General features: G+C 44.9%; 6 protein-coding genes across 16 annotated transcripts in view; 4 read left to right on the forward strand and 2 right to left on the reverse strand.

The window, feature by feature from the left end:
• The first annotated feature begins 17,469 nt into the window (after positions 1-17,469).
• Positions 17,470-46,488, forward strand: LOC113992793 (galactosylgalactosylxylosylprotein 3-beta-glucuronosyltransferase 1-like). 3 transcript variants are annotated; one of them, XM_027730457.2, is made up of 6 exons: positions 17,470-17,815; positions 36,820-36,968; positions 37,344-37,879; positions 39,217-39,513; positions 40,000-40,107; positions 43,155-46,488. In XM_027730457.2, the coding sequence occupies exons 2-5, from the start codon at positions 36,857-36,859 to the stop codon at positions 40,084-40,086; spliced, it is 1,032 nt and encodes a 343-aa protein (XP_027586258.1). In that variant the 5' UTR covers positions 17,470-17,815; positions 36,820-36,856; the 3' UTR covers positions 40,087-40,107; positions 43,155-46,488. The 3 variants fall into 3 exon arrangements, with proteins under 3 accessions (XP_027586258.1, XP_027586257.1, XP_027586256.1); XM_027730456.2 differs by having other exon boundaries at positions 17,473-17,815; positions 36,824-36,968; positions 37,341-37,879; XM_027730455.2 differs by having other exon boundaries at positions 17,474-17,815; positions 37,341-37,879.
• An 81-nt stretch (positions 46,489-46,569) lies between these two features.
• Positions 46,570-64,657, forward strand: LOC113992792 (beta-1,4-galactosyltransferase 3-like). Of its 2 annotated transcripts, XM_027730454.2 has the most exons (6): positions 46,570-50,791; positions 57,529-57,764; positions 59,408-59,598; positions 60,164-60,286; positions 62,956-63,060; positions 64,005-64,657. In XM_027730454.2, the coding sequence occupies exons 1-6, from the start codon at positions 50,554-50,556 to the stop codon at positions 64,144-64,146; spliced, it is 1,035 nt and encodes a 344-aa protein (XP_027586255.1). In that variant the 5' UTR covers positions 46,570-50,553; the 3' UTR covers positions 64,147-64,657. The 2 variants fall into 2 exon arrangements, with proteins under 2 accessions (XP_027586255.1, XP_039244862.1); XM_039388928.1 differs by lacking the exons at positions 62,956-63,060; positions 64,005-64,657 and adding an exon at positions 62,630-62,767.
• A 924-nt stretch (positions 64,658-65,581) lies between these two features.
• Positions 65,582-92,526, reverse strand: B4GALT4 (beta-1,4-galactosyltransferase 4). Of its 5 annotated transcripts, none has more exons than XM_039388926.1 (7): positions 92,373-92,526; positions 78,718-79,197; positions 77,774-78,006; positions 74,140-74,327; positions 69,117-69,239; positions 66,667-66,771; positions 65,582-66,224 (listed from the first exon to the last, which is right to left on the reverse strand). In XM_039388926.1, exons 2-7 carry the CDS (start codon positions 78,983-78,985, stop codon positions 66,083-66,085), a joined length of 1,059 nt encoding a protein of 352 aa, XP_039244860.1. In that variant the 5' UTR covers positions 78,986-79,197; positions 92,373-92,526; the 3' UTR covers positions 65,582-66,082. The 5 variants fall into 5 exon arrangements, with proteins under 5 accessions (XP_039244860.1, XP_027586252.1, XP_039244859.1 ...); XM_027730451.2 differs by lacking the exon at positions 92,373-92,526 and adding an exon at positions 92,239-92,257; XM_039388925.1 differs by lacking the exon at positions 92,373-92,526 and adding an exon at positions 92,180-92,250.
• Positions 92,527-96,311: 3,785 nt separating this feature from the next.
• TMEM39A (transmembrane protein 39A) lies at positions 96,312-122,594 on the forward strand. 3 transcript variants are annotated; one of them, XM_039388940.1, is made up of 9 exons: positions 96,312-96,500; positions 114,219-114,412; positions 115,960-116,182; positions 117,506-117,589; positions 118,976-119,118; positions 119,572-119,914; positions 120,719-120,906; positions 121,400-121,520; positions 122,075-122,594. In XM_039388940.1, the coding sequence occupies exons 1-9, from the start codon at positions 96,462-96,464 to the stop codon at positions 122,306-122,308; spliced, it is 1,569 nt and encodes a 522-aa protein (XP_039244874.1). In that variant the 5' UTR covers positions 96,312-96,461; the 3' UTR covers positions 122,309-122,594. The 3 variants fall into 3 exon arrangements, with proteins under 3 accessions (XP_039244874.1, XP_039244875.1, XP_027586141.1); XM_039388941.1 differs by lacking the exons at positions 115,960-116,182; positions 117,506-117,589 and having other exon boundaries at positions 96,436-96,500; XM_027730340.2 differs by lacking the exons at positions 96,312-96,500; positions 115,960-116,182; positions 117,506-117,589 and adding an exon at positions 102,901-103,276.
• Positions 122,595-122,751: 157 nt separating this feature from the next.
• On the reverse strand, positions 122,752-139,981 carry LOC113992730 (fatty acid amide hydrolase-like). Its single transcript, XM_027730337.2, has 20 exons — positions 139,807-139,981; positions 139,659-139,715; positions 138,070-138,107; positions 136,645-136,785; positions 135,614-135,676; positions 134,346-134,466; positions 133,834-133,926; positions 132,626-132,786; positions 131,435-131,520; positions 131,135-131,218; positions 129,834-129,896; positions 129,620-129,697; positions 129,439-129,527; positions 128,720-128,756; positions 127,334-127,482; positions 127,056-127,118; positions 126,677-126,752; positions 125,965-126,049; positions 125,695-125,782; positions 122,752-125,134 (listed from the first exon to the last, which is right to left on the reverse strand). Exons 1-20 carry the CDS (start codon positions 139,957-139,959, stop codon positions 125,024-125,026), a joined length of 1,836 nt encoding a protein of 611 aa, XP_027586138.2. The 5' UTR covers positions 139,960-139,981; the 3' UTR covers positions 122,752-125,023.
• CHD1L (chromodomain helicase DNA binding protein 1 like) overlaps positions 139,631-140,673 on the forward strand; it is a 23,477-nt gene continuing 22,434 nt past the window's right edge. Inside the window, exon 1 of one of the 2 annotated variants that reach the window (XM_039388937.1) lies at positions 139,631-139,739. Coding sequence is in view for 1 of the 2 variants with exons in the window: in XM_027730428.2 (XP_027586229.2) it covers positions 140,085-140,181 (97 nt within the window). In the remaining variant the exon portion in view is untranslated. Of the gene's footprint in view, positions 139,740-140,073; positions 140,182-140,673 lie in introns of those variants that run through there. The other variant, XM_027730428.2, reaches the window with a different exon arrangement.

The following is a 140,673-nucleotide window of genomic DNA, read 5'->3' on the forward strand; positions in this document are numbered from 1 at the left end:
TCTCCTCTACTGACCATCCACTGTGGAAGCAGATGGGGAGCCTGGAGAATCAAAACTAACACTGTGCTGTTCCTTCATCTGTCTTCCTTATTGTTGCCTTTAGAGGTCTGGTAGCATAGCATTGTGGAGAGTGTTGAACTAATTTCTCTCATCTGGAAGACTGTCTTTAACTAAAACCCTTTGGTATTACTTGGTAATATTGTATTGTGCTGCAGTGTAGCAGGGAAAGAATTTGTACAAGGCAGGACCAGCTAAAGGCAGCTGCAGAGCCAGGAAAGATCTTTAATTCCCAGGACAAAACAGCACTGCAGTCCAAGATAAGCCAAAGCAGTTTGGGGCTGTTTTACTCATTGAGTCAGAGTGACCACATAGGCCAACCCATAGGAGGGTAAGGATTGCCTGGATTTATGAAGGATCTCCACCACTGAGAGACCATGTACTAGTGTCTATTTGCCAGAGGACACCACTGCACCTCACCTCCTATTTGAGGTATGGATGCCTGCCAGCCCAGGGACTGGCTTCTGAAGGTCGATATGGCTAACTTGCTTGGTAACTAGCTTGCAATCTGAGCAAAAGGAAAAGAATGGAAAAAACCAAGGGGAAAAAATTCAACTCCATCTTGCAGCTAATTTTTAATCATATGCAGTTTCCCAGCATTTCTTGAGTAATTCCTTGGTCCCCTCAGGACTATGCCATAGCTGTATGAATCAGAAACAAGCTTTTCTCTTTCTTTGTCTTTTGCAACATATTGTCACACATTTTTTCCATTCTTTTGCCTCTTCTCCCCTCCCCATAATCATACACTTTCATTCCTTTCTCTGATCTTTCTTTCCCCAGCTTCTGCTTTCCAGTTTCTGTTCCCTGTATCTCTTCTTCCATCATTTCTTTTGCTCCATAGTGTTTTCTCTCATATTCCCTCTCTCATAGCTCTGCCACAGCAGTGCCCTGACACAGAAAAAGTGATCTGTTTCTATAAGAATAATACAGCTGCAGCCCCAGCCTATTTAATGAAAGCCTTGAGTTTATGGCAAGAACAGCTTTTGAGTCCCTGAGGTAGAGGTAATATTTTGTATTAATATTTCATATCTTATTTAGGATGTTAAATCAGATGCATGAAATCTCATGGGAAGAATTGAAGGTAGAGTTCTGCTTAAATGATACAGTGCTAAGCCAGGCTGCTGGACCACTTCCTTCTGTCTTCCAGACAGACCTCTCTGAGCTGCCCTGGTTTTAGATGGACCACAACCTGCTGTCAATCAGAGAACCAGAAGAATAGTATTTACCAAACCATATGTTAAGATTATGTTAAGATTCCCTGCAACTGTGCTGTCTTCCAACTTTTGTCTTGAGTTACTTCTTTCCCTGGTGGAGTGCCTAACTCCAAATACTGAGTCAGATCCCTTCTCACATACCTTAGACCAAGCAAAGATGACTGTGTATTTTTTCACTCCTCTTTCTCTCTCACACACACACATATGCAGAGGGACATTCCCCCATTCTCTGCATCTACATGTATGTGGCAGGGAGAATTAAAAAAACCTTACACTCACTGTCTCAAAATGCATAAAGCCAAAGTAATTCAGCCCCTGTTGAAGATGAAGAGGTCCCAGCTTTCTCCTTAAAGCTTCATTCAATGGATGTTCATACCTTCCTTTACGTTACCCCCAAAAGATGTGTATGCACCACTGACTTTCCCACAGTTGTTTTGGAGACCTTCATCTCCAGAGCAACCTCACTCTACCAGATCTGCTCCTGCAGCTCCCGGCTGAGCTCGTCTCTCCCCCTTCTGAAACCCTGCATCTCAAGGTGGCATTAGCAATAGCCTCTTTCCTTTCCCAAGCCTACAAGGGGGGTAACTCCGGGCTGGGAGTGAAGGTAGATGCATTCTCTCTTTGTCTCTCGCCTTCTTCCTGAGAGAAGATGCGAGGAAGTAATAAGCAAGTGACAGAGACAGAACGTTTCTCTGGAGCCCTCATTGGCTTTTCTGCCCCAGGAGGCAGGCGAGGTTGGGGAAGATCAGCCCTGCATGCCACAGGCACAGCTTGTGTTCAGACAGGCGTTAATGCTGCAGGACCTGCAGTCAGACACAAATCATGAGGCTTGGAAAAAAACGAGTTCCCTGGCCTAGAGTTTTGATCCAAAGGGGTTAGATCTATAAAAAGCAATGATCTTTGTGTACCATTTCTTGAAGATAACATTCCCATCTACTCTGCCCCAGAGAAGCCCTGGCACAATGGCTCCTCGCTGCATGTCTGCTACCCTTCACATAAGTGCTTTTCAAAAACACTGTACCTGACTGGGTTTCTTTTTTCTGGATGCAGCGTCTCAGCATGACAGCCACCTCAGCAAATGGGTCAGTGGGAGAAGGGAGGTTACCTGCCTCACAAACACCCAGAAGGGCAGTAACTGGAGAAGGGAGAAAAAAACCCAAACACCTTTTTTTTCTCCCTTCTGGGCTTGGGCAGACTGACAGGCACAATGAAATGTGTGGGTGTCACTTGGCAGGTGTGAACCGTTCAGGCAAGCTACAGTACACATCTTTAGTTGTTTCAAACTGTCTTCATATATCAGACCTCGCCGCCCCTTATGGAGATTTATTGCTGCTATCTTTCATTGGAAGGATTAATGTCACCCAGACCTGGCCACTTTGGACATTTGCGTCAAGGCTGCTAGCCTGGTAGTCAACATTTCCTCCGTGGCCACTTCTTTCCTGAGTCGTTTAGGAGAAGATCAGTGCAGGGAAGGGGAAATTCTGGCAACCTTCAGATGAAGCAGTGTCCTGTCAGCAAAATGACTGACCCTCTGCAGCTCCTCTCACAAGCACACAGTGCATTGCCTCATTGAGTGTTGAAATCCCACCCAGGGCCTGGGGGCAGTTTTGGGGAGGAGGTATTGCCAGAAATCTGAGCACGCATCTGGAAAGTCACACGTTCTCTTGTTAAACTGTGTGGCTGACTCGCTGCTTGACCCTCGAAGGCAGCCACCTCCCTTTGCTGAGCTTGTTTTCCTGTGTAAGAGTTAGGGCTGGTGGCAGGGACATAGCCAGAGGCAAGATGGGGGGGTCTAAACTTACTGTGAGCAAAAAATCGTTGTTGATGTTGAGCAATTAGGTGTGTATTTGTGTGTAGTGTTTGGCAGATTCTGGTGTTAGATCTGGCTTCATACAACCGCAGGATTAGTTTTTTCCTGAGGAATGGTGATCAGCTTTATCTCAAGAATAAATCAGAATAACTTTCCAGTTCTTTTAATTTCCTCATGGAAGCAACGCAAATATTTTCTCACACCATAGCTAGCACTTCCTTCTCTCATTCGCTGCTGGCTATGCAGGAGCCTGTGAGCAATTGAATTTCTTTTATCAGGCTGGCTGCCAGCACGGTTAACCTACCTCAGCAGAACCATTACACTTTTGGGGATGCAAAAGCCCGCTGTCACTACAGACAGACAGTCCTGCCTCCCTCACTCTGTGCAGTGCACACACACAGTTGCTCCCCATATGCACGGACTACATTCTCCCCATGATTAACCATTTTTATATGCTTCTTGTTTGCTTTTTCATCTCAGGACTGTGAAACTGAGTGGCACCTTGCTATATGTGTATCCTTGTCTGTCTGTGTATTTAAACAAGCTGGAGGATGCTGGCCTCTCACTGCAACAAGGACAGACCTGAAAGCTCTGCAGAACTGTGCCAGACCGCCTCTCTAGAGTACTGTTCCGTGGCTCCCAAGGGCAAATTTTCTTCCTTATATAAAATACACTGTTCTTCATGTCCTTCTTTTGGCTACTGCTCCCAACACTATTTTGGTCATATACATTTGTGCTATAAATGGTTTCCTAAAGTCAGAACTTATCAACATTGGCTCTGGTCTCAAGGCTTCTTTTATTGCTTCAAAGGTGCACTGACATTTTTCCATCTAATTTACTTCTCTTATTTTTGGCTTTTTTTTTTCAGTAAATTTGTCAGAGGAACATGGTAATAAGCAAAAATCCAAAATAGATGTCTGATAATAATCTTCTACCCCTAAACTTGTCTTGCTTTTTGAAGCTAGGAATTCAGCACTTCCCCTACAACTCCAACTTTAGAAACTACTTGGTTTTGATTTTCCTAGTGTCCTTAGCATACTTTAAGAACTGGCTTTCTGAACCAGTCAGTGTATGTTTAGCAGGGAAGGTAATGAAGACAGCTATGGATAGTCATCCCCACTTTGACCATTTAGTTTTTGAACTTATTTCAGTGGGGTTGAACATTGCTGCAATTAGTTATGTAAGAGATCATGTTCCTTAGGCTGCCATACCCTCCACTTGGAACTGTAGAAATAAAACCATGAGATGCTGGAAGGCCACCGCCTGTGGCCTGGAGGGTCTGGACATCAATATAATCCTGTAAAGGTGGCAAAGCAGATTTACATTTACATCCCTACTCCAGGGCAATCAGCCATTCACACTGGCAAGGTCCAGTATGGCAATATATCTGGCTCTGTTTTGCAGATCTAGTCAACCACACAGGTGAAGCAGAGGGTAACTGGTGCTTCAAAGCAGGACCCAGCTCTGAGCACTGAGCCTATGAAGAGACAGCAAAGGCAGTGACTCTGTTATCTGCGGACACCAACACCTGTGCTGCTTCCTTCTTTCACCCAAGGTTTGGAGACTGTTTATGGGAAGCAGCATGTCTTTTTGATATCATGTATCGCCCTGCACTGGTCTGCCTCTGCCTATATATAAACACGTTGACAAACTTGCTAAAGCTATGAGCTCTTTCCGCTAGCTGTCCCTTTGCCTACACATCCCCTGTTCCCTCAACAACTGTGTGCCTCTACCTACAAAAAAAAATTAAAAAAAAAAGTAGTCTTTTTTTTCCCACCTCTGAAGTACAGTTCAGAGCTTCCTGGGATTTCATTCAGGCCAGAGACATAGTAAATCAGCTTCAAAGATTCTCCTTGGACTGCTCCATCCCATAATCTTCCCATTCTCCTTCCCTGCTCAGCCCAAACAGCTCTTGCCGTTTTGCCAGTAGTTTATCTTCAGTTCCAGGTAGTAACAATAAAGCTCTTCCTCATTGCCAGTCTGATTAGTCTTATCAGCCAGCCTGCCTTGCTGCTTTTGTCTGGGATTTTTCCTTACGCTTCTCTCACTTATCTCTAAACTGTGATGGAAGTGTTTGGGGTTTAGCTTTGGACTGAGGTCCAGAAAGCTTTAGGCTGTCTGCCATTCAATACATCAAAAGGAGAAGGTCCTGCTGAATTGTGTGCAACCTCACACTGGGCACACAAAATGTAGGACAAAAATCACCTGAGCTCCATTCACCTGCTTACATTTCTTCTTAGGGCCCGATTCATCTTGACTAATTTTTCCATCCAGTGATGATCAAAAGACATTCAAATGGCTTTTCTGGGGGGAAGAAAGACTGGAAGTAGTCCTCTTCTCCATCAGAGTTTCTCAGCCTACTCAGAAATGTTTAGCCAAGCTTTGCAGAGTTCTTTCTGCTGTAGTGCTGTGTAATGTAGCTCCCTCTGGCCATCAGGTTATATTATCACAGATAATCAGAGCATATCAGTTTCACACAAAGCTCAGCCAGACAAGCAAGACAAGACAGTCTCCAAGGTGCCACGAATCTCTCACTCACATTACACATATTTTGCTTTTAGCAAGACCACCCTGTCACAGCATATGATGTATAGTACCCATCTTCTTAGAGGGTAGCAGTGAAAAATGGGTTATAGCTGTAAAATGTTTTATTGTTAAGGCCTATTTATTATTTTTAGTCTTATTCTGAATCTGAACACCTCAATATCTATCTTTCTCTGTTTGTTTTAATGTTTTTTTCACTGTCATGCCTCAGAAAACCCTTTCTTCTGCTCAGTAACACCAGACAATAGTTTTTCAGACTGCAGTAGGGGAGGAACCAGTGTGCCACAGTACTGATGATCACATGGCTGGGAACCAGCACAGTGGAAGAGGTTTCTTAACCAAAGGAAGTCACATGAAAAAAACTCATGTCTGTACCTGCATCAAGCTTCCTTTCCATCTTTCAGACTGTAGCAAGCAAGGAAGGATCATGTGGAATCACAGAGACGTGGTAGGATGTTACTCATAACTGGAGCCACGGTCATGGATAAGTTGCAAGTTGTTTAGGAAGGACAGGCAGGATCAGAGAAAGAAACATGAGGTTGTTGTATTTGGGTTCCATCACAAACCCCTTGACCAAGAGGAGGAAATAAACGACGCTTTCTAAAAACAGCTAACAGAAGTTTCCTTAGTGCAGACCTTGAACCTCACAGGGAATATCAACCATCCAGACATTTGCTGGGAGGGCAACAGGAAATCCAGGTATGTCTTAGGAACCTCAAAATGCTACAGGGATAAAGTAATGCTCTTCCTGCTCACAAACAGGGGGAAGTGGTGGTGAATATTGTCACAGAACGTAGTTTGGACCACAGTAACCATACAATCATCGAGTTTAGGATCTAGAGAATGGTTTGGAAGGCAAACAACAGTTAATACTCTGGATTTTCACAGAGCAAACTTTGATTTTTTTTTAGAGACTTTCTAGGCAGAATCATTTGAGAAGCTGCTATGAGGGGCTAAGATACCCAGGAAGCCTGACTGATTCTTAAAGCAAAATTACTGAGAGCTTAGGAACAAACAATCTTATCCAGCAGGAATTCTGGGTATTTCAGCATAAGGCCCATTTGGATAAGCAAGAAACTTCTCAATGAATTAAAATGCAAAAGGAGAGTGCACAGGCAGTGAGACAAGGAGAGACATCAAAGGCAGACTATACAACTATTTTGTGGATCCTTCGGGATGAAATAATGAAGACCAAAGAAAACAAGGAACAGAGTGAGAGAGATTGGAAACCTCAGCAAGAAATGTCCAGATGGGATTCATTTTAAAAAGTCAAGGCTAAAATATTGCTAGCACATACTCAGCAAATAGAAGATATGTGAAATGTTTCTAGTAAGAGCATAGGCCCTGGTGAGAGGAAGCACCAACTAAACAGAAGGTTTTAATACAAAAATGTGCTGAAAATGATTCTTGTTGCTTTGGGTGCTTGAGAAAGATGGGGGGAAATCTGACTTTGGCAAAGGTTTACATCAGCTGTTTAGTTGTAGCATTTCTGGCAATTTCTGGAACTGTAGATCAGAGAAAAATGATGAGATCAGTCAGAGGACTAGAAGGTCAAATTTGCAGCAAGTATTACAGAAGTTAAATCTATATCTGTGGGATAATAGACGACCAAAAGAAAACACAGCTATTCATCAATAGCTAAAGGGCAAGGCTACTAGGGAGGCAGGGAGACAAGTTGGAATAAGTAGGAGCAAAACAGGATATTTCCAGCTTGGCATCAGGTAAGTTACATGGCCAAAGTTGCATTGGGTTGTGGAAAAGTTTTTTCCTGCAGGCAGAGATGGAAGCTAGCTCTACTTCATTTCTCTTGTGTGGTAGCCTCTGTGATGGGTAACAGAGTGATCTGTGCTAGCAGTGGGTGGCAGTTTTTGGAGTCAGGATGTGAGAGGGACAAGAAGAAAGTGGTGTCAGGTCCTAAGAAGGGAATGGTACTACTGTGTTTGATTGCGCTGAGTTTCTGCCTGCCATATGCTCTTCTACCTTCACTTGAACCAAAACACCCACCAGGGATTGCTACCGGAGATCAGGGTTTGGCTCAAAATACAAACCTGATTCCTTGTAACCCTTATTTTAGATCTCGTTGCAACAGAACTGACTTATCTCTAGCTAGAATGACACAGCACAACAAGAGGTACAAGTATCTCCCATGAACCCATTTCCTCTCTAGGCAAGAGTGATAGACAAGTCGCTCAGTTCCTTTGCAGTAAAGTCCCATTCAGCCAGATGAAAGGGACACAAATAGGATTTGTTTTAAGAAGGTGTTGGAAAGGAGTGGGTAAAGACACTGGCTGACTGGGAGAAGTGAATCCTTCTTCTCTGGGAGCCATCTGGATAGGAAAAATCAAAGTGTGGTATTATAGACCCCAGGAGCTGAGACCTGAACATTTGGGGTGAATTGAGTGCTATGTAGAGTAGGGAGAGGCTGCATCGTGGCTCCCCAGTCCTGGCTACTCTTCCCGCCATAAACATGGCTGCCTACTAACCTTTTTCATAATGACTCCTGGCTCTTCCACACTGGGCATGCAACTGCAGATTTAACTCCTAACACACACTTCAGAGAGAGATGACAGCTTTGGAAAATTGCAGTCTAGTTAACTGGAAACCTGTTCCACCCGTGCAGACAGCAAAAGGGAGGCGATTCCCCCCTCTCCCTCGGCCGGCTCACACCTTGCAGTGCCCCGACTGAGCGCTGAGCTGACAAGAGAGGAATCTCTCACTCGCCCCTGGCAGCTACTGAGCCGCTAGGGAGAAGAGCACTTGCTAATGATATGTATGCTTCGCTCTGTCAACACGAAGATTTGTCCCCTTGCTACCCTCCCCAACCTCACCCTGCAGCTGGATTTCAGCCAGTGGAAGCCCTTTAGAAAATGGAAATGGATGCGTCTTTCACAGTCATTAGTGTGGATTGTGCTAATGGGATGTCATGATAAATACTGACAGTTAGCTGAGGGCAGCAGCGTTCACTGTGAGACTTCAAATGAGAGGGCAGCAGATGCTACAACAAGCTCAAAGTGTGCCCGTGGAGGGGGAGGATGCAGTAGGAAGGCAAAGGAAAGCTGGCCGGAGGGGGGGCTGGTGGCGAGGTAATAGAGCTTGCTGCTTCAAGGTCACCAGCCTGAGAGCACTCTTGGGTGCTAGCAATGCTGCAAACACAGAGCACGGGGGTGAAGGATGCAATGGCTGGGGATTTTGCATGTTAGAAAGATGAGGGTCTGCAGAAGCCTCAGAAGAATCCCAGATGTTAGCAAATGTGTGGGGAGCCAGGGAAGGGCAAGGCAGGTGGCTGCATGGCAGGAGGGGGCACAGGCAGGATCACACAGGTCCTACTGAGCCCCGCTAGCGAGGGTAGTTGCAGGGAAGCGATGAGACGCTGATGTTCAAGGGAGAGGATTACTTGGCTTGCATTATCATTCGTGCTCGCAAGCACATGAAAAAATGAGCTTAGAGCTTCAGTACCTCAGGGAACTGACCAGCATAACTATAGTTAGATAATTATACCATTAAATCTATGCTAATACTACTAAGGCTGGTCATGAATTTTTTAACAAAACAGTGTTTCATTGGAAAATACCAACTGATTTTATCAAAGATGAAGTTTTTCTCAAGGACAAGGACATTTCAACTAATAAAAAAAAAGAAGACAATAGGAGTCAGAACACACACTTATTACAGTGAAGTGTTTTCAGGACATTTCTCTCTAAGTCGAGTTTCCAAGCAAAAGTCCATCCATGAATTAGACAGTCAAGGGACCTCAAATTGTGGATCCTCCACCCATTGCAGACACTGATCAGCAGTCTGCTGAGAAGCTCTTCCTGACCTCTCTGATTTATTTTCATGGAAAAAAATCTCAATCTGATTTTCATTCTGATGCAGATCAGAAAAGAATTTTTGAATCCTGAAGTTTGGTAAGGCAAGAAAAACTAGTTCATTCTCTGCTCTTAGTATAATTCACCCTCAGGGAAATGCCGTTCTAGAATAAAAGCATTTTCTTACTTTGGAGTAATTACTCTTATTCCAGAACAGATTATGCACATGAGGGAGTGAAAAAAAAACATAGCTAAAGCAACAACTGTTATTCTATTGCCACACTGCTAAACTTCCCAGTATATTCAAGTCTTAAAGGATACAAAAGTACATGTGTATTCTTTTTCTTATTGAGAGTATTAGCTCTCCTTAGGTAAAGGTTGCATATAAACACCTTGTTGATAAAATTAGTCTGGTCTGACAAAATTAGACCTGCAAAGACCAGTGAAGGATGAACCGTGACTTGCTTGAGGAGTTAACATTGACTTTACTTCTTGTGCAGCACAGCTGTGTAGTGTTGGTGTGCACACAAATCCACGTATGAACACACATGCATGCACACATACACAGCCCTTTGCATAGTCATGTTTATTTCATGTCCCTGGCCTGATCCTTTGCTGATTCTGAGATGGGAAGCACAGAAACAAGGAGGCCTTTCATCACAAATGAGACTGAAATAAAGGGGGGGTAAAAGGTGCATGTGATGTCAGCACATTACGTTACACCCACCCATCGTTTTTCTCCCAATATTTCTCACTGGAAGTAGCTCTGAAGACATCATAATAATGACTATTGGCAGGATTTGTGTGGGCGAGGTGCTAAGAGCCAAGCAAGCCCAAAGTCTGAATTAACGTTTGAGTCTCCCACGCAGAGTGGCCTCTGCAGTGCTGAGATGAGGTCAACAGATGGAGGAGGATGGAGAGGAAGGGAATTCCATATCGGTGTTCGTGAGCTCATCCCATTTCTTTGTCCACCAGCAAAGGACATAGAGTATTCCCACCTGTTCCGGGTTGGGTAGCAGTGACTCTTGTTCTTAAAGGCAGCCCGTCAGCAAGAGTATATCCCATGCAGAGGATTTTCCAGAGGTTTGAAGGCTTTCTGAGCCCTCTTATGTCATTGTCACAGTATTACTTTGTAATACTCTGTTTCAGGCTGGAAAGAGAGTTTCACATTGCAAAAGCAACTTAACTGGCCATGCGTTACAGCACTCAAAACTGACAGCTTAAAGGTTGGGATGCCTTTAACAAAGAGCCCAGTTCAATGGCCTTTCCATCTGCTAGTGCAGCACAACATAGCAATCTCTAGGAGTCCTTAGTTCTTCTACAGACACTCACATTTGCAGCCTGTTGTCCTGTTCATGTCCTGGTTTTGCCCATGGATACATGCTTTTTCACTGCTGATTGACATGGAAACAGCCTATCTTGGCATTCAACTCTTTTTTTTCTTTTTTTGTTGTGCCACTCAGCACAGCTGTAATCACCTTGGCCTGAACAGTGCTCAGGAGATTTCCAGAAAACAAGGGAAGAGTGCTGAATGCACTGAATCAGTAATGTCCAAGATATCTCCCAGGCAGAAACCTAAGCGGGACTGCACTGGAGTGGTAGAGGCTGCCCTTGCTGAGGGAGAGCCCGCAGGCTTAGAGGAAAAGACATTGTAAAGAAAACTGGACAGAAACCATGTACTTCTCTGCCTTTACAGATTCTGCTTTCTCATCAACAGATTCAGCCCTCTCAAGAGGGAAGGCTGTGCCCAGATTTGGCTACCCAGCCTCACAAGGCTGGCATCAGTAGCTGACATAGTCAGAGGGACACACAGGCACAAGAAGGCTGGATGAACAAACATCTAAGTGCATACCAGCAAAGATCAGCATGCATCCTAAGCATCTTTCTGTGAGCCCATAATATACAGCAGGAGGCAGATTCTGTTCTAGCAGAGGGTGATCAAAAGCTTCTGTCTCATTTGTGAGATCTCTTTGCATGCTTGTGTTGGAGGAGGCATGCAGCTGACTCGGAGAATCCATAGGGATTTGTGGCTGCCTCTCATTTAAATCACAACTGGAGTTGTTACCAAGATCAGAACACCACCGGATCAGGAGAAATTTCCTATCTGACCTCCACATGTGAGTCTTTCATACAAGACTTAACACTTGCAACTCCACCAAACTGCAGGCATGCTCAGATTTGCATCCAGCAAGTGGGGGGACATCAAGTGCAGAGAAGCCCTCACCACCCACTAGATGTTGCACGTATACAGCACTGGTTGCACGTATACAGCACTGGATCTTGCAGAGGGCAGCACTGCCCTGACATTTTGCTCCTTCCCTGCCTGGATGGATGCATGGACTCTGCCCCCATGTGTCCAGTGCCAGGAGGGAAGCCAGCCTTAGGGGCACATACAACTAACAGCGATTGTGTGTCTCCCGGACAAGCCCATACTGTGTGAGGCAGGTCCCAGCCTGTGCAGGCAGTGCTATTTGACCCTTACACAAACCATTCATTCCCCTTGTACAAAAGAAAGTCTTGTTTAATGCGATGTCGATGAAAGATGTCGAGCAGAGAGAAGTTCGGAAACAGAAGCCACTTTCTCATATAGCCAAGGAGCTGGGTGACAACTGCCCTCTGTTCTCCACCCCCATCCTCCCTCCACCTCCCAGAACGAATAGACAAAGGACATGTCATGATCTGCTTTTGGAAAAAGAAGGGCTTGACATCGCTGTCAGTAGAGCAGTTGTGGAAAGCAGGGCCGCTCACATCCTTCTGGATGTGAGATTAATATTGGCTGTTAGGAATGGCAGTGCAGAGAGAGCTGCTGTGGTCGTTGTGTGTTGAGTGGCAACGTCTCCTCATCGAAGTTGGGGTCTCTATGACAGCACTTTCAAAAGCTGTTCCTGCATTGATTAGATGTAATGGGATGGAGGATCCATCTGTGCTTTCAACAAATAGCTCACTTAGGATGTAGTTTCTTACAAAAGAAGTTACTGACCTTTATGGAAAAGCCTTATGAAATTTTACGGAGATGAGACTGACAGAATGGCACAGAAATTATTCTTAAAGCCAACAGTTTAACAGAGATTGTCTTTTTAAAGCCATTCTATAGAAATCAACCATCAGAATATAACTCTCTTCTCGACATTAAAGAATGGGTCATAAATCAGTTGAAAGGTAAGTCATATTTTCCCTCTGCAAAACTTTTCCAGAGGGGTAGGATGTTGAAGTGACATCTCTGGGGCACATATGGAACCTCTGTTGAAACAGCTCAATGGTTCAGGGAGACCAGAAGGGCTGGTTGCCTTCAGATGATAGTTATGCATACCTGCTACTGGCATTAGAGAAAGTTCAATATGAATTTTTCACCTCAGCTTGGGTTTCTTTAAACTTCTCCATCAGTACAACACTCCTTCTCATCTTCCTCTTTGCATCCTGTTCTCTCCCCTGGGAACATTTTCTGCTACTGCAGTGAGACCAAAGCTTGAGACTCTCTTTTGTTCTTTAGCTGGTGGGCAGGCACCAGCTGGGGAAAGGCAGGTACTCAGGCTTTCTCTAGCCTTTCATGGGTAGACCCCATCCCTAGGGTGCAAGGTACATGCAGAAGCAGGTAATTGCTTCACCCACGGAGAAGGTGCATTAGGGCTCTGGCATCCATACAGCGACCCTTACACATGCTGCACAACTGTAAGCTGATTCCCAGGGGAGTTTTGCAAGCTTGAAGCCCGTTTGCAGTAACAGTGCCTTGCAGGTGGCTAAGGAATAGGCAGAGAGCACTGGGAGCACCAAGCCAAAGCCCTGTTGGAGGCTGAGAGCGGAGTCTTCACAGCGGCTCCTTGTTGCACCTTTGGACTTGCACTGCCAAAAGATCTGCCTCCCAGTTGAAGAATAACAGATGTGTTTACCACACATCAATCTGTCTCTGTCTGGGTCCTTACACAGCCCCCATCATCATCCTATTCAAGAGTCTGCAAAGTATTTAAAAATAGCATTAACACTAACAATCTCTCTTTCTTTCCTCCCCAGCTTGTAGCAGAAATAGCTTGATTAGTGTACAGTTCTGGTGCTTCAAGGGGGAGAGAAATGAAATTGCAGAGCTTTGCAGAGTGGCTTTTCAGCCTTCTTCAGGCATCAACTGCCGGCTGCTTTGCTGAAGCACAGGTTCTTCAAAGGATGGCAGATTTTAGATCAAGGGCTGCTTGTTCTGCCACACGTATTCTCAGGCAGATTTACAATGAGGAGAGAGAGAGAGGCCCTGCTGCAGCTTTGGACCTTGGGAGAGATGCACTTGATGCCCCTCCCCACTTCCTGCTGTCATTCTTTTACCATGTCCAGAAGGCTGGGAAGGAAAGGACTTGGGAAGGGAGTCTGTCCTGGGGCAGATGAGCGGGTTAGGCAGAAGATAGCTCAGCAAGCTCTCTGAAAATACCACCAAGCTGTAGCCTGACCAAGGAGGAGCTTGGCAGGCAAGACCACAGGCATCTCATCCTGTCCCTCAAATACAGATTTCGGGGGTGACTTTGAGGGAACAACTTGTCTTCTCCAGGGCTCATCCTCCTTCTCAGAAGAAAAGGGAGGTTCACAGGGAAGGTTTCACTCACTTTAGTACATGTGTGCAGTGTTTTGAGGTTTGCATTTACAGAGGTTCTGTGACGCTCCTACCTAACAATGCTTCATAGGCCATGTCAGCTGTGGGCATGACTCTTGACTGACCTTTTCAGTAGGTTTCTTGCCCAACTCCATACCCTCTCTCTGCCCTCCTCTAGGGGTGCTGGCAGCACTTCCTCACCTTATATTTGTGAAATACAGCATGCCAGCCAGGAATCAGCAACGGCCCTGCTTGCTTCTTCCCTGCCTTGAGGGCAACAAAGAGGCAAGTTCTCAGCACAGCTGCTAACAGATGCGTATCCACAGCACAGCATCACACATACCCACAGCTGAGGACACCAGCAAGGCCCCTGCTGCCCTGTAGCCGAATCCCTTGTCAAAAGCAAGGCTGGGAAATGCAAACAACTCACTCTCCCAGTCCTATAAGGTGCCTCAGACACTCGTAGTGCCTGCTTGTAAGAGCAGCAGCAGCAGGAATGATGAGCCAGGAGATTGGGAAGCAGCTGCAGCCACTCAGCCCAGATGGAGCAAGACCTCAGGAGGCTCATAGTGCCGAGGCACAGCTTCCTTCTTTGCAGCATGAGTCAGTGAACATTTTCCACAGCATCTCCTGTCCTATGACTTACTGCTGCAAGGCTTGGAGATGTGGTCTGTGGGTCTGCCTCAAGGCTGACACAGCATCAGGCCCCTTAGGGCATAGCAGTGAAAAAAGCAAGGAAAGCAAATTGCAGGAATAAATTGCACACAGATTGCAACAGTAAGCTACCCTCTCCAGCAGCATCTCTCCCAGGATCTCGAAGCACTTACCACTTGAGAAGAAACTTATCTTAGTGGCAACCTCAGGATGGAGATTTCGTGGAGTTTCACATCATGTACTTTCAGTGGAGGAAGTGTGGGCAGAGAGAGCGGCAGACAGCCTACAGTGTGCCAGGGAAGAGCTGCCACCCAGAGCACTGCAGTGTAGATTGGTGCATATATGTCTGTGCTGGCCACAGCTGTGGTGGTGGTGGAAGGAGGAAGGTCTTACTAGGGCAGCAACTCCACTATCATGTGGCTAGGAACACAGACTGCCCCAGGCATTGCTTTCAGGAGGGAAAAGAAGACTATAATACACTGGATACTCCACTGTCTCCTCCAATAAATCTACTCTGGATGCTCTAGCCAAGAAAAATATCTCTGTGCAGACCCACCTTCCCCAGAACTGAGTTTCATTTCAGAAGTGCACAGCTTTTGCCAGGAGCCAGCTCTGACCAGGGGTGAGGGGAAAGAAGCATGATCCTGAACTGCTGACCCTCAGCCCCTCCAGTCCAACCATAGGATGGACTAACTAAACTGTGGCTCTGTGTGTTGCAGCGAAACAGTCACGTTAAAAGTTGTGGACATAAAAAGGGAGAGCCTGGAGCACAAGTAAGTAAAGCCCGAGTGGTATGGGCTTCCAGAGTTTCCAGCAGCCTTGGATCTGATCTCTTCCTCCTGCTTCTGCACTCCAGAGAGAACCTCAGAAGTCAAAGTCCTTAGCCGGCCTCTCCTAGAGAGGTCTCAGGGTTAGCGTGTTCACCCGAGGATTGTGTCCAACTCACTAACCACCCAAGTTGTCTGTGGTTAATAAGCAGTCAGTTATCTCCTCTGTGAGTTCTTTCTCCAGCCACAGGAGGATAAAGTCTTTGCATTATCCCAGGGAATGCTGAGAGACTCAATGCCTTTCAGGCATAGGCAATCAATTTCCTTGGTGCAGGTTTTCCTAAAATCAAGGTGCTGCAGAGCTGGAGCACCCCAGCTGGCTAATTCTTGGAGCAGGATAATGCTTCTGCCGGCAGTGCAAGAGTAATGCAGGCTTCTGCTGAGCCATCTGCGGGGAAGCATCTTGCCATTTCCTGACACCCACATGCTGGCTTTCAGCCATGAGCACACAGAACTCTTCGGGGTGACCATACAACCTGTGGACTTCATACTTCCAACACTGAGCCGGGTGGGTGGGTGGATGGACGGATGGATGGCTTCCTCCCATTAAGGGCAGCCTGAGATGCCAGAGCATGATAGTGCCAGCCCTCAATACGCTTGGTGAAGGGCAGCAATTCATGCCCTGCTCTGGCCAAGGGAGAGGTGCAGAAGGACATAGCCTGTGTCTGCACAACCATGAGGACAGCAGTGGTGAGCATGGCAGTAGTCCTGGGTGCTGAATGCATCCCCCTCAGAGCATCCCCTTGGCAAAGGGAGAAGCAGAAGAGCGAAGGCACTGGCCTGCTGCTTTGCCCATGTTGGGTTTTCCTTTGTGTTCCACTTTGTAAATGTCATTTGGGCTGTAAAACGTCACTTGATGTCTTTCTTTCCAAGATGTTTTCAGCAATGACTGCTCCAGAAACATGGCCAAGACCTGCCAGTTAACCTGAGAAAACAGACTTCTCTTGTTCTTCTCCAAGAGCACTTGCCAGCCAAGGATCTCAAAATATTTTGCCCCACTTAGTGTATCCCACAGCAGGAGCTTTGTTACCTGAAGCCAAACTTGATGAATGAGTTCCCACCTGAGCCTGGGACTGTGCTACCTTCTATGCCTAATGGTTTGCTGAAAGCTGTGGCCATCTCTTCAGGAGAAACTCCTGAGATATGGCAGTCACAACCCTCCTCGGAAGAGTAAGGGAGGGACAGATGTGTACTGTGCAGCCCAGTGCAAGGTGAAGGCAGGAAATTAGCCTCTTACAGCAGGACTGAGGTGTGACAGCCCTCACTTCTGCCTTTTATGCATTCAGCCCCAGCTGGGAGGCTGAAGGAAGAGCTGCTTCTCACATGCCCCCTCAAGCAGCATCGTGACTTTATGGCCAAGAGACACAGCTCCTAAGGGAGGCTGGCAGGGGAAGACTGAAGTGGGACCGTCCTCTGCGGCCACATAACCTGCTCCAAGTCAGAGGCTGGCAGACAAAGCGTTGGCTGTGTCTCTTCACGTGGCCAGTGCAAGAAATGGTCCAGCAGCTGCTGCAGTGGGAGGTGGTTGCACCAGCACTCTTGCCCACCTCAGGGAAACTGAGGCACGCAGCGGCGATGTGCGCCATCAAGCAGCAAGTGAGGAGACCAAATCGCAGAAGCACAGTGGTCCCTGGCTTAGGGCTATGCCCTCTAGGTTGCCTTATCGATAGCCAACCCTCACGGGCAGTAGCCGTGGCAGGTGGCTCCTTCTTGCTGCAGTCGGAGCGAGAAATCACTCCAGCACCCGGTTAGCGGCAAAGCGATCCCCCCGGGAGGAACAAAAAAAATCCCAAGCCCTCGCCTTCAGCGGGGAGAGCAGCGGCTGGGCCCGGGTCAGGGAACCCTCCCCCTCCCAGGGTGCCCGGCCCCGCTGCGGGCGGCGGGGGCAGCGCTGCGGCCGCGCCCGGCCCCGCTCTCGCTTCCCCCGCTTTTCCCGGCTCTGGTGCCCTCCTCTCCGCTCCTTCCCCCTCGCCGGCTCCGCTCTCGCCCCTTCCCCGCTTAAGGCGGCCCCGCGGGATGCGCGGCGCGCAGGAGTCGCTGCGGGCGGCCCTCGGCGCTCCCCCACCCCCGGCGCGGGGTGGCCTTAAATCGGCCCCGCGCCGCCCGTAGCCGCATCGCCGGCGCCGTCTGAAGGCGGGCGCCGCCATCCGCCGGCAGCGCCGACGGGCCGGTCCCGGCTGCCATCCCGGTGCCGGTCCCGGTGCCAGTCCCGCGGCGCAGGGAGGACACGCCTCCGCCCGGCGGCGGGCGATGCTCCCCCGGCAGCCCCCGGCGCGGTGCCGCCCCGCGCTCGGCGCCCCGGCATCTCCGCCGTGACCGACCCATCTCGCCAGGTAAGCGGGAGACTCGCGCTCGGGCATTGGGGTTTTGGGGGTGGGGGCAGCGCCGGGGATACAGGGGTGACCTTGCGGTCCCCTGGCGCTTGGCGCTGGAGGAGTGCTCTGCCCTGCGACCGGCAGCGGGGTTCCCGAACTTCCTCCCTGCTCAGCGCCCGAACCGGCTCCGCTCTTCACGGGGAGCCCCTGTCCTTGCATCTCCCCACACCTTGGCCCGGGCACCTTCCAGAGGAGCGACATCCCACTCCCAGGCTGGAATTTTCCAGCTGTGGGGAGATGCCCCCATTCCTAGTGTGCGTCCACCCGGGAATCTCGCCGCCGGGATCTCAGAGCGATGGTACCCAAACGCGGGTCCTGGACACGCCGCTGCTCCCGGAGAGGTTTTATTGCTCCTCTTGGTGACAAATATCAGGGAAGCCAAAGTACAGAGGGGCGAAGGGGTTTGTGTGCAGGCACAGGCAGGCTCGGTGGTGACCGAATTCAAGTGGACATCTCCGTGAGGGGCTCTGGAGAGGTGGACTGGGAGAGGGCAAGAGAAGGAGGGCGGGGAAGGGCTCTGCCCTTTTCACCCCAGCTGGCACACGTGTGTCTGCCGAGGGATGCACTTGCTGGTTTTCTGGAGCAGAGTTTGGGGTCTATGTTGCTAGATGAGTTGGAAAGTACTTTTTTCAGCATCCTACTCCTGCGACTCACCCATCCAGCTTCAGGCCAGGGGAGAGCAGGGGTAGTGCATGCTAGTGCATGACAGGGAGAAACCCCTCAAGGTGCTGCAAATCTGGAGAGAAGCAGCTGTTTTCTCTGTAACTCTTTAGGGGAAACTGCCAAGGGGAAATTTCTGTGCGTCTGGAGAGAAGGGGTATTTGAATCAGTGGGGCAGCACCAAGCATCACCATAGCAGAGCAGTAATGACAAGCAATAAATACCTGTCCAACAACTTGAAGTCCGCACAAGGAGTTGAGTGGAGGAGAGGGAGCGATGCAGCCTCTGCAGGTGCTTTCAGCTCGTTTCCTGGACCCAGTTTCCTTGTGCAAAGCACGTATGTGCAGAGAGTGTAACAGGCAACAGCGGCTTCACAGACAAGTCTGGTCACTCACCTCTGCTTCGCCTTAAATCTCATCTGGTGCAAAAAGGGAAAAATCAGTTCACGCCTTGTATCCCTGGATAGCCAGCAGAAGTGCAAGGCATTGACCTTGCTAGCCTCAGACAGGACTAGGAACAGGGACCATATCACAAGTTGGGAGACAGGTCCACAGAGACAGCAGGATGGGAACTTCACAGAAGGGAGGCCATCGTTTCTCTGAAATTAGATACCTTGGTAGAAGATTATGGGGACCTCAGTCTCAGGTAATAGGGAGGGTTACTGGGCATGAGGGGGGCACTGGCAGAGCTGTGTGTGACACCCTGCGTCACATCTTTTTGCAGCTCTGCATGCTACCAATCCCCTTCTCTCGATGCCTTGAAGCAGGATGTGGGGAGCTTGATGACTTTCGGTTGGTGCTTGCTCCATGGTTTCCTGGAAGCTCTCTGTTAGCAGGCATGCCTTGGACACAGACCGTGCGTGAGTGCCAGTGGCTGAGCACACGCTGTGTCTGCCTGGTGTGAGGCCAGGAGCTCACTGACTGTGATTCCTGCCCTCCCTGTCTTCCAGGAGTGACTTTGGTGTTGCTTTCAGAGCACTTCAGTCTGCACTGAATTAAGGCTCTGCAGGTCAGTTAATGTGCAGAGGTAGATGCGCTGAGCAGCTAACTTGTCGTATCGGGTGTTTCAGGAATAGATGAGATCAAATTAAAGCTCTTGGCTTCTTTGGCATTTTCAGTGTAGTAACAATAATAATAATAATGATTGAAAAATCATCTAGGCACCCTTGCAATCCCAAAGCAATTCAATCAGCCGACACAGAGCACAGCTGAGATACAGCCACCTTTATAGCCAAATGCCTCAGTTCGATTTGCAAGACATTTTAGCAGCCATGGGATAGAAAGCAAAGCAGTTGGGCTGAGGACACTTGCTCCCTCAGAAAGGGTTTTAACGAGAAAAGCTCCCGCACCTTTGGGCTTTGTTACAGTGTCATTTGGGAAGACTGTTGCCTAGGGAGCTGTACAGAGCTATAGAGCAGCTAAATGTACACAAGAGATAAAACACTTTCACAATGTACAGCCCTTAAATTCATATTCTTTCCACGGTTTGGGAACATCTTTGTGACTATTGCCTATGTCCTCTAATGCCATCTTCCCTTCAGAGTGTCCGAGGTCATACTGGACAGCTCAAGGCTATGTCTCCTATGTAGCCAGCGTCCTTTCTTCTTGCTTATGAAGCATTGGTAGAGGTGCTTTTTGGCAGGGAACTTCCCTCTGCTTCAGCAGCAGGCCAGGAGATGTCCCTAGTGTCTGAGAGCAAAGTCATACCTAGCTGACAGCTTGCTGGCAGGAGCCTGGATTGCGTTCACTCCAGCCGTACCCCTGGATAGCTTTCCTCCCCTCTTCACCGCAGTAGTCACCTGCCAATGGCAGTGCCCTGCACATCCTCTTGTTTCTCAGTGCCTTCATAGCTCCAGCCTCTGCTGCCCCTCTCCCTCAGGGTGCTGGTGCTGCAGGCACAGTCACCTCCAGCTTCTCACCAATGCCTTGGGAGGCAATGTTGCTGTTCCAGCCATCAGAAGCCACCCCACAACCCCATCCATTTCCAGGAACTACTTCCAAAGCCTCTTCTTCCTCCTCTTCAGCTCTCTCGGTTGTCTTTCCTATTCCCAATATTTGGGAGCAATAAAGACACATGCTGCAAGCCTTCATATGTGTGCCTACAAGGGATGAGACATTTGATAGGCTCCAAAGATGCCCTTTACTAAGCATGGAAAATTGCTCTGGGAAAGCTCTGCAATTATTCTGCAGGATGTACACAGGAAAGATGATATCTGTCCCCTTCCTCTTTGTATCTAATTGTTCCTAATAAAAGAAGAAGCCTAAAAGGGATGTAATAGGCCAGACTGGAATCCAGGTCCCACACACCTCCAGGGCCCTGGAGAAGTCTAGGATCTCTCTGCCCTTTTTGCTTCTGGCCTTTCTGCCTAATAATAAGCATTATGCTTTTCTGCACCACTTCCCATCCCGAGATCTGAAAGTACTCCACATATGTGATTAAGAGCACTCCCTGCCCACATACAGAGCTGTTTGTCAGGATGACTACCCCCACTTTACAAGGGAGACACTGCAGCTCATCACGTCAGAGCTGAGACAGACCCAGATCATCTGTCTCCCAGGCGAGGCCCCTGCAACTCTGAGAAGCACTTGCTGGGAAGAAGCTCAGACTGACAGGACTGTGATTTAAAACCAATGAATACTACAAAAGACTAATAAATACAGGGCACAATGAGACCTGTGGCTGTCAGCACCCTCCTCTTGGGTGCAGGCAGAACTGCCTAAAGCCCACTCTTCGACAGGGACGCTGGTCAGACCACACTGATTCCCTCAGGTTGGGGTGTGTCTCCAAACTGTGCCTTGATCCATGGTCAGCACACTTATAGAAACTTGGTCCTTTAATCTTTCATGCTGTTTTAGGCTGTGCAGGCTCATAATTAAGAGCTTGAAGTCTCTTCTAGTTTGCTCTCATGTGACATTAGTGCTCCCGAAGGTCTTTCCTTAAAAGCTTGAATTTATCTACTTTGCCAGTGTTCCCAAGTGTTCAATCAACTGTCTTGTTGGCTTACTCCACCATGCAGTGTGGAGGGCTGTCTGAGATCCTTCTCCCTGAGTTGAAAACAGTGCACTTTGCAAATTCCTCAGATTTATAAAACGTGAACCAAGTTTCCTCAGGAGGCACAGCTTCCTGGGACTGAGACACAGAACTGGGATCTACAGCTCCAGCGCAGGGGCCTTTAGGTTTTGTTTGCTGCTCATCTCTACTCCTATCAGCTAAACCCACTAATGCCTAATGCACATAGAGACATTCCTTAAAATGGGGTTGGTTAGCTCAGAGACACAGTTGACAAGGGATATTGAGGTGAAAAACAAAGCAATCAGCAACATGGAAGAGGGAGAATGAATGCTTCTTTATATGACTTTTCTCAGTAAAGGAACTGGAGTGCATCCAGGAAAACGTGAAAGGTAGCAATTTGATGATAAAAGTACGGTTTTTTCCCCTGCTGTGATAGTGACATAAGGAACTCGCTGCTACAAGATGCTTCTGGTGCTGAGTGCAGGATTAAGAAAAAGAGGAGACATTTTGATGGATAGTAGATCATTTATCACTGGACAGGTCAGTCCATTTGAAATAGATCTAAATCTTCAGACTTCGACCCCTCACAGTTGCCGAGCATAGGATTTCTTATATCTTCTAAAACCCACAATATTGATTAATGTAAGAGACAAAGGACAAAAGGATAGAGACATGTTCAAGTGAAGATCACTGGGGCATATTTTAATTTCCAGGCAGAAACAAAAAATATGTGTTTTCCAGCCTGTGTGCTGACACTTAGCTCTCATAGGTTTGGGTTTGTCAGCTAAAACAGGTTCACATTAAGTTCTGATGAGACTTGAGCTGGTCCAGTGCTTATGTTGCCACTTCCCTTGCCTGTGTTATGGATTTTAACAGACTGGAAGCATCCTGGCAACTTTGTGTGGTGGTAGTCTATCAATAACGCTGTATTACAAAAGGAAATGGTATTGTTCTATTCTTTGGATGTTACCTCCTGGCAAGGAGAGCAAGGGCATTTATTCCCAGTACAGCCAACCTCTAGACAAGCAAGTGCTGGGATTACTTGGAGCTGAACAGGGTTAGCAGTTGGGCAATCTCAGCTCTGGATAAAAGATTTTAGAGCAGCAGTTCTGTAAGTTCACGGTGGGTCTGTGTGTGGGAGTACAGGGCACGTGGGAACTGTGATTTGCTAAGCAAAGCAGGATTGCTCCTCGACAATCCTTGTATGGGAGAACTTGGAGAAAAAGCCAAGAGCAAGGCAGGCAACAGTACCTTGCAGACCCTGCCTCCTCTGAGACTATGCTCCCCATGTGGCATTGCAGGGCAGCCTGGCTCCTAAAGACACTGTGTTTAAGGGCAGGGGTAGAGATGTGGTTTTAGCAAGGTCCTCTATGTCCAACAAAAATCTCTCAGTACTTCTTGATAGAAACAGCACAGGTGATCCTTGCCTGACAGAAGCAGAGGTTGCTGGCTCCTCTCCCCCTTCATGCCCCAGTAGTTAGATACTTTAATATTCATCTTGCCCTGACCCCCCCTCATTCTGAAACCATTCTAAAAACAGCTGTAAAGGGGTATTTCTCTTATGACTGTAGATTTAATTTATTATTATGGTTACATCCATAGCTATGGGACAGGCAGCAATGCTGGGCTTCATGAAAGCCCTGGCTGTGACCACAGCAATAGGACTGACATTCACCGGGGCAATACTGCACCAAGTGCTATGTCAGAGACCAGTGCTGAGTGAGCCTGGGTGGCAGCAAGGGATCTTGTCCTCTCTGCAGTGCTGGGGTGCCTTCCTCAGTGGAGGTGGTCCAGTCTATTGCATTCATTGTGTCCTCCCCTCCATTTTCTCCAGCACAGATTGCCAGGGTGAACTTAGCTTTCTCCCTGCTGATACCTCACCCCCTGGATCCTTCCCTCCTGAAGCCCTTCCCCCAGCCCAGATCCACACAAAGGTGAAAAAGAAGGAGGAGACGATGATTTCCTGTATCTGCCAGCTTCTCTCTCCACCTCTGACGTGAATGAGGCCCTTCATGGTTTTCTCTTGAGCAAACACAGATGCTTTTGTTTTATGGGCTGGTGGGACGGGATGGAATTAATAAATCAGAGAGCCAGTGCTGTGCCGCCACATTCCTGCAATTTTAAGGCAAGATCACACACACAAAAAAAAGCAGAAACAAAATAGGCAATCTCTTCAGAGAGAGCTCAGATGATTTGACTGTGCCTCTTGCTTGCTGTCCCACTCGATCTCCTGCTCCCTCACTCTTGTTCATTCCTCCTCCTCCTTTCTCCTACTTTCTCATTCCCATTAACCTCATTTCTTCTCCTGTTCCCTCTCCTTCTCTCAGGAACCACTTTCAGTCGCACCTTAGTATCTCACCTACACCCATTTTCTTTCCCTCACCTTCCTTTCATCTATACTTCCCTTACCTCTACCCCACAGTAAGGTGCAACCAAGGCTTGTACATCCAGGTATCAAGTTCAGTGTCCTGCATGCAAGTCCAAGAGCCAGGAATGCCTCAGCTTTTATACTGTGGACTGAAATGTCCACTCTTACACCTGCTTCCTCCACCCTGATTTATTTGCTCTTTGTAAGGAGAATGTTGCTGCCTGAGAGATTCATTGAATTACTCTGGGAATAAAGCACACAAAGTATTACTGTTCTCCTCTCCGACATGGTATTTAACAGTATTCCTGCAAGCAAAATTGGAGCCTGCCCCAGAAGTAGCAGACCCTTTTTCTCCTTGAAGGGTAACCAGAAATGCTTTGTCTAAAATTAATTCTTTTGAGCTCAATAACAAGTTTTAACGTCTATACTTGTCTACCATCAGGTGGTAAGAGGCTAGGAGAAGATTTTTTTTTCTGCCCTGTAATTAGCTGACTGTATGTGGGGCTTCAGGAGGGCAATGCAAACCATGTGGTTAGTACAAACTACCGTCAAGGGGCTGAGACAGTTTTTATTCACTGCAAGGTTTGTTTTTTCTCTAATGAGCTGAGGCACTTGAAAGTCATCTCCCCAGAGTGCTTATACATTGCTGTGCTTATCTTACCTGTGGGGGAACTGAGGCACTGAAGCAGGTGAAACGATTTGCCCAGATCCACATACTGACGCATAGTTGAAGCCAGAAAAAGAACCAAGAAATCTTGTTTCACAGTTGACTGCTTTATCCTCTGGCCTTGGAGGAGGCCGGCAAAGACCTTTATCTTGTTTATATGAGTGGATAGTCATTCCAAGAGGACGCTGGGGCAAGGGTATCTTTCTGTACTAATATGTGTCTTAATGAGTCCTGTTGCTAAGCGGCTTCAATGATAGATCATGCATCTTCTTCACTAAGCGTTGAAATAATTTTTTAATCATTAAAGCTAATATAGAATCCTCAGAAACATCCAAATCTCACAGCAGGGGCTGAAATTAGCAAGCAAACAGAAACCAAATCATGATTATCCCTGTGCACCTCTACAAAGCCCACAGGCAGCATCTGCTGAAGTCAAACACGAGCAGGGCTGAGCTGTATCTCAGGGCTGTGCTGGGCAGTCAGAGGCAAGCTGGCAAATCCTACCGCTTCAAGGTCTGCAGCAAGCTTCTTTCCTCCCTCAGACGTGTGCCAGCTCCTCATTTTGGTGGAGCAATAGGAAAGGAGGTAGGAGTATTAACCACTGACCCCAGATAGCTGAGGCGTCTCCTGGCAGATCTTTTGGAAGGAGAAATTATTTGCATTTTGTCGAGTGCTATTAAGTGGCAGATCTCAGCCTGGCCAACATTGTTCCCCCATCCTGGTTTTTTCTTTTGTTTTGTTTTTTCCCTTGAAACCACATCCTCCATCCTGCTCCTGTCAACATCTTACAGCCTCCGTTTTGTAAAATACTAGATATTTCAGGTGTCCTCTTCAATCCAGTCCCCTGTTCTTCCTTCACTCACACCTCTGCCCTCCACTGTGGGACACTAGCACCTCTTGCACTGTATCAGACCATAGTCTTCTCCACAGCTCCTCCAGTGATCCCAGTGTGTTTTCCATTCTGGTTAGCAACTCTTATGCTGTTTCCTGTTTTCCTCAAGTCCACAATGGTTGGCTGCATGTTTTCAAATTATAACGGGAGCTTTCTTTACAGCAGAAGTGAAGTTTCTAACTTCCATGTTAGAATAAGATTCTTGGAGCATTAAGAAAAACACAACAGATCTCTTATTACTTGATATGCATCAGCAGCTCCATTACAAGGGAAGTCAGAGGACATTGACAAACACTTTGCTAAGATCATTACCGCTGACCTCTGTGTTAAGAAGACTTTTGGGGGTGAATATAGTTTACACCAATAGTTTACAAACCAATAGTTTACAAATCTTTGGGAAAGGATAATTTAAAATTGCTCTTTCCACCTCCAAGAGTCTTCACGCATGAAGTCTCTTGTCACCCGCTTGAGAACAAATCCTATACTGTTCCTGTACCATGACCAGTCTCCCCACTTGCCCTCCCAGTCACGTTAGTCTGTTAGACAAATTCTGCACCCTTCATCCCACCTAGTACTCTCCTCTGGAGGTGCTGCAGAGGACACGTGGTTCTCCTGTCAACACCAGCTCCCATTCAGTGGTAGACAAGCTGCCATCCCAGCAAGTTTTGTTCATAGTACATCAAACCAAAGCCACGCTTGGATTGTAGCTCCCTGGAAGTCAAACCAAGTCCTGGAACTGTTTAACACTGGTGCAAAATAATCACTAAGCAAGATTTCTGCTTCTTTATGCTCCCTTCTGCAACACACTTACCGGAGTGATAAAATCTGATACTAAGCATTTCTTTCCTAACACCAAAATGGGTCCTGACCTGAGCATCAAGACAAACACAGGTGACCTACAAATTAGTTACAGCAGCAGGAGCAGAAGTCCAGTTTCTTCCTTCTTCCTTCCCAAGAGGTTTTTCGATGTTTCCTCTGTCTAGGAAGCGTTGCTGCTCCTTCAGAGTTATTTTTTGTGGAGCTGGTAAGGGATAGAGGTAGTTCACATGTGCATGCGTAAAGCTAGGAATGCCTCACCTGACTTCTTGACTTCCAGAAACGTCCTCGCAAAGAACTGCTTTTGGTCTTGTGCTGCTGTAGCTCAGAAATACCAAGGTGACTGTCACACTGAGGACACACAAGACCACTGTCGACAGAAGACCAGCACGCCAGGCACCAGCCAGAGATGCAGGGTGTGTACACACTTGCAGGGGTTTGGGAAGGATGTGGGTGGGAGCAACCTTAGTAACACCATCCTAAGTTTAGCCCAGTTTGGGTAACACCCAGCATTGCTCTACTGGGAAAGAGCTGATAAGTTGAAGAAGGAGACTTCTTCAGACAGAGAAAAAAGGTTGTTAACAGTCACTTAATATACGGAATCTAGTTCAGGACAAAATCTGAGAAAAGCAACCAGAAACGTGCTCTGGGGAAAGGAGTTCATTGTCTAGTAAAGACAAATTGGCCCCTTGTTTTAAGGCATTTCTGAGTTTCCAGAGATCCAATTTCTACTTCTGCAGCTGCCACTTTTACTAACATCTCTGTGTGTGGGGAGACTACACCCTGATCCAAGGCACACAGTTTTTTGATAACCAGAGCAACCTTTCCTCCCTGTAGCACAAGGAGAGAGCCAGATTCACCCCCAGGATCAGGACAGATTCAGATCCACCTCTCAGATTTACAGCAGCGGCTCACTTTTAATTTTAACAAGAAACCATTCTTTGACCTGATGTTTCAGGCCAACCTGATCTGCCTTTGAAGTGAGCTCCAAGGGCTCTCAAAGTGCAGAGGAGGGTCCAAAAAAAGCCTAGTTCATCTTTCCTTTCCAACCAGAAGTATCTACTCATGAGTTATTCTGTCCAAGGCCAACTGGCAGCCCATGAATGTGGAAGGAAGGTAGGAAGGACAGCATGGCCCAGAAACCTTGACTGCAGAGGTGTAAGAGCTGGGGAGAGGCATCTCCCAGATTTTCTTGCTTGTATTTCTGCAAAGATGATACTTCAAACTCAAGAAACAGACAGAGCAGGCAACTTACCAGGTTGGAGGGAAGCATCACCCACTTATACATCCAGGTCTCGATCAGCCTGAAGCACACAATTTCACAGGTAAGCCCACAAGTACAATACAGCATAGGCTGACCTCCCTCTCAAGGGAAGGTTCACAAACACTGTGTGTAAAGATGACTCTTAGACCTGTCTGCTTTCAGGTGCAATTAAGGAGCATGGCAGAGAGCAAGCCCTGTACAAGCAAGCCCTATGGCAACCCTATGCACTCTAAGGGAGAGATCAAAGTTTGTCTCTTGTGCTGAGAGCTCGTCTGCCCTCACAGCCTTCTCTGCCTTCCCAACAGACTCTTCCATTTTCACAGTGCAAGACATGGAAAAGCAGAAACCAAAACCTACATCTTTTTTTTCTAGTAGGCTTGGATTTTTGTCAGAAAGGGGCACTGACTTTTGCTACTCTTCAGCTCCATCTGTTCACCCAAATGGATCCACTGCTTACCTTTTCTACAAAATAAAACTTATTTCAATATCTTCTGGCAGCTGCTGCCAGTGTCCAAGTTAGATATTTCAACTACTGCACTAACTGCTCCCGTGGCATTCCCAGGAGGTGGGAATTGCATATGGGTTTCTTGATACCTTGGCACCTAATTCAGATGTGACCTGCTTGTAGTCCAGAGTCAACAACTTCCCTGATAGGACAGGGAAGGACAGCAGGGCAGCCACAGCAGGACACTGGCCATCACCTTCCTGTCCCTTCTTTCCTTCGCAGTCTTCTCTTTTTATTTCACATACAGAAGGCAGAAAAATAAACACTGTTTTCTGACTCTAATTTTCACTTTACTGTTTCTTTTAATCGAGCCCAAGCTACACAGATCAGCTGTGGCATTGAAGGTACAAGTCAAGCAGCGGACCATAACGTATATCTATTGCAAAAGACAATTCTCTAGGTGCCAATTTATTTCTCCATTCTACATTTGTTTATAAAAATGTCTGCACGACGCTCGGATGCCGTGCAGCAAGTGGCAAATCTAGTGAGTGCTGATGATTTATTTGGAGGAAGAAATCAGAATTAGCATTTTGGACCATCTCAGCTAGTTACAAAGCAAGTGTATTTCACACAGTTCAGAGAACTGCAAAGGCAAAAATGTCCATCAGGGAGACCAAAGTGATGTTTCTCCTCTTTTTACTTCTCACACAACTAACAACTGCGTGATGTGGTAGCAACTCATCGGGGCTGGTCAGTGATCTCTCTGTGCTAATCTATATGGGGTGGCCACCCACAAAAACATTCCACACAAATTTGCTGTTTTCTTGGTGGTTTTATTGATCACATAACACAGCCAGCACTCTCAATTAAAAACTCGGGGGGATTCTTACCTTTGCGTTGCACTCACTTGCCCACAGTTCTTCCATGCAATAATGGATCTTGACTTCAGATTCTTCAGGGTGCCAGCACATACATGTAACCATTAAAATGTCAGTATTCCCACAGGTTTTGGGAACATATTCAGCTACATTGATATTTTAAACAGCATAATCGCTGTTTCACTCATTTGCACTCTGAATTCAGCCAGAGCAGCTTCTCCTTTGCTTTCTTTTGACCTCCTTAGGGCTAACCAGGAAGTCCAGCAGGGAAGAGCATTTCAACATTGCCTTTGAAAGCAGGAGGAAAACAAGCTGTCTAAATCAATCAAGGGTGTGCATTAGTGATAGCATGTTCCTCTGGAGGTCTGCATTTGATGTCATATCGACACATAGCTAAGATCAAAGCCTGTCTCTGCATCCTGGCTGCTACCACAGGAACAGCATTGGCCTTTGGGCCTCATATCTTTAGAAGGAGCTTTGTGATCAACACGATTTTTTTCCTCCCAAAACAAGCACCCGTGGAATATAATTATCCATCAAATAATGCCTAATGCCTTTTTCTCTGATAAAGTAATTCCTCTCCATCTTTGAAAATGTTCTGGAAGGAAATACTATGGGTTTTTCCTTTCTGCTTTTGTAAGAAATCTGTAAAATGACAGCTCCCACTCCTGCTGAACAGGCATCAGCTGTTAACTCAGTAGGGAAAGATCTGAATGAAATATACAGAAACTTTGGAACAATCCGCTATTGTTTTTGCTTCCTTAGAATTATTTTGCCTCCTTGGAAAAAAAAAAAAAAGAAAAAAGCCCTTTTTTTGTTGGCTAATGCAGATATTGGGCTGATTCATGCTGATATGTTTGGAATGATTATTCTGTAATAGTCATCAGCGTCTGAAAAGGACTTCAGTTCTGCCAGAGCTCAGCAGCAGGGGAGAGAAGCTGACGTTTGAATAAGCCCCCAACTTTCCTTTCAAGAGAGGATAACTCCAAGCTTAGAGGTCTCTCAGGAGACAGCTAGCTTTCTCAGGAGACATCTGGTACCACCTGCTTCTCTTTAGGCCTGAGTTGCTAATCTTTCTCCAGGTATTTTTGGCATCCCTGAATTACGGCTCTGCAGTGCAGGGAAATTGTGATGGGGCAGAGGGCTGTGTCCCTCAGAGTCACAGCCCACCCTTGCCAATGCTCAGGGGGCAGGAAGGCAGTGACAGGTTGCATGGGTCGATCATGAAGGACATTTGGGTCTCAGCTGATTAAAAATAGCCTGGTTTAGACCTCCTTTTTCAGGCTCCGGAAGGCTCCCTGCGAGGATGAGTTTTGCAGCCAAGTTCAAGGTCTAGCGTTTATCCGAACTGGGTTATCTCCATTCCTGCTGATAGCCCAGATAGTGCCTGGATACCCTTGATCTACCTAGGGATAGCAGGCTGAGCCACGTGCTGTCTCTAAGGTATTGGCTCTCATGGGACATAGCCAGCAGATTTAATTAGCTTCGTTAAAGTTTCCTTTCTGTTTTCTGTTGAGGTTTTTGAGCCTTTCTTTTTTTTTTAAATTGGAACAAAGCCCTGTATAAAACATCACCCTCCTCCAGTCTGTGCTCCCCCACGCAAGCCACATGTCTGGGATAAGGATGCTTTTGGGAAAGGCACCATGCCAAGCTGTTTATGGACCAAGACTGGAGGAAGATTCTTGACTTGGGCTCATGTGGGCAGTGGAGGGATGGGGGGGTGTGCATAGTGTATTCCCCAAGGACAAGTCTGGTTTCTGGGCTGAAGTAACTGCGCTCCCATAGGGTGAAGAGATCAGAGCTGGCAGGGAGAGGATGAATCCTTTCTTTGCCTCTGAGGAAAAGGCAAAGGAACTTTGGAAGGGCAGCTGTTTCACTGGGAGTGACTCACTTCCTGGGGAAGTTGTCCCCACAGGAGCCTGCTCACCAAGGGACAGAGTATAGATGGGGCTGAGCCTTGAAACCCCACAGCTGCTGGTAGTTCTGCTCTTCCTGCCCTGGGGAAGGACCTGGCCATCCTTCCCTGTATTGTTTTATTATTTGTAGTTCTCTGATTTTTGTCTCTCCAGGGGACTCAGTTAATTTTCCCTTGCCCTCTGTCCCCACAAGTGGTAGAGAAGTAGTCACCTCATTCAGATGGCAGGTGTCACTTGCCTGAAGGCATTCACAAGGTCTGCAGCAAAGGGAGGATTAAAACCCCTAGCAGAAGAATATTCTTCCATCTTCAGACAGAACCACAGCCTCCTGCATTGCCTGTACTACTGGGAGGTCAAGATCCCAGTTGTGGTTTAGGAGAGAGCCTTTCTCTTCCCTGTTCCATGCACCTCTCCTATGAAGTCATGCTGAAAGAATTGAGATTGTTCAGTCTGGAGAAGAGAAGGCTCCAGGAAGACCTTAAAGCACTTTCTGGTACCTAAAAGGGGCTACAAGAGAGCTGGAGAGGGACTTTTTATAAGGGCGTGTACTGATAGGACAAGGGGAAATGGCTTCAAACTGAAAGAGGGTAGGTGTAGATTAGATATTAGAGAGCATTCTTCACTTTAAGGGTAGAGAGACACCAGCACAGAGAGCTTGTGGCCGCCCCATCTCTGAAAGTGTACAAGGCCAAGTTGGATGCAGCTTTGAGCAACCTGGTCTAGTAGAAGGTGTCCCTGCCCATTAGATGATCTTGAAGGTCCCTTCCAACTCATATCCTTCAATTATTCTATGATTCTATGACCTTTCAAAACAGACATTAGTACATCTTTCAGATGCACAAATGCTGCTCAATCCAAAACAATCCATGATTCCATAATTAACATTTCCCTTCCTGGAAAAAAATACTCTTCCTTCTTTTTTTTCCCCTTTGTTTTTCAGCCACCCAGTTCCATCAGAGTTTAGGGGAGAAATTGCTATTTATTGAGTAGAAAACCAAATTTTCCTTTTCCCCTTCTCTTTCCCACCCCCACAAAAAATACAGCTGACCGTGAATCCTCGGGCACTGTCCTTTAGATCTAGCCCATCCTTTCTGTCCTACAATGATGCTATTCCTGCAGATCTGTCTTGGGGTCAGAGGAGTCTCACTGCTGAGAAATGTCCTGTGTGGCTGTGTTTGCACAGTAATTACCCTTGCTTATTCCAGAGCAATAACCCATTCCACCCACTTCTGTGGTTCCTTGAATCCATCCTCCCACTTTATCAAGCACATCTGAAACAGGCAGGCAGCTGCCTGGTGAGGGGAAGCGCTGCAGCATCTTGGCCTGTCTCGATTTTAAACACTATTGTAGTTTCGGGTGAGGGCTCTGATGGGCCCGAGGGAATGGGGGGAGAGGGGACAGCAGCTTCCTGTGCATTTCGGCAAAGCAGAGACTGAGCCGGTGCCGCTCACCACAAATACCGGCGCTGTCATGAATTATGCATTCCTTGTTTAAAGAGAGGTCGCTCTCATCAATAATTGAAAGCTCCCTGCTCTGCCTTCAGCATCACATCTCCCACACCGGGAGTTAGGGATCTCATGAAATCTGCATGGACTTCTTCAAGGTGGCTAGGGGCTGATGGAGAGAGGCAGCAAAACGCAGGCAAAACAAACCAAAAACCCTGCTGACAGTTTTAGTGCATGAAATTAAGAGTCATCTGCATCTACCTACAGCTCTGCTCCAGTTCTGCCCCTCACACTCCTCTCTCCTCCCCTCTCCACACCTCTCTCCTCCCAGGGTATGCACAGAATGGTAGGCTTGCAAACATGGTACAAACCGAGATAAGCGAGTATTTCTTGAAACTTTTGGCTCTGTTAGCTGAGACTAGTTTGCTTTGAGTGCTTGCCTAGAAAATCTCTACACTGGATGGCGGGATGTTCCCAGGGGACACTTTGAACCGTGAAATTTGTCCCTCTGGGAAGATAATGATCTTTACAGCCTGTGTCTCCAACTATAGCTGTACAGTCCTGGGGCTGGTTAAGCATTCAGGGTCTTCTAAGCCTGGCTCAGGCAGACTGGCTGCCCTGAACCAGAGGCTGCAAAATCACCTTTCTTGCAGCCCAAACTTTTCAAAAGGTGTCGTTCCTATTCCACATAAGGAGGTGGAGGGCAGAACCAAAACCTCAGAACAGAACTACCGAAGCCCATGTGACTCCAATAATTTCTGAGTTATCAAGGAGGATGTAAATTGAGCAGCTTTTCAGCATGGCTGTAGGAAAATTGCAGGCACCTGAACTCATATGTCAGCCTGATAATCTCCAGTCAGCTGGGTCTCTCCCTAACTTTCACCTTTCTCTGCCGTTCACTCAGCATGTCCTTTCAAACTCCTCTGCAGTTCAGGGAGAAAATCACTGCCTGGGTTGTTCTCCAGCCTGGAAACCTTATCCCTCTCTCAACATCTGGACTATCCTGCCTGTAACAAATTGTTGGTAATTAGTCAACAGCAGATGAAGGGACTGGTCACATGCCATGCTCTGAACCTCGGCCAGATCTTACTTCTCTTCAGTATCAGTCTGGGTCATTCAGCTCTTCCCACTGTGTGCTTCTCTGGTTCTCTTCTCCTGAATCCTTTCAGATTAAGGCCCCCTGCATCAGCACATGAGCTTAAACGGAGACTGAATGGTGTGGTATCTCAGGAACTGAGAAGTCTGACAAAGCAGCATGAAACAAAAGCAGTACAAGAAACATTTTGTCCCTATCATGCTCAGTTTTGTGCTCTGTGTGTGTGTTTGTTTATTTTTTAATGGAGAACAGAAGATTGATGGATGAAATTAAGAAGAGGGATGTGTAATTGGAAAACAGCTCAAGAAGGCTACAGGCAGCATATTGAAGGCATCCATCAAACATCCAGCTAATGTTGTTAAGGGTGTGTAACACAAACAAGGGCTGCAGGAGACACTAGGGAAAAAAAAAGAAAAGGAAAGAGAAAGGGGAATAGGCAGGACAGGAGAAATAGCAAGGGAGGAGAAGTGCCAGCAAGAGAGTACAATCAATAATATTTGTATTGCGAGCACATCCAAAGGCTCCTGTTGGGATCAGTGCCGGACTGTACAAGCACATTAAGGGATAGTCCCTGCCCTCTACAGCTTAAACCCAGGAATTACCGGATGATCGCTGGAGATGGGTTTAGATGATCACAAAATTTTCTTCTGATCTTCAATCTCATTTAATAAGATCTACTCTGAAAGAGTTTAAGGCAGAAGGAAGGTAGCTGGTTGTGCCAAGAATACACACAGTAATGCTTGCCAGCAGGCATGCAATTAATCTGAACCACTTAGGAGACTTTGTTTTTAATTATAAAAAGTAGGTAAAAATATGTGCAGTAAACCTCTGTAAGCCCCACTGGGGCCATCATCAGGCTATTCAGAGGCATTGAAATGTGACTGGGTTCTGATACTGTGTTTTCAAAAGGATAAGCTGATGCTTTAATGGACCACTTTGTGGGAAATATTCTATGCAGGGCGGACATTAAGAGAATGCAAAGGGCCTTTGTGTGGGGAAGGATAGAAGACAAAGGCTAAAATTATTAGTAAGCCAGGGGATTCCTTCAGTCCTGGAAAGAGGTAAGAAAAGAGACTCTTAACGATTGAGATAAGGCGGGTGAAAGATGTAAAGCAACAAAGAAGAGCACAAGCATGATGGACACAGGGGGAGAAAGTGGGGGAGAAAAGGCACCATTTTAAAGAGAAAACAAAGTATTCCAAGAGATATTTTTTGAAAATGGGGTTAAAGTCAGCTCCTCTGCAAGGTTCACAAGTTACCCAGGGCTTTATGCAAGGCTTAACTTGTTCAGCATTGCCTGCTTTGGAAAAGTAATAGAGAGAAGGTGCATGTAGAAATAAATGAGCACAAAGCACCAGGGGAGTTGCACACACAGACAGCATCTCCACTTGTTTGCAGTGTTCGGGAAGCATGAACAGGGCTGGCTGGAAGGGGGAGGAGGAGAAAGAACTAGAAAGGGAATTCGTTAAAAAAATCTTCTAACTCTGATCCACTCTCCTCTGTGCTCTCTTGGTAACACAGCTGCCACTGCTGCCTCCTCCTCTCCTTCCCTCCAGAAGCAACCTGAGTTTGCAGCAGTGGCAGGCCTGCTGCATAGAAACTGTGTCTGTATAATTAAGTCCTTTTATTAAAGGGAAAAAGTACTGGCTGCCTGACTCTACTGCAGGGACATTTGTAATTGCAAGCTACCAGAGGAAGCAAGGAGCTTCAAGGAGCCTGCGTGGACCTAGGTATCTGCTATTGTTATTAGCAATTTTTGGATTTCTTTTGTGGCTCTGTCTGTTTTCACAGCCATGAACGACAGAAGCTTTACTCTGCAGTGCTGTGTTAGGAAGAGAAGGTATTTCCTGTAGGGAAAGCAGCCCCTGGTGTGGGTAATATCATTCTGCCCCGTGTCCAGCCTGGATCTGTAGCTTACCAAACACCTATGCCTTTGGCATTAGAGCTTGAAGGGGACTCTTGTACCTGCCTGGGACCCAGTCATCAAAACCCAATGAAGCTATGCAGAGCCAGCATGTTTGCTGCACAAGGCTCCTGCTGGCATCACCAAAACACTCCTATGTGCCCCCAGCCACACAGGTTCCTTGGCCCACTTCTTCACCAGTTTTTGATAGCTTGGAAGTAGAGAAATGGGCACCATGGTGTTTACTGAATGAGTAGGTAAGAAACATTAGAGATTATCACATGAATGGCTGTTTTGGGGAGCAGTCAGTGGAAGTAGATTCCCTTGAGGGATGGCTCCAGTGTGGTACCATTGGTGCCAAACAAGGAATGATCTTGTGTAGCAGTAATTGCCTTAACAGGGAATGTTTATGTGCATCCACTTGAAGACTTGCTGAGATGTGCTAGTCTTCTGTGAGATCTGGCTGAAATAGGTTTGATAGTTATTGGTGGTAGGGCACTAATGAGCCCTGCAATTGCATAATCCTTGTTTTTTCAGGACACCAAGGTAAAATGTCAGGGAAACAATTAAAGACAGATTCTAAGAAGGTCCCAGAGGATAAATTTAGAATAGCATCTCCTAATAACTTCCAGGAGTACCCTGTGGCTGCTGTCACTGCAAAGCAGAGCCCTTTTGAACTACTTGTCATGTTTCTTCTCACGTCATTCTCTAAGGCTGAAGCAAGGCAATCCTTCCCATTTGGACAGATGAGGAGCTGCTAGACCCAAATCCTTGACAAGGAGTTGTCTTTGAACAATATGTGCCTAGGTCCCTTTGAGGACCCTGGTTTTAGATGACTGGCCTTCAGTAGACATAAAATTCCCTGGCCTTCAGCCCAGGACAGCAAGAGGATGTGATGGGGCTTGCTGGATACTCTGTCATTTAAACTAAGTGCTGCAATGGCCGAACACTGGAAGCCAGAAGGAGAAAGTGATGTGGAATAATTAAACTTTCAGTAGGCATCACCAGCACTGTGGAATAACCAAGGCAGGGATTTCATGGAAAAGTTAGTAGGTGATAACATGCATCCCTGATTGCCTCAATGCATCTGCATAAGGAGGATGAATTAAAACCACAGAGATGAAAGAGATGCTGGCTATCTTGAGGATGCCTGACATTATTTGTTTTCTCCACTTGCATATGGAGGCACACAAAGCTTTCACACAGTTTTAAAAAATTGTACAAAAGAAGCAAATTAAATGGTCACCACAAAGCTCAGGAATGAACACAAGTACCAGAGAGGGGGCAAGTAGCAGTCTTCTCTGGCTTCAGAATCAGCAACAAGAACAACCCTAAGTTAAGGACAGTGGGTTCATCATGGGACAGTGGAAGTTCTTTATAGCAACATAAATAGCTAAAAGCTTTATTCAATAGTACCAGAGTTGACCAGGGCAGCTGGAACATGGTTAGGGCCCGCAATGTTAATGGGGCTCCTTGTAAACTTAGACAAACACTTTGCTGAATCAGGGCCAAACGTTTATCATGATTCTATGATTCTATGTCTCCCTGCATTTGTGATGATTGATATTTTGGAGGCCTTACTCTTTTTCTTTTCTGAAAGGTAGAGAGATGCCTGGGCATTGGAAGCTCCCTGCAGCATGCTGAGGAGACGTAACCTTCTTACCACGCTCCTGATTGCCTTGCCATGGGCTCTTCTCCTAACCTTGTGGCACCAATACCCAACCACCCACTACCTCAGCCTGCTGAGAAGTAAGTGCAAGAGTTCTGCTGTCAGTGTGCTGGTGGTTGTGATGATTGCTGGTTCGAATCCTGGTGGGAGATGCTCTCTAGTGGGATGGGTTAAACAAAGATATGGTTGCCTGAAGGCCCCCTAAGGGTTTGCCTGCAGCAGGCACATAAACTGTTCTTAAGAGCATGTTAAACATGTATCTTGGGCTAGCTTTGGGGAGAGGATGCTGTTGTGCTGAGCAATGACTTCAGACAGATGTGTCCCAATCTCCTCCCTGAAGAGGAAGCAGCCTGGCAGTTGTTAGTCCTCTAACATCTTCTTATTCTTTTCTCCTTCTTTTTCTTCTTCTTCCTATTCCTTCCTTCCTGCCTTCCTTCCTTCCTTCGCCCCAGAAGAGACAGATGAGAACGTGACCTCTAAAGTTCTCCTCAATGGTACGTCTGCACTGAGAGAAGAAGGCTTCCCATCATGCACTCGGCAGCAGCAAAGCATAGGGGCTACCCCTAAAATCATCCAGAATTATGTGTACTCCAGGCCTCCCCCGTGGTCAGACACCTTGCCAACCATCTTTGTTATTACCCCTACCTACACCCGGCCGGTGCAAAAAGCTGAGCTGACCCGCCTGGCCAACACCTTCCTACATGTACAGAACCTGCACTGGGTGGTGGTGGAGGACTCGCCGCGGAGGACCAACCTGGTATCCAACCTGCTGGAGAAGGCTGGGCTCAACTTCACCCACCTCAATGTGGAGACGCCCAAGAGCCTGAAGCTGGGTCTGTCTTGGATCCCATCCCACACCCCAAGAGGGACACTGCAGAGGAACCTGGGGCTGCACTGGCTGAGGGACAGCTTCAGCAACACTGCACCACCAGAAGGGGTGGTGTATTTTGCTGATGATGATAATACCTACAGCCTGGAACTCTTTGAAGAGGTAAGAGACGTAAAATTACATGGGGCAGAAAAGCAGGATATAGCTGCAGAGCCTCTTAAGTCCAGTTGCACTTGCAAAGACCTCGAAGGGAGGTCTACCACATGGACTTTTATCATCAGCTGGGAGACAAGGGCTCTGGCATGCTGCCTGGAGCTCACCTCACCCACTCTGCACATAATGCCAGCTAGGTATAGGGCAGATGCAAACCTACAGCTATGCAAACCCAGGAACCACGCTTCAAAGGGCTTAAAGAGCAAAGAGCACATCTGCCATGGTACGGGCTGCAGATGTGAATAGTCACTCACACACCGTTGCACCAGCTAGAGTCCCTTTTGCAGGGGACCAGAGGATATATACCTCAGAATTTATACTTCACCACAGGGACAGCTGACCTAATTTAAATAAGCACCAAAGACATACTTCTGGCAAAGCATAAGTCTGCACTGTTGTAGGGGTGTGATGGGTAGGGGATGGCAGGAAAGTTGTCTGAATTTCTAGTCTACCTTTACTCCTTGGCTGCCCTTCAGTACTTCAGTTGCAGCCACCACAACAGGGCTGTGCCTCTGGGATCACAGAAGCTTGCCCAGACTTCAGCTGGAAACCTGGCCTTTGTGAGATGCCAAGTCTATTGTAAACTTGCAAAAATCCAGTAAACTCCCTTGTCACCAATTAAAGCCAAACTGTACTAAGCCACTTGAAGTGCAGAATTATGCATCAGAACATATTTCCAGTTCTCAGAATTTTTTAGATCTCTGTTAAGCTCATCCTTTCTTACTTCTTTCCAGATCCTTTCTGACAATTTCAATAAAACCACACTCTTTCAGGCAGTAGCCATGGATGAAAAAACAAGGGGGGGGGATGGGGGAGAAATTGTTATAGATGAGGACAAAGATGGATCAATCATGGGGGGAGATTACTTCCGTGGGGATGAAACTGGAGTGAGTGGCGTTGATAATACAGAGCTAGAAGCCTGATAGAAGTTGTACGTGGCATTTACAAAAATGATAAAATTCTACCAAAAGAAAGGAAAAAAGTCCAAATGAGATCAGGAAACCAAAGGTTTTCATTCTTCTGAGAAACTGAACATGGGCACAGAGAAGCAGTGAAGCAGGTGTTCAGAGGATAATGTGCTAAAAAACAGTCTTGTGGCTTTGGAAGCTGTAGCTCTTCAAGCAGTAGTGCTGCCTAGAGCGATGTGCTGCCTAGAGCGATGTGATTGAATGGGAAGTCAACAGGGGAGGACGGGTGCCAGGGAAAGCAGAGAATGGCACACTAATGGGTTGGGACAAACACTGTGGGGTTGAATTCTCACAGCACTGTTTCTTTCCGGCACACAGATGCGCTACACAAGGAGGGTGTCCGTCTGGCCGGTGGCTTTCGTTGGGGGGCTGCGATATGAATCTCCAAAAGTGAGCCCAGCAGGGAAGGTGGTGGGCTGGAAAACCGTCTTTGACCCTAATCGTCCCTTTGCTATTGACATGGCTGGATTTGCTATCAGCATCAAGCTGATTTTGGAGAAGCCTCACGCCAGTTTCAAGCTGGAGGGAGTTAAAGGAGGCTACCAGGAAACCAGTCTCCTGAAGGATCTAGTGACTATGGATGGGCTGGAGCCCAAAGCAGCCAACTGCACAAAGGTGAGTAGGACAAAAAACCTTGAAGACACAATCTCCTTGCTGTGTCCTGGCTGCTTTTACAGCCTCCTGCCCTACTCCTCCACCTTCCACTGTGCCTGCCCTGTGCTGGCACATGTCGGTGCCAAATGGTGCTGGGACAGACGGACAAAGCCTGCCAAATTCTTCACAGATGTGAAGCTCAGAGAGAGCTGAGAAGCGGTGTTACACATTCTGTGTTAATAAAGAACCTCAGATGTACAATTTGTGCCCAGACTGCTTCTCCAAAATCCAGGAGGATTGGTAGAGGTTTGAGTCTGGGGTTTTGATCCAGAATGATTCCTCCTCCTTGTCACTGTTTCATGCACCTGTGAAGTGTCTCCCAGGATCAACCCCTTTGAATCACATGCTTCAAACAGCTGTGAACCCCAGGTTTCTGAATATTCCACCTAATACTCTCATTGTTTCCATGGCATCCAGAACCCTCGAACTCCTTGTATTTCCTTCTAGGTGCTGGTCTGGCACACAAGAACTGAGAGGCCCACTCTGGTTAATGAAGGCAAGCGTGGATTTACAGACCCCAGAGTAGAGGTGTAAGCAAAGAGCCAGCTCCAGGGTGTGAGTACCTTTGTCTTTATTGTTTTTAACAGGACAAAAAATGTGTACCCATCTCCTTATTTATGCTATTATTTCCTCAAAAACTGCATATATGACTGTCCCAGTAATTAACCATGCTACCCTTTGCACAAGAAGTTTCTTACTCATTCAAGACTCCTTGCAGATCACATGGAAGCTTTGCCAGCTTACAGACAGAGAGAAAAGTGGCAGCAGAGTCCTTCAGCTTCACTCAGTATTAAGGACAAGACAAATTCCTTGCTCCACTCCTTCTGCCAGCTCCAAACTCTTTAGTGTGGGAGTTGTCCTACAGTGTATGGAAGGAAACCACACTCCTGCAGCAACCTTTTGTCCCAGCAGCCCTGCCACCTCTGCAGTGCTTCATGCATCCACCTTCAGCTTTTATCCTGCGTGAACAGCTGTGGTGTGGGTGCAGCAGGGAAAGGCTGATAGAACGCTTAGACCACCACAGAACAGGAACTGGCAAAGCACAACCTACACAGACTCTCAGTTTGAGGGGTTTGGTACCAACGTTATGAGAGCTAGGAATACATCTGCTGCTGAGGAGAAATAGTGAAGGCACTAGGAAGTGCCTTTGCGGTTCACAGAGCCAGGATCAGCAGAAGGATGGGGGATTATGGCAACCAATACTGGTGAGGGCAGGAATGTATCAGAGATCATTGATATGTTCTTAGGAAGAGCTTGATGAAGAACAGGCTTCAGAGGAGCTATGACCTCCTCTGCCAGGTGCCATGCCCTCTCATCCCAGTGTCTGCCTCTGACAGATTCCTATCCAAAAAGATTCAAAAGAATAAATGTATCCCATTTTGGAGTACCCAGCTCTTTCTGAAATTATTCGTATCTGTGTCAGGATACAGGATGCTGAATGATTTAGTCCTACTTAGGAATATATTCTAGGGCTGCTTTCAGTTCTGACCCCAATATACACCTCAGCTCAGCTCTACCAGTGGAAATAAAACTGGCAGCTTTTATACAGACAGGCACGAGTATTTCAACTTCTGCACTGATCTCCTGTGTGCATCATGAGTAGCTGCATACAGCATTTCCACATTGTCTCATCATCTCTGAGTGACAGCTGTACAAAGAGTGCAAAGCAATACCGGTGCCTGTACACCCAGCAGCAGATGGAAGGGACATACGTCAGTTGCTTAAACACAGACACCTGGTTCCACCATAGGGACCCTGGGGTAGCCTACCTGGCCCTCCTGTAGGGCACAAACTCTGTACCGTATCTGCCAGCCTTTTATTAATATCTCAGATATATTAGCAACCCATAAATGATGCAAGACACCTGTGCTTAGGCGGCAGCTCCGCTTTTCACCACTGCTTTTGTGAGATCCACTAGCAGCAACAGGCTCATTTTGCATACTCATCCATTCTGAGTCTGCAGTAGGCTGAGGTAAGATTGCACAAACTCAGCTTACAAGCACTCAGAATCCGGTTAACTGGTCTGGAATTACCACTTACCTGGCAAAGGATGAGCAGGTTTATAAAATCTCAGATAGATTAGACCCTCCTAGACTAATTGCCAGAGGAGGAGCTGACTGTTCCACTACAGATGCAGGGTACGGATGTGACGTTTCCATAAATGTGCCATTTATGTATCAGCACTTTTGTCCTCAGCGTCTCTCCCAGGCCAAACAGCCATCCTACATGAGAAATGCCACACAGAAGCTATGGATTCTCATGGGAATGGCTCCCCACAAGTCATTTGTTGTGGGAAAGGAAAACAAACACTCTGAGAGATAAAGACACTGCCAGACGTTCACCAGCAGGACTTGCATCCTTATCTAAGCCATCCTCTCCAATGCTTTCAAGCAGATTGTTGACTGGGTCAGCCCTGTAGATTTTGAAGGAGCTTTTCACTTGCACTAGCAGTGAATTTGACCACAATACCTTCTGCACCACTGTCTGCCATGTGGGGCAGCTACTCTGACCCGCCAAGTGGGCAGGAGGCATCCACTCCAGGAGACACCTGCAAGGTAAATTGCTTGACTGGGCAGTCAAGCAAAATTGTTAGATTGCCTCTCTTAAAGTTTTAAATTGAGATCTTTGCTGATGGCTATGGTGTTTTGAAGGTCCTTACTATCAAGGCAGCTAAACTTCAGAACTTTGACAGACATGATCTAGATAAGCCAGGGCTGAGGGAAAAAAAAATTGCTTCCCTGGGGATATTCTGTTCTTAGACACAATAGGGAGAATGTTTCTGTCTTTCCCTCCCAGCAATTAGTCCTTGTTGAAGATCAGATTGAGCCAGTTAAATCCCAGACCTCCCAGAGCCTTCTTTCCCTTCAAAGCCTGCAGATGTGAACTAGGCAGACATTGCTTGATGCAGGATTTGGCAATCTCTCATAATCTCTAGTTGGGCCACTTGTACGGCTGCTTGCCACAGAGTAACCGAAAGCTATCACAGCATACATCCCTGCCGACTCTACTGAAACACCTTCGAAACACAGGCTTTGGCTTCTGAGAACAGAAGACAGAAATTAATTTCACTTCCTTTTTTTCTTTGTTAAAGTCCTGAAAAGTATCACTCAAGACTGGTATTATAAAAACTACCTAGTCTTATTGCTAACATTCATTTACAGGCATCTGAGAGAGAAGAGTGTGCTTAGGTTAACACAGGGCTCCTGGTGCCTTGTGAAATTCAGAAACAGAGAAAGTTCATCTGCATTTCAGAGCTCCCAGACAGATTGAACAGGGATCCTCAGATCTCATTCTCCTGCTCTTTCTTTAAAAAAATTATCAAAGAAGTTAAAATAATGATTTTTAAGGGCAGACAAAAAAAAAATCCATCAAAAACTTTATGTAATCCGTAAATAAAATCTCCTGGCTAGGACTCTGTAGTGCAAATAGAACGAGCAGCTCTTCAGCCATATCCCAGCCCAAAGCTGTGCACAGTGTGGCTGAGGAACCTATTTGCTGATGCCTGCCAGGTGTTTGCCTCAGCCATGGGATAGCCCTGTTATACTGTATGTTGTATTGACACCTCTATCTCCTTCTTACCTCACCTTGTGCTTTTTTGACAGAGGCAGCTGGCTGTGATCATTTCTGAAGTTTGTCAGCAACCACAGCAGCTGTGCACCCTGCCTGTTCTGCCCAGCGCTCTGCTCCACTGCTGGAGGATGATAAACACCCCCAAATGTCGCCATTCTGATCAGCTTCCACTGCCCAAAAAGGTGGTAATAAGCAGGGACAGAGATTATGTGATGCCCTGCGATCCTCCCCACCCAGGAGAGGAGTGCTTCCCTTCCCCCATGGGCCCTGTACTTCTAACCATTCATTAAAATTTATTAGATATGATCTTCATTCTCAGCTGTGCCAGCATAGGGGCTGACATCTGGGATGGGTGCAGGTGCCTCCGAAGGTCTCTCTTGCCATATGTAAAACCTGAGCTTCTGTGGTTCAAGAGCAGGAGTTGTCACTAAAGCACAAATGTGGACCTGTTGGCCTGAGGCTGGTATGCTCTCAAACCAGCTTTAAAGCAAAGCTAGCCTGAGAGACTCCCCCTCTGAGGGGTGAATTCAGGTACTTACATGGATCAGCCTTCAGTGTTGGAGAGGAAGCTGTGATGAAGCACCTCATTTGGGGTTTGGGAGTTCAGAAGCGATCTGGTGCCTACCTGCCAACTGGGATCTTGAACTGTTCCTGCTTAAGGTTGTTTTGGAAAATGCCGTCCCAGATCCCCAGGCACAGAACCCTCTGGATAAAGTTCCTCTCCTGCTCGGGGAGACCTGGCAGGTACTGTACCTCAAAGGCCATGCCTCCGTGTCTTGCTGCAGGGACCAGAAAGCAAGGGCAAAGATGGATGGACTTGAACATGTTCAAGGCCTAGAAGCCTGCTGCAGCACCATGAGGGGCTCCAGTATTCTCAAATCTTGTACATGGACTTCCTTCCTAGACCTCCAGAGAGGAAGACAACTCTCTGAAGTGGAGGTGGGTGAGAAGTGCTCAGAGAAGAGGAGCCTTCAGCCTGCACTCATCTGCTGTGAGAACATCAAGGAATGGGGAGACATCACTGGAAAACCTATCTTGAGCACATACATGAAAATTGAAATAGCAAATGTGACAAGGTTTTCCAATTGAACTTTGAGAGGAGCATGTGGTGCTGTGAAGAGAGAGGAGTCAGTGTCATGTGGAAGGGTTTCCCTTTCCCTCAATAGAACAGGAAGACAGCCAGGTGGAAGGCAGCCCACAAAGCAGGAGGTGCAAATGAGGACCGAAGGAAGGATGCACTGGATTAAAAGCACAAGTGTTGGTACCATGTGTGTGCGTGGGGAGTGGTGGTGCTGTGACTTTTCCAGGAAGATTCCCTGAATGACCCAGAAACCCCTTTGAGCATATCTTGAAAACCTTCTTCACTCAGGCCATGAGAAACAAGGCTTTAGGCATTCAAAATACATCAAGGATTTCACAGCTGGGAGAAAGTTATAAGCAACTGAATCATCCCTCACCCAAGAAATTCTGGGCTAGCAGAAAACTTATTTATTTGTTGATTTATTTATACTAGAATTCTTCTCTGCCTATTCCTTGTTTAGTCTTGATTTTTAGCTTAGATCACCTGACATATTCATGAAGAAAGAATATTACCCACCCGCCTCAAAACAGTAGAGCTTGGTGTTCACCGATGAATGTCATATGTTTTGTGCTCCCTGGGGTTTCTTTAAAATGGTGTCTTAAACTGGCAAAATAATCAGAAGCACAGCAAGGAGGGAAGTACAGCGAAGGAAATTATAGTTCCTTTATGCAAGAGACGTGGGTGGCATCAAGTTTCTGGCTCCCAAGCAATCACTGTGAGGTAAAAACATGAGCAAAGGAGTGCCTCACTCAGCAGATAGTCCCCATGGGATCTTGGGAAGCCTCCATGAAGGGGGCTCTTTGAAGAGTATCTGAGAGAGGAAGTTGGTCCATATTCCCTCAGTGGAGAATGAGCCATCATACATCCCGCTAGGAGGGGGCTAAAGTACAGGAGGGGGCAAAGGGAATGAGATGCCTTCCTTCAGAGAGGGAGACAGGAGAAATCAAAGAATAGGCAAAAAATAGAGAAATGGGGACTGTGTTCGGTGAGGCTTAGGCCAGAGTCTGTCTGGATGAAGACACCCAGCAGTATGAGGCCACCCTCTCAGCTGTCTCAGTATGAAGAAATACTGAATGGGCTGAAAAAACAGTGTCTGGTCCCTAGGAAGGTCCTTACAGAGCAAGGGTCTGGCATACTGTCATTGGATAGCATGAAGGAAGCCCAGCATCCACAAAATGCTTTTCACTCCACATTTCTCAGAGCTTTCTGTCCTGTCCTCTTCAGAAGGTAACAGGGCTTGCACTCCAGTGGGCTTTGCCAACCCATCCTGCCACCAGGGCTCAAAGCTTCTACCCAGCATTAAACCAAGATTAGGTCCCCTTTTTTGTGATTTCAATGAATGAGCAAGAGTAAGGGAATAAAGGAGTTGATTTATGATCCTCCATTTTCTCCTCTGAGATGGGCAGAGTTTCTGCCCGTATGAACAGGAGGAGGAATGGTAATTAGTTCTCAGGCCTTTAATCTCACACAGGCACTACAATAGGCTTTTGACACTGACAGTGAGAGTCTATACCAAGGATCTATTCTCTTTGCAACACATACCACCACACACATGTTTTTAGTGAGTTTTTGTTTCTACACCCCCAGAAGAAAGCAAAATTACTATTCCTGTATGTACTACACTGTCAGTTCAGTGTCGGTCAGATTCAGCTCTCAAGACCAGCCCTACCACACCAATTCCATGCTTGCCCCAGCCTGGCCCTGGGGAGCAGACTTTCTGTGAATCAAGAAGTTCTGTCTGTCACTAAATTGTGCAGAACCAAGACCTTGTATGGACAGTGTGAATGTATGCAGCTGATATTCCAGGCTAGCAGACATTTAGACCTGTTCAGCACAAATGCTCTTCCCTGTAGAGCAGCCTAAGGACAGCAAGGACTGCTGCTGGCCAAGGTGTATCAGCTAAGGGTAGGTGAATAACAGGCACCACAAGCTAAGATGCCTGTTTGTTAGCAGAGATGGGTGGGAGAGCCCAGGAGAGAAGCAGCTGTCAAGAGTTACAGGCTTCAGGGCGAGTGAACGCAGTAAGGAGGGAAGCTGCAGATCAAGTCCGAAGTATTTAAACAAGAGAAGGCATCCCAGTGCCTGGTTTTTACTAGCGTATTAGTACCTGATATTCATGTTCTCTGAGATTCATCCAATTCACCAACCAATGTATATTACTAACCTTTCCCGTTGCAGAAAATACTAGTGATGAAAGAAAGAGAATGTCAAGAAAGCACTTTTTAAATGGTTATTTATTTATATTGAATGGTACTAGAGCATTATTAAATACAATGTGAATAGTATGATATTGCACTGTTGTCTTGTCTGCAGCATAAGTGCTTACTCCTTTTCCAGGAAAACACAGAGGACTCTGCAATGGAGAATGTATCCATTTTAGTTATTCTCATTTCAAGGCTCCTCATTTCAGTCTTCATCTGACCAAAATGTTACAAGAGAAAATCAAGCAAAAACATTTCAGGTCCCTGAGACTGATACCTGCATTATGGAGATATAGAAGAAAGGAGACAGGAGAATATAACCTGAAATCTATAGTCTTATGGCATCGCTAGCTGTCATTTTGGACATGGTGACCATCCCTACTGAGATTGTTCTGCAAAGGTGCTGACTATGACTCAGAAGTGAGTGAGTGGTGGTCAAAACATTGGGCAGGCTGTCAGTTCTCCATCACAAAGGAGAGGGGAAGACAAGCTCTCTCAGTGAAATGTCTATTTGACAGGAAGCCACTGTTGGCTAATCCAGAATCCTGAAAGAAGCTAGCAGATCCAGGTCCTGTTTCTAATGCTCTCACTGATTTGCTCGGGCTTTGGGCCAAGGTACATGACATCAGTTATCTGGGTTTTTTAACACCAGCAGGGCACCCACCTCCCAGAAAAGTGGAAGGAGTTTTAAGAGTTTTCTGAGGAAGCCTTGCTGAAAATTTAGCACAAGGCAAATTCATATTTGTGTAATAAAAAAAATCACATTCACAAAGATGCTGCTTAAAGTACAATATGAAGTTTACAAGCCAAGATCCTGCAAAAGGCTGAGAAAGAACTTCTGTGGCCAAAGAACCTGAAACTTCTACTCCATTAGAAAACAGTCACTCCCAAAAAAGAGGGACAGCTTTGATTGGCTGTAGTGGCTGAAAGTTTCTGCAATGTTTATACAACAACTAATTCTACCTTCCTCTTCCTTTTATGGAAACCCTGGGGACTGGGAGGGCAGTGGATAAGGCACGTTGACCAACACCATAGGAGCATCTGCTCTGGTATTGCTCTGTTACACCAACTGTTCCTCCCCTCCTTGGGCCCTGCATTTTCAAGGCAAAGCTCCCCAAAGTCACTTTGCTGCAGGGATCTAATGCAGGCCCCATGAGACAGGGCATAGAAGAGAGGTGGAGAGAAAAAGAGCAAGCAAGAATGAATCTTATTAAATGGCAAAGTACCTCTCTCAGTCTCTCATCACATTTGGGGCTGATTGGAGGTAAAACTGCACTCGGAGGGAGGGAAAGCCCCCTCCCCTGGGACAATTCAGAGGCTCTCGCACAAACTTAATTTCAAGCTCTGTTGAAGATGGTGTTTGTCTTTTTTTTTTTTTTGTATGCATTCAATTTAATTTCTCAGGCAGACACGTGAAAATGAGAAAGGCAGACTTTTGATTGTGAAGACAGCCCAGTGCCTGTTTCTCACAAATCCAGTCTCACATTGTTTTCCTCCATCGCTGCCCTCAGTAAATCGCTATGCAGAGGTTGCTAAAATGCCCACCACCTCCCTTCCACGCTTCGGTGGAGACAGTTACATTATTTTTTTTTTTTTGCGTTTAAGCAATATAATTCACTTTCAATTCAAAACACACCCTAGCTTTCCATAGCTCTGTTTAAAACAGGAGCATTGTGACCTTGGAGAGGCTCAGACCTGCTGGCACCATGAAGTTCTGATCTGTACTTTGCTCTCCAGACCTGACTTGTTTGCTCTCTTGTGAGAAAACAGGTCTTGGTGGATTTATGATCTACCCATTTTGGTGCTGATGATTGAAGGGGAAAGAGATGAACTGCGTTTAGTTTTGGAAGGTTCCTAAGGGAGACATTCCTGGACATTCAGCTCTCTCAGCCCGCACTGAAACACGTGCTGTTTGGCTCCTCTGCAAACAGTTGATCTGGCAAGCTGTATGCTAATTTTCCAGCCTTGAGAGCATATATACACACAGGTAAAAATACAGCTTGGGGTAGGCTTCTGCCTTTCCATCTGACCTGATTTTTCTGACCAAAAACTGGCACAGGGTGACAATTTTTAAAACTAAGCCCTGACTGCGAGGAAGTTAGCAGAGCCACTGGTGCGGGACAGTTCTAGTGGGTCCAGCTTCTCCTTTCTCCAAAACAGATGGAGGCAGATGTGCTTTGTCCAAGTTGCTCCTACGTTGTGATTTCCTACTGTGACCCAAGGAAGGATCACAAGCAAAATATAAAGCAGTACTATGCCCTAAAACAATTACTGTCTGCAACTCCAGGTCATACCACGAAAATCTTAGTTCCTTTGTTTGTTTCATAGCTGACACAGAGATTAATTTTTTCCTGTCCATGGCATTGTACTCACTGGAGCTACCATGGAACAGCAAGCGTTGCTTTGTTTTGTGGAGGGGAAGACAAGCAGGGTGGGTTTGCCGTGATCGTGGAGAGAATGGCACAGGGAGAAAGTAAACAGTAGAGACTCACAGCAGTGTGCAAGAAAAGCAAGCTTTGCAGCAGCAGCATTGGGTGGGTATCAGCAAAGAAAGACTTTGCCCAGGGAAAAGAAACGTTAAGTACATTTTTTATTTTAAAAACCAATTAAGTTTAAATTAAATGTGAAATGATGACAATTTGCATCCAGGCCTTAAGCAATCCACTTAAATTGAATAATGAGTTGTTGTGTGGAGGAGAATGACTGAGGTCGTTTCCTGTAGACGTATGCCCTATATCTTAGACCAAGTCTGAAGGAAGAGTACTCCCAGCTCCCCATAAAAGTACTGTCAGCCTGTCCCCCCATCTTTTTCCTATGCCACCCTATTTGGAGGACAAACAGCAGCACATACTTCACAGAATCACAGAATCACAGAATGGGTAAGGTTGGAAGGGATCGCTGGAGATTATCTGGTCCAAGCTCCCTGCTCAAGCAGAATCCCCTGGAGCATGTTAGTCAGGATTGTGTCCAGGTGGCTTTGGAATATCTCCAGAGAAGGAGACTCACAGCCTATCTGGGCAGCCTGTCCTGGTGCTCACTGCTGTGCCTGATCTGGGATCGCACACAGGGGCTGGCTGCCTGGCCAGTGGCTATACCTTGGAGTGGGATGCTGAGCTCAGGGTGCTGCCCCCTCTCACGGGCACAGATTTCCTTTTAACTCTCTCCCCAGTGCAAACCCAACCTCTGGCTCTTCTTTGGAGCCTTGTAGGAATTTAATATCTGTAAGACGTCTTTTCCTCTGCCACATTTAAGTGAAAACGGGCACGCAAGATCAGGCAGATGACTGACAGCGCAATCTTGTAAGAAGCCCCATCTCTTTACAAAATCAGCCAGTGAAAAGAGGATGTGTAAAAGCCAAAATTCTTAGGGACAGCAAGGCCACGGCGGGAGGCCCCTCACAGTGGGGCTGTGATGCTGTGGTTCCTTCAGGCACAGGCAGAGGTGTACCCATTTCACAGAATCACAGAATCAATTAAGTTGGAAAAAACCTCTGAGATCATCAAGTCACATCAAGCACCACCATACCAGGTAGATCATGGCACAGCTGTTCTTTCCTTAAACACCTCCAGGGACAGTGACTCCATCACCTCCCTGGGCAGTCCATTCCGATGTCTAAATTTCTGTTCACCTCTCCCTGACCAATTTAAAGTGGGAACAGCCGCCGGGTGTTGACCGAGGAGACGACACGCTGTGCCGCCCAGTCGGCGGGCACGGTTGGGGGGCCGGACTACACCTCCCAGGATGCCGCGCGGCAGCACGGTCCGCCCCGGCTCTGCATGCTGGGAGCTGTAGTCTGGCCGCGAGGCGGGCGGGGGTGGGCGGGCGCTGAGCCTGTGTCAGTGCCACAGCGAGCCCGTGCCGCTGCTCCCGGGGCTCTGCTCGGGGTGGCCTTGGACACTCTGGACCCTCTGGACCCTCTACCAGCCCGCCTGGCACAGCTCGCGGCCGGAACGGGAGGTGTGGCTCTCGGCGTCCTGACGAAGCCGCGCTAGGAGAGCACGCTGCCGCCTCAGAAAGTTGGAGGAGGAGGAACAGGAGGAGGAGAAGGAGAAGGTCTGCACAGCGATGTAGCCCAAAGCGTGGGACGGCAGCTCGTGGAAGGCAGATCAGCTCCTCACCGGCCAGATCCCGGAGCATGGGCTAAAAGCTATGTCCCTCTCCCGTGTGGAAAATCATTGTTTTCTGCTGTTTGTGTGTGTCTTCCAAGCGATATTTATCCTCATCCTCTACCGAGGTGGACCTTCGAATGTGTTTCGCGGGTTTTCAGACTCGCCTCAGGTTGTGGATTACTCGAAGCCGCACGATGTGTACACAAACCTCAGCTTGTTCACCCGGGCTCCCCGTGAGGACGCGATGCCGTACTGCTCCGCTCGGTCACCGGTCCTTGGTAGGTATAAACACGGGGTGTTCACGGTGACCTCGAATGCTTCACAGGTGTAAGTGGTACCTGCTTCAGACTTTTCCACTTTGGAACCCGTGTACTCACGTAATACTTACACTGACAGAATTTTCTCCCGTTAACTAACTTGGGTTTTTTGGTTATGCGAGGAGAAGTATTTTACTGACCTATAAACTTTCCAGTATTAAGGGCTTGGCTACACAGATGTTGAGATTGTAGAGCAAGAGTGAAAACAGTGTGTGGTGATAATATCGAGTTAGTAACACTTTTTTTTCTTGGCAGCCCTGAATAAAATGTGCCAACGATTCGGCAGCTGCATAATATTGACGTCTGACTCACCATAATTTCTGTGTTGTCTCAAACTTATATCAAGCCTGTAGTTCAATATAAATTGATTAAGTTGAATTTAAATATCATTTGCATGAGGATATAGCTTGGCACCTTGGTCTTCGTGATGAACTTATTGGCCTGTGATTGTTACGCATCCTTTAGACTTAGAAACTTCTCCATTATACTTAAAAGTCTGGTCACAGATTAGTTTGGATTTACACTAGAACCTCATTAGAGCTGATCCTAAAGGCAGCATTTATCCAGCTGTTGCGCTACTAAAACAGTTGAGAATTTTTAAGGAAATACAAAGTCAAACCTATACAGCAAGTGTAGTGATATTAAAGTGGTGATGCGTGTCAGGAAATGGTGATTCTGTCAGCATGCACTTAACAGCTGGTTTGGGGCCACCAATTTCTTAGACTACTGTGTAGCACATTACTCTTGCCTGGCTTTTCTGAACTGCATGGGTTTTCTGCATATCTAAATGCTGTGTATAAGTAGCCTTGGACCGCTGCTTAGTAGTTGCCCTGCTGTTCTAGGACAGCTGATCACCACAGATGGAACCCATTAAGAGCAAATGTCTGATCTTGGTTCACGTGGAAGTTTTGTGGGAAGCCAGTGCTCTTGTGTCAAATTGCTTACTTGTGTTAGAGAACTCTGCTGGGACCCTTTGGATGGGCCTTTTTACACTGCCATCTTTGTAACGATGCCTGCTCTTTTGAGAAGTTTTCTTCCTTCCTCTGTTGTTTGTAGGTAGATGAAATACATGTAGTATGTATGATGAACATGTAGGATAACTTTTGGGTACATGTTTCAGCATTTCCCTGGGAAACAGCTCTACTAAGTAAATCCTGAAATCCTGATAGCACAGAGCCTTTTTGCACAGGTGCCAGCTTTAATGGTCTTAGTGCACTCAGACCATCAGTTCTTCTTGGAAGCTACAATACCTTGTTTCAGACTGAATTGTTTTATTTGAAAAATCACAGCAGAAACGCGACTGCACCCTATTTGTCTCCACTACTGATGAGAATCCGCTGTCCTAGAGTCAAATGAGACAGCTTTGGTCTCAAAAAAAAAAAGAACACCAAACGAAACTAGATGCAATTCTGTGCAGCCTGTCTGCAAACCATCAGATAAGCAGTAGTAGTGACAAATACGGAGGAGGCAGATGCAGAGTAAAATTACACTAATCTGTGCTCCTAGAGCTATGAAGTCCTTTTAAGACTTCTTGTGCCCATCCCTGAGAGTGCTGGAAACAGGGGATTGGCCTGCATGTGGTACTGCAGAGCTAAAATGAAAACGTAATGTTAGTCATAGACAGAAACAGTCAGTTGGCTGGGAGAAAAAAAGTAAGAGGCAAACGAGGCAGAGTAATTGTGGAGGCTTTGCTGCATGAAAAATTTTGAGTGGAGCATATGAACCATTGTTGTGGTGAAACAAGGAATTTGGAGCACTGACACAGATTCAGCTTAAGAAAAATGAGCGCTCTGCTTCAGCTTAACTTTTGCTCAGTTGATATTTCCTTTTAAATATAGGAAGTAAATTATTCCTTCTGGTATCTCTGTATGCCAGCGTCTTCTGGGTGTTTTGCTTTGTTTTTAACTGAGAAACATGCTACTTTGCAAGGTAGTTTGGCCTTTGTTTTGTATGTAATGGGCACATATGAATAGATATATAAATACTTTATATACATCTTGAATGGTTGTTATCTCTCATGAGACAGATCTCTCTTGGAAGTGTTATATCAGAGAGACCAATGCCTTTTAATATTTATTTCATAAACTCTGTTAAATGAGATTTTGAATCAATTCTCGAGGACTCCAGTCTCCTAGTCAGAGCTGGTAATAAGTCACTGTGCCCACTCCAAAGCGTGTTAAAGTAACTGGAAGGATGCCAAATGGCTTAAATGGTTTCTGCATCAGGGCTTTTATGAAGTGCAGCACTTTCTCCATTTATATATATATAGTAGATCATTTTGATAACTGTTTGAATGTAAATCAGCTTGCAGCTCATCTTTCTTTTTCCCGCCTCCTCAATCTACAGCATTTTGGTTCTTCCAGGGCTGTGAAATAAGAATTCAAGTATAGTTGCTAATCATCTCTGCCTTAGAGGAACTAGACTCTTGCTGACTAGTGGTCCTTTTTTAACATCTGGTTAAAGTCTAGACATTGGACCTTTTGTCATCACAACTTGAAAAGCATTGCACAAGGTATTGTGTCTTCATTAATAACATGAATAAATTACTCGAGTTCCCTCTAAGTTTAAAGTTTCTACACAAATAACTGGTTGCCTGTTTCCTCCTCCTCTGTTTTTGGAAAAAGTGAAGTGTTTGTATGCTAGAGTTGTACTTCTTTAAACATAACAAAGTAGCATTTACATTCAAAATCTGACTTTCTCACATTGCATGCAAGATGTCGTGTTTTGGTCCGTCTTGTCCTCTTACCAGGAAGAAGTTTGATGCTTAGAAGAACTGGCTTTTTTTATTATTTTTATTTTGGTTTAAAGAGGTACCTTACTTCATGCAGGGGATGTGCTGAACAAGTTGGTTTGACCCTTGAGAACTTTAATAGTTGAAAGTTCTGTCTGTAACTCTGCTGTTTATAACTCGCTCCAGCTATGGAAGGATTTTTTTCCAAGCCCTTCTTACAGCAGTTACTGCCTTTCACTCCCATCTGTCATAACCTTTTCATGAGCGTGACCATCTGTTGTGGTAATAAGTAGCTCCTGCTATGTTTTCTAATGCTACCAGAGTTTCTTCTCTTGGATTTAAGGAAAAATAAAAAGGTGGTAATGCTGAGATTTATTTCCAGTTGCCACTGAGGCAGCCTTGTATTCTGTCATTAGAAACCTACGCTTAAATTAAAGCCGTTGGTCTGCTTTTTTTTTTTTTCTTCAAGCAGTGTTAGAATTACACAAATATGACTCTGTTAATGTCGTGTGTGTGGTGCTGCATTATCTCAGTGCAGCATTCATCCATGCTACCTCTCGCGTTTCCTCGGCTTGTGTAAGTTCTGCTTGTTCTGGTTGAGCTTGGTAATTAGAGCTGCAAACTCTAAGCATGTAGCAAGGAGTTTAGAAGTCAAGTAGTTACTTTCTTAAGGTGGGATGGATCTGATCAAAATCAAGAGATCCCCGATAGACAAATGTGTTGCCTAGAAAGTAAAGCAAACAGGGAGTGTGTTGTTACTGGCACAACAATGCAGACAGGGAATCGTGAGCTGTACACACTGAATTTTATATTAATTAAACACCCTCTGTGTGATGGTACAGGCACAGAAAGAGCTTAGGAACCAGGCTATGGAGAAATTGCTTGGACAGTTCAGGGTCTTGGCTCTGTACCTTGCCTGAATTAAGATCCTGTGCTTTCTGGTACGTCTAAGATGGGTTTTTCCTCCTTTCTAAAAGCTGTGCTTTAGCAGTTTTATTTTTCCCTCTTTGGTCCAGCCTGCAACTGTTCTGTTCACATTTGGGATTTAATTGGATTAAGATGCATTAGCCTTTTGTTAGTTGGGCAGAAAGGATACATGAGAGCCAGAATTTAGCTTGTAGCCAAGGAGTGTAGGGCAGCCAGAGATTTTGGAAATATAAGTCACACTAATTTCTTTTCTCCTTAACGTATACTAGTTTCACTTTCTGAGCTGAGTTGTTTGAGGTGTGGAGCCAGGCAGCATTGGAGAAATGACATCTTGAAAAAACTGGAAAATGTAGATACTACCCTCCTGAATGGTATGCTTGAGTATGGAAGGAGAGAACAGGAGTGAAACTATTGCGTGTTATCTTACTCATACCCTTTAACACTCAAATTTAGATTTTTTTTTTTTTTAATTTAAGGATTATCACTGCAGAATCTTACTCTGCAATTCAAAGAGTCCTAATTGTTTTATAGAAAGCAAAATCCTGCCTTTGTGGAAGGGATTAATTCCCTTTTTTATACTTTCCTTGGAGCTGTGATTTATAGTTGAAATCCCTGAATATAACATTTCTTTATCAAACTCCGGTTGTCATAAAATCCATGGTTAATGGTGCTTTAGTTAAAAGATCTGATAATCAGGGAGTACACAGATCTAAAAGGCAATATAAACTACAAGTTAAAAACATTGTTGGACTGAAACGTGGGGGTCTTAAAGGCAGAAAAGGACACTGTATGCATAGAAGTAGGTGGCAACATCATAAAATCTTAACTGTAAATGTGACCTAGATTCATGGGCCCACAGCATGATTCTCTGAAGAACTACCCTTCTGTTTCAGGTCCAAATATATGACAATGTACTCCAGTTTCCTGCTGAGGGTAATGCAGTCAAAATCAAATTCCCCTGCATTTTAGGTGCTTGGGGAAGGACTGAAAAGTGACACTTAAGAGTCAGCTGTTGCACGATCTTGCCGACAAGCAAAATTCAGGTTTTCTTTTTAAAAACAAATAGAAACCAACCAACAAAACCCATGAAGTGGGATTCACAGTTGCTAGACCTTTTTGACAGCATGAGGAATGAGATCAGTGGCTGCTACGAGTTGACCTTCAGGAAATGCCATTTGTATGTTCCTTTGCCCATCAGAAATGTGATGTATAACAACTTCCACATAGTAGCAAAACATTTCCCAGTTCTGAAGGGACACCTTGAACCTTACAGTAAATTTAGTCCCTAAGCCTTGTTACTGCTCAAAAAACCCCCACCAAACCCCAAAACAAACAAACAAAACCAAATCCAAACCCCGAACACACAAAACCAGTGGAGGATGTTGCTTCCTTCTGTGTCAGTTAAACAGGATGTGGGTGAGCACAGGCTCCATTTTTATGTTTTTCAGTAGAACTGTAGCAGAGACTTGAATGAAGGATGACCTGGAAGAAGTAGTTTCTGGACCGGCTTAATTAGTCTTAAAATACACCTGTACCTCTTCCTGCTCAAATGAAAGCTACTAAGCACCAGGCCTAAACATTTGCCCTCTCTGAGGCTTCATTATCAGAAGTTTTTAGAGAGAATAATTTACTTCAGTGGTTTGAGACGGAGTCTGACTTACAAGACGTGGAATAAGTCAGCTGTGGCATTAAATATGAGCTTGAAAGGAAAAAAAAAATCTCGTTTAGAGCTATTTAAAAAAAAAAAAAAACAACAACAAACTTGCCTTACAGACTTCTGGTGAAAAAAAAATATTTTGCCTTTGGTAGCATGGTCTGCAGAGAATTGTTGAATAGAAATGTCACTTGAAATTGTCAGCTTGTAATTATGATTTAGGTGAAAGTTTTTCCCTAGTTCTTTAAAGTATTAGATTTTAATATTGCTCTGCATTTGTGCTTTATTTTCTTAGAAGTTGACAGCTGTAGGAAATCATTAAGACACACTGATTTGTATATAAATGTCACTCTTCTGCTACTTCTGGAAGCTTTTCTCAGTACCCAGGATGACAGGCATTTAAATAATTGTAGAATTTGTTTATTTATATCATACAGTGAGATTTGTGTTAAAATGATAATTGATTCTTTTTTTCACTTGTGACTTTTCAAGCTTTTTTCACCTAAAGAATGGAAGAATTCATGTAAAAATGCAAATTATTGTTTTTAATTAAGTAAAAACTGTTGAACATATTCAGTATGTTTTGTATTTAAAACTGAGGTGCTGAGTAGAGGAACAGCAAAATGTAGTTTCTTGTGCTACCTTGCACCTGTTCCCGAAAATGTAACACCTTTCTTCCTTCTCATTTCTGTCATCTGCTTCTCCCAACATTTTGAAGTACTGCCTACTTATCACAGTGTATAAAATGAAATAATATAGCAAATACAGCCCCTGTGGCACGTGATTATAACATCAAATTGAACTTGAAACATTTTTTAAGATAAAGCTAACATTTCCTAAAGTACTTGTATTCATCCAGGCTTTAAACTATTTCTCCCCTGACCTGCTGAATATCCGTTTGGACGTCTTTGTCCTCAAATCTCTTCTGAAAGAGGCTTAGAGAAATTTTCTAGATGGGTAGCAAAAGCAGATGTGTCTGTTCATCTTGATTAATCTTCAACTCTATTCTTACAGTCAGTACATTATTCAAGGATCTCATCCAAGCAACACGAGGGGAGGAGGGAGTCAATACCAGGGAAGAGCAAGCCGTGCAGGAGCCCAGTTGGACCTGCTGGCTGTGCCAGGACTCGGGATGCCTGGCAGGGAGTGTGCCATCCTGGTACTGAGCCCGGCCCCCCTCGCTGTGGAGCCCTGGGGAGGTGACCAGCAGGCAGTGGTGAAATTCCTCCCGTAGGCACAGCTGTGTGGGCGTTGTTAACTGCTCTGGGGTAGGGCTGGTGTCTGAAGTAGTGAACATAGGTAGCTCATCTGGTAGGTCTGAATGAAGGTTGAGAAACATCACTGATCTTACTCTTTTTTGTTTCTCTTTTCTGCCTCTCCTTACAGTTGGTCCATTAACCATCACCTTCAGGATGCTCCCTAGTGAAAGGATGATCATCAAAAAGAATCCTTTTGTTCAGTCTGGTGGCCACTACAGGCCACCTCACTGCTTCGCCCGCTACAAATCTGCCATCCTTGTGGCCTACAGGAACCAGGAGAAGTACCTCCACCATCTTCTCTACTACATTCATCCTTTCTTGCAGCGCCAGCAGCTCAGTTACACTATCTACTTGATTCAGCAGGTAAATCTAAATCAAATGTGCCTGGTGGTGCAGCTGAGCTTCCCAGTTATGGGTTAGTTCTGAACTTGAAATACACCTGGGTCGGTGCAACCATCAGTATCAATACAGACTGGGGGTGAACAGATTGAGAGCAGCCCTGCCAAGAGGGACTTGGGGATGCTGTTGGATGAGAGAGTGGACATGACCCAGCAATGTGAACTTGCAGCCCTGAAAGCCAAATGTGTCCTGGTCTGCACCAAAAGCAGCGTGGCTAGCTGGTTGAGGGAGGTGATTCTGCCCCTCTATTCCACTCTGGTGAGACCTCACCTGGAGTGCTGCATCCAGATCTGGGGTCCCAACACAGGAAGGAGCTGCTGGAGCAAGTCCAGAGGAGGGCCACCAGCGTGATTAGAGGGCTGGAGCACCTCTCCTGTGAGGAAAGGCTAAGAGAATTGAGATTGTTCAGCCTGGACAAGAGACAGCCTAGGGGTGACCTGGTTGTGGTCTTCCAGTACCTAAAGGGGGTCTACAAAAAAGATTGAGAGAGACTTTTTACAAGAGCATATAGTGACAGGACAAGGAGGAATGGCTTTAAACTGAGAGGGAATACGTTTAGATTAGATAGGAGAAAAAAATTCTTTACTGTGAAGATGGTGAGGCACTGGAACAGGCTGCCCAGAGAAGTTGTGGATGCCCCATCCTTGGAAGTGTTGAAGACCAGGTTGAATGGAGCTCTGAGCTACCTGGTCTAGTGAAAGGTGTCCCTGCCCATGGCAGGGGGTTTGGACCTAGATCATCTTTAAGGTCCCTTCCAAGCCAGGCCATTCAATGATTCTATGAAATATGACTCTTCTAGTATGGAAGTACTGTTTTATGCATGGGCTGAGAAGAGATCAGTTACATATTGTCCCACCTCCATGGCTGCTAATGATTGAAATATCGTAACACTTGTCAGGATCATCATTCCACTATTGATTGGTTCTGTTGGGGATTTTCTTCTAGAGGGATAAGTTGTCATTTAAGTGATACCTTTTATTTTCATCTGTTTGAGAGCTGAATGTGGTTTGTCTGTAGCTTGTCAGTGTGGCTACTGAGCAAAGTCTTAAGACTAAATGCTAAAGTGAAGTTGGATATTTTCAGTCTGTATCAAATACAAACATCTGGCTTGACCCTGCTGAGGGGCAGCCTATGCAGGGCAAACAGCTTTTTGTAACTGAGGTGCACTGGTGTTGCAAAAAATCAGTGGTGAGAGAGCAAGTTTTGGATTCATGAATTAAAACTGATAGTTTATTGGGAGGGAGAAGAAGCTTTTTTGTTTGACCAAGATCTTTTTTTCTCATTTCTAAGCTTTAATAAACAGTGGTCAGGGCAAACATGTTGATGTGCAGATGTACCCCTGAGGACTGGCTTATGGATCTCTTGAAAGTCAGCCTTCTTCAGGTGCCAACAGTGTATATAGCCTCTGACACAGCAAAGCTGACAATTGTTGAGAATGTTGTGAAGAGGGTGGGTGAAATCTTCAGAGTTGGGAACATGGAATTTGCAGCCAGTATTGATTCGTTACTGTGTAATTCAGTTGAATAAGGCTTTTTTACTAACACAAATTTTTAATTGCGTTACCATCTTTGTTGTTTTGGTGAAGAAATGCAGGTTTTCTTTTCCAGGTGGGGACTGGTTCATTTAACCGAGCAAAGTTACTTAATGTTGGTGTCCGGGAAGCCATGAAGGATGAAGACTGGGACTGCCTTGTGCTGCATGATGTTGACCTAGTACCTGAGAATGACTATAACCTCTACATTTGCGATGAATACTATCCCAAGCATATGGCAAGTGCCATGGATAAGTTTCAGTACATGTAAGTGCCTCCATTTGCTTTCTGTTTATGCATTCTACTTGGTTCACTTTCTGCTTAGAAAGTAGGGATGGGAACAGTAAAAGATAGAACTTTTAAGAGGTTTTCTGTGTGTTAGTTTTGCAGTAGTGACTTCCCTAGAAAAGGATATTCTTGACCTGAGCATGCAATCTTGAACAATTCCTTTGCCTGTAGTTCCCTGTTACACTGTTAGCTCAGCTTGGTAAGTAACTGGCAGGTTTCAGTTTGACTTTCCTTCAAGAATGAAAGTATAAGGGTGGGAAATACTGGATCATATGGAAGATGATGTGATAGGATGCAGGTATTTTAACTGACCCAAGATGTGAAATTTGAGACCAGCTTTACTTTGGTCTACTGTGGGGGAAGATGGCAGGGGACAATGTGGGGAATGATGGGAATTACACTGGGTTTACTGCTCTGGGTTTTAGCATTGTGATGACAGTGTCTGTAAAACATATGTGTGACTTGGATCACATTGTTAGATGTGTTAAATGTATTAGGCTTCAATATTGATGCTTTTTTGGTTGGTTTTTTTTTTCTCTTTTAGTCTACCTTACAAGACCTTTTTTGGGGGCGTATCTGCTCTGACTCCAGATCATTACATGAAGATGAATGGGTTTCCAAACACATACTGGGGTGATGGTGGTGAATATGACGACATTGCTACAAGGTACTAATGCACAGGACAGGCTTAAAATAGCACCAAGCTGGCTAATGAAGTGTAGCATTACCCTAAGAAAGGAACCAAGACATTGTTCCTTAATGTGCTTGCAGTATCATTATAATCCAAAATGCTGTTGGCATTGGGAATGGTTAATATCAGAAGCTGCTCAGAAGCTATGAATCCAATCACTGTGTGCTGGGAAAACAAAGCTTTCTTGGCTCTGGAGAGCAGAATGTTACTTCACATCCTTGTCCCTTTAGTCCAAGGGGTTATAAACACTAGGAGTTGACAAGTGCCTCCTTTGATGTGGACAACCCCAATAGAGGGAAGGAATCTGCAAGCTTGACAAATAAGAAGGTACTTACTAATTCTCAGACAGTTGGGAATTTAAGTCAAGTGCATTTAGGTTGCTCCAAGTATTACCTAATCACCAATACTGGGCATTAAGGAACGCAAGGAATTCTATCTTTTGTCTGCAGTGCTGGGTGATAGAGAAGCCTGTGTACTACTGTGAGTCAGTGACAGCAAGAGTTGATGGTCTTTCTTGTACTTGGGTTGCCATGGCAGCAGCATGCTATAGGAGCGAGATGAGTTTAGTTCCAGGTACTCTGCCTCATGCGAATTCCTCAAGTACAGAATCATGGCTGCAGCTTCTTTATTCAGCTTTGCAGTTGCACTGAGCACCTTTATCAACCAGCACAGGCAGGCCCACGGGGAGTTTATAAAACTAAACTGACCATAGAAGGCTTTTTCTTTTTGTCTTGCACAGTGCAACAAGTTATGTGAGGTTTTTCAAAGCAGTTATTTGTCTGGAAATTGAAAGTCAGATTTTCTAACATAGAATTCTTCCTTTGCCTTTCAGATGAAACCAAGTAAATGGTTGTAAGTTTCTGCATTTATGAAAGGAATGGAATGCCAGGAAAATAGATCTTTACATCAAACTCTACAGTACTGGGTCTATTCAGCTGTTCTTAGGACCACTTAGGCATCTAATGTGGTTTTCGGTATGAGGGATAAAGAGTCATGCCAGCTATGCATAGGAGTGCACTTCCTTGAAGAGACTCCTGGAAGACAAGTAGATTATGTAGCTCCCAAAATAGCCCTTTCTTGAAGGGTATTAGATCATATGTTTTCAGAGAAAACTTATATTAATGATTAGCAATGTTTTGGCCCAGAGATAGATGTAGGCTGTGGACAGTGCCTGTTAATGATTTATTCACATTCTGAAGTCTCAACCTGCCTAAGTTAGAAATGAGCTGCTGTTCTTAAATGACCACCTGGTATTTGGATTTTAGGAGGTGCTTAAGCACTTCTTACCGTGTAGCAACAAAATTAATGACTTTTTTGACATTGCAATGTCCAATTTCAAAAAGTCCTGTGTAAAATTTTTTTTTCTGGGATGCTGCTTATTAAAGCAGAGCTAGTGGCAAAAAAACTGCTGGCTGCTACTTACATTTGACAGACTGCAGAACTGTATTAGGTGTAGCAAACACCAGGATCTACCTTCTCTTAGAGGAAAACAGTATTCAAATTGGAACCACTTATGTGTTTACATTATCAACTACAAGAAAGTCTGTTGGGTTCTTCTTAACAGTAAATTAATGGAATAACTGCACCATATGACAGTTTAATTTTGCGATGCAAAAACTGTAACAGCAAATCTAGTTTAGTGTTCTTGCTTGTCTCTTTATGATTGAATGTGCCATAAGCTTATGTTCAGAAAACAACAAACATCATCTAAAACTCGATCTGAAATAATAGTATTATAACACTGTCAGTAAAGTGTTATAATACTCTGATGGCTCTAAACTAACAAATACTTTCAGTTCTGTGGCCTCTTTCAGCTTTATAACATTCCTGCTATATCAGATCTCGATGGAACGCAGTCAAATGCTCGAAACATGCCAGTTAGATAACCTCAACTGAGCAAACATTCATTCTTACATTCAGAGAAATCTTCTTTGTGTAAGGGCTGTCCTGTGATAACAGAGGTTTGGTAGCCATTGCACTATTAAAGGCACTTCTTATTGGCAAACTAACATAGGTGCCATCAGCAGTGGGTTGTGGGTTGCTTGAGAGTCACCCAAAATGCTTTTTTTAGGAGCTCTGTTCTAGAATTCTGAGCCTTCAGTTCACTCATGGCTTATCTAACTGTCCCACAGCTGAGCTCACATTTGTTTATCTGGTGACTGTATTTATCACTAATCTTTTATGAACCAGTATAATCAGGCCATCTGAATGAATGGCACTTCTCAAAGAACAGAGAGTCTTAATCTGGTTTTGAAACTTAGGACTGGCTTCCTTTCAGAAACTGCAAGTTTGAGGTCTTTTTTTTTTTTGTTTGTTTAGGACAAAAAGGACCTCTAGGCAGCAAAAGCTTTGCTCTGAGAAGGAAGTGGAATAATGATTTTGTCAAATTCATAGAAATTGCTCTTAAATGCTCTGTATGTTTTTGCTCATTCCCTGCTTGTCATAATCCTCTTGTACCTGTGGAAGTGCACTGCAGCTGGGAGCTTTCTAGCCCAAGCTTGGCCTCGACCCTGCTAGAGAAGATCATGTGCTGCTTCTGCATTTTGTTTTTATTACATTAACACTGAAAATCATCTCTGACTATAACGAAGTCTAGAAACAGCATCTTTATGCCTAAGCAAATATTTTTATATGTTGTTTTAAAGGATTCAGTTAGCAGGAATGAAAATAGTCCGGACATCACCTCACCTTGGACGCTACAAAGTGATGAACTACGAGGAAGACACAGAGATGCAAGAGCCTTGGAGAAGGTAACTGTTTGGGTTGGGGGCTACTCTTTGCCTTGTAGCAGGCGGAGTATTACTGTCATCTTCCCCAGAACAGGCAGTAACTATACCTCATGTCACTGCTGCTTCTTCTGCTTTAGGGAGGCTATTTAAAAGCAGCTCCCAGCCAGTTTCAACTGAATCACTCGTCTCCCGTCTTTGCATGTGAAGGGTTTCTCCTCGTTTCCTACCTTTTTTTCCTGTTGTGAAGATACATTCTAACTAGGAAGCTAACACGTCAGACTTAAGCACCAAATAATTCAGGGAGTAAAACTTTAGGAAAAAATACTGCCTGTCTTGTAAATAGAGAGAGTTCACTTTGAAGAGGCACTTTGTTACAACTTCCCCATAATAAAAACTTGTTCTTCAATCTGTGTGCAGTTACAATGTGCCATTAAAATAGTGGAAAGCAGTATTCTCGCTTGAAGACATGTCAGAGGTGCTATGACAGACTTTATCTAACACTGTTTTATATAGAAGAGCTGGAGGAGGGTGTTGGGTCAAGTGTGGTGGAGGCTTCTCATACGGACAGTGCAGATTTCCCTTTATCATCTCAGAACTCAGGTTTCCATAACAACCCTGTCTAAAAACCTACCTACAGCAGCCTATGTACACCGTTGCTGCAAGCCTCTGTGTTGCACTCCCAGGTTTCTCTAAGCAGCTGCCAGATTCCTGGGCTTTGGCAGACTGTAGCTGCCGCCTCACTGGTCTCCCTGTTTGATTAGGGTCCAGTCCAAATTGTCTTCCTTGTTCAGAAAACTCAGTGTGAATTTATTGTAATCTGTTTATTCTGTATCATGTGGGAAGAGTTTTCTCAGGGCTTTTCTGCTACCCCCTTGAGCCCTCTAGAATCCTCTTTGTTTCTTCTGCAGCTTCAGCTGCAAACATCACCTTTGTTCTTCTAACTGCAGGTATTCTTCCTTCCTCAGGCCTACTTCTCAACACAACACCAGGAAAACATGGAAAGCTGATGGAATGAATTCATTACAATTCAGGCTCCTTTCCAGGACAAAGCATCCTCTTTATACCAAGATCACTGTGGACATTGGATATGTTCCCCCATTTTCTTAAGAGACTGAAAACAAAAGCAGAGGTTGGGTGCAGCCTGGGCATTCAGCTGCTACCTCCCATTGTCCTGTGCAGTCTGCACTACCTGAGACTAATCCTTTTGCCTTTCATGCATTTCACTTTTCTTCAAACTGTTTAAGATTTAGAAGGACAGGCTTCAGGAATAGGATATGACAGCTAATAAGCAGGCTGTGGCTTACTGTAAAAATTGTCCATGTCACTGTAAAACTAACTACTGAGCCAAGTCTCCTTGACAGTAAGCTGATCCAAGGTTTCTGGAACCTTTGTTCCATAACTGGATAGCTCTGTCCTGCTTTGTACTTAAGTGTTAATTAGGATGCAAGCCATTCTGTCAGAATGGCCTCTGAAGTGTTATATTTTGAGAAAGTGTTGAAGCCAGTCACAGTTCTGTAAATATCCTTTGTGAATTTGAGTTCTGTGTTAGGCTTAAGAGTTTTATAAAATATTAAGTAAGAGTGTAATAAAAGAGAAAGTTGCCCTGAAACCAAACAAACCGGAGCTTAAGTCCCTGCTTTTCTTTCTGGCCTGATCCATCAGTGTTTAAATGTTTTTATTCTAGCTATGCTACAGCTATACTGTAAGCAATGCAGGGTGAATGGGACCTGAGGCTGTCACCTAGTGTAACCTCCTGCTCAGAGCAGGGAAATTAATCTAGTACTTCAGTTGTTGCTCAGATATGAATAATCATTCAAGGTTGAGCAGTCTTCAACATAAAATACTTCTAAAAATTAAATACTAGAGGAAAAACTAAGTAAAACATGTCAACAGTGGAGCTGTGACCCTGGTAGGAATGCATTTGTACTTACCTGAGACTGACACATTCTGCCCAAGCCCCTTGCCCTTGCTGTAAACTTTCTCTGTCTGCCCAGTCAGTCTGTAGCATTGCCTGCCAGGTCCAGTTATTTTTGAGAGCAGGACACTGGGTATTTCTGCTTGTTACTTGAGGATAAAAAAAATTCCTTGTTCACTGAAAAGCTGCATCTATACCACTACACCTAAAAAACATTTAAAGTTTCAGTCTTCTCTACAGTTGAAATATGTCCTAAAAGAAACTCTCCTGAGCCTGGCTTCACATTTACATATAAAAACATTTAAGTATAATACAGTAAGGCAAGTGCTCTAATCAAGATTTTAGCACAAATCCTGTAGCACAGTGGAACAGTTAGTTATCTTTCACCTGTCTTCTTCAGCAAGACTCAAAAATAATAATAGCCTGGGTATGTATACAAATACACAGTCTACTAACAGCGTGGCCCAAAATGGAGAGAAAATCCTCTCCACATCTGACACAGCTGGCTACTACTTTTCTTTCCAGATCCCCGGAGAATAACACACATCCTGCTGCAGCATCGAGATTTTGATCACTGCCACAGTCCCTCAGCAGGGGATGCTGCAGCTTGAAGGATAAGAGACACTGTGGAGTTCAGCAGACTGCATTTATTGAGAGATTTTTAACATCTCCTTGACCATTACCATTATTGATTGCCCTTGCCTCACACGCAGTTTTTACTCAGGCTAGAAAAAATTAGCTTTTCTTATTAAGTTTGTAGTTGTTGACGAATTCTTGTGCTTTTAATAAGATCACAGAAAAGTTTAGAAATAGTTGCAAATCAAAATTTTTTTCAGTGACTTAGTTCAAGTCCTTTCACTGGACCAGCCCAAACAAGGACACTTTTGTAAATATCCCAGCAAAAAGTGCATAGAAGAACAGAAGGACCTGTCCCTCAGGTCAGTCCATAACTCCAGTCCTCACAAAAGGAAGTTTTCAACCAATCAATTAGATGCTGTGAAGGAACACTTTACTTTCTTCTTTGCTACTGAAGCACTCTTCCAAACAGAGTGCCAGAAGCCCTCTGCTCTAACAGCAGCCACAAACAAGATCTGTTGCCATTTCCTATAACCTGTGTGGTGCTCGCCCCTATGAGACCTTGGGCTGCACACTGAAGTCCACTGTAATGTTGATGTACAATGGGTTGTGTTCCACTGAGAGCAGTTTGTATGAACAAGAATTCAGCCCGTCTGTTTTCCATGTTCTAGACACCTGACGTAGAAGCTTCATTCTGAGGAGAAAGAGGAGAAAAATCTTCACTGATATGCACAGGAGAGGAGTTTTGACCTCTTTCCCACTAACTAGTAAATTTGGCAGTAGTAACAGCTACTGCCATTACCTATCTACTGGGAATGTAAAGTCCTGTTTTTCCTGTCCTCAACACAGACAATGAGATATGGAGTAAAAAAGTGCTTTGGTTTAATCTCTGAAATCATATCCATATAACTATAACTTTGGAAGTTTCTAAGGAACACCACCCAGTCAGTTCTACAAAGATCTCAGGTACAGAACAACTGCCAGCTGTGAACAGTGTTGTCACAGGGGTGGCCCCCAGAGCCCCTGGGTACTACAAAATGCCTATTTGGCCTAGAGCAAAGACCTTGTCCCCCCAGGTGCCTGGCTCCCAGACACAGACGGGGACAATGCAAGGTGGAACACTGTTCTTGACTCACCTCTCTCGATTCTCCTCGTTGCCATGGTCTCGGTTGTGGAAAATCATCGTGTACCTGGCTACATCAGCAGATGGCCTCACCACCTTCATCTTCTGCAACTCAACCCTGGAAGAAGCAATACTGGTATGAGGAAGACAACAGTTATAAGCCAGCTATTAAGGGAAAAAAAAAAAAACAAAAACAAAAACTGGAGACTTCATCTTTTGTAGATGCTATGGAAGGAAGCATAGAGAGTCATAAAAACTCATCTGCATCTCTTCCACAACCCATTTTGCCAGCAAAATGAGGCTCAGAGTTGCATTTCTGGAGAAAAGGTTTGGTAGGGTGACATACACACCTTTCTTTTGAACAGAAGCAGGTAGTTAGTACAGTAGAGATCACAGAGCTTAGGCACACATTATACAGCAGAGTATGTTTACATTAGTATTGACTGGTCTGCTCTGTAGCAAGTTTTCACACCTTTTGCAACAAGTTTATCTCAACTCCTGCAATAAAACCCCCATACTTAATAGTTCTCCACTTAAAAAGAAGGGGGGGGGGAAAGCTTGTTTTCTTCTTTAATGGCTGCAAAAATTCTTATTTGTTCACATGAAGAAAATTTCTTTGAGAACAATGCCAGAAACACTGAGCCCCAAGCACGGATTTAAGTGTCTGACATCAGGCACTTGGTTGGAGCTTTTGACCTTAAACATATCTGTGGAACACAACAATTTTGCTCTGACTGCAGAAAGGGTTTACATCATGACAATGGAATTAAGGAATAGTCCACCTCTTTGCTAGTCACTCAGCAGCTGAAACAGCAATAGGAAACCAAGATTTGAAAAAACTTGAGCCCCTTTCAGATTTCAAATTACTTTGTAGCAGTAAATTATGAAACAACTACAACAAATGATCTGAGAAGTCGCTTGGTGATGCATGCCTTAGGACGGGCCTGGAAGCAGTACAGTAGGACCCGAGAGCCCTCCAGGCCTGAGTTCTGAGAGCTCTGAAGGGATGCTGCCATCTGCTGACTTCACTCAGAAAGGCTCCAAGGATGTCTCTGCGCAACCCACCGAGGCGGCAAACTTGCCCTTACCTACCCCTGCAAACTGTCTCCATCCCAGCCCAAGACCCACCCAAGAGGAAAGGCACGAGAAGTTGCAGTGCACACGCTGTGTTGTACGACTTGGTTTCCACACCAAGACCAACAGCTGCAAAGTTAAGAGGTGCCACGCACAAGCATCACTTTCAATTCCAACCCCTTGAAGACATCATAGAGACTCTCAGTAAGTCCTGCTGGTCTGCTGCACAGCTGCTTCTCCAGTGCCCACAGGAATATCTGAAACACCACTGTCACCCACGGGAAGCTGGGAAATAAGATGGTACCAAGCCACCCACGATAAAAGCCAGCTCCCAAGAGATCACTGAGAAGCTGGTGTGTCTAGGTAGGGGTAGGAAGGAAAAAAAGTGATTAAGAAGGGATGGAAATCTATGTCTCCAGTAGACCTTTTATATTTCTTGAGATACAGTTGACTAATTACTAAACTGACACAGAAGAAAAGCTTTCATTTGGAAGTTCCTAACTTTAACACACTTGATCCCTGTGCAATTATGTAACATCACCAGGGATACGACTTTTATGTCCCCAACACTTAATCAGCTGAAAAGGATAACCACTTAAGAACGACAGTTTGTAACCCACGTTACAAACCAACTCTGCCAGCAGAGTTTGAAGGGCTGTGGGGTTTTTTTCTGTTGTTTGTGGGGGTTTTCCCCCCCTTCACCAACAGCAGTGCAGGATTAGAGGTTTCTTCTTAGGCACAGCGCAAAAGATCAGTGTAAGTTTTGCTGACTTCCTTGCCCCACTAAACATCTCTCAACTAACAAACTCACCCTACTTCAACAGACACATCTGAAAAACTAGTTTTAACAAGAGCAAAGGATATATGCATATATATGCAGCCTTTCTAAAATTCAAATTATTTGCTAACTTTACAATAATCAACAGCACCCACATACAAACTAAGCCCTGACCGGAGTAAATCATGGTAGTCAGTGAACGCAAAACACCCAGTCCCACCAAAACACTCTCACACTTGCAAAGTACTGGAACTGAATACCTTTGTGTCTCTGGCAAACCACACTCCAAATTCAATCTCATTATTTCCATTATAACCAATTTCCAAGCAAGAATACAAATACTGTGTGGCTGAGACAAAGCCAAAACAAACCAAGCAAATACCTTAACCCACCCCCAACCATCAACAATGCTGTTAGGAAGAGGATGAGGTCTCAGGCATGCCTAACCCTTGCAAAGAGGAAACTGCTCACAGAACTGGATCTTGCACTTCAAATCCCCACTGCAATACTGTTTGGAACTGAAGGCCCCTGTAGTGTTCTACTTTTGGAAGCTTGGCATGAAGTCACACCAATTTTTAAGAAATTTTTTAAACCAATTTCTCATTGTTTACCTGATTCGAAGGTCATCATCTTCTCCACCCCAACCCCAGTAGTTGTTAGAGAATCCATTCACTTTGGAAAACTGATCTCTTGTTAGAGCAGTTACACCTCCAAAATATCCCCGGTACCGTAACCTAGAGGTACACAAGAAGAGAGAATGAAGAATTAAAAGTCAAATTTTAACGACAATCAAAATATCACCCTGAAACTCCAGATCTAGACTTGTCTTTCACAGAGTTAACGGTGCACAAATCCTTGTAGCTGGTCCTGTTCTCTTCCTCTTTTGGCAAAAAGATGGTGATTTGCTTTAGGCCAGAAAAAGTTAACTCTCCAACAGAGAGAATGGAGTCTTCTTCAGTAGCTTCTCTCTTTTTACACGATTCCCCTTGCCAGCCAAAAAGACACTTCACCTCAGGGACTCTGATGTGTAGAAAACAAAGCTACACACTAACATAGTGGAAGCTTTGCAGTAATGATGGCAAGCCATTGACTGTCTTAAGAGCTGAATCTGAAAAACTTGGAATGAAATCAGCTCACAGCAAGGGGGCATGTGCTATGGGATATTGGAAGAACAATTCCAGGGTAAGGCACAGTGCAAGTTACTTAGTAACTCAATGTAATGGAGCTGAGCTCTAAAGGAGATTAATTTCTAACTTCTACTTTCCTCCTCCTGAAAATTGCACGTACTTTAAAAAGGTGTTTACATACCATGCTTACTTATCTCCTTACACCATTCTGCTAATTGCTTTTTATTATGCCCTCCTCTCTCTTGGCCCTTAAGGGAACATTACAAAACAGCCTCTACCACCCTGTCCCTGTCAATTCCGGTGATGTGCACGTGGCTGCAGATTGCATTTGGATTTCTACCTGTATGTGAATCTTAACAGATGAACAAATTGCCAGGGTTAGGAAGTATCCATCGTGGCAATTTACATGCCAGACAAACAAAGATGCAATGCTTATTATTATTCCTGGTTTACCATGAACATAATTTAAAAAACACCAAGAAAAAAAACCAACAAAAAACCACCCTCAGACTATTTTTTCTGGCTGATTTTTGTTCCTGCTCAGAGCAGGGTCTGCTAGAGCGAGTTGCTGAGGACCATGTCCATTCAGGTTCTGTGCATCTCCAAGGATGGAGACTCCATTTGCCTTTCACTGGGAAGGGTCTGGCTGCACCACCTCTACTCCCTTCCATCAGGTATGTACACACCTTGCCAAGACCCACCTCTGCCTTCTCTGCTCCAAGCCAAACAGTCCCAGCACTCTCAACCTCCCTTCACATGTCAGATCTGCAATCCCTTAATCATCTTCACAGCTCTTGTCTGGACTTGCTCCAGGACATCCAAGTTTTTGTTGTGCTGGGCAACCCGGAACTGGACAAAGCACTCCAGGTTTCATCTCCATGGTGCTAAGTAGAAGGGAACAATCACCTTCCTCAACCTGCTGGCAAATCCCCTCCTAATGCAGTCCAAGATGCTAAGGATACATCACTGGCCCAGATCCTTTTCTGTAAAGCTGCTTTCCAGTTAGTTGTCCTCCAGCAGCTACTGGTGCATGAAGTTACTTCTCTCCAGGAGCAGGACTCTGCATTTCCATTTGTTGAAATTCTTTAGATTCCTGCTGGCCACCTTCTCCAGCCTGACAAAGGCCCTGGTACATAAACCACCCCTCCAAGATTTCTATCTTCTGAAAACTTGCTTAGGATGCAATCTGCCCTATCTTCCAGGTTACTAATGAAGATACTAATTAGTATCAGCCCTAGTATTAAATTCTGGGGTAAACCACTAGTGACTGGTCTCCAGCTGGACTTTGCTCCACTGATCAGAACCCTTTGAGCCCAGCAGTTCTGACAGTTTTATCCCATGTCACTGTCCACTTATTAGTCCATACTTCATCACTTTGTCAATGAGGCTATTATGGGAGACAGTGTTGAAAGCCGTTTTTAAGATAAACATTATCCACTACTCTTCCCTCATCCACCAAGCTACTCAAATCAGAGAAGGCTATCAAGTTGGTCAGGCATGACTTGTGAACAGATTTGTTCTCTCTCCTCTATCTCCTCTCTTGGAGGAGACCAACCATAAGGTAGAGGAGGCCCCATCAGATTTTAATTATACTTTACTACCTTGAGATTTCTGCTATAGGTACTCCAGAGAAATGCAGTGAACAGGTGGAACGGACAGCAAGAAGGTCCCATAAGCAGCAACAGCAGGGGAGAGCCTTCCCCAGCCATGCTTTCAGGCTGCACTGCCAGTCACTAACAGTACCACATCCCCCTATTCCAGCAGCCTGGCAGGGTTTGGGAACTGACTGCCCACCCAGGCATCCACGTATGGTACCCCACTGCTTGCTTATGCACCCCATAATTCCCCTACACCACTGGAGAGGCAGACATTGAAGGAGCCAGAGCTGGGATGCACCAGGAAGAGTGTGGCCTGCAGGTTGAGGGAGGTGATCCTCCCCCTCTACTCAGCCCTAGTGAGGCCACATCTGGAGTTCGGTTCTGGTCTCCACAGTTCAAGAAAGACGAGGAGCTACTGGAGAGGGTCCAGAGGAGGTTACAAAGATGATGAGGGGTCTGGAGCATCTCTCTTATGAGGAGACACTGCAGGAGCTGGGCCTGGTTAGTCTGGAGAAGAGAAAACTGAGAGGGGATCTCATTAATGCATATAAATATCTCAAAGGCAGGTGCCAAGAGGATGGTGCCAGACTCTTTTCCATGCTTTCCAAGGACAAAGAGCAATCGCCATAAACATAAGAAGGTACCTCAACATGAGAAAGAACTTCTTTACACTGAGGGTGGCAAAGTACTGGAACAGGCTGCCTGGGAAGGTCATGGAGTCTCTAGAGACATTTAAAACCCACCTGGACGAGTTTATGTGTCACTTGCTTAAGGTGACATCTTAGCAGGGGGGGTTGGACTAGATGATCTCCAGAGGTCCCTTCCAACCCTAACAATTCAGTGATTGTGTACCCAGGACAGTGTTGCCCACTCAACCCTCCTCAGGCAGCACAGAACTGGCAGGGCCCAGGCATGTCTTGCTTCTAAGGCGACACCATCTGCAAAAATGCACCTCTGTAACAATGTTCAACCACCACTTCCCTGAGGACAAGAGAATATTAGCTCCTCCATAATTTTTAAAATCGGTCTGAAGAAACCATACTATAGGAATGGTCAAACAGGAAATGATGTTGAGCTGGTCTCAAAGAAACAGCTTCGCTAGGACAAAAAAAGTTTTTCCACCCTTATCGTCAAAGCCTTAATACATAAACCTTCTATCTAAAGAATCTAAGACTGAGCTGTAGTTTATGTAGCTAAAGATAAGGCACTGGTTCTCCAAAGAAGCACGGTTGCTAAGATTACTGTGCACTGGATCACCACAGGAGATATGCCCCTGGAAGAAAAACATCCCCCACAAGGAAACTCAAAAACAAGCAAATAAACAAAAAAAAAAAAAAAAAAAAAAGAAAAGAAAAACCCACATTCATGCCCCAGATACTTTGTGTTAATACAGAATATGTGTGATTTCAGTTTTCTCTACCTTATCTGAGCAATATGTCTCAGCATGCTCACCTCAGCTGCAGCAAAACACTGAGGTCACCCATGTGGGATTTCAACCTGTGGTCTCAGCTCAGTTCAAGTATCATTCTTGAGCTCAGGATCTGAGTCCCTTCAGATATATCCAGGAATTCCCGTGAAAGTAGAGCATTATTATCCCCACTTCATGGATGTGTAAACACAGGCAGTGACACAGAAAAACTACGAATCAAATTCAAACCACCAGTAGTCTAGTGAATGCTGGTGCACGGTATTCACAACAAAAACATTTAGTCTGTACGCTTTAAAGCCAAAGCATAAAGCTGACCTATACCAACAGCTCCTTTACATAAACAGGAGAAACGTGAGAAGACTAACAGTAAGAAGATCTCTTAATAAAAGCAAAAGTCCATCTGCAGGTTTAACTAAGAAAAACACTTGCAGGAACTAAGGCACAGGAGGTTAACTAAAGTCCCTCAAGCTTTGTGCCATGTTATTTGCCTGAATTCTACATGCCTGTCAATTAACTAAAGCTAATTGAGAGCTAAGTGTTTCTGTTCCTTTGGTGCAATGACCATCGTGTAACCCTCAGCATTCTCTCTGCAAGACACAGTGATCCAAATGCCTGTCACAAGCCCAGTTCATATGCATGTGTTCACGTTTTCGCTAAATGACTGAAAAGTGAATAAATACTATTTTGTATAAGAATTGGCACATCCCACCTCTTTCTCCTATATTTAACAAAGGAAACCCAGAAGTGAAGAAGAGCTTTACTTCCAAGTACTTTGAGATCAGCTTTTGCAAAGCCCACTTCTAATCAATATTTTGAGTGACATGACATGAAGTGAATCTTGAAAGAAACAACTTCAATGAAAACACTTCAGTCATTAAACTCACCAAGCTCACAAGCCTTTTTTCTCTGAGGTGGACTGAACCTGACTTTTCACTTTAAATTATTTGTATCAGGCAAGCACTTAGGGGACCCATTTAAAAATCAAAATAATGCTGTGTCAGACACTGTTTAATCAAGTAATTAAAGGACAATCCTATCCCTTAGCAAATTCTCACACTTGAGCTCTCAATATCAGATATTACCTCTTAAACAGCAAAGGTAAGTGGCAAGTTTTGTTATAGTAAGATTACACCCTCAAATCACAGGACCAGTAAAATGCAAATGCACTTTTAGCTTTGACAGAAGGTCTCAGCACAACCTCTGGCATGTTGCTTTCCTCTCACAACACCCTTTAACTCGACACCAGGAACATGCATGATGACAAGGATCCTTTGTACAGGTGACCACAGGGCAGATCTCAGACATGTCTGTACAGATATGTGCAGTCAGAAGGCACTCCAGAGAGGTGAAGTGTTACCACCAGAAACCTGGTGTCAAGAGGAAGGGTAGATACCAGCATACAGCCCCATCTGAAGAGGAACATTATGAATAATGTGGTATTTCCCAGTTTGATATTCTTTCCATATTCCTGGGTTCCTACCTGTATCCAGTATTGTTCCTGCCAACTACAAGGTGCTTTGGCTGTGTGTCACACATGTAAATGTTAAAGTCATTTTCTGGCACCAAATCCACATCATGGAAAATGAAACAGTCCCAGTTCGCTTCTTTTAGGGCCTCTAGGTATCCTACATTCAGCAGTTTAGCTCGATTAAATTTGGTGTTGCCAGCCTGTGGAAGAGAATGGAAAAAAAACTCTGAAGAAGGTGTCACAGAGTTCAAACAAGAACTATTCCCAGGCACTGGTCCTGATCACACAGTTTGCAACCACATCCATGGGGCACAGCCTTTACAGCAGTAACTGCACAAGGAGCTGCCCCACAACACTGGGCACAGCATCAGAGTGGCCAGCGATGCAAAGGGTTTCTTCAGTCTCTATTCATCATGAAAACACACAGCCAGGGCCAGGAGAGCCCACGATTATCTGGGCACCAGAAGTATGAGTGATCCATGACGCAGTTTAACTGTCATTGCTGCACCCTGTCCTGGAGTTCCCAACAGGCTCCATAGCAAAAGAGGTATCAGTACACAGTTTAGAAACTGGTATTCCATACAACCATGTCAGAAAGGCTTATGTAAATGCTTGGTTTTTTTAAACAAATCAAAACCCAACCCCCACATTAATCCCATGCTAACTAGTTTCTAGATGTCAGAGCCCTTGCCACAAATGATTTATGCTTGTCCACTCGGTTTCAGGGATAGCAATGCTGAAAGAGTTCCCTGTACTTCCTTAGATCACACACAGGTGGCAGAGTGGGAAGTAAAAAGCGGATCTCTTCATTTTTAACTCCTACTTAAAACCTGATGATGCTGCTGCACGGGGCCACCTCCTAGTACAGGACTTCAACTGACTCATACTAGTCTTCATTGTTAGCTTTTGCTATAAGTGAGCTTGTATCTGCTTTTCAAAAACATAATTTTTCACCTTTGAAGTATAGGTATATACATACACACATAGCAGTTTTGTAAGCTTATCATGTCAACATTCACTGCGGAGCAATAGGTGTGCTTATCTTGCTATATATTTTTTACCTGACTGCACACATGTTCCAGCCTGCAGAAGGTTTTCTGCCCCTCAGGATAAAGTGGTGATTTCCCTCACCTTCCCACCTGGGAGCCAGAGGGCCAAGGCCAGCACTCCCAGAAACAGACAGGGCAGTCATTTTCCAGAGCTAGGAACCTGGTGTACTTGAAAGAATAAAAAAGACATTTTCAAGAGAAATTGCTTGGAATTCTAGCAAATTTACTAGAAAATACCTGGACGGAAAGAGGCTCCATGGAAAATGATAAAGAAGCTGGCCTCCCCAAGCTGAGAACAGGTGAGCTGTAGGGAAAAGCTGTTGTATATAAAGCATGTTTTACTGCTCTAAAAAGTAATGCTTTGCTCCAAAGCAGCATTTGTTCACTATCACTAACAGCCATCTGCTTCTGCACAAAGAAGACTTATGGGATTTATGGCTCTATACCTGCAGGCCGGAAAACACAGTTCAGTGCCCACTCTGAGAAATTAAGAGATGGATAACCAGTTGCTTCCATTCTCAGGGAATAAATTTTACAGGAAAAATTTAGATATAATTCACCCAAAATCTATGATGTCAAATTTCTGAGTGGGTTTTTTTAGTATGTTAGAGGGGGGAAGGAGGGGATTTGTTCATTTTGCTTAAAATGTCCTGTATATGAAAATAGCCATCCGATGATCTCCCCCTGATGCTGAAAACATAAGTTATTGAGTGAACAGAACAAATCCGATGGCTGGTAAGGTACATGTGGAAAACATCACTTGTACTGAGTATCAAATCCAGCCTAGGTCAGGAGCAGCATCTACCATCTGCTGAAGTTCTGTTTTCCTCATCAGTGCAAGCCACCACAGCGGCTAAAAGGCAGCTGATGTTGCTTTCCAGGAAGGGCAGTTTTCCATGTCAGACCACATGCTCAACAAATAGCAAGACTTACTCTCATACTTTATCAAGGAGAGAATTGTCCTCCTTTGTTCCTATGGAAGAAGAACACTGACCACAAAACAAATTCACGTTTGGAAAGGAATTATTCACCCTTTAGAGATTACAAACTCACACTGTTTTCAGCACAGCACTCATGTATGCACACATTTACATAGAGAAGCACGATTTTCAAGATGTTACAAGTAGCCCATAAAGAAGAAATCTAGAGTACACCCTTCAATGGCTCAGAGAAAAAATACAAAAGATCCATTCATTAATCTTCCTCCAAAGTAGACTGTGTATTTTAATAGTTAAATCCTGTTTTTCTTTCCTCAAAACATATTTAAAACAATTAATGACATCACAACTGAAGAGTAAAAATGGATTTTCCCTAGAAGATTTTTGTTAGACCAGTCTTTGGGTATGCCTATCTACATGGAAAAGCTATGTGAAACCTTCCAATCTTCCAAGAAAAATCTCTGCTAGAACAAGTCCAGACTTGACAGTGCTGCTCACATCAGACAAATCTTTCATACTTCCGTATTACTTTTTGCTAACAGCAGTTCTCCGCCTCACATATTTCAATTAAATAAGAAGGTATAACCATTCTCCCAATGATTTATTGCTCACCACTGCTGCCTACCTAGAATGAGTCAATAGATGTACAATTATAGTACATATTAATGCAGAAAAAAAAGCCTCAGTTTTTCCACTCTACAGGTCACATGATGACTCTAAACAATGGAAGAACAGTCCACTCCAAGTGAAAATATCCTGCCATGACTTTTGTTGCTGTTCTGCTGAAGCACTCAGCAAAAGTGTAAGGTTTCATCTAGAATGCACTGCCTCATACCGGTTAATTCACTCTAGGTTCTTTAAACAGAAGGAAAGAGAAACTGTATTAATTTATCACCTTTTTCTCCTGCTGTCTGAAAAGTCTGTTTAGAGTCAAAGCAGAATATGTAAGTAAATGAGAGTAAAAGAAAGTAAACATGATAAGAGATCAAGGAAAAGACAACATATTACAAAAGAGAAATGTATACTGCTTCTAGCTCATGCAAGTAGAACATAAACACCTTGACGAAAGACAATGATGTGGACAAACTTGTGCTCAAGTCTTAGCCGCTAGACCCAGCATTGCTACAAAGAATGTAAAAAAAGAAGTTAATAAATCTTCCAGGAACAAAGTGCTCTGCCATGACAACTTCTTCCCACCACCCTTGCTGGGCAAATAAAGCAGCTACAAGCAGTAGCTGTCGTGTTTAGTTTGAGAAAGCAAAGGTAAGTACAACCACATGACACACACGTCTTACTAAGCACAACAACCAGCAAGCAGATGGGGGAGAAGGGTTGGATATGAACTGAGGCCTTCAATTCAAACAACTCCAAATGTAAAGACAGAAAACAGGTCAGCCTAGTCACAGCGTGCATACTGCAAGAGAAAGGAGTTGCACTAGCAGTGCAGAAAGTGCTTACCTTGAACACTAACTCAGAAACAGTAAGTTACTTAGACTGAGAAATCAACACCAGTTAAAAGACACTGTTAATATTCCTCAGCAGCTGAGCTCAAAGCAGGCTTGGAGGACTGATGTGGAAAGCAGAGGCAGCAGCCTCTTCCTGGGCTGCAGGGCACCAACATCACCCTAAACCAAACACATCTCTGCACTGTTGCCTCACCTGGTGAATAACGTAGATGCCGTAGTTCAGCTGCTGCCTTTGCAGGAAGGGGTGGAGGTGCTCCAGGAGGTACAGCAGGTGCTTCTCTCGATTGCGGTGTGGGATAAGGATGGCCACCTGTTGCAGTGCTGAGCACTCCGTAGGGTGATAACGGCCCTTGGCTACCTGAGGGTTCTCCTTCTGCACTTCTTCTAGTGTAACAGATGGTTTGAAGGTGAGTTTGCTGGCACCTCCTGTAGGAGAAGCACAAGGACCTCTCCTGAGTCATTTCAGGTTGTGGATAGTCCAGTTGCTTAATGAGGCACTCTTTAACCAGCACAAGAAACCCAGGTTTCCTTGCCTTTCTGAGAGAAAACTACTGCTACAAGGATATTACACAGGCAGTGGAAAGAGAGGGTATCAACTGTCTAGTTGCTTAAACTGGGTGTCCAGCCACATCCAGGGAAGAGCTTCAGCACATACAGCAGTTGTTGGGAAGACAAACACTGTCACCTTGAACATCCCCCTTTCCTCCTTTCCCTGAGCTTTTATTGCTGAGCATGATGAATGGCATGGTCACAGGGTATGGAATATGGGGTCAGCAGTCCAGGCTGTGTCAACTCCCAATCTCCTGCCCACCCCACCAAATTTTAGGGGGCCATAAAAGAGAGAGACAAAGCCTCAACAGAGCACAAAGGCTGTTCAGAGTAGCCAAGTTACTGCTGCATTACCAAAGCTGTTTCAGCCAAAAATGCAAATCACAGCACCATGTGGGCTGCTCTCCCAGCCGGACCCGCACAGGCAGTCTGTGCCACAAGTCACTTCCTCATCCAGAAGTGCTTACTGCAACTGGCTGTGTTGTATTTGTTTCACAGGAAAGATATCCAACTGTAAAACCACAAGGAAGTCAGCAGTACCAAAGCAGATTAATTTATTAGGAAGGAGAGAGAAGCACCATCACTTACGCAGGTACGGAGACAGAGCTGGGCAGGGACCCTGAAATGACTTCACCACAGGAACATTTGCACTTGATTTGATCTTCATTTCCTTTTGACTGTCCACCAGGCTAGTTACCTTCCTGAAAACCTCCATCATGCTCTTAGCTTTCGAAATTTCCTGTCTGGAGTCCACAAAGTAACTGAATGTGGTCCATAGCACCATCAAAACCAAAGTGACAAGCACCAATACTTTGAACTTAGAGAAGAGGTGAAAAACATTCAAGCTCAAGGCCATTGTTCTCCCTGATCTGCAAACTGCTTCTCTGCTCTGGTGCCAAGGCAGGTCACTGCATATCCCGTGGGGGTGAAACCAAAGTTCCCAATGAGAAGGTCACAGTAAGGAAGTAAAGATGGAGGTAGGGAGGGCTGCCACACTTCCTGCAGTTTTGCAATTCATGGAGCCATAGTACTGTTTGCTCTTCAAATATCACGAAATATGACTGTAACCTGGACCACAAAAAAAAAAAAAAAAAAAAAAAGGAAGGAGAGAGTTAATTTCTATCACCTCCGCTGCTACACCTTCACAGACTCCATGAAACCAGCTTATGACAATATACGAAAGGAACAGCATGTATGAACAACTGGTCAGAAAATAAGACACAGCCACAAACAAGCTGCATGATTTTATGCAAATCATTTTCCTGTTTTGTTCTCCTCTCTCAGTCTTTTTTCTTCTTTTTTTTTTCTTTTCAGATCAGAAAGTGCAACCACTACCCCACGTTATGTCTGTGTACGGTGCCTGGCAATATCCAGGCTTTACTACTTCTATTCCTAGCAAAATTAACAGCAGCTTAAAAGCAAGAGATTCTGCTGGCTATGAGTAAAGCTAGGTCCCCAATAAAATAAAAACCACATGAACTTCTGCAGAACTAAACTGTTTTCTTCTGAAAGAGAGTAGTATTGATGCTACGTTGCTCTGCAAAATGCAGTGTGAATCCTACAACACTTGCATCAAGAAATCATTGCTCCATATCTGCTGCCTGTCAGTACAACCTCAGGGGTCTTTGCCCAGTATTCCCCACTCACATGCTGCTGCAGGGGGCAAATCTTCCTGCTTTTTAAGGAAAAAGTTCATTCTTTCAGTGTTAGGTCTGTGAGGATCCAGCTCTTTGTTCCGTTTCCTGCCCTCTTTCAAGAGCTCCATTTTCATACAGCCTTTCACTGACATCATACTACAGTTACCACTCAATACTTTTGGATGCTATTATCATCTCATAGCAGAGAAAGAATGAAATTTTAATAAAGAGAGCTTTGATATAGAAAACACAGAAGAAAACTGCTATCTGTGAGAAGAACAAGGACTGAGGCTAAGTGAAGCAAAGGTAATGATTAAAGACAATGCACATGAAACAGGTTGGATCAAAAGGAAGAAACACAGTGTGAGGCTATTCTATACCAGCTTACAAAATATGCATGAGACCCTGGAGAGATACCAGAGTCAGAAGGAATACAGTAACTCCACATTCCCACTAGATTAGCCCAGGTGTCTTCTGAAGAATTTTGCTGATTCATGGGGATGTGTGTGGGACCCTGACCTAGGACGGACAAGATGAACTACTGGATGTACTGCCCAAGCTTGTCGGGGTTCCCTGGGAATGACCCGCTGCTGCTCCCCCTGGCAGGCACTACGTGCAGTGGTTAACCTGCTCTCTCCATTCACACACAACACGCAGTGTTGCTCTAAGGAAGCAACAGAAGAGCTTTCCATGACCTTACCACTAACAGTGATAGAACTCCACATCCAATTCAACCACAAACAGAGGAGAGAGCAAAAAAAGAGAGGCTACATCAGAGAAGAGATTATTACTTACAAGTACAGGCAGGGGAGAAAAAGAGGAGAGGGAAGGGTTCTCCATAAATAAATAGATTTTTTTTAAAAAAGCCATGCAGTCATATTATAACCACACTTTTTGAAGGGTTTTGCTGGTTTGTTTTGTTTTTTTTTCTCTAGCTAATCTTCAAGAACACAAGGACAGAATCACTAAAACAAACAAGATGGGAATCCTGAGTTCCTCTTAGTCCTCCTCTCCCCATATTCTTGCCCTTGAGAACACATTTTCCAATGAATTCTTTCTAATCTTAGACAAATTACACTGGAAACCTGTCTGCCTCATTTTTTTAAAAGATATTGAGAGCACTAAGCTAATTTTTCTTTAACATTCTTTCCCCTGATTTTCCACACAGGAAAACATCAGAATAGCTTGTAAGGTATTGACAGCACGGGTCTCTATTACTCTATAAAGAAACCAGAGAAAGAATAGAACTAGTTTTTCTTCTGTTGATACCCATTAGCTCCTGTTCTATTGTCAGAACAGGGAAAAAAATTAAAAAACAGCAACAGAGCAACACCCAGCATCTGACAGACCTACAAATAAGGAAATCTACACAGTTCAGGACAGCTGTATACATGTGGGAAAAACAAAAAAAAAAGAAACCAAACAAACAAACAAACAAAAAGAAAATTAAAAAAAAAATCAAGAGGATCAGCAAATCTAAGCTTCATGCTGATAAAACGCACTACGTTCTACCATCAGTTTGTAGTAAACAACTGGAAAGCAACTTTGAGGAGAAGTCAGTAACACATTTCACAGATACATTAAGCTCAACTACTTGTAGTGTATTATCACCAGAACAACAGGGATGCAAACAAAAGAGAAAATGTCCACCCTTCCCCCTCAGCTTATACACTGCATTAGCTGCGTACAGGAAATCAGTGATGAGCTCTACGAACCATCTGAGCGCAGTGTGGACCCCACAGATAATATCAGCCTGTAATTATTAAATCAAAGACCTTATAATTTGCTTATCTAAACTCTACCCGCAAGTTTCTATGGAATAATCTAAATTGCTGCCTTTCATAACCTCTCAGTTACTGTGCAGTGTTCAGCAGGTGAAGCATGTCCCCCAAGGGGTGTAATCTTCTCCAAAATAAACCAAAGGCACCTCTGCACAAAATGCATACAAGAGGAGGGAATTTCCTTCCCCATCACCCAACCCAAATGTGTCCCAGATTAACCTGGGCTGAAAAGGACAATATAAAAGTTAAGATACTGAACTTAATATGCAGGGAATGACTATGAAGAGGTGTTTGCTAAAAATCAATTTATTATTTATTATATTCATAGCTTCTCACTTTACCAGAAGTGAACTACAATTTTTAAAATAAGTTAAGACAGTTGCTCACCACTGATATGCAGACTAGTGCAAATGGGCTGTCTCCCATAAGAAACTCTTTTTTTTTTCTCCACAAATAAAGTTAAAAATGAACTACCCATGGAAAAAGACATAAAGAAACAACAGGAGGCAATTGGCAGTATTAGTCAGAAGAACAAGGCTCTGAAATATTTTGTTGTTGTTGTTTTTAAAATTCCAGGATGCAGTGTAAAATTGCTTTTCCGTGTCCTGTGTAACCAAGACCCCTGTCACATTGAGCAACAGGCCCACATTTTCACTTGTCTTCTTTTTGTTCCCTGTGTACCTATGGAAGCACTTCTTGTCATCTTCGATAACCCTAAATCGTGGTTGATATATTGGTGGGGGGTGAAAAAAGATCACCCAGTCAGACATTATAACGTGCAAACAATAATTCAATCAAAAATGCAATACTAAACAAATCTTGCTCTAAATAATAATCTCTAAGACAATGAAAATGTGGTTCTTGTTTCTATATTTTGTAACTCAGGGTTACTAACCCTCAAACATGGGTGGGAAAACATCTGTGGTGCAACTAAGCTCTTCTCATAGCTCTGAAACCTGACTCTAGCTATATCTGCCCATCATCAAAGGTACCAAGAAACTTTCATAGGGAACATAAAGTACAACTCTTGTGAAGAAAATTCTCAGTGAAGCATAACCAAACCTAGTTTAGAAAGTTGCAGTTGGCTAGAAGGGCACAGCACTTCAGGCCACAAGGTCAAAACCACCACAGTACACATTTGAAAATCCATGACTGAAAAAAATTAAAGAGAAAAAAACATAGTTATCCAAATATTACATTAGTCAGAATTCCAAAATCAGTGAAAAATGTGAAAGGACCCCACCCACATGTAGATATACTATCTGGACAGACACTTTAACGCAATCCTAAATATATCCTAATCATATTGAGGCACAAACTTAGTGCACAATCTGCATTCACCAACATCTCGTCTGTACCAATAACCATCCCTGTGCTCTGCAGCTTGTCTGGCAACTCAAGTTCTGTAGCCTACGTTTTTTGAAACGTGTCAAACCCTACTTGCTTGTCCCAAGGTTCTAGGCACTGCTCATAACAGGCTACCTGCAGGAACTGATCAGAAACCCAGAGCCCTGTGACTCCTCCCTGAACAGGGGGGCTCCTCTGTTCTGATTCCTGAGCCTGCTGGCAAAAACATGACACCCCAACTTGCCCTTCTCGATCCAGGAAGTCTAAAATAGTAAGGAAGGTTCCAGCATGGACAAGACTTCTTGCGAAGCAACCTAGGAAAATCAGAACCCCATCCATTTTCATCCAGGGTTTTCCCAACAGAAATACACGTGCATTGGAGTCTGACACGCTGTGTAAGCACAGAACAAGTGAGCAACAAACGTGCAAGATGGTCCCCCATGTAAGGGCTGCAGGGTCAGCCTACCCATTTGCCTAGCAGCCTGAGTGAAGCCACTAGCACTACCAAGCTCAGACATACCCAGAAACACTGGACTAAAAGTTGTTCTTTTTCATCTAAGCAGAATTCCTAAGTAGACAAAGTCAGTATCAGCAGGAAGGCTGATAATGGATAGCCCTGATCTAGACATTAGTGATGGAAAGTAACCTTATAAACAAAATTTGTAAGTAACTGGAGTTGATAAAAACTCGTTATTTTCTAAACATTGATTTTTCCCTGATACATTTTCAGAAAAAAATTGCCATAACTACGCTAAAGCCTAGATTCACATGATCACTTTTTTTCAATAAGTAATGCTTAACAGTAATAATAATAATCAGTGAGAACACACTGCCTAAATTTTATTTTTTTAATGTTTGCATTTAAAACAACTCATCCTGTAAGGAATGCTTGCAAGATAGCTCCAGAAAGATATTTTAATTTGATAAAAGGAAAAACTAATTACTAATTTATACAAAATAACTTTCTGACTCTACCTATTTCACACTGTCCAGTAAGGACAGGTTTCCCATCACACAGGATTTTCCAGAAGCTCCTGCGACCTCATCAAGCTCTCGCACAAATTCCACAGGTAGCAGAACAGGTTCAGCAACAACAAGAATTCACTTTAACCTAACTGTAATAAGTTCAAGCAGGAAACGAAGCATGAAAGAGTTCTTTGGGACTGCATTTATCAGTTCTGTACTATGCAGACAATTGTTCATTATTTTATCTAGGCCAAAATCAAAAGCAGCAATGGGTTTGCTCTGGGAGTATGGTGGAGAAGTACAGTAATCTTCTTAATTAAACCCACCCAGAAGGACTTAAATTCAACTTACAAGGCAGAAAGATCACAGTACAGCATCAGCTTTTCTATGCAGGACAGTTCAAATCCTCAAGTTTTACAAGTGCCTACACCTGCTCCTTTCACAGGCATTTCCTTCTTTTCAACAGATTAGTTTTTTAGTAGGGCATTTAGCCAATAGTTTTTGACACCTCTTTTACGCAACACTTTTCTAATCCTATTATCTCTTCCTATTTAAAGCCCACCTATTTAAACTGCACTGAGAAATGATGAAATCATGGGCTATTTAAAAAGAAAACAAAACACAAAAGACAAAAAAAAGAAATCCAATCCTGAAACAAAACCCTCTTCCACTTCTCAGAATTTCAAGCTAAATGAAGAAAGCACACTAAACCACTCACTGCTGCTGCCACATCCCTCCTTCCTGTAGAACAGTCACTCCAAAAAGTACGGAGAGCACTTCGCAAGCAGCAGACACTTTTCGTCCAGGAACCCCCACACCATAAAGAGACCTCTGTTACCTCTCACACGCTCCAGAAAAGAGTCAGCTCAAATCATAGGATGAAAGAAGAAAAAAAAAGAAAAAAGTGCCAACACATCCCACTTTTCCCCAGGCCAAAGAGGCTCTCTGGTGCCGTCCCACGTGCCCCTCCCTCAGCTTATGTCCCAGCCTAGGATGGCAGACAGCCTCCATCCTCTCTTCCTGGCACAGCAGAACCATCACAGAGGCACTCAGGCATACCAGAACAGAAGCAATACTGCTTACAAATAATTCCCACAACAAACCACTCAATTAGAAACAAAGGCTCAAGCCTTTGCTCCTAAAAGCAAACCACAATTTTTTTCAGTGTCCTTTCAACATCTGCTCCATTTGAAGATAATATTAGAGATACCATTCTTCTTATGTAGATCAAGCTGACAACCCTCTTATCCATTCCTGTGGAGAAGTCGAGGTGCTCCCCCTGGATTCCTCTCCGTTATTGCCTGGACATACCGTTTGATGACAATACCACCACTGACAGAAGCATCTACTTTATGCAACCAGCCTGGCTCAGTGACCAGGCTTTTCATAAAAGGTAACTCATTTTTGCAAGGTTGTTCCTCACTGGTGCTTTTTCCACCACTCAGCCCCACAACACTCCTCGAGCAACCTCATAGGATCAGCTGGATGGAAACAATCAGAGGTGTTTCTCTGTCATCTTGTCCATCTGGGGGTCCCCCAGGCTACCAGGGAGACAGCACTGCAATGTCAGCGGTGCTGGCTGAACTCTGGTCTGGCACACAGCTACCTGGAAGAGTTTTGCTGCCAACCTTCCTAAGCCTCCTCCCCAGCTGTACTATATTAAGCAGGCAAACACACTTCCTTCAGCAGAGTTGCACCTACACTAGAGGAATTTATAAGCACGCCTGTGTCTGGTAAGGTGTAGGTTTTTCTCATGCTTTCAGTCAACATACAGATAACACCTAAAGATATAGAAAGGATGAGACCTGAGTAGACATATGATATATGGGTAAGGAGGATTATACTTAATGTGGGGAAAGGACAGGTACAGCCTCATGATGAGTGTCAAACTCCTGTAACTTGAACCTGTTTGAACTCTTTGTGCAATAAGTACATTCCAAGCAGGTAGGTATTTGAAAGCTCCTCCAGTAAGCTTCCTCTATGTCACAAAGTTCTTATCTACTATCAGGACTGCACATGAGTTTTGAGGAAAGACTTCCTCGTTCCAGACACTTAATAGTGTGGAAAAAACTTTTAGGACTATAGCATGTTTCAGCTTATCAGTCACATAAAGTCAGACTAGCCTGGATCGTGACTGTCACAGTCCCAATCTTTATGGTTCAGTCCCCAAACTATACTTTCTCTGCACCAGCACGGGCTCTCATGGAAACATGGGGTTAGCTGCATTAGGAGGCAAGCAGTATTTCTAGCAACCTTCTGTAATCCTTTGTCTACACTTCCCACTGAAAAACGTCAGAAAACCTGGTATGACAACCAGCAGAAAGACAGTAGCTCAGCTTTCAGTTAACTAGGCATGGTTATTTTAGGAGAAGGGTAACAGACATTTCCAGACAATGACTGGTAACATTCTGCAAGCTCTTCAGAACCAGACAATTTTACAGAGGAAACAGATGAGTTAAAAAGAAACAGAGCAAGGTGCACTTGCAGGGCCTGGTTACAGTAATAGCCACTGCCAGCTAAAATATTCCAGTCATGTCAAGAATACAGATACACAGATGTGCTGGTTCCACATTCTTTTCTTACTATTTATTACTTGATAACTAGAACAAAAGTACTGGTAGCTCCAACTCCCTAAATTACAAACTAAAAAAGATAAAGAATACGTAACACACGAGGAAATAACTGTGGTGGTTTAACCCCACATGGCAATTACGCACCACAGCCACTCCCTCACTCTCCATCAACAGTGGGATGGGGGAGAGAATCAGAAGAGTAAAAGTGGGAAAACTAATAGGTCGAGATAACAACCGTTTAAGGGGACAGAAAAGGAAGACAATAATAATAATAAATAGAATAACTGTGATAATAATGATAATTAGAATATACAAAACAAAGGATGCAATTGCTCAATACCTGCTGACAGATGCCCAACCAGCCCCTGAGCAGCAGCCCCTGGGCAGCCTTCCCCTCAGCTGACATACTGAGCATGATGCCATAAGTTATGGAATATCCCTTTGGCCAGTTTGGGTCACTTGTCCCAGACATTTCCTTTCTCAGCTTCTTGTGTCCCTCCAGCCTTCTCACTGGTAGAACATGGGAAAAGTCCATGACTTAGGGTGAGTACTTCTCAGCAACAACCAAAACATAAGTGTGTTATCAACATGATTCTCATACTAAATAAAAACCACTCACCTACCAGCTACTATGAAGAAAAAGAACCCTATCCCAGCTGAAACCAGGACAATAGCCTACATACTTTGCTTACACAACTTACAGTCTCCGTGCCTGTGGGCATCACGGAAGAAGAAATTGCAACAGATGTAAATGAGGAAAGGCTTGGCAAGCAAATACAATAAATCTGTTTCATACAAAGGGAACATCATAGCAGAAAAGCACTGAAAGAGCACTCTCCACACATCCTTAACTCTGACATGCAGGACAGAGAAGAAAGTAGGAGCGTCTCAGTATCCCCCCTATCCCTAACAGGGACACCATTGTTAATCTACTCAACATTACCCCAAATGAGGACGCCTTTATGAACTGCTCCAGCATGAATCCCTTCCATAGGCCACAGTTCCTGCCCGAAAAACCTGCTCCTGCATGGGCTCCTCTCCATAGGCTACAGTCCATGGGCCGCAGCTTCCTTCAGGGTATATCCATTTGCTACGGCATGGGGCCCACTACTGGCACACTCAGTTCTCTCCACCCTGTGCCTCCAGACATAGCATGCACCTGTGAGCTTTACCTGTGAGCTCTATTGATGTCCAGAATAGTAACTACAAACTTCTACCACCTCAGATTAACCAACTGACATGTTTTAACAGTTCATCTAGACAGTCACTGCTGCATGGTATAACTATTCTGCCACAGCTACACAAACCTATCTTCAGGTAGACAAACTTGAGGCAACAATTTCTCCAATGCAGAAGAAATTTCAGTTGACGTTTTAACTTACTACAGAGCCCTAGAGCAATCTTGGCTTTAGCATTACTCAGTTCTTTACATTTATTTCAAATATTAGACAGTGGACATACAGCTACTTTTAACACTTCCAGTCAATACGGTGAGCAAGCAGCAGACATTTTTACACAGTCACATTTCACTTATAAACAGGCCCAACTCTTCTAGTGCCTAAAACATCACTTTAAGACTTCTGAGATTACCAGAGGAAAAGCTTATGCTTTCTTTACTAAGCAAATACAGAGCCTTTTCTGCAAATGACCCAACATCATTACCAAGCACAGGCCAAACGAACGGGTGCTACTCCAATACTTTCCTAAGACGTAATGAACCCTGATTTTACGCTAGGAAATGCAACCTAACATCTCTAGGCCAAGAAACACATTTATGAATGGACTCTCTTGTTACACAACTACAGTTGAGCCACTGACCTCACTGTAAAAGACACGGCACTGTCAGACTGAGTGCAGCTAAAGAGACAGAGCGAGGGGCACAGCAAACAGTACTGGCACAGCCTGTAGCTCCCTAAATGCTTACTACGGAAATACCTTTTAAAGAAATACAGCACATTTTAAAAACACCTTCCCTTCCAGGATGAGTGAAATATCCTGAAAAAACACATGGTAAAACATTTTTCTGTGAACACATGAATCTCATGTGTAATGGAATGCTCAGGTCACTATTCAACTCAGCAATACCCCATCTTTTTCTGGCAGCTGCTGCCTTGTTGGAGTGGCATCAGTCATATGGATGACAGAATGTCAGAAGCTTTGACACTTTATAAAAACCATTTCAACACAGTCCTGGCCAAATTCCTAACTCAACTTTCTCCTGCACAAAAAATAACATCTGAGAAAACCACTAAATTATAACAATGCACATTCTTATTTCGACTTCACAATATATTTTTTAAATGAAAGTGTCGGACACAGAGAGATAAAGTAATACAGAAGTTAAGTAGTGTAGACCTATGGCTACCTAGTACATTTATAATTTTCAGTTTACAAGTATCTATGAACAAAGTTGTGACAAAAAAGAAAACTAATAAAGTTGAACATGTATTATGAAAGCATAACTGAGAACAGAATCCCATTATTTGTTTCTCCTGAAGGTGAATGAGAGCATGAGAACTGCACCAAAGACATTTCAGCTTAAGCTTTGTTAGGCATGAAGAGATTTTATTTTTTATTATTATTATTTTTGCAGGCTTAGTAAGAATTACAAATTGTCAGGGCCTACTGCAAAGACAGCTATGACAAAACTGCGCAGATAGCATGACTTTTTTAAGCTACTAAATGTACAGGACCTTTTCCATGTCAGAACACAATTTATACCTATGCCAATTTTCAACCAATCCGCAGATGGATTTTTATGCAGGAGAAAAGTTTCAAACATACAAGTTAAGGGCTCTAACTCAAACCCTTTGGAAGTGGTATGGCCTAGAACAGCATTTTCAAATTCAAAACTAGTTCAATGTTGCAACAAGAAATTTTAATCAAATGCTTGTGAAAGTAATTCTAAAAATATACCCCTGAGACTCGAGATACTATTAAACCTTTTGGACAAGCAGCTCAGTAAAATTTCAGGCAGAAGGAGATAGTGTATCATTCTTACATTCAGTTACTAATCTCTTTTCCCCATCTCACCACATCTTGCTGGGGTGTTTGTGGATTTAAGGGACACTTGATGTGGCCTCCTTCTCTCCTATTCTCTTGGGGCTAAAGAGCTCCTGTCTCTCTACAACCCTTCTCACCCAAGCAGCAGATGGGCTCTAGCTCTTTTCAGGAAGATGAGAGAAGGTCGAGGGGGATGATACTTAACTCAAAAGCAGAGTATCGGAAAGTGGCTCCTTTCCAACACTTCACTTCTCATTACTGTGCAGGTTTTACCCCTTCTCATCTCACTGATGAATTCATTTAGCTGCAGGAGTTCAGAAGTCAACCACAAGACTGAAGACTGAGATGAACATAGGATTAGTGCTGCAGATGCCCAACCAACATCAGATCCAAAAACGTTGCTGTTGTTTATAACTGCATACATTTAGGACCATCATTATTTCAGTTTAAATGTATCATCTGAATTATAATGCATGATAACTTTATCCCACAATTCACTGCCTTACAAATAAATATTACCCAGTTGTTGCTCTCAGGATACTAAATGACACAATCATAGCTGTAAGGCATGTTACTTGTAGTTATGCCAAAGCATTTCAAACAGAAGACACAATGCTTATAAAATCCGCTAAATATGTTGAAAACTGTTATGAAAAATGTGATGGAAGCTCTCTCTCAGTGTTTTACAACATTTTCAAGGTCCCATTTATATGCAGCGCAAAAACCTAGTCTCTGAAGCAAAAAAAAAAACCCACAGCTAGCCAAGTTATACACCTGCCGGGTGACTTTTGAACTACGTATTTGCCAAAAAAGTAGTTTTTCAATCAAGCTCTTGCATCATTCAAACAGGCTACAGAATCTCTAGGCATGCCACCTTCAAAATAGCAAAACCCAAGTTCACCAAACTCATTCATGTAACTTAGATTTAAGACCATATAATAAAAACACAGAAATCAAACATCCCTCAACTTCTATTTTTTCCTACATATTATTTAAAACAGAAGGACTTGTCAACTCAAACCAGAGAGAAAAAGAAAAAAACAAGCTTTCCAAAATTAAAAAAAAAATTAATTTCTTTCTTCTAACCAAAAAGTATTTGTGAAAATGAAACACAGCTGTTTCAAAAATGACAAAGAAATACCTACATAAATCAAAAACAAGATCAATCAAAAACAAGATCAATCATACTTAAAGGAACTCTTTACCAAGAAAACTCATTTACAGTAACAGTATCTTGGATGAAAGGTGATACTTCACAGTGTTAAAGAAAGGTTCACGAAACATTAGCAAAGTTGAATACTGACAAAGAATAATATAAAACCCCAAAGCCATCCTTTACAGTATTCTAAATTTAATCAGTGTTCGTAATTAAAAACTGAAGACTTACAGAATCATCACTGAGTTGCAAAGAAAAAAAATAATCTTTGGAGAAAGAACATCTCACATAACTAGCAATCTTACTGACAAAAATAGTAAATATTTAAGTTGAAGAATGTGAACTGAACCCAAAATGAGTTTTTTTGGTTTTTTAAATGTTAGCCACTTAAATTACAACAAACTTTCATATTCCCCTTCTCTAAACCTCTCTGTTGAAAACTGTCTTCTAACCTGACCCAGCTGTCCCTTGGGAACTTCCATAGCTGTTGCATGAAGGGGTAGAAAAAAAATGTTAAATCCACAAGAGATGTTCATTGTTAACTCTTTGAGACAAGCAAGTGTTAGTAAGAAACTGAATGCATGTATTCTCCTTTTGGACTATTACTGCCCTAGTGCTGTGAAAATCTTAAGTGTGCAATCATACCACAGCTGTACTTTAAACGCATTTATATTATGACTCAGAAATAAAACCTTCTTGAATACTCTTGCTCACAGTCCCACTTCTGCTTCTCCTCAACACCTGCAAACACATTTCCATCGTCACCTGGGGCATTTTTGTCAAATGAGGACTCCCATGAACCCGTGCAAGTCTCCTTTCAAGTTCTCTGATCACTGTTCCAGAACCTCCAAAATAACACCTATAGCACTGAATGAAGCAATTGATGTCTCGTCAGTGAAAAAATGTTAGTGAACAGCATCACTTGCCCGTGGTCCAGTTTCTCCATGCGTGAAATGGAGAAAGTAACACCTAGTACTGCATTTACTTTAACACAAAACCATTCAAAAGCTGCAGTTAAAATGCAAACACCAGCGCATTACAGCCGTCCTCCTGACTTAGGATCCCTGAGCCCGGTACAGTAAGTACTTCCATCTAGCACGTAATTTTTAGATACGTAACTGTTCCCAGTTATATCAGCAACGCTACGCTACAGGGCATTATGTGCCGGCAGACTTACTTGCACGATCACACCCCTAAGTCCTGCCTGTGATGGCCATGAGGGATTCCCCGCACATACAGGGACTCCCCAGCACCCCTGAGCTGCAGGAGATGACCCAAAGCTTCCGCCACGTACCAGATGCTCTAAGTACGAAGAGGCACAATTAAACCTTTCGGTAACGCTGAACCGCAACACCGGCCGGGAACTCGTTACCCCCCGCGCTCATTCCCATACCCTCCCTCCGCAATTTTACCCGCTCCCGGCCGTGCTCCCCCTCTCCGCTCGCCCCCAGCGCAGGCGGCTCCTCGCCGCGCTCCCCCGCCCCGCACACCGAGCTCGTACTGACGGGGCCCGCGCCTCCCACCGCTCCCGGGGCCGCGGGCACACGGACCCGCTCCCAGCGCTCCCGGGGCCGCGGGGACACGGACCCGATCCCACTGTTACCGGGGCCGCAGGGACACGGACACGGACACGGATGCGGACGCACCCGAACCCGCTCCCACCGTTCCAGGGCCGCAGGGACACGCTCCCGTTCCCGCTCCCGGCGCGCCCCCGGCCCGCCGCCCACCCGCGCGCGCAGGCGCCCTGTCCGCGCACCGCCCCTCGCTGCGCTCCCCTCACCGCCCCTCCCGCCATGGCCGCCCCTCGGCCAGCGCGCAGATAGCGGGCCCGCGGGCCTTGTCCTCTTGGATCCTTTGGGCTTCCCGAGCAAATGCTCGAGGCACGTCTCCATGCCAGCGGCTCAGCACGCCCGGGGTGCCGGTGACGGTGGCAGAACTGTGCCAGCTCTTGCCATTTACGGGAATGCTGAAGCGCCCGGTTTTGGTTTTTTTGGAGCTGCAGGGGAGCTCCGCGGGCTTGGGCATCATAGTATTTGCATGGTTGGTGCTCGTCAGGAAGCTGAGAGTCTCGCGTCCTCTCAGAATGTATCTGGTGGAACTAGATGATCTTAAGGTCCCTTCCAGCCCAAACCACTCTGTGATTCAATGGCTCTGTGTTACGTAGCACTTCTTTACAGTGATGGGGCTCAGCAGGAGTTCTTAAAATCAGAAAACAGAACTTTAGATGCCTGCTTCCAAAACCTAATTGCTCAGGAAATTCACCTTCCTTAAGTGAAATTACAACAGGGCTTTTTGTGTCCAACTCTAACAGTGGGGGGAAAAAAAACCAAACCAAAACAAACAAAAAAGACCCTTTAAGTGTACGTGCCCGCATGCAGGGGTTTATCTGTTATTAGCAAGTTTCTGAATGTTTGAAAAAAGCCTCAAAATCAAAGGTGTTTTCACCTGCAGTACAAATTAGATCACAGTATGGATTAACCAAAGTTCATATTGCTATAGTGTAACATTTCTCCATGCAAAACTTGCCAGCCTAACTGCCCCTATCTGCCAATAAGGCCAATTATTTTAAATTATTTGATCAGATAGCAGAACTGTTTCACTGACAATGGCAGGAAAAGCAGAAGGGGAGCAGAAGGGATGGCCATGGTGCTGCCCTGCTGAGCCCACCTGGCTCTAGAGAGAGCCTGCATACATGCCTGTCACAAGCTGGGATATACCACACAGACCTCATACACTTGCACCCACCCATAAGGAATCTGCCACCAAGCACTAGAAACGCCCTTCAAGAAAAAGGCAAAATTCATCATTGTTTGTGGAGAGAAATTACTTCTGTTCGAAGAACCAGAGAGGAGAAAGCTTCTGTATAAAATTGTAAGAAATTAAATGAAGGAGAACACTGAAATGGTCAGAAATAAGATTTGAGGGAGAATGAAGGATAGTATTAAATTCCTCCTCCTTGTAAACAGTAAAGGATGTTGATAATCCAAAATTAAAAGAGATGCAAGGAGTTGTCCAATAATAACTGTACGAGTGACTCCTTTTCTAATGGTATCAGTCACACCCACTGATAGTTTAGAAAGGTTTTATAATGTTATGTAATTGTCAAACCCAGATGCTACTTCCTAATTGTAATCAAATCTGCCACAGCACATCCATCTCAAATATAGTAAGTTTCTGTCAGTGCTGTGTGAATCAGAGCTGTAGATATAGAAGACACTCTGCTGAGAGAGTGACAGAGAGAGTTAGTCATTATTTGCCCCATCAAAAGTGTACTGCTGTTATCTGGCTTGTCAGTCCCCACACATACCACGGATTTAATCAGCATGTATCTCAAGTCCCAATGCATGCAGCAAATCACATTCTCACTCATCCTACAGGCCAGCAAAGACAGGGAAGCGAACAATGGGACCTGAAAGTACTATGGCAGTGGTCTCACAGGATAGGGAAGCGAGAGGAGAGATGGCCAAAGGCATGTGTGAAGATGCTACAAATGAACTGTGCTGTGCAGAGGATCTGAAAGTGTTACATGCAGTTGCAGGAATACTGTGCTACAGGGGTATAAAGGAGATACAGGAGATTTGGGCCATTGCAGTGAAGGCATTGTAGGGGATGTGGGAAGCATTCTGAGAACAGCAATTGACTGTTTATGGTCCATGGAATGCTGTGTTAAACTGATACAAGCACTTTTTTTATAGAAGTCCTTCTGTGTGTTTTCCTCCACAAACGTTCTTATCTCGCAAATTTAACATTTGTCAAACCTTGTTTATTCAGGTTTCTTTCCTCTGGACTGAATATTATGCTTGTTCCAAAATACAAAACCCTCTTGTGGATCTCATGGGAATGGAGCCTGTATTGAGAAGGTCCCTGAGTCTAGGTTTTCCTTTGGTGGTCTATCTTTTATTAAGCAAAACCTTACATTTTCTCCTGCTTCAGAAGCTCCTACCATTGAGCTCCATGCTGCATGCAGATGTAGTACAAACTGTTTTTTCCCCAAATGTCCCAGTGACTCAAGGTTTTCAAAGCATAAAAATACGTCTTTTAAATCTTTGAAAAGGAGCAAAGATTATTAGTTGTGGAAATAATGCCATCCAATAAATAATTATCTGTAAACTTAGCAGTAGGTATTTAAGTGGAATGCTACATCTCCAGTTTGGAGAAGGACACACAGTTTATGGCATGCTGAGTAACATTATTATGTTGAGGTGATGAACAGACAAATTTTTTTCGTGTCCAGGAAATGGCAATGATATCAAACAGAAAAGCTGATACCTCATCAGTTTGCCTAGCACAACATAAATAGTTTCCCTCAAAAATCAAATCCATCCCAACAGGCTACTAAAAAATTGCTGATGAAGACATACTGGATGTAGTTTGCTTTGACACAGCGCTGTAGAAATGGCAGAATTTCTGAACAAACAGAATTGGAATATGGGTTGTTTGGGTCTGATTTTGTTAATGCTGCTATTTGTTGAGCTGGAGAAGATTCTGAAGCCCTTGATGCTTCAGAGGTTTTTTTGGATTTTTTTAACTTTTGTAGATTTTAGAAGTAATTGTGTAGTAAATGTAGGCTTTAATGTAGCTGTATATCTCTTACCCTTAGCATAATAGTTACACATACCCAACCCTGTTACACCATTTTATATCAATCCCTCTAAATTCTGTTAGCATGTTTAGTCTTCTTTTCAAGATAGAATTGTAGAAAAACACCTGTGTTTAAGAACATGGCACCCTAGGCCTGGACCAGGAGATATCACGCAGACACAGCAACCTTCAAGCCCAGAACTTTGGAGGAACTCCGAGGACTATACCTGCTGTGAAGAAGATGAAGATGAGCAAGAAGGGGTCCCAAATGCCCCCAGACCTAATTCCCAAAGGGGTGTGTCAAGGGGCAGAACTGGGCAAAACTGAGGGGTGGATAGACCTGGGATTGAATGGACCTTATTATAAAATCATGGAATCGCTGTCTGGGTGCACACGCAAGTGTGCATTCCCCTAATTAAAGGACCTGCTCTTTTCATCTTATGCACTAAATTGGCCTGAAGTCTTTTTCCCCGAGGTCTCTTTTAGGCAACACCCTGAAGGTTAGTTTCCTATTCACATAGGCATCAGTGACTTGAAATAAATTTTTCATAACACAACTTTTAGAAGATGCATAGCGGCACTGTTTTCTTGGACTCAGATACAAAGTCCACATTGGACGTTCTTCCCTGCAGCATGTGAAAGCAGCCTTTCTTTTAATCTCTGTTCTTCAGTCTTACAGTTTAAACACAGGGGTTTTTTACCTGATAAATTGTTTGGATGAAAGCTGGTGCCATGTGACCTCTAAATGTGAACAAAAGCAGTGACCCTTTCTTGCATGCAAGATGTGCTGCAGAGGAGTCTTTGGGAGGGAAATTTGACTTCCCAGGCAGTGTTTTGTGCGCAAAGTCCAGGTGGTGTTGAAGGAAGATTTGCCTCAACTTTTTAGACATCAGTAACTAAAAAGTCACTGACACTAGTTTTTTCCTGTAAGTGTTAAATCCAGAGTTGCATGATCCTGTTTTTCATGTGTTTTATTCAGATACACCTATTTTAAACCTTGAAGTGCAATCCTAGCACACACTAAGTAAACAACCTGCAGCACAAAATAACCTCCATGCCAGTATGCCCCGGTGGTGGTGCTTTACTGTCACCATTGTACAACTCAGCAAAGCAGAGCTCACTTTAATGTGGATCAGGAGCCAATAACAGTGCAGTGTCAGCAGCAAGGATTTTAGACTGGTCTTCAAAAGTCATCCCAGCAACTGGTGGACATTCCAGCAATTAGTACATGCTGAATTTCATGTCACTACAACTACACCATTAGTGGAACCCAACCTCACCTGGATACATGTACCCAAGACCGAAGTTATGTCTTTGCTTTATCGAGGTAAAGCTTTGAGTTAAGTAACAGCTGTATCCCAGGGTAAATTTACAGGACTGTTCCTGTTCAGGGTCACACCTGTTTATGTCCCAGAGTTTGTGGAGCAATAGCCCTGGAGTAAAAGGATAGAGGGGATGTTTGATAAAATAAAAAATTAAGTACTTAGTAAGATAGGAAAACAATTTGAAATAGGAGGGAGAGTGAGTGACAAAAGGGGTCTAGGTCTTCTAAGGGACAGTGGAAAACAGACATGAAGCATGGCAGAAGTGAGAAGTAGGTGAAAAGGCCATTAGCCTAAATACCAGAAAGGAAATGAGAGTTAGAAGAAAACAGGGACAGAGGTAAAGATAGGAAAATCAAGTGTACTACTGGCTGAGAGTGTAAAAAGTTTTATAGCATTAGTGTTCACTGGTGGACAAACATGGTGTTACGTGACCCAGTAGAAGTGTTTTATCAAAGTCCCTGCAGCAGTTACACATTTAATCAAAGAAGAATCTTTTTGAACCTGGGCCTCTGTACTTTACTAGGCTTCTCACAGCTGTAATTCAGTGTTTTATATGATGAAGCCCCATGCAAGAATAAGTTAGAAGACTAGGGGGATTCCACAAAATCTAACAAGGATGGTCTCATCTTTCACATTCTGCCTGAGCTGCTTCTTGTTCCTCAGTATTCATTTCCTTGACTCAGTCTGGATTACAGTTTCCTTGCAAATATGAGTAAAGCAAGGACCCAAACATTCATGTAGCTCTCTAATTCTGTGATAAAAATATAACACTCCATAGATTGGACACTGGCAGATAAATGCAAGGTATTTCTGAAATATTTTTATCAAGAGTAGGTAGGAATAAATTGTTACTCAGCAGCTGTCCTGTCTGCATTACTGTTTCCATGTGAGAATGAGACAGGAAAAGCCGACACACCTAAGTTTCCATAGCATTGCATTGAATTCTGTAGGCATAACCATTAATATGTAGTATGGTAGAGAGGAGGGTGTGTAAACCTTTAAAATATCCAGGCAAAGTTGTTCTCAAGTCATTAGCCTAACTTTTACAAATAGCACAAAGTTACTTCTTTGAGTCAAAATACACAGCAGCAGTAAGGTTCTTCTGCATGTATCCAGACTTGACCTTGTGTTCTGATTTGGGATGGAGAAGGAATTTTACACCTGTTGAATTAGCACAGACCTCTGTCTCCTACCTTACTGTGGCCTGTTGCACAGCTCCATCAGCTAAGATCTGGGCATATTCACACAAAGAGCAGTTTTCCCTTGGAACAGAGGCTTCAGGCCTTAGAGACACCTGGACTGAGGTTAAGAACATTTTATTTTTTGAAACATTTCACATTATTGGGTGGGGTTTCTTTCAGTCTGATCTGGAAAAAAAGAATGCTTTGGCAGATTTGCTGGTACAAGGTGTATATTACAGAGGTGCAGACACAGAACTACATCTGCAGTCTGCTGGTTCAGCTCGGCTGTCAGTGGTCGTTTCTTTGGCTATGAAGAGAAGGATGAGCAAGCTGAGGTGTGAGGGCAGTGAGGCAGGCACATTCAGTCTGTTCAGTGAGCAGCAGCTGTGGTCCAGTTTGTCGGCATGAAAATTGTCTGAGGATGCTGCTGAGGCTGAAGGAAGGAAAGTGAATGCATGAGGCACAGACCGTGATCTGCTGGCATGGGATGAAGAGGAAGGATTCTCTATCAGAAACAAGCCCAATAATACTGATAAGCCAATAAGACTTTACCAGAGCCCCTTCCAGACATTTGTTTTAAAAGTAAAACAGAACAGCTGTCCTGGTTTTGGCTGGGATAGAGTTAATTTTCTTCCTAGTAGCTGGTACAGAGCTGTGTTTTGAATTTACTATGAGAATAATGTTGATTCTGCAATGGTGTTTCGGTTGTTGCTAAGTAATGCTTACCCTAAGTGAAGAATTTTTCAGCTTCCCATGCTTTGCCAGCAAGCAGGTGCACAAGAAACTGGGAGGGAGCATAGCCAGGACAGCTGACCCGGACTGGCCAAAGGGATATTCCATACCATAGAACGTCATGCTCGGTAAATAAACTGGGGAAGCCACCGATGCCTGCTAGGGGACAGGCTGGGTATCGGTCAGCAGGTGGTGAGAAACTGTGTTGTGCGTAACTGTTCATTCGGGGGTTTTTGAGTTTTATTCCTTTCTCTCTTTTTGTTATCTCCACTTTCATTACCATTATTATTAGTTGTCTTAGTATTATATTTTACTTTATTTCAATTATTAAAGTGTTCTTATCTCAACCCACAGATTCTACCTTTTCCTGGTTCTCCTTCCCATCCCACTGTAGGGTGGGTGGAGCAGTGGGTCTGTGTGGTTGGCTGGTGTTAAGCCATGTCAACATCCTTTTTGGCACCTAACATGGTGCACAGAGGGTTGAGATAGCGACAGATCTGACCAGAGCACGTTAAAACAAATTTGTTATGAGTGTTCAATTAATTGTGTTGGTTTTACAATTGCTGGTCACAACGTTGATTTATCTGCTCTCAGTCATTTTGCTTGATCTCAGGGTTGCATTTTGTAACACTTTACTTGCAGCCTGTGTTCCCTGTCTTGGGCTTATCGCCTTTGAGGTCTGGGCTCAGGTTATCGCTTTATTGTAGTTTTTAATACTGGCTTGTGATATGATAGAACTACTGGTTGTAAAACTAATCTGGTGTGTGTACTCAGCATTGCTCACCTCTGTTCTTCGGGAGCCATCTGTTGGGAACTATCAATAATCACAGCTTTTGTCTTTCCTCCTCAGAGAGACAGCCTATGGGGGAGACATCCTCCCACACCTTCCCCTTTCCCACCAGGCTAATTACAGTAGCGTTTGAGAATTTTGAAAATTTTGAATGTCCTTTGGATGTTGAAACCAGCATGCTCTTATTTCCAGGAATGCTGAATGTGTTCCAGGTCTTGTTTAAGATTACACAACTGTTTAAGAATACTACCAAGAGAACTCCCTGAGTTACAAGTGGCAGGGTGTGTGGGATAGCATGTGGCAAGTACATAGGATAGTGGGCACCTTTTGGAACTTCATCTCTGAACAAGAGCAGAATAAATATTTGAGGAAAGTATGCTGTCATCCTGTCAACTCCAGACAGGCACAAATTACTGTGAAGTGCTGTGCTGATCCCTGTTCAACACTATTCAATACCCTCAAGGGGATGAGATGGTCTCTGTATCTCATGGCAAAGCATTAGGCACTGCAGCTGCTCCAACCCCAGTGACAGGCATGGTAGCTGAACCAGAGAATCAGTTCATGCAAGTATCAGTCACTCCTATTGACAAGAAGAAATGGACACGAAAGTCAGCTTGTTTAGCAAAGGGGGAGGAAGGTACATCACATGTACCCGAGTCAGGCCACTGCAGAACCACAAAGCTACCAACAGGTGGCTCAGGTGGATCTGGATTGGCAACATAAGGGTGAATTATTTATAGCATGGTGGGCCCATGACACCTCAGGCCATCAAGGAAGAGATGCAACATATAGATAGGCTTGTGATAGAGGGGTAGATTTGACCATGGGCGCTGTTGCACAGGTTATGAACGTGATGCAATTAAGGAAATCCAGTGGATAAAGACTCTCTAGTATTAAGGATAGTGGCTGAAATATAAATGTAAGGAAGCCTGGCAGACTGACCTTATCACACAACCACAAACACACAGTGTGCTTACTGGAGTACTGGAAACATATTCCAGACCCTATGCCACCACCCAGAACACTATCCTGGGCCTCGAGAAACAAGTCTTGTGGTGATATGGTACCCCAGAAACAACTGAGTCACACAGTGACTCCAAAACAACCTTGTAGAAACCTGGGCCAAAAAGCATGGTGTTGAGTGGATATATCACATCCCCAGTTGTGCACCAGGCTCCAGGAAAATTGAAAAATGCGATGGACTGTTAAAGACTACACTGAGAGCAATGGATGGTGGGATCCTCAAACATTTAGCAAAAGCCACCTGGTTAGTCAACACTAAGGAATCTGTCAGTCAGGCTGGTACTGCTCAATCAAAACTTTTATGTACTGTAGATTGGCCTCAAGTTCCTGTAGTGCACATAAGAAATATGCTGAGGAAAACAGTCTGGGTTATTCCTGCCTCAGGCAAAGGCAAACAAATCCATGGGATTGGTTTTGCTCAAGGATCTGCGTGCACTTGATGGGTAATGCAGAATGATGAGGAATTCTGGTGTGTGCCTCAAGGGGATTTGATTTTGGGTAAAAATAGCCAATGAATTAAACTGTTTGATGTAATTGCTATGTGACGCTATCTATTGTCACTTATATGTGACATCACCACACTGGGCACTTTGCAGTGCCCTTCTCCACCTACTCTGGATTTGGGGATCTGAACTCAGCTGCCTTTTGATCACCACATTAATAAAGAATGAACTTTGATGAATCTGGACAAGCACAACAATGATGTAATCAAAACTGGCTTTACCATGCAACAATCCAATAACACACACCATCTTTCTGGTCCTGAAAGATAGTTATGACAAATGAAGCCCAAAGTCATGGGAGAAATGAACTCAACTGATATTTTATAGAGACGGTTGATGGACTTAGGAAATTATATCTGTGTGTATATATCAAAAGACAGGAAAGGTGATGGGATATTTGGAAGTGTGGAAGGTAGGCATGGTGTAAATGGTATAGAATAAGGGGTGGATACTGTGCTGGTTTCAGATGGGATGGAGTTAATATTCTTCCTAATAGCTGGTACAGTGCCGTGATTTTTATCCAGGAGGAGAATAACATTGATAACTCACTGATGTTTCACTTGTCCCTAAGTAGTGCTTACCCTAAATCAAGGATTTTTCAGTTTCCCATGCTCCACCAGTGAGTGCACAAGAAGTCATGAGGGAGCATAGCCAGGAAGATGACGTGAACTGGCCAAAGGGATATTCTGTACCACAGAATGTCATGCCCCATATATCAACTGAGGGGAGCTGGCCAGGAGGGGCCAATTGCTGCTTGGGGTCAGGCTGGGCAGTGGTCTGTGGGTGGTGAGCAACTGTGTTATGCATCACTGTTGTGGGGTTTTTTCTCCCTTGAGTTATATTTCTCTCTCTCTGTTTGTTATGTTTTATTTCATTACAATTATTATTAGTAGTAGATTTTACTTTATTTCAGTTATTAAACTGCTCTGTCTAAACCTGCAGGTTTTACCTTTTTCCAGTTCTCATCCCCATCTCACCATGGGGGAGGGAGCGAACATCTGCGTGGTACTTAGCTACTGGCTGGGGTTACACATGACAGCAGCAGTGAGGGTTGGTCTGGCCAGCTCTGTCCCATTTGTCATAGTCTTGCCTAGCCCAGGTTACCAGGTTCTCAGGATAAACATTTAAGTGGTGCATCCCCACCCAGAAGTGGCTATTGCTCACAAGCAAGATTACTTTTTTTTCTCCAGTATTTCCTCTTGCTCCCTGGGAGAGCATTCTTGCCAGCCCTCTCCAGCCTCTGTCTACTTGCTGCTGTGAGGTGACTATTGCAGATATCACCCAATGTCCTTCCCGACTGCTGGCTCTTCCCAGGGGCTCCCAGTGCCCCAAGGCTGTCCTGGGTACCTGTGTGTACCTTCTAGTGTGGTTGGCCGATGGTGGCAGTGGCAGCTGGGCTTTTCAGCTTCTGATGTTCGGCCATAGGATAAATAGATGTGCTGACTGTAATGAAGCAGTTAATTCTGGTTTTTTAGGGGGTTTTTTTTGGCATCTTATGGTGCAAAACATGGCCACACCTCGAGTACTGTGTGCAGTTCTGGACCCCTCACTTCAAGAAAGACATTGAGGTGCTGAAGCCAGCCCAGAGAAGGGCAGTGAAACTGATGAAGAGTCTGAAGCACAAGTGCTATGAGAAGCAGCTGAGGGAGCTGGGGTTCTTTAGCCTGGAGAAAAAAAGGCTCAAGGGGGACCTTATTGCTTTCTACAATTACCTGAAAGGAGGTTGTAGCCAAATGGGGGTCAGACTCTTCTTCAGGCAACTAGCGTCAGGATGAAAGGACATCAGTCATAAGCTGTGCCAGGAGAGGTTTAGCTTCACATAAAGGTTGATTAGACATTGGAATGGAGTGCCCAGGGAGGTGGTGGAATAACTGTCCCTGGAAGCATTTAAGGAAAGACTATATGTGGCTCTCAGTGGTCGAGGTGATGTAGTGGTGTTTGGTCATAGGTTGATTCTGTGCTTATGGTTCTGTGTGGAGCTTTCTGGCTCTATTTTTACTTGTGATTCCAGAGCAAACAAGGAGACGGAGCAGCTCCCGAGGAGACCGCGAAACCCCAGCAGCCAGGACAGGCCGGCAGCAGCACACTCGGGCGGCCCCGCTGCCACCACCAAGATGGCGGCGCGGCGCGGCCGCCGCCCCGCCCCGCGGCTCCTGCCCTCCCTGGGCCGGCCGCGGCCGCCGGGGGCCGCCGCCGCTGTCGCCGTGTGATGAGAGCATCAGCCCTCACTGCCACGTCTCCCGGGCAGCAGGCACTGTGCAGGGCCGCGCCGGGGCGCCGAGGCCGAGCCCGCCCGCCTCCTCTTCTCGTCCTCTCCCTTCCCTTGCTCCTGCTCCTGCCCCTGCCCCGCCGCGGGGCAGCGGCGAGGTGGGTCTGCCCGGCGGGCGGAGGGGCGCTCCGCGGGGCTCCCACCGCCGCAGCCGCAGCCTCATCCCCCCGGGGCGGTCCGGGGGCTACGGGGGCCGGGGCTCGCCGCCGGGCCGCTGCCGCCGTCGGGGACCCCGCTGCCGGCTGATGTCCGAGCCGCGCCGCCGCCCGCGCTTGGATGTGTGAGTACAGGCTCCGCCGCTCCCTCAGGGCAGCCCCGCTCCGGGACAGCCCCGGCGACACAGTCGGGCGGCGGGCTGGGACCGCCGGAGCCCCCGCAGGCTGCGGTGCTGCCCGCCCGAAACTTTGTGTGTGTGTGTGTGTGTGTGTGTGTGTGTGTGAGGCTTCTGCCGGCTTTGTTCCGTCCTGCTGGTACGTTACGGCACTTGGTGCCGGGCTTCTCTTTTCAGACGTTTCCTACTGTTCCAGAGTTAAAGCAGGAGGTCCCCGCACGCTGCGGAGAGCCGGGTGCTCCGTGGTAGGAGGGTTGGGGATTAAACGCGAGAAAGTTAGTCTGGGGTCACGGGGTAGGTGTGCTTTTAAAGCGCTGTTCCTACGTAATCAGTCCTGCAAAGGAGGGAGGCAAGGGCACTGTTCTGTGGAAGATGAGAGCTGAGGCAATCTTCTGTAAGTCCAGGCAAATTCAACCCAGCGTAAGGTACCGATTCCAGAATGCATGTGGATGCACATTTCTATCCCTGTTCTTTTTTTGTACCACTCAGAAAACAGTGTATCAATCATCCTCCGTTTTGTAGGGTAGCAGTTGGTCCGATGATTTTCCTTTTTACATGAGGCAGTTCCTTTGCTACTCCAGCATCATTTTAACATGTGAATGTATAGCAGAAACAGAGGCAGCTTTGTTTGCAATCTGTGATTGCTCTCATGCATGCTTTTTATTGTGAATAAGGGGCCCCTACTGTCACTGGTATCTGTTAAAACTGTAAGGGAAGAAATGAGATGTCTGTGTTACAAAGTGGTGAGTTATGAAGTTTTTGGAGACAAGGCATCCCTTCTATAACAATCTCTTCTGTCTGTTAACTCACTGTGACCAGGAGAGATTTTCTGGGAGAGGGTTACAGTAGTACAGGGATGGGACTGGAATGGCTCAGCTCCGGTCTTACAGGATACTGAAAGCAGAAAACATCAGTCTGCTCCTTTGCTGACCTCCCAGCATTCCAGTTGGAGTGTCTCTGATACTCATTTCTCCTTCCGGCTGCTCCTGTTGGAGTGCAGGCTGCTTTAGCCAAGGTGCTTGGCATTGCAGTCGGATGATACTCTGCTGGTAAAATCTGGGCCCACAGATGCCAAAGTGGTAGCCAGGCAGTGCTGACCGCTCCGGGAGTTGGGCTGAAACTTCACCTGCTCCTTGTTGTCCCTTACCTGACTGAAAGTTCTTTAGGTGTAGATGCAGCTACTCCTTGTTTCTGTTCTTGAACATCTTTGACTTGGGTTTTGCAGTACAAACCAGGATGTCAGGTGGGAATGTCGTCCAGGTCTGATTTATGTGGAAGAACAGAGAAGCTCAGGTAATATCATTGACACTGTACCCAATGGGATGTGTACTCCTGATTTCAAGACCATAAACCACCTTCATGCCTCCTGTACATCTCATTGCTGGCTGTCTCTTTGCAGACATGATAACTTGCAAGCATTTGAGACCTGATTTTCAGAAGCTCTGGATATCCACACACCTACTGACAAAGATGTCTATATTGCCTCCACCTGAGCATTCAAAATATTATTAATATAGAAAACACAGGTCTTTTATTTTTGCAGGCCTTTTATTTTTTACTTTTTTTTTTTACAGTCTCTCTGGCTGTAAAATGGGGATAAAACATTTTGCTTTCTACTTTTGCAGGATATGTTTCTATTCTGCTTGTAAGATAAATTCTTTTAAAAACTTCTTGGAATGTACAGGTTAGCACCTTGCTGAATTATTTTCCTTACAAGGATGCAGTAGCTAAGGAAATAAAGCTATTCTCATCTTACCAGCGTGCCTATATTAGCAATGTTTGTGCTGATGTAACATTGCCAGTATAGATATACTTTTATGTATTACTCAAAAGCAGACAGGCCTAATCACTTTTTTTGTCTGTGCGTTCTTCAGCCACTACTTTTTGTTCTGAAATTTTAGAGAAAGAATCAAATTGTATATAGTATTTGAAGGGGAAACCCCACACCTTTTTGCTAGTTTTAAAGCTGAGCAGTGCTGAACACAAATCCTGCTCTGAAAGGGTCTGTAATGTAAATTAACCTGGGCAACTCAAGCCTGGATATCATAAAACTAACACTTCTTTTCCTTCTGGGGGCATCAAATCTGAATGTTTGAAAATACAGCAAAAGCATATGTGCTAGAAATGTTTGTTAAGATGGCTTCCAGTTTCCATGAGCATTCAGTTCAGAAGCCAGTTGGGCCACTCAGTACTACTCCATAGAGTTACAGCTCCTAAAGATGGATATGATGGAAAGCAACAAGACAATACTGATTCTGAGACCATCCTACTTCTCAGTCTCAATGATTTCCCTGTGCCTCAGAATCATGAAATCCTGGAATAATTTTCTTTTGGCAGTTACAATCATGTGGTTCAGTTTTAGTTTACCAGTGTGAAATTCTTGAGTTGGAGGGTTTGGGTTCATACTCTGGATTTAAAGAAAATACAGTTTGTCAATACACAGATGTATGTGCTCTTCAGCATTAGTGAAAATAAGTTAGAGATTTGGCTGAATTTGTTTGCTGTTAGAACATTTGGTCTTAAAAATATTTTCCATTTCTGACAATTCTTTTGTTTTTCCATTGTGAAAAGTTATGTCCTAGCATGTTTATGGACTGAGACATACAGAGAAGGATTAAATTTGGCTTGCAGAACCTACTTAAATGCTTGGGATCTTTAGTATTACTCAATCTGTCATAGTTAACTGTGCAGTTTCCTTTCTGAGGCCCAGTTTTTGTTCTCCTTGCACTGCCATTCTGTTGAAGAACTAAACCAGTTTGACATTAATGCAGTGCTAGCTTATACACAAGAAGCCATAAGGAAGATACGATATTACAACAACTGACTTTCCTCTTCTTTCAGTGATCCCTTCCCTCTGCTATCTCCTTAACCTGCTTTCTGGCTGCAGAATTTGGCCTGTCCTGGTAATGGATGGTGCCATGAAGTTGGTTCTCTCCTCTTCTTTATTCACCTAATGACAGTAGGTCTTCTGTGTGAATCAGAACTTTAGTCCATTTATTTCTAACCCTACCACAGTTAGGTAAGTGGCATTGCTTTTAGCCAGTGGTTTTTTAAAATGAGAGGTGAATCTCCAGGAGCTGTGTGACTTGGGAAAGTCTCTCATGAGCCATCATAAACTCCCCTGAAAGATTTTGCGCCTTTCTTTGTGGAGTGTGGTCATCGGAGAGTTATTTCCAACCTTTTTTTGAGTTTTTTGGGTGTTGCAAGCAGAAAACGAGACTTCTGGTGGGAAGTGGGTATTGTGCAAGCCGGTCAGGAGAGCCGTGCTGTCCAACAGTGCAGCAGCACCCGTGTATGCCGGGGGGTTTGGAATGGTTGGTTTAAAGCAAAAATGTCAGTAGACATCTGTGGCCCATAAATACAAATAAGGGAGAGAGTATGCAGATTCAGACAGGTAAATTAGTCTTAGTGTAATTAATTAATGTATCCTATTGCATTTTCCCAATCTGCTAGATTAGTTGATGTGTAAACGGTCATACAAGGTTCTGAGTGCTGCCTACCAGAGTCATGGAAATTGAGTTAAAGAGTTGCTGTTTTGTGAGGAACTTGTATATTACCTGTACCTCTTGTTAAAGAGGCAAGCAGGGGAGAGTTGATGCATTCTCAAATGTGGTTTATATTTTAATGCAAAAATTATGATTTATGCAAATAACAATTTATTTAGAATTCCCTGCAATAATTTTGCTTTTCCACAATGTTAGGGATATGCAAACTCTTGTTGCACCAATACTTTCTGCTGTGAATCCCAGTGCAATGATTTGGAGTAAAGCTTAAGGAAGCGGCTTTTAACTTTCTACTTCATGCCTTTCTACTTCACGCCTTCAAACTCATTGCTACGGATGGCAGATGCCTGCCTTATTTTTAGCTATTTGAGGACGAAATAGAAAAATCTTAGTGACTCCCCATGGTTTGTCATCATGGCTGATCTCCATTAAATTAAACATAGGGATTGGCAGAGAAACAAAACCAGCAGGAAAGCTGCTTCTGTTTGTTTTTAAAAAAGCTTGTCTAAAGCACTAAAATAATACTGTAAAAAATATTCACTACTACGTACAGAGACCCCTGGGAGGAGAAATACTTGGTGAACAGTTTATCCTGTTCAGGATAAGGAAATTGAGGTCTGACAAGATTGGTAAAACAAGTTCCCTTGAAGTCAGTTGAAGAGGAGAGATTAAAAAGCAAATGAGGTCTTAGGGCTGTACTCAGGCCATTAGGGTGTGTGTATGTGTTCAAGGTTGGGAGGAGAATGCATATTTTGCTGGCTTACTTGACTGAAAATGTTAAGATGGGCTCTTAAAGCAAGAGCATCTTCTATCTTTTTCTGTTTTCTTTCTTCACCCCCTTCAGGAGTGACCTGTTGTTGTGCATTTGCCCTGATAACTTGGAAAAAAAGTTCAGTGGCCATACGTAAAATTCCTCTCCTTTCCCGGTTACTGTACATGGCACAGTGTAACGGAGGGTGATCTGTGGCTGTGCTTTAGCAGAGCCATGGCTGTGCGTAATGTTTACTGAAGAGCTTTGGTGCAAGATGTACTTAGGAGTGTGTGTTGATAAACTGTATTCACGGCTTTGATAGCCTTGCCTGTGTTGTGTCTGCTAAAACGTTGCCCTTGTGATTTAGCATTACTTCCCAACCAGTGGCCCCTTCTAAACAGAACTTCTGTTTCTATCAGTAATATGCACAAGGAATTGGAGCTTAAAACTTTTGTCTTGTTACATACGCAGAGAACTGTGGGTCTAGCTCGGTAATTCCTGCCAGCTCTTTAGTTTGGGCCTCTTACTCTGGATGAGGCTGGACTTGCTGTCTCTTTCCCCACACGACTTAAAAGCATGGGAACTGTAGGACCAAAATAAACCATGACCCAGCTAGTCAGGCCTGCATTTCCCTTTGCTGCTGGAAAAGCTCAACTTTGCAATTCTGTCTTGTTCTCACACGAGAACAAGCCAATGCTTTCTTTATTCCCAGATCCTGTATTTGGCTGTGAGTGTTGCTGTATACATCAGAAGAAGCCAAAGAAAATGTTAATGTCTTGCTAACTGTAATAGTGTTGTCTTGGGGAGGAGTGTTATTGGCCAGTTGTAGCTGCTGAGCCCTGAGGATCCTGTGTTGTGGGTTGGTTTTGTTTTTTTTCAGTTTCTTTTGGAATATAAATTCACTTGTGTTCATTCATAAAATTATTACAGTCATTCATTAAAGTCTTCCTAAGCTCTTTGCTTTAACCTCCTGCAGCAGTTTGTTGCACAAGGTAATTATATGGTTATAAGGTAATATTATTTTATTACTTCAGGAATTGTGGCTTTGTTCTCATACTCGCCAGAGGTTCATTAAGAGTGCTGAGTGTGTTTATCTTCTTTCCTCCAATTCACAAAGACTTGAACTCACCTGTATTCTGAAGAGGATCCTATCGCCTGCATACCTCTGGAAATTTCGTCCTTGCACCTCCTGAAGTAAGGTCTTCAAGGGGATTTTAAGCAATGTATAGGATTTGGGTTGGAAATCCCCCTCCATTTTTAAAAATTGCTCTTTCAGTCTCTTGGATAATTTGCTTGGTCTAGAGTATTAAGAACTTAAATCTATGTCCTAACCTTAAAGAGCACATCTACAAAATGAGCTGGCTCAGCTTACTGCACTTTAATCTTGAGAGGCTTTTCCTGGAAAACTTTTCTTTCCTGCTCCCATTTTTGTCTGTGGGTATTTGAAGTGCTGAAGCAGCTACAAATGGCAGATGCTGCCTTCGCCTTGTCTTTAGCTAGAACTCTTAGTTTCCCCACTTACCTGTCTTCTCAGCTCTAGCCTTCTTTGCTGAAGATGCCTGAAATGTCATACAGTTATATGCCATTTGTGAATTCTTGCCTTTTTCTTGCTACTTTCACCATTCAGTTTTGGTGTGTGTGTAGAGGACTGGTAGATGGAGCCTCTTCAGCCAGAGTTGTGCTTTATCAGAAAAGCCTACACTGACCTTGTCTTGATGGGTTGGTTTCGTTATTACAGAGGAGGTTCTTGATTCTTAGTCATGGAGTGAAAATTAGTCTTGCTGGTGCATCACCTGACAGGGGTGATTCACTACTCACTCTTGTCCTGTTTGATGGAGTCTGAGCTGCACTTCAGGGGGGTTTCTGTCTCTCTCTACCAAATCTCCCTCTTAATCCATTGCTGTGTATGGCGTGAGGACTTGGAAAATATGCCGACTTGAAGACCTCCGTCCTAACCGGTTTTGCCTCCCAACTCTGGGCCAGGTGGCGGGTGTGTGCCTTTGGAGCCAGCCTGAGTTGAAAGGTTGTGTTGACTTAGCACTGGGGCAGCTCTGTGCAAGCCAAATATTTAGCTTTCCATCTGATAACCTGTAGGTTGTTTCCTCCCTCACAACAACCAAATGCTTATTTTATTCCTAGACCAAGTTAGGGCTTCCACAGAAGTTTTGCAGCTTCTTAGCTTTCGGTGTGGCAGATGGGAGGGTGCTTGGGTTCTGCCATCGCTGTTCCCAGGCCCTCTTAGGATTGTTTTTTCTTTTTGGCATTATGTTGGGTGAATTTGGTTACCAGCTTTGTGTCTCAGTTTTTCCAGCTGTCAAAACAGGTGGGAATTTTTTTTTGTTTTGTTGGGTTTTTCAAATTATTATAATTTTTTTATTTAAATAAATAAATAAATAAATGGTTCACACTAAAAGGAAATAAAAATACCCTGTAGTAACTGGGACTCTCAGTGTTCAAAGTTCAAAAGAAAACTTGTCTATAAGGTAGATTTGCTGATAATTTGCAAAGACATTAGGATTGCTGGACAAATGCAAGTTTGGGATTAGGTTGACCAGCTACAGCAACTGGAATTGAGGACATTAGTAACCAAGAGACCTTTTTACATTGCTTGTTTCAGTTTCAGAGACAGACTGTGCTTTGTGTCAGTGCTCTGCAGCCATGTTGTGGGGGTGACCTGCTGCAGTTCCCTGCGAGGGAACACTGCACAGGTGGCAGGTGTGTTTCCATAAAGCACGGACACCTAGAATGGAAAGTCTTACTGGGAGCATGTGTGTAGCTGAGGAGGAGGCAGGCAGTGCTCCCTCACTCACCACAGAGGCGATGTGTTGCTTCACCCCCAGATGTCACATGCTGACCCAGCAGGAAAGGGCTGCTTTAATCGAGATGGAGAGTTGCAATGAGAGACCTGTGGTCTTCTTGAGCCACATTGCTGCAAGTGAGGATGGTCACATTTCCCTTTCTGCTCTTGAGAGTATCTGGTTGTAGGTCTTGTGGAGCCAAGAAGAGCCTCTTGAATGTTTTCCAGCCTCTGAGAGTTCTTGTGCCTTGGTGCAGTGAGCTTCCCGAGGGACTGGAGGCTCAGAGTTTTCTCCAATTAAAAAATGTTAACGCCATCAAAATAACTGGCTGAGCATTGTAGTGTTTGCGGCAAAGAGATGGGGAACCAGGCAGACTTTCCATTCTGATGAGTCACTGACTCTCTCCTGATTTGCCTCTTGAAAGAGCTGTTTGGGCAGCTGCTGATGCAGGAACATGATTCTGAGTGATGGTCCCTGGGGAGCAGGACAGGGCTACATGCTGCTTCACCTCTGAACTGGAGGATAATTCGTCTGCCTAGCTCTTTATCAGTAAAGCCTTGCACACAGCTGTAGCTCTTGCCTGCCTTGATCCTGCCTCAGCAGGATAGCGGGGGAGCTGATGGGCAGGAGGGGTGTTGGTGCAGAGAAACAAAATGACCAAGTGGTCCTTTGCTGTGGTTCTGAAAGGAAGAATTGGAAATCAGAGGGTCTTGTGCCCTGTTTCTGGATCTTCTTATAACTATGTCACATATGAAAGAGCATGGTCTGTCCTAGGACCAAGAGCTGTCCATACCCACACCCAATCCCTGGACCCACTGTCTGTTGTTCTGTAGCTGGTCCCCAGATCCTGCTTGTCTGTTTTTATGATGCCCACATCTGCCTGGGAGAGGAGATCTTGGAATATGGGTAGTTTCAGTTCTGAGGATTTAAGGATGAAGGGACTACAAGTATGTGACTAATTTTTTGAGGGGAAATTGTAGGTGAACTGGAAAGAACAATGTGGAATCATATTAATAGACTAAAGAGGCCTGTCTGGAAGAGCTTTTATCTTTCATTACTCACTTTTTCTGCATGACTCTATATAAAATAAGATCGCTGATGGGGTGGGTACTGCAAACAGAGAAGGGAGCCTGTAGACTTCATTAATACTTAATATGACTCAGATGCGCCCAGGAATCTTATCTGTTGAAATAAAGGGTTATGGACAGGTTTTTTTCTTGTTCACATATTTTTCAAAGTAGAATCATGCCTTTGTTTATTAATTGAAAGGTATAAAAATGCTTTTCCCCATGCCTCTCTCCTCAAAAATGAAAGCTGTTGATTGGTTCAAGGCCAAAAAAAGCAGACTTAGAGTCGAACTGATCTGTAATCTCACTGCTTTGTTTAGCTTTATCTGTGGAGCTTCAGTTTTGTGTGGCAAGTTTTACAAAACAAAGGCAAACAAAAAAGGAATGGTTCTTAGGCAGATTTTGCTCTAACAGACGCCTACCTAATTTGATCTAACTCCAGTGAAGTAAAAGTTATTTAAAGCTTGATTGAGGAACTGCCCAGTCTATATGTTCATGGATCACTGTGAAAGGGCTTATTCAAGTGCATTTAAAATATGTGCACTGATGTTAAGGATGGCTGCTTTCCACAGGCAGTCTGTTTTACTGGTAGAAACCCTGCATTTTACTGGTTTGCAAAACCAGAGGGTAGAAGTGCAATTCCTTAGTGTCCAAGTGCCTGCATTGGAGAGTGTGTGAGGCATACTAATGGGATGATACTAATGAGACCTGTTAAATTATTTACATTAATTATTGAATGTGGCATAAAATACCTTCCACTGTTAATAGCACTAATTAGACCACCAACATATTGCATCCATTATCATAAATATCCTGTAGATTGAATTAGACCAGTTGTTTTAGCTTTCACAGTCCCTGTAGTAGTTAAATTTGGCTTGAAATGTCTTTCAAGTTTGTTCCTTTTTAGAGGTTTTTCTCATTTTTTTCCTTCACTTTAGCTGCTTATCAAAAGTCTGGATGCCCTAAGTGAATTCAGCATTGTTTGTTGCCACTCCTGCTCATCTTGTGCATGCAGGAGAATTTTCTTCTGTTTATATTTAATTCCTGACATAGAAATATTCCCAAATAAAACTCTAGAACATCCTAGAGAAAATTGTCTGAAAGTTTTAGAGTCTTGACTAGAAAGGTAAGGAAGGCTTCAATTCTCTGTTGTGTTGTCATTGGAATTATAATGAGAGTTTTAAAGTCTGCCAAAATACATTATTTTCCTCCAAACCCAAATTGCCCAATGTTTGCTTTCCTTTCATGCATTTTCACATCTCCTTTTCCTTTTTTTTTTCCCCCTGTCTCCAGGATCTCTGTTTTTTGTTGTGGTTTTGTTGTTTTAGTTTGGGTTTTTTTGGGTTTGGGTGTCTGTTTGTTTGTTTGTTTTTTTGCAAGTGATCTTCATGTTGATATGTGAAAAGCATTCATCTTTTGAAACATCTTGGATTTTTGTTGAAAATTTGAGAATTGGTATCCTAGTTTCAACTAGAACAGTTGGTTGTTAGAGTAGAGATGAAGGATGGGAAATTTTAATACAAAGGATAATTCTTTGAGGGAGGTTTTTTAGAGTAATTCTCCTGCACACTGTGTTCATGGCGACAGTGGTGTGACTCACTGAGGAGACTTCCTGGCATTTCTGCCAGCCGCGATTTCTCATGATTTTAAAGGAGGTGATAACTGAATTATGAATAGATGATAGGTTCCATCTGTAGATTTCAAAGCTAGATCTAGAGCTTCCCAGAAGGTGTGGGTGCTTTTTTGGACCTTGGGTTGGTTCTGGGTATGATATTTTTCCAAAAGGGCAGCTGATTAGTCTCCGGACCTGCAGACACACCAAAGTCCTTGGAGTGAGGTGCTCGCTCAGTGTCTTGTTTCTGTACAGCACATGTACTTGGAGTGACTTGCAGATTTACACTCCAGTCCCTCACTTCCTTATGTCTGCTAGCCATCAGAAACTTACCTGACTGCCAAAATCCTTGCAGTGTCATGTGGGAGACCAATGAAATAGAAGCAAAACTGTACGGGGAGTGATAAAGGCTGTGCCAGAGAATCCACCATTGTTACTGATATTCTGAGTTGCCCAGCCTCTCTCGTACTAATTCATTTTAAGGAACTGATAGATTTAAATGTGTCATTAAAAATAAATAAATATTCATAAGCTTACTATCAAATTATTTTTCTTTGGAGGGCTGGGTCATGTGAGTGCCTATACGTGCATTTGAAGTGGATGCATAACATGTGTGTTTTGCTGCACTACTCTGCTAACTAGCACGAAAGAGAGCTGAACCATGCAGATACCTTCATGGAGACCAGCCTGTCTGTTTAGACCTCTGCCAGAGGGCATCCAAATTACCCAACAGCATCAGAGCCTCTGAAGTAATGTGTTGGATGGTTAAAAAGACCTGTGAAGCTCTAATAGCTCCACCACAACACGGAGAGGGCTCTTCCCAGGCTTGCTTTTGAAATGAAACACACAGTTGTGTCGCCTCCAGCACTGCAGATGCTCAGTGGTGCTTTCTAGTCAGCAGGAAGTGCTAGTAGTCACTGATGGCTGATTTAAGCAGCCCCTTTTTAAAGACACAGTGTCAGTGGTGTTCATTCTGCATGTGCAAGCAGAGGCTGATCTGGTGTCACTGAAATGGCACAGTGTTTTAGGGTGGCGATGGCTGTCCCACAGGGCTCTGAGTGTGTGAGAGTAACTTTGCTTTGCATGAATTTGCTTGGCTGCAGTGTGAGCTACGTGAACAGCAGTTTGCACCTTAACTAATGTTTCTGCCTCCTTTGCAGACTTGGGAAGGCTTTTGGATCGTTGTCTGGGTCTCGGGGCACAGCCTGCCGGAGGCACTGGAAGCGGACTGGTTCCTGGTCATGCCCGGTGGAAGGAGGGGACCCAGCCGGCAACAGCTAAGCCGTTCAGCTTTGCCTTCTCTCCAGACACTGGTTGGCGGGAGCTGCGGAAACGGTACTGGTTTGAGAAACAGGTGAGGACAAGGGTGGGGGTGTTGAGACCCTTGTGGCTTGGACAGCACTAAAAACAAGGGACTTGATCCACTCTGAACTCTGCGCAGGAGGGTGGCTTTGTGGTGAAAGGAGGAACTGGGAGATGGGAACTTTGAGCCCCCTGCTGTGGCATTAGGAGGTGACTCATCCAAGAGGGAACGTGTCATGTGTGACAAACCTCTGTTCCAGCTTCTCTTCTCAGCTCTGCTATGGCACATGCTGCCCTCTGTGGTCCCTCTCTTGACTTCATGCAGTAAAATCAGCCACATGGGGAGGATTGTGGAAGTGGTCTCAGCCCCCCTTCAGTGCTTGCTGTGGTCACAGCAGCCAGGAGTGGAAATTGCACAGTGCTCCGTTTGTCTTTTCCTGCAGCAGTTCCCAGAGCAATGAGTCCTAGCAAATGATGAGTCCTAGCAAATGATGAGTCCTTGTCTCTTGCTTGCCTGTAGTGCCACAGGGAATTAGTGTGACATGTCAGAGCACAGCTGTGACTCCTCCTCCCGCATAATAGAAAGGCAGGGCAAGGGGATGCCCTTCTTCTGTTTTGGACCTGCTGGCTGCAGATTCAACTAATTCTCACAGTTGGCAAAGATCATCTCCATTTTCTGGGGAAGTTGGGGGCTGAAACAGGAACACATAGTGACATTTAGATCTCCGTGTTTGATATGAAAACTGAAAGGGCCCAGTGTTACTTCCTTCCATAGAAAAGTTGGCAAAGTAGAAAAGCTATTTGCTACATGCAGAGGCCCTGGTATAGGTTCATTCTTACAAATTAGAGCAATCCAAGTCACGTAGCTTTGGCCTGTACAGATTTCTCTGTCTGGGACAGATGAACAAATGGCACAGTCTGAGGTTCTTGAGGAGCAAGTAACTGTAGAGACCACAGAGGCAGTGCCTAGGTCCTTGCTTATCCTGATTTCAGACAACATAGTTATGTCTGAGCTTCCTCCATCTGTTCAGTCTGCCAGAGCTTTTAGTTGTCCTAGCCTCCTCTGAAACCTAGGAAAGAAGAAAGTGTGAGAACACTTGACAGGTCAGCCTCTAGGAAGTGGCTGAACTACTTCATTCCATTTTTAGTTACCCCTCTTTTAAAAAGAGGAACTGTGAGCAGAAAGACAGTGGGCACTTTGCAGTACTGGAGAAGGAGGCTGGGTGCTACTGTAATGTCCTGGTGATGGGTGGAAAGAGCCAACATTAAATGCTGGATGTGGCACAGAGTCCTCAATGAGTTTTCCTCTATACCTCTGCTCCTCAATCTGCAAGTTTACTGAAATATTGCTGGGCATGTCACAGCACTTCTGGCAGCTCAATCAGTTGTCCAGAGAAAATGCTGGATAAGGGTTTTGTCTGAGCTAAGATGATGAAGCTCACCACCAGTCTCATGTCAGAAGTATAAATGCAAGACTGCTGTCACCTTTCCTCTAGTAATGCCCAGTCTCCAATTTACAACCTCAAGCATACTCTGTCCTGGAAAATGTTAGAGATGATGTAGAATGTTTACCAAGTGAGTGATACCCATCTGCTTCAGGAATGGTAGTGCCATCAGCCTCTCTGCGCCTCCGATCACAGCGCTGATTACTCCAGAGCCTGTGCGTCACTGCCGGATCCCTGAACTGCCGTTGGATGGGAGCCTTCTCTTTGAATTCCTGTTCTTCATCTACCTACTGGTAGCCCTCTTCATTCAGTACATCAACATCTACAAGACTGTCTGGTGGTACCCATACAATCACCCTGCTTCCTGCACCTCACTGGTGAGTTCCCCAGCAAGTGCCATCACTCGTGCTTTTTCATTACACAGCTGCTTTTCATGCTGCTTCAGTCCAGGAATCACCAAGCATTAGACATTAAGGGAGTGGATGGGAGTTCACATGCACCCCCATCATCCAGGGCCATGTCATCCCCCATTTTACAGGGGAGAAAATACATGGCAGATGAGAGAGAGGAATCAGCAGGACTCCTTCAGGGGAAATTTCTTGCAGATACGTGCATGGCCTAGCTAGCTCCTAGGGTTTGAAACGGAGTTTCCAGTGGAAACAACAGAGCTTGAAGAAGGAAGATATGCAAGTTTACATTAGGATCTCACAGCAGGTCAGCAGCAGAGTTGGGGAGGGGTTTAGATCCTCAGATTATGTAAAGCTACCAGTCTCCTCAGTTTCAGTCTTGCTGGCGCAATAGGCTACGCGACCTGGCAGTGACCTGTACCTGAGTCAGTGGGCATGCGTGAGTGAAGCCAGCCTCTGCAGCTGGTATTGTGTCCTTAAGGCTGCTTGGAAGTGTGAGGTGGTTCCTCAGTTATCTGTACCGACAGGTGGTGCTGGTGTTCCAGCTCAGCTCTGCGATGTCGGACGCAGCTTGCTTAGAAGTAAAAGCGTTCTGTTTTGGGCTCCCTGCCTGGAAGGATTTAATAGTCATTTGTTTGTTCCCATCACAACTCAAGCATTCTTTTTTACCCAAAATGTCCTTGAAATCCCAAACAGCAGTATTCAGAGTCTGTTAACTGTTCTAACCAGGATATATTTGATGGTTTCACTGAAAAATTGTGAGAACTGTATCTAACTTGATGCAGTCAACATTAAACTTCTAATATGGATCTGTGACCTGTGAAGATGGCATTTCTCACTTCATCAGGGAACAGTCGTTGCTACAGACCATTTTTGAGACCAAGAAGGAAAGTGAGCTGGTGTGCTCACTCTGGACTCCATTTCGGCTGCCCTTGCTCTGGTTGCTCAGGGGCTTTTCCCTGGAGAGCCTGTAACCTGTTCTCCATAGTAGGATTCTGGTCCTCGATGTCCCTTTGACCCCAAAAATACCTGCCTGAAGGGTGGATTTGTTTTGTTTTCTGTGCAGATCTCTCCATGGGAAGGAACCTCCCTGTGGAAAAGATCTTGCTTCTTGGAGACATTCCTGTTTTACTAATGTTTATCCGTTTTCTCTCATCCCTAATAGAGAGATTAGGGGAATGCTTACCTGAGATCCTAGTATACTCTCCAGCAGCCAGTTTTCTAGTCCCACCCCATCTGGGTGGTTTTAGAGTCCCTTTTCCTGGTGAAGACCTTTCTTCTTTCCTCCTTCAGAATTTTCACCTCATTGACTACCACCTGGCGGCGTTCATCACAGTGATGCTGGCACGGAGGCTGGTGTGGGCCCTCATCTCTGAGGTAACATTCCCAATGTTCCCTCTTCTGCCTGCAGTACTTACTGCAAAACATGACCATCCCTGGCCTAAGAAAGTTCTGCAAGTTGGAGGGTTTCTTCCCTCAGAAGAGTCTGCATTTGAAGGACTAAGATTTTGGTGGTGCCCTGCCTTGGAGATTTTTCCTGGAGACCATTCATGTCCTGCAGTATTGGGTAGCTCTGTTGCCTCTGCAACTAGAAGGAGATTAAATGGTCCCTCTTGCTTATTATCTTTGCAGGCACAGTACTGTACCCCACAATCTTGTGTTAGAGAAGTGGCCAAGAGAATTGCAAGTCAGGTAGCAAAAAGGCAAATAGGGAGGTTAGCCAAGACTGGAATAATGAACTGGAGATTAGAGGGGGAAAGGTCAGGAGGAGGATGTCTGAGTACACTGAAGTGAAATAGGAATGCTGGTAGAACTGCTTTTCCAGGCCTGGTTACTCAATAACTCAGACTCTGGTCATGTCACCACAGATTTTGAGACCTTCTCTGTGTTTGTGAGAGCAGAACTAGGCAAAACAGACCTTTGTAAAAGTCAGTTTGAGGAAAATGGAAGTTTTGACAACTGAAATGGTTAATACAGCTCTAGGCTAAGCAACTAAGCAGTGTTGTAAAAAAGGTAAATAAAAGAACAGTTATGTCCTGTTGAATAGATGAATGGAGAAGATGGGATCTCTGAAGTTCTCTTTTCATCTGATTCCTGCCATTTTCATTTGTGTTCACATCCTCCGTAAAACTTTCATAGACTGAAATTTCTGCATTGAAACCTTCCATGCAAGTTCTTGCACATCCCATCTATTGGCTCTAACCCTCTATCTTTTCAGTTTCCTTCTCCCCTCTGGAGACTGGAACAAGCTTTCTTGCTGTGATGCTTCCTCACTAGACTGCAGCCTGTACATCCAATAGAGATGAGTCTTGGAAATCTGTTTTTGGGATTGCCAGGGTGCACCATCTTCTCTTCCCTTGGCTGAGAACTGTGACCTTCCAAAATGCTGAGACCTAAAGGAAAGAGCAGGAGGAATTTGGTTTCAGGCTATCCCGGACTATTATCAGAGCAATAAGGGATTTAAGCAAAAATATTTTTCTACTTTGCAGCTCTGAGTGTTTTTTTTTTAAAGGCCCTATTTTAGTCATGCCCCACAACTTGTGATTATTTGAATCTTTTGGATTCTGTCAATCATTAATAAAATCAAGGGCATTTACCTTTGTAAGACGATCAGTTTCCTGCTTCTGGGAGCAAGAGGGCAGCTATCCCTCTTACAGTACCTCCTGGCACCCCTCTCCCTGCTGCTCCTCCACAGGCAGCCCTTGTGCTTGTCTTCTAGCACCAGTGTTACAGGGCTGCTGAGTGTTTCTTCTCCATTTGCAGGCCTCTCAGGTGGGTGCGACATCAGTGGTTCACTACATGGTGCGCCTGGTGCTGCTCACCCTCTGTGGATGGGTGCTCTGCTGGACTTTGGTCAACCTCTTCCGCAGCCATTCTGTTCTCAACCTTCTCTTCCTGGGCTACCCGTGAGTGACACCATCTTCTGGGCAGGGGGAGCACAGCTGCTTGGGTGTGACACAAGCCACCATGGGAAGCAGAGCTCTTAGCTGTGGTCTGTTTCCTCAACTTAAATTAGAAGGGAGGCAGGAGGGGCTGGGGGGTGGTGCGAGAAGGTGGCACTGAGCTGATGAAGCAAATTGCCTCAGTTGCTGTTTCTGTGAGGAGCCTTTACTACCACTTGAAGACTGAGCCATTGAGATGGTTGGTTCCACAAATGGGATTTAAAGAAGCTTCTCTGCCCAGTTGTTGAAACTGCAGCCTCTGGCCCTTTAGGGTGGAGAAGAGTTGGCCACTAGCTTCTGGAGTGAGGGTTCCTACGTGGTATCACTCTCCTAAGGGCCAGCATCTGTTGAGAAGGTGCCCCTCGCTTCCTGTTGGGATGGCTGTCATTTCAACCATTGTTTTTTCTTTCATGGCAGGTTTGGTGTCTACGTCCCTCTGTGCTGCTTCCACCAGGACAGCAGAGCACAGCCTCTACCTGCAGACTGTGGATACTTGGTACAGGACCAGGTGGCAGATGATGGGGCTTCAGCTGTCAGCAGCCTGGTCAAAGATTTCTTCTCGCTTCTGTGGGAATCCCTGAGAGAACAGTTCAATAATCCTACGTCTATCCCCACCCACAGCTGCCCCCTTTCCCCAGATCTCATCCGCAATGAGGTGGAGTGCCTAAAAGCAGACTTCAACCGCAGGATCAAGGAAGTTCTCTTCAACTCTCTCTTCAGTGCCTACTATGTGGCATTCCTGCCACTGTGTTTTGTGAAGGTAGCTGTTGTCTGGCTCTCCCTGTGCCCCTGCCCGCCGTCTCCTTCTGACTGTTGTGTGAACTGCTGCCAGGCCAGATTCCTGGTTAATTCCCCTTTTCTCTGTCTCCCCTTTGGCAGCCCGGATAGCGGAGCATGGCTGCATTCGGAGTGCACTAGTACTGCTCCTGGTTGGCAGATAGGTATTGCCATAAATGTGATGCACCTCTAGTCCCATCACCCCACTTACTAACTCCCCTTCTCCCACCCCCTGTCCTAGGCAGATGGATAGCTGTGTTCTTCCTAGAAAAGGGAGCCTGTCGTTACCCGTCTCAGATCCAGCATCTTGCCTTTTGAGTGCTTGGATCAGAGGCTTTGGTGGTCAGGCTGTTAGAGCCAACTAGGATGCTTAGCAAGCTAAATCCAAGAGCCTCTTGTCAATGTGCGGGTTGTATATTTTCATCTGTCATTTTTTTAACTTGGACAAGCTCCTGTTGGTGCAGAAAATGGGCAGGGCTCCATGTAGCAGTCTTGGTGCAATTGGTGCTCCTGGGGCAGTTCTGTGACAAGCAAACTGCCTTGTTACCTGTTCCTGGAGGAGAAGATGCACCAGCTGCAGCATCATCCCCTGCCCTTTCTCCTTCAGGTCAAGGAGAAGGGAGTCTTGAGTGTTTCCTAAGCTGTAACCCTCCGAAATCACTGGTCCAAAAGCGCATGCCTGTAACGTGTGGTGTGGGTCTGCTGGATGCATACGCAGTATGTCCCTTGTCATTCCTTTGTCTGTCTTGTGACAGTGGTGCCAAGTTCTTGTCTGGTCTCTTTGCAGAGCACCCAGTACTACGACATGCGCTGGTCCTGTGAGCACCTCATCATGGTGTGGATCAATGCCTTTGTCATGCTCACCACTCAGCTGCTGCCTCCCAAGTACTGTGACCTGCTCCACAGGTCAGCCGCCCACCTTGGAAAGTGGCAGAAACTAGAACACGGTTCCTACAGCAATGCTCCACAGCACATGTGAGTGTGGGCACGGGGAGGGGTTGGCATGCCTTGCAAGGGGAGGAGAAGACGTTCTAGTAGAGGAGCAAATACCACCAGTGCATATCTACTGAGAACACTTCTGCACTCCCCATGCAACTCTACTGGCCTTACTGTTCCCTGGAAACAGAAATGTCTGCTCTAGAGAGCTGTCTGAGCTCCTCCAGTCATGGCTGGCTCCTTCCCAAAAAGGAAGGCTGACATTCTTCTTGGCCACTGGAGAGTATCTTGTGCAGGGGCGGGGGGTGGCCCCCTCCCATGCAGTGGATGAGGTTCTTGCACTGGGAGTCATTTGTTCACATACTCAAAGTCCATTTGATGGGCTTGTGATCACGTCTTTCTGCTTTTCCAGTAGGAGCTAGGACATGTCCCTGTGGCAGAGGGATTTTTCAAGATGCAGTCCATTCCTGTGAACCCTTATCCAAGGAGCTGGGAGCACAGATGCTAAAGCTCTGGCATTCTCTCCCCACAGCTGGTCAGAAAACACAATATGGCCACAAGGAGTTCTGGTGCGACGGAGCCGATGCCTGTATAAAGCAGTTGGGCCTTACAACGTAGCAGTGCCTTCAGATGTGTCCCATGCCCGCTTTTACGCAAGTATCTCTTCTCTTGCTTGATGCCTTATGACTGTGGGAGGGAGGAGAGGCTCAAACATAGCTGTAGCAGAGCAGACCGTGCAGAACAGAGTTCAGTGCTGTGCAACAGTCTGTTGCTGCTAAACAAAATACCTGTTAGCAGCAGAGGGGTTTTCCCCTTCCAGTATTACGGTGATCTCTGGGCAAGATGGAAGCCACAGCTGCCTTGTCAGTGTTTTCTCATCAAGGTGACACAGCTCTCTCATCAGACAGTGGCATATTCCCAAGAGGGTTCTAGTTAACATCGTTCAGGGAAACAGGAAAGTACATCAGGAGGCCAATTGGTTATCTCGCCCGTCCTCCCCTTCTCAAGCAAAATGCCACTTCTACATGCCACCTCTTATTCTGTTTTCCCTAAGTAGCACCTGGGGGTGGCTGGAGTACAAGCATTTCTTCTGCCCCACAGTGGTCAGTGACTCAGTGGTGCCTGACAGCATTATATACGTAGCCCTCCTCCCTTTAACCCTGCAACAAATTACAGAAATCTGTCCTTTTTAACTGTTTCCCTGCAGTTCCTTTTCCACCGTCCATTACGGCTGCTCAACCTGCTGATCCTCATTGAAGGCAGTGTGGTTTGCTACCAGCTCTACTCCCTGCTGCGCTCAGAGAAGTGGAACCATACCCTCTCCATGGCCCTCATCCTTTTCTGCAATTATTATGTCTTATTTAAGCTCCTCCGGGACCGGATAGTATTAGGCAGGGCATACTCCTACCCACTTAATAACTATGGACTCAAGGCACACTAGGCCAGCCAAATGTGTACCCCTTCTCTTTTTCTTCCCACAGGGCAGGGAGGGAACCTCAGAAAAAAAAAATATTTTCGTACAGTTCTATTTTTTTCTTGCGGCGTTTATAAATATTTAAAATATTTTATATTTTGTATACTATTGTTTTTGTGGGGCGGGAAGGGAACCAGTGGCAATTAAATGTCGCTTTATAAACAAGGTGTTATTTTATATATATAAAAAACAAAAAAAAGTGGATGTGTATATACCGTGTATCTATACCCATACATATATCTATGTGAAGCAACAGGATTGTGTGTGTGGTCACTGTGTCTGCTTCGCTCACAGAACTGCCCTGCCCCTGCATACTGTGGGGACAGAACTGCTGTTAATTAGGAACAGCAGGTCTGCTCTAGAATTTGGATACGCTGACAGCCAGGGGAAAAAAAGAAAACACTGAGGCCTTTCACATAGATAAGTAAAGTTTATTTTGGTAACCTCACTACCAGGAAAGTCTTGCATTGAAAATGTGCACTGATGAGATACGTTTAGGCAAAGGCAGGAAGCAGTGTGTGAAAAGAGCGACTTAGTTACTGTCAGTCAGTAAAAACTCTCAGTTCTTTCTTCCCACTGTTAGCAGGATGCAAGTATTGTTTTTTAAAAATAATGAACTATTTACTTTAGCCTCTCTCCTCCCAGCAACTTGAGCTCCCTCTCTATGCCAAGGGAATGAACTAAACATTCAAATCATAATTTTAGGGTAGTAAATAATTTCAGAATGGATTTGAAATAAATAGATTCACCTAGCAGGATGGTAATTGAATATTTTAGACATCCATCTTTATGCCCTCGAGCACTAGCATAGAATTAGGAATACTCAGCTATTTTCTTCAAGCAGTACTGTTCCTTGCAGAAATGTATTCTTGTCAAACATTTACCACCTCCCTTATTGCTAACATTTCAAGACTGTTTCACTCTAAGGTATGTTGACAGTGTTTAATAACTTATGGTTAATAACAGAGGAAATACTTTGCTTTTAAACCATTCCTCATAAAGCTAAACTGTACTAGAATCTAGAGAACAAACACTTTTGGCAGTATTGCAGAGGAATTAAAGGTCAAAGACAGTGTCAACCATATAATTAATTTAACTGTGGATGCTGGTGACAGCTGATGGTAGGAGTTGATGCTTTAACTCAGGTAATTAAGGAGATGGTAGTGCAAGTTCTTCCATTCAGATGCCATCTGACTTAACTTCAGCCATTAGTAAAGAGCTAGCTATGGTTAAACAGTGGATAGGTATGGGGGAAAAAAAACCCCAAAACTCTACTGAGTTTGGGAGAAACTGCAACTACTTTCTGTTGCTTCTTTCCTTCCAAGCAACATAAGAACACAGTGATCTCTGCTCTGTCTGTAGGGCAGCTCCTCCAGCAGCCTGACCAGAAGCCCAGGATACCTGATAAGGTAGGCAACAGGAGATGCCTCTGAGCATTAACCCCAAGCTACCCTGAAATGAACGCAAATGCTTAGGTTTAGTTGCTCCTAGGCCTTTTCTTCTTTCATGTGGCCCTAGTGCTGCTGGCGGGACACAGGTACTCGTGAACCTACAGCCTGAAGCCTTTCAGTAAAACACAATACTGTGGCTTAGAGCCATGCCATGCTTTATGTAGTAATCCATGTCTTAATTCTACTGTGATTACTTCAGGAAGTGCTTTTGGGATAAGAGAAGGTTGGCATCTTATCTAGAGCAGGCTCTTTGCTGCACGTGGCTTTGTGCAACACTTTCTTGCATCCAGCCTCAACTTTCGCAGTAGTTCAGTAGCATTTCCTACAGATTTCAGATGTTTCTAATAGCTGCCTCAGCACTCTTAGAACAGTACTTTCTCTGCATTATCAAGTAGTTTCTTCCATTTGGACATCTAAATGATAGTAGGTTTATACTCAAGCAACCAGCGGGAGAAAAGAGACTCTCCAGGTCTTAGCTTGGGAAATAGAGATGTGCAAAGGAAAGCCAGAACCCTGAAACAGGGGTTTGGGTCAGAGTTAATGAGGGTTTCTGCTCTGATTTTTCCTTCCCTTCCATGCAAGGCTGAAGGCAGGCAGGACTCTCAGGCAGTAAGCACACCCACAGTGTTGGCAGTATGAGGGACAAGCACAGTGACACTTCCGTACCTATGGGATTTCTGCTTTGCTCTGAGGGACTAAGTACAGGGCCAAAACAAACACTGCCTGATTGCCGGTGTGTTAAGAGCCTCCTCATTCCAAGAGAGCTAGGCATTATTCGCTGCCCTTCCCCTTCAAAAACAGGACCCTTGTTATATCCTAGAGCAGGAGAAGTTCCATTGGAAGGTTTAAGGCCTAGAGATTGTACCTTTCCATGTACAGTAGTATGAACTACCTGCATGCAGTCCTGTAGATGCAATTGTCTTCCATCTGTACACAGGACCCCTACGTGGGAAGAAATTGTAGAAGATAGTTGCAGCTTCCCCTGCAAAAACAAAGCAAGGAACTAGCACAGTTGGTCTCCCTAGTATAAACTAGGCCATCTGACAAGCAGGGAGCAGAAATTGTGTCTGCTCAGCATCAGTGCCTGCTTAGATCAGTGGTTCATCCCCATTCCTCAAATGAGCCTGCTACTAAGCCTTTCAGATAAACATTGAAAACAAGTCCACTCTTAATACTTGGTCAGGTCAGACTAGGGAAAAAAAAAGACTTAGTCCCCAACTTGGTCACTCTGTCATGCGAGGATGTCATAATAAATGGATGGTTTTTTGGTCTGGGAACGGAACTGCTCTAGCTTTAGGCCAATCCTCAGAAGAACAGCTTCATCCCACCATTTTGCCATGACCTGGGAGAAGATGAGAGAAGCAGAGAGTGAAAGGAGGGGAAAAAAAAAAAACAAAGTAGCATCATCACATATAGACACTCTTGAAAGCCCCAGAATACATAACAGAAAACAGAATTGCCCTCCCACCCCCCCAACAGCACAAAAAGACAAGTTTTCCCCTTTTACCCCAGTAAGTATGACATCACTGTGTTTGGGATAAAGGCAGCTGTGTGACTTCCAATTGCAAGACAGGGACCTTTCCATTACATAAGACCCATTTCAAGAGGGAAGGACTTAAAGGAAATGAGAAATAAGAGAGGAAAGAGTAGTGACAAATACTGGGTACCGATGCAAGTAGCCAGGGAAAGAAATCTATCTCAAAGATACCTGAAGAGTCCCTCTGCCCTTCAGGAGTGAGTTACTCTGAGGAAAATCACCCACAAGTTAAAACTTCTCTTTCTAGTAGCTGCCAACTCCTCAAATGAGCTGTGTGGAACAGCAGGAACCTGGTTATAAGTGGCTCAGGACAAATCTAGCTGGGGATTTTGTGACCCAGTTTTCAACAAAAATCCAGTACTTGCCTGGAGGTTGATAGGAAGCCCAGCAGTAGAATATCCAATGGGGACCACAATGCCTGGTATCCCAGTGAAGTTACCAAGCTGCATGAACCTGGGGGGAAAAGCTGTAATCAGCATTCTTGACTTGGGACAGCAGCAAATTCATCCTTTCTTGGGAGAGGCAGCTAGCATCAATCTCTCCTGCCTTACAGCCTGAGCTTCTTCAGTTGGTGCAGCTAGTCTCCAGCTGTTCCCAAACTTTTGTTTGTGTACTGCAAGTAACATTGTTCTTACCTCATGGACCGGACTGTGAAGGACATATCGCTGCTCCCAGTCAAGAGGTCAGATTCATAAATTCTTGGGGCAGTGCAAGGAACAGCTGTAGAGGGATCACAAAATGACTGTAATGAAAAGGGACCTCAAGAAGTCATCCTGTCTAACCTTCTGACTCAAGAAGGGTCAGCTAGCTCAGGTTTCCCAGGACCATGTCCAAATGGCTTTTGAATATTCCCAGGGATGAGGATTCCACAGGCTCTCTGGGCAACCTGATGCAGTGCTTAAAGAGCAAAAGAAGAGTCAGACAGTGGGCAATCTTTAAAGAACAGCTCAGTTCACTAAAGCCACATGTTTGATATCACAGTGGTGATGCAAACTCATGCAAGTTGCTGGGATTTACGAATAAAGCAGTTAGCTTGTATTTAGAGCAAGAACACTGCATACATAAGTACATATCCAGTCCCTCCTGTGAGTATGTGCTGGCTCTATAGCTCCTGTCTCAAGCACCAAGGGGGAATTTGTCACTGCCATGGATACAACCAGTAAATCTAGAAATACGCACCAGTCTTTCTAACCAGGCTGCATTATCCTCTAAAGGCTTGAGGCACAGCAAAGTATTCGCACAGAAGTCATACTCGTAAAAACTGAGGTGGGAAAGTTAATGGAGTGACATCTTAAAAGGCACTACAGAGCTGTTGGGGACTGGCTCTTTGGCCAAGAATGGCAATACCTGGTGTAAGGATACAGTTCACAGTGCTGAAGATCTCTCGCAAAAATCCCATGCTCCGAGTTCTCTGCCGATTTGCCTGCAAGCAGAGAGAACAGTGTCTGACCAGAACCTCTTGGTTCACGAGGCTCATGTTTGATGTTGACAGACTGCCCATTAGAGCCTCTACCTTTGCAAGACACCGTTCCTGCAATCTGGAATCACGATGCAGGACAGGTGGCATGCCCTCTGTGGTGCCCCACCATTCAGCATGCTTTCACAGCTGAGAGCAGTCAGAGCTGGGTGACATCTTCCTACGTGTATGGGGAAGTTAAGCCTCTACCCCACCTGTAAAATTTCATTATGTACCTCCCTTCAGCCTTCACCACACTGCGTTCCTTACCGTAATATAATCCAGAGCTGTGAACTGGCAAGCCAAGGCCAGGTTAGCCCGAGTGTCCAAATTCTGAAATAAAAAACACTGATCAAGGTTCTGCTTGCAAGAAACTGAATTGTGACAGCCCAGGAGTTCTCTTCCAGGTCTGTTCTCCTGTACTGGTAGTCATCCAACAGGTAGTTTGTCATAGAAGAAGAAGAGCCTCAGGTTTCTCACTGACATGATATTTGTGCTGCATCAGCCAAGGACAACTACTGCCATTGCTCCAAGCTGCTACTACTTACCATTTCCTGGAAATGTTTATTGAAGTCAGGTTGCAGGAAGTCTCTCATCTCACTGAGAATGCAGATTACATGTGCTACTCGAGCTTCCTCCATCTCTGGAAGAGAGACTTCAACCACATTGGCTCCCAAACTCTGCAGGTGCTCCACCGCTGTGTACAGAACAGGTAAAGCACAGACAGCATCCCTGAGTTCACCAGGCTGCACAGAAAGGCTGCAAATCTACAACCCCTTGCCAAATTAGAGACCCCCACAGGCCACAAGCACCTTCAGTGCACCACGTGGCATGCAGGCTGCTGCAGCTGCTTCTCACAGGTAAAAGCTTAAGGAGATCTCAGTATTCCAACGGGGCAGGGGTAGGGGCTTGCCCACAGGTTCTTAACTTAGCAGCTATAGGACAAGTTCACTCTCTCCCTCCAGCCCCTCAGTTAAGCCAAAGAGTAAAGGGTGGACTGCCAATGCTTCCCTGAGCACTTCACATGACCGCTATTCTATCATCATGAAGTGATTATTTAGCATCATGAGATTTCCATTCAGAGCTTCTTCTGAACCATAATGGTGGAGGAACCCGGGGGGATACTCAAGAGACCAGGTCAACAGTACAGGGTCACTAAATCCTGATGCATTTTAACAAGGCCGAACACTAAAACTTCAGGAAAAGTGAATCTTTTGCAGTCTAAAAAGAATCCTTTCTTTGACCCCAACTTATTCATAAATACATACCCAAGCTTGCCTATTTCACTGGCCTATGGTGCAGCTCTCCTAAGAAAATACTATAGAAGTGTGTCTTTGGAAATAAGGAGGCTGAAGAAAATCCAGGCAAAGCCTGAATACTGTGAACTATCTCAGCTCCAATGCACAGGAGGCCAACTACTATAACCAACCATTGTAGTCCTTCTCCCCCACCCCCAAATACTCTCCAGGGTCAATTTTACTTAGTCTAAACTCTGACAAAGCCACTCTAAAGGCACCATTTGGCTGCTTTCAAGGAAATGCCACAGGACTGGATACATCACAAAGACTTAGCACTGTCTTACTATTGAGTATTATGTTGTGAAACAAGGCCCTCCCTTAAAAGTCTTTTACCATTAAAGCTTGCAGAGTAAGTATTACTGAGCACAGATCTGTCTTTATACAGACAGAGGCTGAGCACACTGGACTACATTCTTCCATTGTAATCCGACAAGCCTACAACCGCTGAGATTTTTAACCCTCAGCAGCCAGGAGGGCTTCCCCAACACAAAGCTACTGCTGTTTGTCCAGCCAGACCCCTTTAAGCAACTATCTTTAAGGACTTGAGGAGAGGTCTTTTTAATGCATACATAAAAGGAGCACCAAGTGATACCATAACATCAGGCAGAATAAGAGACTTAGACTTTTCCTCTTTACCTTTCTCGCAGATGGACAGGACTTCAGCATCACATGCCTAAAGAATAAGAGGAAAGAACTAAGTAGACTTTAATAAGTGCCCTCCTCTTGGTAAGCACACTCACCAGGACTTCGGTCCTTATGGTGCCTTCCTCGTTCCTGTCCCTAATGGTAATGAAACAGCCCTCCAGACTGCCTTAGGCCACCTGCTCCAAGAGAACAGCTTGCAGCTCACACCCCAAGGAAAAGGAAATATCATCTTTTCCTCCTCTGCACAGTGGCAGAGCCAGTAAGTCTTTTTTTTCCTCCAGGGAAGAATTCTGAGAACATTTGTGGGGTTGCATTACAATTGCCAAGCAGTACTAGCTTGCAAGCCCAGTTTCTACACTGGCACTCAGCAGCTACAGCATTGTCACCAAGCAGATACACTAATTTTCCTCATTTGATTTTAAACTAACTGCCATTCATAATGAGTTCAGAATTATTTTCTCCAATAGAATCAGCAATGTGAGGAAGCATACTGCCATCAACTGTAGTTGTTACCTTCGCTCATGTCTCCAACAGACTTTTCAAAAGGCTGCCTTAGAAAAAAATTTACCCATGTTGCTGTTTTCACACAGGCTATATTATCTTCCAACTATGGACTAAATATGAGAAGCTCTAATGATGACGGGCAAGAGAACATCGTATTCCTTTAAAATCTCATTTTGCAAAGCAGCAGAGTGAGATAGAATAGGCACCTTAAAAAATGTCCAGTCCACTCCCAGATTTAAGCCTTTCAGGTCAGGAGCACACATATCAGATAGGGTTGCTTTGGGCTGTTTTAGTCCTGTGGGGAACAAAGAAGAGTTCCTCCTTTTAACTAGGATGCCTCTAGGAAGACAGAGCATCTGGGTTCAGGGACGGAGAGGGCTCACCTACCATATGGATAGAGTGGGTCTGGCTCAGCAAGGATACTGTAAACAATGGCTGCATCTGCCACTGACGTACAGATAGGGCCTGTAAAAGACAGATCAGTTATAAAAATGTGACAAGGTAAATATACCTTCCTCCCAAGATGATTTGTAGGTACAGATTGCCTCCCCTGTGAGAAGACCACATCAAGGTCCCTGAAGTGGAGCACAAGTCCTCTTACCTACGCTGACTGTGGAGTAGGAGAGTGGCAAGCTGCCATGACAACTGATGCGCCCAAATGTACCTAGAAGAACAAGAAAAGGGCAGTTAGCTAGATATCAGCAGGACAGGGAAAAGCTGACCAGATGGCTCTGGTGCACCCAGTCAGTAAACAACCTACCCCTGCCAGTCACTTTTATGTCTACTGTTTCAGGGTCCAGTCACTCATCCTTCAGTATCCTGTTCTGCTGACCATGATCTGACTCATCAGTGAAACAGATGCATTCAGTAAATAATGAAATGGGTTTCCCCCTAAGAAATTATTTAGTTGAGGGGAAACACGTGCAGGGACATTTTGGAATATACACATTTAAATATGCAGAAGCAGCATTTATGGTATGGAGGATGGAGATGCAGGAATAGGATTATCAACAGCAACAGACACCACCCCATGGGAGATGTCACCCACTTCACCAGTGAGACTTCGTGCCTAACACCAGTTGTCTTCTGCGAGTACTTGTATCGCCTTTCTGACCAGTTACATTTTTGTCATCATCATTATCTTCCTCAGATGAATCACAATTAGTGAAGTTGACCACATGCAAAGGATAGAAAGAGAGTAATGGCTGAGTATCTGGTCTTAGATGAAGCAGCTGAGATACTTCAGCATGATAAACCATTCCCAAAAGCCAGCATCTCTTCCAAGTGACAACCCTGCCTCACCATGTTCCATGCTGTAGACACCGCCCTGTGCATTTCTTCTGTCCTCCACACATTTTCCTTGATTATATTAATTCTTACTGCAAAAACTGCATTGCTACTCCTTGTAACACTGAGATAAGAAGGAATGGCTACATCCTGGTTTCATACAAGCGTATTACCAGGTTTTTAACTTTCCAGATACAAATCTGAGCAGCATCAGCCTCTCCATATAACTGGGGTGATGGCAACCTATCATGGGTGGAGATACTTTTCACCAGCTCAATACAGATACCCAACTATGTTGGGAACACCTCCCAGCACAGAAAGAAGAATGAAGAGGGGCGAGTGGCTGAAAACGAAAAGCAGCATGCATACTTTGTTTAGCATTTGACTTAAGTAAGTTGACTTAACTAAGTTGAACATCTGTTCAATAGCCAGTACAGAGAATAATTCCATGCTGCCAGCCTAACCCGCATGCCTCCTGGGGTGTTACACTCCAGAGTTTCTCTGGTCAAGTTTTACTTGACAGGAATTAACAGACTGCCCCCAACTTGTTTGTGGCATTATGTCTGAAACACCAACCAGACAAACACACCCCCCTCCACGATTAAACAGCTCTACCTTTCAGCCCCACCACACCACAGAATGAAGCAGGAATCCTCACAGAGCCTCCTCCATCTGTGCCAATAGCCACTGGGCAGAGACCTACAAAAAAACCCACACATTAGCCTGTGATCAGAGAGACATCATTTTGCCCTGTCCATTCTACCAGCAGCTGTAGCCAAGACAGCACAGAGAGCTCTCTGTTTAGCCAGAAGTTCCCTCCAGCTTCTAACCCCCCTCATAAAAACTAAATGCCTGAGGTCCCTTGGCTCAGGACCTTCCTCCCACCACCTCTGAGCTCCGTGTAGGACCACCTACCTGCTGCCACAGCTGCTGCTGATCCACTGGAGCTCCCACCTGTGAAGTGGTTAGGCTTGTAGGGATTCCTAGGGATCTTGTGGTACCTGAAGCAAAAACAAAGAGCGTTTAATCTTTTCCTAGGAAGGACTGCATGCACTACAGTGCAGAAAAAGATCCAGAAACACAGCTCAGAGATTCTGATCTCTTGGTAAAGAGACATCACTTAATCTCAGAAAGAGCCATGTCCCTAGAAAACAGAATGTAAAAAAGACTTCTGCCTCAAGAGTACAACCTCGTTAGTATAAGCAGCCGATCCAAAAGAGACAGACACAAGGCAAGAGAAAAGATGCTGCTCCAGCTCTTCTGTCTGCAATGGCACCATGCCATCACTGCATGCCACAGGGCATTAAGCAATTCCAAAAGGTAGAGCAGTTGATGGCCAGCAATCCTTACAGATAAGCAAGTCATTATCCCCACCTCTGCCCTTTATCTCAGAGCAGCAGCTCCCAAAGTCTCCAATCTGACCACGGCCTCCAGACACCAAAGAGGTCTGGCACGTGGCTGGCTATCCAGCCGACCTCACACAGTGAGAAAATGCCCTGGCATGCTGTTGCTGCAGAGGGGGAGCCCTAGTTCCATCCAACTGCATGTGCATGAAGTGTGGCTCTACTCAAGGCTTATCAAGGTTGTGAGAACCACTGCTCTGGAATTGCACTTCTCGTCTTGGCTATAGTGAAGAATTCTCAACAGTAAAGCAAATTCCAGTGAACTTCTTTTAGCTAGGAAACAAAACCACTACGCTCTGAGACGACTGTACCTTTTTCTCACTGTTCTGGGCCTTCAGCCATTACTGTGGCTGAGCATTACATTACTATTTATTTGTTTTCTGTTATGGCTTTTGTCTACCATTCATCCTATAAATATTCACACCTCCAGGCCAGTAAGGCCTGGCAAACCAAGTTCCTTACTCAGCAGACAACACTCAGATCCTCTCCTTCCTTTGGTTTCAGGAGCCTTCAGGCTTCCACATCTACTCCGACCCTCTAATCTACAATGCTGGGTTTTCATACCCCCAAGGTTCTCTCTGTATGGGGTGTTTCCATCAGTTTTATTCTCACGTGCTTGCCCTTAGTTTTGTATCCTTCCCAGTTCTGGACAGTCCTCTAGGTGTTTCTAGACTGGGGGAAGAGAGAGGAAAGGGATTTTTACCTATTAGGGTTGCATCCAGTTGTTCCAGTCCCTAGTTCATGCATGTTTGAGACCCCAATAATGATAGCCCCAGCCTCTCGCAACTTCTTGGCCACAGTAGCATCTTCTGTTTCTGGCTCTGTCCCAAGATACACTGTTCCCGCTCGGTGATGGTAAGGTACCTTAGCAAGAACACACCTTATTATTCATTCCAAAACCCTGGTACAGTGCACACATGCACATAAAACCCTGTGCATGCTGTACATGCACACTTCAACACCACAACAGATCCCAGATATTGGGACCCGTGGAGGTAAGGGCTAGGAAGCATCACTCTTCAGCTTGTCCTGTTTTGGTCTCTGTTAGGAGGGACACCTAACCCTGCAATATTTGGTCCTTCTCTTGTGCAGAGGAGTCCTTTTCATACTGTGATACAGCAGAGCAGAAACATGTAGATGGTCTTAATCTGCCTCTCTGCAGCAATGTGATTGCTATGCCCAAAGGCTGCAGAACAATCACCTTGGCCCCACAGCACACAGCTCCTTGTTCCATGTTTCTATGGACAGAGCTACAGCAATTCAGATCCGCAGTGCTTTGAAACAAGGCATCAAGATTAGTCAAATGCCAAAATGGACTTATTTCCAGGGTATGCTAAGAACTCTTCACTTCGAGGTAGCAGCAGAAGAATCTGTACATAAACAGGACTCCCACCCTACAGGTAGGTCTCTGCAGAGCCTACAGCAGCCTGATGGCACTGCCAGGAGTATTTACTGGTAACTATTGTTGGGACCACAGGTAAAAATCCTTGTCAGTAGGGATTTTCAAAATAACTTGCATATTTCTGACACATATTTTAAGGTAAGGAGAGAGGGATGCTTTGCCAGTGGAGCAGAGTCAGTGCCCAAGAAACACAGACAGTTACACCCACCACTAGAGATGCTTTTATACATTCTCATTTCATCATATGACAGACCGCTTCCCACACCCACACTCTACTCCCTATGGATTCAAGAGATCGGTACAAGATATGGAACATGTCTGCTGTATGCAAGATCTGCCTTCAGCTTGCAAAAATTGTTAATCCTACTCATTGCAAACCCACATACTACCCCTTATTACAAACATATTCTCAGGCTTCTGCTGAGGAGTTGGCCTTAAAACCTTGTTGCAGGGAGTTGCCCAGGTTGACCACCTGCAGCACGAACTGGCAGCTAGACAAGGAAACTCACCACTTTGAGCTCTTCTTTCAGACACACTGGGATGCCATCCAGATAAGACAGGGTACATTTATTCCTGTAACGAGTAGTGGAGGCCTCAGCCATCTGCACAGAATAAAAAATCACTATGTGTTATATATACTTAGCTAAGCTGAAGGTCATCACCAATATCAGAATGGATACCAAAAATGACTTTCTCAGGCTTTTACTAAGCCAAATTATCAAAGTTTCTTTCTTCCACCATATGCTCGTGAGAAACTACTACTTGGAAGCATCTGTGCTAATGGATGCCACATAAGCACAGAAGTCCTGTTATAAACATAGTCAGAAACGGATTGCTTTAATGCTACCTCTCTTTGCAGGAAGGAAAACAAACTTGTTTGTAATCCTCTAAACACAGAAGAAGGAAAAATGTACTTATTTTGCTGTGCAATGTATCAGCAGAAGAGCCTCTAACCCTTCCAAAGGATACTACTGCTCTTGGGGTGGCAGAGGCCCCCTTTCCTACCAGAGGCAGACATTACCAGCATTATTTGCTCCCGGTCCCATTGCACTATTGCTCTGAGCGGGGGCGTGGATTTGTCGCAGTCCTCCAGCACGGCAGTGATGTTCTTGGCTACCTGAGATGGCGTCAGCTTCCCACTCCTACAGGACAGAAGAAGTTGGGACCTTGTTACAAGATCTCCCCACACCACACCCACACACAGGGTTTGTCTCCCGTACAGCAACATGGCAGCTGTCACAGGTGTAAGCAAGAACTAGGTAAGAATCTCTGCGTGGTGATGATTTCAACACAGTGGACACCATCAAGACAGGAGATTCCCTTCCTTAAGGAGAGAATTTGCCTACACAGCATGTCCCCAGCCCTTAGAGCAGGGCAAGAGTTAGGAGTTACCACATGCTCCTGAATTACCAAATAACAGAGATGAACAGGTGACAGCTTTACAGAGTCCTCAAGCTCATGGAAGCTTGAAGTTATGAAACTGCCAGTTACCACGAGTTAAAACCAAGAGGCCAGGCCCCTTTATACAGGCTTCCCATTACAGAGAAGGGGCTCCCAGTAGTACTGTCATAACTCACCTTAAGAAACAGGCCTTCCCTGTCTCCTGGCAAAAGGCTGTGTTTCACCACAAACACACCTATCTCTGGCTGACACAAAAGTCAGGATGCACCTGTAACACCAGACTGCAGTGTCAGCCTTCTGCTCTAAGGCCGCAGCTTGGTGGCAGAGGGGGCCCTTGAGGAACAAGTGCCAGGAGCACAAGAAGATTTATCTGAGCCTTCCACATCTGGCCCATGTCCCAGACGCAACCAGGAATTACCAAGCAGCCAACAGCTCACAGAACCTCAGAGTCAGGAGTGTGCTTTCAGCCCCTTTCCAGCTGGACATATTTACTGAGTGTCACACTCAGAGGAGCACAAGGATCTGGGGAATCAAGGGATTTACCAGAGACCCACAGTTTGTGCAACTTGCATAATCCAGATGAACTTTCATCTACTTCTCACTCATGTTTGAGCAAATAAGATATGTAGAAATCTCTCAAGAGAAAACTGACAATAAGCCAAAGAAAATGGCATTTAAATATCCTTACAGGGCTTGTAAAGTTGTGCCAGCTCTCCCAGCTGACTTTCCTTCGTTATTCTACTAAAGGGAGAGAACAGCAGGGAGTGATGCTAAACAGTGGCACCTCAAGGACAATGCTAACAGATACCTAAAAGCTTGTGGAACAGTAGCAACCCACAGCAGGGGAACACATGGGACAGGTTGTTCCCAGACCACAATTTCACCTACCGGTAGCACTCCAGATAATCTTTGATGCCTTTGAAGCTAAACCCATTCCTAGCAGAATCAGACCTGCAAAGATAGGATTAAAGGAACAACAGTGAACCATCAAAGCCACCTCTGTTTAGACCTTAGCTTTCAGCATCACCGTCCAATGTATGTTTGGGCATCACTCACTCACAGCACACCATCTGGCCAGCTGGCCTATGCATGGCAGCTAACACTGTCAGACTCTTTGCACATGTGCCAGACACCACGTATGCTAAAAGTGCCACAGAAATAAGGGATTAGTCTTAGCAGTATGTTCTAGTTCTTTCATATTTCTACTGAAAGTCAGCAGTCATTAAACTGTTCGAAATGTGTTCCAGGTTTACATTTGCTACTCACCACTGCAATATTACAGACTAGCTGAAATATACTCATAAACCTACTCCCAGGACCTCTGTCACAGTTAGATCCAGAGACAGCCAGCAGCACATACGGTGTGTGGTGTGGGAAAAGGCACTACGCAGCACACACAAGGATACACATCAGCAAACTGCTTAAAAACCAGATGGCTCTACCACTTAAGCAATAGACCATTTCTCATCACTCACTAACAAAGCTAATTTCTTGTGCACATTTTTCTTTTAAAACCTGCATTCCTTTTCCCTTCCAAGCAACCCTGGTGTTCTCTTTGAGATTCCCTGCAGGCAAGAAACAGCACACCTGCAAACTCACTTAAAGGGATCTATACACTGGCTAGTCAACCACTAAGTGCATCTGCTCTAATAGTGCAAACAGGGCGCTGGCAAGGGCAGATTTTAGTCTCTCCCCAGCAGGCAGACTCCCTGCAGCCTGGAGAATTTTCACATTGCACGTAATTACTGGTGATTTATAAGGCGCAAAAGGAAAGATGACTGACAGCATTATTTGTTTTGTAAAGTGGCTGGGCGTGGAAAAAAAACAAATCTAAATTACTGACAATGAGAGCTTCCCACTAATACAACAGTGCCAACACGTGTATTCTTCTACTTCACTCTTACGCAACACATACTGACCTTGCATCTATCAGCTGCTTGATAACATCTGAAGTGCTTTTAGCCTCAGACTTGTCTCCTGTAACCTCCGCAGCAACCTCCGGGATAAACGTGGGATCTTCATGAATGTCAAGTGAACGCATAAGCGAGAAGTTGTTCAGTCTGAAAGAGAGAGAGTCATTGCCAGAGTCTGCAATCTCTACCATGACTAATTTTTCAGACTGTTCAGAAGGAACCTTACCCAAGAACACTTTGTGTTAGCAGTCTGCTTTCACAGCAGGGAGTGGCAACAGTTTCAACAGCTACAAGCTAATCTCTCTTACATCTTTCCTAAAGGCAGCATCAAATCTATTCTGCTTGCTTAACAAAGCCTCCTACCTCTTGACATAAGATCAGCCAGCCTCTGTAAATCCAAGATGGGAAAGAAATGGCAAAATTTTTTGATTCACTTTAATTGGACATATCATACACAGACCAATAAAGATAGGGATGAAGAGGAAAATAAAAAGGGAAAGTAGTATAAGCCATACATTCAACCACTAATCCTGTTAAAACAAGCACCTCTTCAGACTTTTCCATGACCTGCTTCAACATAGTTTGTTTGCAACCAAATACAACAGGGACTGCAGCATAAATCCATAGCTTGGAACACATAAAGCGAGGAAATTAAGACCCTGTTGCAGATGTCCAGGAATGATCTGATGTATAACAGCAGTGACACTTGTCTGGGTTTGATTCACTCATAAAGCCCATGTCCAAATAAAATTCAGAGAGTAACACATTTCTCAGTGTCCTGGAATCTGCATAGATGACCCTTAAAAAGTGATGGGCAAACTATGGGAACCAACTGTGAGCCTGGGATTCCTGACACCTCTTACCTGATAGGCTCTTTGTACAATGCACACTTGAAAGCAGTTTCTGAACAAAAACATAAGTGTGAAAGAGGAAAGGCTGACCTAAAATAGTGAACATCTTTAAAAAGGACTTACTAAAATCTCTGAACTTTATGTCTGGCCTCATTTCCCCACTATTACTATTCTTTTACCGCTATTGGTGATAAACACAGCATATTTGCACATCCACGACCTTTGAAAGAAAGACTGTCCTTTAACAAAAGAGCAAAGGCAAAAAGACACAAAGGCAAACAAAAGGCAAAGAGGCAAGCTGACTAATACAGTTTCTGTGCACCTGCCTGAGCGTGAAAAAAGGTTAATTTCTTCTGATAAAAACCCACTCAAATGAGAATAGTAAAAAAAAACCCTAGTAAACAACATCTATGAAATAATCTTCCTCACTCTCCAATCAAGTTATGCAGCTTTCCTCTTAGAAAATGTCATGTCAGATAACCTAAAAGCTGTGTGTAATGTGAGTACCTTAAACCAAAAAATGAAAAAAAAAAAAAAAAAAAAAGAAACTTGCAGGAGGACAAAAACTCCCCACTCTTACCTCATTAAGAACGGCAATAAGCAGATCTGTCCAAAAGCCTAGAAAAAAGTAAGTAGAAATGTTGGTTTGCAGCAACTTTGACCTGAACACCTTCTTCACTAGACAAGGGATGCTGAACATGCTCACGATTACTGCAGGCTTGCAGCACCCTAGAGAGCATGCAATGCTAAGCAGTAAAGAAACAGCACACAAACACTTGTATTTCACACCACAAAAATGGCCTAAAAGGCTTTCTCCCACCTCTCATGTTTATATAACGAGTGTATCCTTCTGGCTCTCCTGCTTTTGTCTTTCCCCAACTCAGCACAGAAAGCCTGCATCTGAAGGCTGCAACACTGTTAAGAAGCATCTGTATAGCTCCCATCCATTACTTTCCTCATGTTGCACAGACTATGCAAACACTGGATAAGGCAGAAGCTTATTATTTTATTTATCGCAGTGTTAGGATCTTTCCTGTCTCTCAACCAGTTCCTGCAATAAAACAAGTCAACTTGGAAAAGCATGAGATATTTAGAGACTCTATGGTAGCAGATGGCTGAAAACATTCTTTGAATACTCTGATTCTGAGTGTAGAAGCACCAGCAGTCCCAAAGAGACCAGCCTGGTTCCAGCCAGGCTGGAACCTGTCTTAATAGCTCAACAATGGACTTCAAAAACATTTTATGGGATGTACAAATACAGTGTAAGCCTGATTCAAGGCTCACACAGCTAGATCCACAAAGTGGTATGTTACCTCACACATTGCATAAGAATTACAGCATCTTTTTTGAAAATGCATTGTTCCTAATCTACATCTAAACTAATACAGCATAATCTCGTAAGAGATTGAGAATCTCAGGTCCTGCCTCCAAAGGAGATGTCAGGAAATGAAGCAAGCCCCTTTACCATGCCACAAAGCAAAGCATAACAAGGTATTCTGATCGTTATATCTTGGAAGAAAGACACTTATAAGGTATTCCCACAAACAAACACAGCCCACTCCTAGCTTTCATTCCATGCCCAGCCGGACACCAAGCTCTGTAACAGGTCACACTGCTGAAACAAACTTCCATGCCTATCTTGATACTGGCTCAAAAGGCCAAGCAGCAGCAACAAAATCCACCTGCTTTCAGGCAGAAGCTGCTGCAAGGTGGGCAGTGCCCAGGGGCCGCAGGCTCTTCTCACCTCTCACCCTGACAGAGCGCTCCCGCCTACTCCGCACCTGCTAAAGTGGGAATCAACCCGCAGGCTCCCAAACTCGCCCGAGGAGAGCACCGGGGGGTCAGCCGCCTTCAGCACCCTCCTAAAAACCCTACTCAGAGGGCTGGAGGGCCCAAACCCCTTGACGTCCAAGGAAAGCTGGTGGCAGCTGTATTTCGAGTTTGATACCGACTTTGGACTCTCCGCACCCAAAGACACACATGACACCCTGAGCCAAAGGCCCGCGCTCTCAGTCCCCACGGCATCACACCTGGGGGAGACGAGAGCACGCAGAGCGCCACAACCTCCCAGCGAACGCGGGTTTTGCCTCCGCGGCGAACCCCCGGCAGCCTCGGCCCCGCCGGGTTCTCCCCGAGCTTCACCGCCGTGTTTGCCCGGCCCGGACTCACCGTGTTGGCCACATGGACGAAGAGGCGCAGCCCGGCGCCGCACAGCCGCGGGGCCCACTGCGGAGAGGAGGCGAGAGAGAGGTGAGCGCCGGATCCCGCTGTCCCATCCCGCCCCGCTCCCGCCCCCCCGGCCCGGCCCGGCGCTCACGATGTCCCGGGGCGGGCTCGGTGCCCCGGCCCGGCGCGGCTCCCGGCGGAGCAGCAGGGCCCCCGCGCTGCCCGTGTGCCGCCGCACGCAGCACAGGTACACGGCGGCGGCCGCCAGCAGCGGCAGGAGCAGCAGCAGCAGCGACGGCGCCATCGCTGTCCTCCCACCGAGCCCTCCGGCTGCCGGGGCGGTGCTTGGGCTCGCCCCGCCCGCGCCCAGCCCTCGGCCGCGGGGAGGAGGCGGGAACCGCGCCGTGGTGCCGGTGCCTGTGTCCCGCCATGTCCCGCTTCTTACGGGCGCTTCGGCGCTCCGGCAGGGCCCCGGCGGGGGGCCCGGGCGTGCAGGAGGCGGACGTGTCCCAGTGGGGTCTGACAGGTCAGCGGGAGGCCCGGGGGAAGGGGTGGGGAGGGAGCGCTGGGCTGGTGCTGTCAGACGATGGCGGGAGGCGGCGGAGGGGCCCAGCGCTGCCTGGTGCTGCCCAGCTCGTAGAACCATGGAATGGTTTGGGTTGGAAACAGACCTTGAAGATCATCTCGTTCCAACCCCCTTGTCGTGGGCAAGGACACCTTCAGCTACACCGGGTTGCTCAGAGCCCCATCCAGCCTGGCCTTGAACACCTCCAGGGATGGGGCACCCACACCTTCTTTGGGCAACCTGTTCCAGTGCCTCGCCACTTTCACTGTAAAAAACCAATTTCCTAATACCTAATCTAAACCTGTTCTCTTTCAGTTTGAACCAGCTCCCTCTTGTCTTGTCACTACATGCTCTTGTACACAGACTTGCCTGAATTTTCCTGTAAGTTCCCTTTGGGTACTGAAAGGCTGCAAATTAGGTCACCCTGCAGCCTTCTCTTTTCCAGGCTGAACA

Source organism: Pipra filicauda, unplaced genomic scaffold (assembly GCF_003945595.2).
Source record: "Pipra filicauda isolate LSUMZ 115617 unplaced genomic scaffold, ASM394559v2 scaffold69_size3009148_pilon, whole genome shotgun sequence".
Taxonomy (NCBI): Eukaryota; Metazoa; Chordata; class Aves; order Passeriformes; family Pipridae; genus Pipra; species Pipra filicauda.

Excerpts from the sequence above, each read along its gene's own strand:
- LOC113992793 (XM_027730456.2), top strand. The coding sequence starts at position 36,857 with ATGCTGAGGAGACGTAACCTTCTTACCACGCTCCTGATTGCCTTGCCA. Across the intron at positions 36,969-37,340 it reads CTACCTCAGCCTGCTGAGAA|AAGAGACAGATGAGAACGTG; the intron begins GTAAGTGCAAGA and ends CCTTCGCCCCAG. Across the intron at positions 37,880-39,216 it reads GCCTGGAACTCTTTGAAGAG|ATGCGCTACACAAGGAGGGT; the intron begins GTAAGAGACGTA and ends TCCGGCACACAG.
- LOC113992792 (XM_027730454.2), top strand. The coding sequence starts at position 50,554 with ATGTCCCTCTCCCGTGTGGAAAATCATTGTTTTCTGCTGTTTGTGTGT. Across the intron at positions 59,599-60,163 it reads ATGGATAAGTTTCAGTACAT|TCTACCTTACAAGACCTTTT; the intron begins GTAAGTGCCTCC and ends TTTCTCTTTTAG. Across the intron at positions 63,061-64,004 it reads ATGCAAGAGCCTTGGAGAAG|GCCTACTTCTCAACACAACA; the intron begins GTAACTGTTTGG and ends TTCCTTCCTCAG.
- B4GALT4 (XM_039388926.1), bottom strand. The coding sequence starts at position 78,985 with ATGGCCTTGAGCTTGAATGTTTTTCACCTCTTCTCTAAGTTCAAAGTA. Across the intron at positions 78,007-78,717 it reads AGCTCTGTCTCCGTACCTGC|GAGGTGCCAGCAAACTCACC; the intron begins GTAAGTGATGGT and ends CTTCTCCTACAG. Across the intron at positions 66,772-69,116 it reads GATGATGACCTTCGAATCAG|GGTTGAGTTGCAGAAGATGA; the intron begins GTAAACAATGAG and ends TGCTTCTTCCAG.
- TMEM39A (XM_039388940.1), top strand. The coding sequence starts at position 96,462 with ATGTACCCAAGACCGAAGTTATGTCTTTGCTTTATCGAG. Across the intron at positions 114,413-115,959 it reads GGTACTGGTTTGAGAAACAG|GAATGGTAGTGCCATCAGCC; the intron begins GTGAGGACAAGG and ends CATCTGCTTCAG. Across the intron at positions 120,907-121,399 it reads AGCAATGCTCCACAGCACAT|CTGGTCAGAAAACACAATAT; the intron begins GTGAGTGTGGGC and ends CTCTCCCCACAG.
- LOC113992730 (XM_027730337.2), bottom strand. The coding sequence starts at position 139,959 with ATGGCGCCGTCGCTGCTGCTGCTGCTCCTGCCGCTGCTGGCGGCCGCC. Across the intron at positions 132,787-133,833 it reads TGAAAGAAGAGCTCAAAGTG|GTACCTTACCATCACCGAGC; the intron begins GTGAGTTTCCTT and ends GTTCTTGCTAAG. Across the intron at positions 131,521-132,625 it reads ACTGGATGCAACCCTAATAG|GTACCACAAGATCCCTAGGA; the intron begins GTAAAAATCCCT and ends TTTTTGCTTCAG.